This window comes from Coffea eugenioides, chromosome 7, assembly GCF_003713205.1.
Source record: "Coffea eugenioides isolate CCC68of chromosome 7, Ceug_1.0, whole genome shotgun sequence".
Taxonomy (NCBI): domain Eukaryota; kingdom Viridiplantae; phylum Streptophyta; class Magnoliopsida; order Gentianales; family Rubiaceae; genus Coffea; species Coffea eugenioides.
The window spans coordinates 31,929,703-32,073,881 of record NC_040041.1 but is presented as its reverse complement, the minus strand read 5'-3'; positions in this window follow the sequence as shown (position 1 = coordinate 32,073,881).

The window sequence follows — 144,179 nt, the reverse complement described above, 5'->3', positions numbered from 1 at the left end:
CTGGATGACGGCCTGAGCAGCCCTCATGATGACCCGCCTCTGTAAAACCTTCTCTGGCCTCAATAAGCACTGATCTGCTGCATCCAATTCAGGTAGAGTAGATTCCACGGCCTGTGCCACTCCCACCCTCTTTTTAAGCAGTGAGACATGAAACACTGGGTGAATGCGAGCCCCCTCTGGCAGTTTAAGCTTGTAAGCTACCTCTCCCACTTTTCCAATGACTTGGAAGGGTCCAAAGTATTTGGCAGCCAGCTTCACACTCCTACGTATAGCTACTGATTGCTGCCTGTAAGGCTGAAGCTTGAGGAACACCCAGTCTCCTTCTTGAAAGCTCCTCTCAGACCTATACTTGTCAGCGAATAACTTCATACGACTCTGAGCCTTAGCCAGATTCTCCTTTATAAGAGATATGACCTGTAGCCTTGACTGAACCATATTGCTCGCAGCAGGTATAATACTATCTTGGAAAGGCCCCAGAGGAATGTGATTTGGCTGGTACTCGTACAACGCTTCAAACCGAGTGAGTTGTAAGCTGGTGTAGAAGTTAGTGTTGTACCATAACTCAGCTGTAGCAAGCCAACTACTCCAATGGGAGGGGTGCTCACTGCACATACACCTAAGGTAGTTTTCCAAACACTGGTTGACTCTTTCACTCTGGCCATCTGACTGCGGATGGTAAGAGAAACTGTAGTGTAGATTGACCCCAACCAAGCTGAACAACTCTTGCCAGAAGTTGCTAAGAAAAATTCGATCCCTGTCAGTGATGATTGTTTCCGGCAGCCCTTGCAGCTTGTAAATGTTGTCCAAGAATTTGTTGGGCAGAGTACGGATGGGTGAGCTTGATGAAGTGACTAAACTTAGTGAAGCGATCCACCACTACCAAAATAGTGTCAAAGCCATGAGAGGGTGGTAACTGTTCAATAAAATCCATGGTAAGGTGTGACCAAGCTTGCTGAGGCACTGGAAGAGGTTGCAGCAAGCCAGGATAGGGAACATTCTCATGTTTGTTCCTCTGGCAAACATCACAAGATCTCACATACTAGATAATTTCGCTCTTCATCCCTGGCCAATGAAACAAGGATTGCACCCTTTTAAGACAACCCCTCTGTCTCGAGTGCCCTCCAATAGCTGAATCGTGCAAGGCCTTGATCAGGTAGGTTCTGACCCCATTAGCTATGCCCACATACAGTTTCCCTTTGAACTTGAGGACTCCATTTTCAACTTGATAATCTGGGTCTGCATTGGGATCCAACACTAGCTCAGACAGCTTCTGTTGAGCCTGTGCATTTCCCATATAGCTCTCTAATAGCTCTTGTACCCACCGAGGTTGAGCAGAAGATAAGGCACACATCTGGGAGGCCCTCATCTCAGTTGCTCCTTTGTCATCAGTGATGCCTTCCATCCTCCGCCTAGAGAGAGCATCAGCCACACCATTTTCTACACCTCTCTTATATTGTATCTCATAGTCTAAACCAAGCAGCTTGGTGAGCCACTTGTGTTGCAGTGGTTGAGTGAGTTTTTGCTCTAACAGATGCTTGAGAGCTTGGTGATCTGTCTGGATGATGAAATGGTGGCCAACCAGATAGTGCCTCCACTTGTTGACAGCCATCACCAAGGCAAGCAGCTCCTTCTCGTATACTGACAATCCCAAGTTTTGAGTGGATAGGGCCTTGCTAAGAAAAGCTATAGGGTGGCCCTGCTGCATCAAAACTACTCCCATGCCAACCCCACAAGCATCAGTTTCGATCACAAGGAATGTCGAAATTTGGCATGCTCAGCACTGGGGCTGTGGTCATAGCCCTTTTTAAGTCTTCAAATGCCATCTGAGCATTATGGTTCCATGCAAAGCCCTTTTTTTTTAACAACAAGGTCAGTGGTTTACTGATCACTCCATACCCCCTGATAAACCTCCTATAATAACCAGTTAACCCAAGAAAACCTCTCAACTCCTTGACTGATTTTGGAGGGGGCCAGGACTGAATACACTCAATTTTAGCCAAGTCCATGCTTACCCCTGAGGCAGAGATTACATGCCCCAAGTACTCAATCGAAGTCTGAGCAAATGAACATTTTGACCTCTTGCAGTACAATTGGTTCTCTGCTAACACACTGAGCACCGTCTGCAAGTGTTGTGCATGTGATTCCAGAGAAGGACTATATACTAAAATATCATCAAAGAAGACCTAGACAAACTTTCTTAGGTATGGCTGGAAAATTCTGTTCATCAATGCCTGAAATGTGGCCGGCGCATTTGTCAGTTCGAAAGGCATGACTAAGAATTCAAAATGTCCATGATGTGTTTGGAAAGCAGTTTTAGGAGTGTCAACTGCCTTTACCCTCAACTGATGATAACCAGCTCTGAGATCCAGCTTGGACATATATTTCGTGCCATGTAACTCATCTAATAGCTCATCTATGTTAGGAATAGGAAACTTGTCCTTTATAGTCAACTCATTCAACCTTCTATAATTTATGCACAGTCTCCAAGTGTTATCTTTTTTTTTTACTAGCAGCACAGGGGAAGCAAAAGGACTGGTGCTATGGGTAATAATTCCATTGGTCAGCATCTCAGCAACCTGCCTTTCAATCTCAGTTTTGTGGGAATGAGGGTACCTGTAGGGCTTGAGTTTGAAGGGCTCAGCCCCTGGTTTAAGGTTGATCTGGTGATCAAGCTCTCTCTCTGGGGGCAAGCCTACTGGAGTTGTGAACACCTAAGAGTGCTGTTGTAAAACCCCTTCTATAGGCTCAGGCAGTGGTTCCTCCGGCTCCTTTGATACTTCTGTTCGCCAGGCTGCACAGCACATCTGTTTCTCATGTATGAAGGATCTGAGGTCTTTGCCCCTCACTACTCCTATTGCAGGCTGATTGATAAAACCCTGTAGATGCAGCAAACTTCCCTCAGCGCTAAGAGCAATATTGAGGGAGTGAAAGTCAAATGTGATGGGGCTGAACTGGCACATCCAATCGACTCCCAAAATAATGTCCCACCCTCCTAATTCCATGATTTTCAAGTCAAATTGGAATCTATATTCTTGGATCAACCAAGTGACCTTGGGACTCATAGCTCCACTAGTAATGTCAGTGCCATCAGCCAAGGTTACAATGAAGGGATTAACCATTTGATGTGGCAGTTGCAACAAATTGACTACCCTGTGGTTGATGAAGCTATCAGAGCTTCACGTGTCCACCAAAATTTTAACTGGAAGCCCTCCCAGACTGCCCATCAACATGATAGACTTCCTCTTTATAGCACCAGAGAGAGCATTAAGGGATGCTTCTGCCAACTCGTCCGTCCGTCCTGTGAGTTCATCTTGTTCCCCTTCCGCATCTTCAAACTCAGTGTCATCCTCTTTATCCGTGCCTAGGTAGTTTAGAGTGCCTTTCTTACACTGACGTCCTATTCTGAATTTTTCCCCACATCTATAACACAGGTTATTTTTACGCCTAAACTGCATTTCCTCAGCAGAGAGTTCAACAAACTCTCTGTGTACAAAATCTGTCTTCTGAGGACTAGGAATGATAGCAGGCAACTTGTAGGAGTTTTGACGAGTCTGGTTATTCGCCGAATTCTTATACATTCCAAATCTGGATTCCACCGCAACTCTCCCTGCAGTTTTACTTTGCTTAGACTGGATTTCCAGGGAGGATTCCTGCAGTTCAGCAACCTCAAAGGCCTTCATCAGGGTCTGAGGTTTGAACATCTTTACCATAGGTTTGATATCTTCTTTGAGACCACTAATGAAGCTAGAAACAAAGTAGAGTTCGTCTAGCCTGGGGTTCTTCATCAACATTAGTGTCTTCAGCTCCTCAAACTTTTCTTCATATTCCTCCACCGAACCTTTCTGTTGCAACTTGTTGAACTCTTCGACAATGTCACGTGAACTACCTCCTGAAAACCTCTCGCATAAAAGTTCACTGAACTCTCCCCATAGTATCCCAGGCTTCACTAATTTCACTCCCTGAAACCAGTTGTCAGCCTTTCCCTCCAAAAACATCTCTGCTACATCTACCTTTTGATTCTCGGTGATCTGATAATTCATAAAGTACTTTTGACATTTTCGCACCCACTCCCTAGGATTTCCAGAATTGAACATTGGCAATTCCAAGCGAGGTACATTAGGGGTAAATTGCCTACCTCTGTATTCTGGTGGAATCCCCGGTCCTTCGGTGGAAGTTGTCAATCTCAAATGAGCAGGTGGTGTGGGCAGGATTGGCTCTGCTACGCCCCCATCCATGTCGGTCAAACCTTTCTCCTTCATCAGTAACTTCAACACTGAGCTGAATCTTTGTTCCATCTTATTGAACTTCTGATCCATGCTCCCCGCTATCGCTTCCAATTTCGCATTGTTCTGCTCTATTTCTGACTGGAATTTCTGCCGCCACTCCTCAGCGCCGGCATTCCGCACCGCCGCCATGGATTCCATCAATTCTTGAAGTCGATGCTCCTGCTTCTTGAGCTGATCTTCCAAAGTCCTAAATCTCGTGCTTTCTGTCATTCTGGATCTTCGCGGCCAAGAATCGACCGCTCTGATACCAAATGTCAGGCTTGCAGGCTAATTTGGGAAGTTTGGGGAAGAATTGGAAAAGGGGAAGAAAGGCAAATTGGGGACAACAAGAAAGAGGGAAAGATAACAGAAAGGAGAGAGAAAAAGAAATGAATCTTGTTGCAATAACTAATGTCAGTTCGTAATTCTGTTACAAGGGCTATTTATGCAATTAGCCCATTAACTTGTGTTCAACTATATTGCAATTACAATCACCGCCCTTATTTTAATGCAACGGTGTCGTCTTATTTTTCTCTACTAAAACGCACAACCTCCTGTACCAAACGACCTGCACTTAGTTTCTTTGGTCCTGACAGTAGGCATCAGCGGAACTGGACCGCCAATGGACAAATATCTCGTACTATATGCCATCTTTGTGGGGAAAGGTTTGATATCAAAATATTTGGTATTTTTTACTAAATATCTTTGCGGTAGTAGCGGGAATTCCTATCGAAATCCATATAACCATCCATAATCTTACCAAAAAATTTAAATGAATATAAATTGTTGTCCAAGTAAAACCATTTAGCTGAATGGTTTTAAGTAGATAATCCACATAATCCGCTCAAATCCATTTACTACAGAATTTTAATTGTGAGAACCCCGAAAAAAAAATAATAATATATATATAAATATATATATATGTATATATATTCATGCATATTTCACTTGCACTTTGACTCTTTAATAAATTCTAGCATTATTGCTACTTGTCTTTAAATAAGTGCGTAAAAACAATTTTTATGTGATAAATAATATAATTGTGCCAAAATATTAAAGTACTTGGTTTTGTCAAGATAAATTAATATTTCTTGATGTAGGTTATTTTATTTCTTTAATATTAATTCCTTGTATTTCAATAGCTAATTTTAAGTGTCAATAACGTTAGGTGTTAACGGGAACCTAGAATTAAGACGAAATCGTTTTAGGTCAAAACTCTTTATAATTACGCTTAGAACGTTGTATTTCGATAATTGAATTTTGCAAGGTTAGTATACTAACAGGCATTCGATTTACATTTGGGATAAATTTTGGAGTTAGTTTAGGATTGAGGGCTTGAATAGAAATTCGGATAAGATGTGAAAGGACCAAATTAGCCCTCCACCACCTCGGATTTGCCATGCAACCACCAAAGCTCCATTGGCCAACTCTAAAACACAAACACCTTCACCTCTGCCGGATTGCCTTCCATTCTCCACTTACACACTCCATTCCCTTAAATTCGCAATTGATCTCTATATTTCAGCAACTCCAACATTTCCACAATACCATTCCATTTCACTCCATTCCCTACCTTGGTATCATCGACGAGAGGCAAACAGAGAGAGAGCCGTGCGGGTTGCAAGCTGCAACTTTCCTGTTCTGACCGAGAGAGGGTGAGAGCAAGAGATAACCGTGCGAGCTTCATTGCTTCCACCATCACCACCGAGAACTGCCATTTCATTCTTCACCTCAACCAGCCGTGATCAATTCAGTTACAACCATCACCGCTGCAACCACTGAACTCAGACCAACCATCCTCGCATTTCAGCTTTCTGGTTGCGTGAGTAAGCTCCATTTGAGGTAATTTCTGGATTTAAACTAGTTGATTATGGGTTGATGAAGCTGTTTAGAGGCATGCATGTGAGGATTGTGCGTTTGAATGAAGAACTAAGTTGCCAGAAAATTGGTTTCAAAAGAATTTGGATTTTGCCGTGAGCTTGAGCTGGAAGTTCAGCTTTGATTTGTTTGATCGGGATGATCTGAGCTTAGATAGGGGATTAGCTAACCAGAAACTAGATAATTATGCTATGCATGGGGTTAATCAGTTCGGATTAAACAAGGAAAAAAAATGAAACAAAAATCTGCTGCATGCGAGTCACCGAAATTAGATGAACAAATTCTGGAATTTTGGATGAATGTGCTGGTATCCGACCCTGTATTGGATTAGAATTGATAGTAATTCCATCTACTAGTCATGCATGTTAGTTTTGAGTACATAATTCAGTGATTCAGCCAAGGAAAATCCGGATTAATGATCGACTAAGCTGCTGGAATTTTTCCAGTGTAGCCAAGTGAAGAAGAAAAGAATTTTTCCAGTTTTCTTTTTCGAATTTTGGGTTCTAAAATTATGTTATAAGCTGTAAATTTCGTGTTGTTGATTAAGAGACCCCGTAAGCTTAATAAGTACCATCTGCATGATAAGCTGGGAGTGGAAAAAATCGAAGTCTTGTTGCTGGAAAATTTGGTTAATGGCCGTATGAGAAAGGAGCTGAAATTCTTATATTGTTTTGGAAAATGTTCATGATAACTGGCTATAATTCTAAGTAAGACGTCTTATAACATCTTGTGCTAGTTCTCATGTTATTTTATTGATTGTAACACTTGAAAAGCTAGTGAATTGGAACATGAACTAGAGCAATTGTTGAAGGAAAATATTTTCCAGCATGGCCGAGAGAAAGAGTTGAGCATTTGATTAGTTTGCTTCGAGTTTGTAGCTGAGACTTTCATATTGGATGCTTAAGATCTGTTTATAACTTGCTAATCACCTTTTGCATGTTGGGTTGGAGTAAAAATTGAAGAAAACTAGGGACAAAAGCTCTATAAATGAACTACTATATTGCTGAAAATTGGATTTGATAGCTGGCCAAATTAATTGAGGTTTTTGAGTGAGATTATTTTCTGGCTTTGTGCGTTATTTGTTCTAGTTTGGTTTGGACAGATTATAAGCTATACGTTTAGTGTTTCTAACAAATAAAAGTTGGACATCTTGAACTGAAATTTGCCGGAATCTTCCTAACTATCAAAACAAGAAAAGAAAATCTGAATTTTTGGAATTATTTGGGAGTCAAGTTGGCTGTGGTTTTTCTTCTTGTTTTGGGTTGAACATTTAAGTTGTTTCTCTCGAATCTTTAGCTAAGACTCTCGTATTGGACGTTAAGAGTAGTTCGTGGTTGGCTAATTTTCTTTTGCATGATAAGAGTTTAGTGTACTTAGCAAGTAAGAGATGGAGATTTAATAGACATCTTGAATTGACATTTGCTAGAATTTTTCTTGACTATCAAAGCAAGAAAGAAAAGTATGAACTTCTAGAGTTATTTGAATGTAAGCTAGCCGTGACTTATCTTTTATACTTGAGTTAGATTTCTGTTGTTTATGGCAAGGAATGTTTGTTTGATACCAAGAGCTAATGATTGATAAAGCTCTTGGCCATTTGAGTAGTTTTTGCAAGAATTTAATCTTTGGTGAATTTGTTCAAGTGGTTGGCTAAAATGTACTTGGAAGGTCCATGGTTTGTGATTTGGAATTTGTTTTGGATACCTTGGACTTCCTTTGCGAAATTTTGTTTGGAATAAAATCTGTTGAGACCTAGGGCTAATGATTGATGAAGCCCTAGCGAGATTTATATTTGAATTGTGTTTTAGCTATATTGGCAACTTGAAGTACAATGTGCAAATGAATTGGAATCTGAAGTCCGTTTTAATCTTTTGAATTCAAGTACCTTTAAAACAAGCCTTATGGGTATATTTTGTCTTAATATCAAATTATATATATTGAGTTTAGTACGTTAATATTAAAATTTTGATATCGGGACTTTTAAAATCTTGCCGACTAGTCAATCCTTTTCTTGGCCTAAACTGGTTTTATTCCCTTTAGGGAATAATTGCATTAACTTCTAAACTTTAAATTTTTCATAAAAATTACCTTGACTAGTTGTTTTAGAGGAAATTTGTTAAAAACCACTAGATTTAAATAATTTCAAATAAAAGATATAGAAAACGTGTTCGGCAAGAAAACTTGTACAAATTGATTTGGCTCTAGTTTGCCCTATAGAAGAAAAGTGTTATAAAGAAAGCCATATGAAACAATTCACTACTTTTACTAAGTTTTATCCTAAGTGGATTGTCGAATTATTTCGAGGAAATAAACTAGTAATATACCAGATAACCTTTTATATTTATATACCTAGAATTTGAACAGAAAACTTATAGTGCTTAAAAACCTGGTTTTCTAGGGTATAGCAAGGACGTGGAATTTTGAATTCCAGCTTGACTTCTGAGCTTCACTCCTAGGTGAGTGTCCCTGCTTGTTCTATGCCTATTTGGTTAAAGTGCTTTCTTGACTCGATATGTGGTATTTGCCAAAACTGATTTCTGATCCATCGAAGTGAGCAGTGTGTACTTTATCACACTAGCCGTTCGAGTGGTGACTTGTGTGAAGTGTTTTCGTGAATACCTCAAGTGTCGTGACGTCGTTGGGTGAATCCCTCGACTAGTTTATCTAGGGGGTATACTCGAGTACTACCGCTCTCATCTATCTTGTCGTCGTTGGGTGAATCCCTCGACTAATTATCCAAAGGGTATATTCGAATATTACTGCTTTCTTATTTCGTGACGTCGTTGGGTGAATCCCTCGACTAATTATCCAAAGGGTATATTCGAATATTACTGCTTTCTTATTTCGTGACGTCGTTGGGTGAATCCCTCGACTGGTTTATCCAGGGGGTATACTCTAGTACTACCGCTCTCATCTATCTTGTCGTGCGGGCCCGGAGCTGGGGTATGATCGGTGGCCGGAGTTAAGTAAAATAAGGAGTTCTACATGGACTGTAAGTAGTGAGAGTTGACGGAGGGTCAACTACGGTAAATTTTGATCAAGCGCGGAAAATGGCTCCTGAGAGCCCCCGTATCCTACTTTGTACTGTTATGCGCTTTCCTAGTTGTTTACTTCAGTTGAAATCAATACGTGTTAGTTATTTTATTTAATTGCATATTTTGGGGCACCACTGAGTTTTAGCTCACCCCACGTTTATTTGTTTTCTTTGACAGGTTCTGGCAATTGAAAGCCTTGAAACTTATCTATGTTTCTTTTTGGGATGTAAATGAATATTATGGCTTCTTTTGTGGGTTGTATTGTGCTTCAATTTAAACAACGTACTTTTGGCTTTGAATTGCCACTTGAAGCTGGAAAATGTGTAAACCCTAATTCGAATGTTTGGCTTGTATGTTTGTGGTTGTGGTGTATGAAGTTGTATATCCGGAACTGTACGACCTTATTCCTTGGATGTAACACGTGAGATGTTTAGGGGCTGTCGACTGGCTATTTTATAGTACTGTTATCTTTGAGGTAATGTGGGCTTAGTAATCGTCGATTTCGGGAGAATCATTTTTGTAATAGATGAGGTTAATCTTTGGAAGGATTTGGCTTAGTGTGCTTGCGTGAGTCCTGGCGAGAGTTGGGCAGACAGCCCGCCAACCCTCTGGTTCGCCTTAGGGGGAAGTGGGGTCGCCACATTAATGACGGACAAATTCCAAAGCAAGAAGAAGAGAAAAATGAAGAGGTGAAAGACAAGTACGATAATTAAAGTCTCAAGTCCACATTCATCCGCTATCATCCTATAATACGATTAGTACAAAGGAAGAGTGAGTATCTCTACTGTATGCTTCTGCCTTTGAGGTGTTTATATATGTACTACTTACAAAAAATTTTCTGCTAAATTGATCATTGAATGTTTTTTGTGGAGGAGGATGTTTAAGTTAGTCTCAAATTGAAATTCGCTGGCGGTGGCAAATGGAGGAGGGTGTTCAATTGAAAATCTTGAGTGAGTTTTTGTCATAGTTTGAGGTGAGAAATTGACTCCTAGATGTTGAGGCGAGATAGCAATATGAACTTCGTTTGTTTTTGTAATGGTTGAGGCTAGGGATGGCGGAGTAGAAAACGAAAGAAGGAAAAGAATTTTCATCCCACAAAGCTCATGTGATTGGATAGTTGGATAACCATTATCCATTAAGGTCCAATCCATTCACAACCATTTTGTAATTGGATTAACTCAATTCATAAACCATTTAGTGTCCATATATTCATTTTGCCATCTTTACTTTGAGAGGAGGAAAGGAAAGAAAAGAAAGAAAAAGGGAAAAACAGAATTGGGGACTTTTGCCTTGATACCATAGCAGTAGAGAAAATTAACAACAACAAACGTGAGAAGAGAAATAAACAACTGAATAATGGTGAAAGAGGAATAGGGAGATTTGTACACTAAATAAATGAATCCTCGACAGATAATTATCAACAACTAATATTTTTAGATGACTTGTAAATTACCAATCACTTATTCCTCAATAATCAGAATGAATATCTTGGCAAGAAAGTTCTGCTTGCAAAATGGCGGAACAGTTGAGGGCTGGGAAGTGCTCAGAGGGTTTCAAAAAAATATTACTGGAAAAAGCAGTTTGGAGTCTAATGTTTGGCCTGAGTATCAAATTGGTCTATAATTTTAGATCAAAATAAATGTGGTCTTTAGAGTTTCTAATTTTAGTCAAATTTAGGACAATGGATAAAAATTCTACAATGCTTAACGGTCAAAATCAAATTAATGTTTGTTAATAATTTTGATTTTTGTATGTTTGCCCCCAAATGTTTGATATTTGAATAATAATATAATTAGGCTTTTAAGATGAAATTAGGTGTGGAATGGGTTGAAATTGGGTTGCATATGTGCTGCAAGTTTTAAAAGTAAAAAACATGAAAAAGCTAAATAAACTTCATTTTCGTCTTTCTTATTTCTTCATTTCATTTATTCATACTACTAATTTCTCATATTTTTCTTCTCTTTTTCATACTTGGTCTCAATTTTGGCACAATAAATATACATATATGAATAATTTATCTATAATGGACTTTATTTTTCATTTATGTTGATTTTTTTTGAAAGAGAGTTTATTTCACTTAAAAAAGAGGGAGTGCAACTCGAGAATGATCAAGGGGAAGTGTTACTCCGTTACACGGCTAGAGTGATGAACCATCCTAATATATGGGAGTTGGACTCTGTCTAAGGCAACTAACCTATGATATGTCTAGGGAGTTGTGTCGCTGAGAGGACCGAGGAGCATTGAGAAGAGCTTGCAAGAGTTGCAAGGGCATTGGCCTCCCGAAAAGTGTGGGTAAAGGTGAACTGTTTGCCCAGGGCCAATTTTCTAATGCGAGAGATGGATCGCCATATCCTCCAAGGAACCTGAGATTTGCCCTGCAACATGAGCTCCAGGTTTTTAGAACCCGTTTCAATTTCCACTGCGATGAGGCCACGTTCTGTACAAAGCTGTATCCCCTCTAGAAGGGCTAGGGCCTCGGCGTTCATGTTTGCCCTAATCCCAAAATACATTGCAAAGCCAAACAAAACGTCACCAGAAGGGTTCCGCACAACGCCACCCCCGCCTGAGAAGCCAGGGTTTCCTAGGGATGAACCATCCACATTAAGTTTGACAGTGCCAGGAGACGGATATTTCCACAGAATCGAGATAGGGACTTTTGGCTTGGGTTGGGAAAGGCGGGAAACCAACCCTAGAGTCATTAACGTCGAATCCTCAGTTGTAGCTTGTACGAAGGGAAACACTTGCGAGATAGACAAGACTGACAGCTGAATATGTTGACAAACCTGCATATGACAAGCGATACCACCATTATAGAATAGGTGATTCCTAACCTTCCAAATCTCCCAGCAAATGATAGACGGTATATCCCTCTCGCCGAGTTAAGTGAGGCATTGGACCACCAATGTTGTAACCGCATCAGGACACCATTCGATTAAAAACCTGGGAGTTTAAGGGCATGGGAAAAAAACCCCCAAATAGCCGATGCAAATCGGCAATCCGATAACACATGATCACGTGTTTCCTCGCTTGGGCAGAAAAAGCACTTAGAGGGAAGCTGGAAGCCAATCTTGCGCAGCACTTCGGGAAACAGAAGATACTCGTTCAGCATTTTCCACATAAAGATGGAGACCTTGCCGGGAAGGCGGTGATCCCAAATTAACTTCCTGGACATGAGAGTCGCTGGTGCACCTCGGGTTACTTCATATGCGGAGGAGGTCGAGAAACTTCCAGAAGCTGTAAGAGTCCAGACCCGTTTTCCTTGCTACCATTCACCAAAACGGAGAACCAACTCTGGGAGAGGTTATTTGTGATGAGACGAATAAACCAGGGATGAAAACCGAACTTCCCCAAAAGCTGCTCGAGAAATAACCATGAGACCTTGTCAAACGCCTTCATCATGTCGAGTTTGAAGATGCAGTTATGGCCCTGTGCTTTCCTAATTGATAGACCCAACTAGCTCTTGTGCAAGAAGAATATTTTCCGCTATGTCTCCTGGGACAAAAGCGGATTGTTTTTGCGAGATAAGGGCCGACAAAAGTACTCGCAATCTGTTAGCGAGGACTTTGGTAAAAGTTTTGTTGGCAAAGGTGCACAAGATAATAGGCCGAAAATCCACAAAGGAAGAGAGGTTCGTTTTCTTCGAGATCAAGACAAAGAGAGTGCTACTAATGCCCTTTGGGATTGGGGTTCCCGCCATGAAGTCTTTGGTTGCTTGCAGGACATCTTCTGCGATAATGTCCCAGCAGTGAGTGAAGAAGGTTCCAGAAAAATCATCCGGACCCGGAGCGCTATTGCTATCCAGATGAAATACTACCCGTTTTTCTTCTTCAAGAGTGACGTCCCCCATAACTGGCTATTTTGAGCCCTAGACACAAGAACGGGGATGTGTTGTATTAATTCTTCAACACCAACTAGTTCGTCAGCGGTTAACAGGTCTTTGAAGAATCTTTCGGCCACTGCTGCAATTTGCTCTTCCTCTTCCACCCACAACCCAGCTTCATCCTTGATTCTATGGATGGTAAGTTTGGCCCGTTTGTCCCGAACGGACGAGTGGAAAAAATTAGTATTGCTATCCCCCTCCTTGGCCCATTTAACTCTCGCCTTTTGCAGCCAAAACTCCTCTTCGTTCCTTAGGCTGGATAGGAGCTGAGCTTGGGCGTGATGAAGCGCACTTCTAGCGTCGTCCATTTGCTGTGTTTCGTAGTTGGCCTCCCGTTGCTGCACCTCCAATTCTAGCTATTTCACCACTTGGAAGATATTTCCAAAATGCTGTTTATTCCAATCCTTCAAACAGCCTTTTAGCCTCTTGAGCTTATATGATAGGGAGTACATGCCGTACCCCTGGACAGGAAGGTTCCAATTATCGCGGACCACTTGGAGAAAATTGCTGCTAGAAACCCAAAAATTTTGGAATCTAAAAGCCGAGCACAATCCTTTCGAATGTGGAGCAGCAGGGGGAGTGATCATCTTCCGCGGCATATTCTTACGAGGCAAGCTTCTAAAGCTGTTGGTCCTTCATCCTCATCCTTTTTTCCAATGAATAGTTTCCAACTTTGGAATATTAGGGGGGCGGTGGGTAAAGCATCTATCCATCGCTTAAAACATTTAATTCGCTTACACAATATTTTTGTTCTGGTTCTTTTCGAGCCGATGGCAGATGCAGCTGAAATAGAAGGTCTTCGTTTGAAGCTTTCTTTTGACTTTAGTTTGTTCAATGTGTCTAATAAAATTTGGCTTCTATGGAGATCTGACTTTCACTTAACTGTTTTACGCAACTCTGAGCAATTGCTCCATGTTATGGTGGCACATTACTCTTGGTCTAGTGTGGGGATAGCTATCTTTGTCTATGCCAAATACACACGGTCGGAGCGTCGAGCACTGTGGTCAGACCTAGTATCGATAGCTAGCACTGCCATAAGACCGTGGTTAGTGGGCGGGGATTTCAACGTCATATTGTCGGTTACGGAATATGTAAGGAGAGCTGCCCGAGATCTTGGGGCTATTGCAGACTTCAATGAGACAATACAGAGTTGCTCTCTCACTGAAATACCCTTTTCGGGTAGCTCATTCACTTGGACCGGCGTTAGACCTGGTGCTAGTGTGAGGACTCGTAAAAATTTTTTTTTTTTTCGACTCCTATTTTCGCTTATTTAATTATTTATTTGAATATTTGCTCCGATTATTATTTTCTTGTGACAGCCCCACCTTCCCCTAAGGTGAACCAAAGAGGTTAGCGGATTGCCTGCCCAACTCTCGCCAGGACTAACGTTGCAAACAAACGCGATCTAAAACGTTCTGGGAAAATAAAACGTGCCGGGAAAATAAAACGTGCTCACACAAGCCGGAATCGCAAGATAGCCACACGCAAATCAAATCGTCGGTGAGTAGTGGGTGCCATGTCATATAACTCGGAAAAATATTTCCAAACCAAATAAGACCCATAAACAGGGTTAAGCAGTGTTATATACATACGTTTGTAATTTACAAAACAAAAGCGAGATAATTCGATCAAAATACAGTCAGGGTTTTGCCCAAAAGGAGCTATTCAAAAATACATTTACATAAGCTCAACTCGGCAACCAACATGCATAGCCTTTCCAAACGTATTCAATTTCCTGTAAGGAAAATAAAAGGAATAGAGTGAGCTTACGCCCAGTGAGACACTACCACTCAACCAACGAAGATCATATAAGCAGATAGCATTTCATTCCAATTCATCTAATAAAAGTAAGCCAAGAGTACACATCAATAAAGTTGGTAAAAGGATACAGACGGCTCTCAAGAGCCCCTTTCCTTGCTTGTATACTTGATCGGACTTCATTGACCCTCCGTCAATGTTTACGAGTAACCAACCGTAGGCTCCACTTTACTTCCATTCCTTCCACCCAACATACCCCTACCGGGCCCGAACTCCATACAGTATAAATTTGGTAATACTCGAGTATACCGGAATCAAGAGTCTCACTACTACAAGATTCCATATAACAGTCCCTATGGCTCGTCAACTTTCACGACCAAACCCTCGCTGGCTCGATTCAATCGACTACCAATGGGGTTGAGCTCAGTAGTAACAGTAAAAGCCGTTGGATCCTCGTCCAAACGACACCAAATCCAGTTTTCCATGTACATTTCAAGTACCACAGTGAAACATTAGACAGTCGTGTATAATACAAAAGGGGGTGAGGGCGATCAAGTACACCCTCACTTTAATCAGTTTCAACAGTGCAAATAAGCCTTCAAGGCATCAAGTTCAATATAATAAAGCCACATTGTAAACAAACAAGTGAGTAGTATACTCACCAAGCAAGCAAGTGGAATTTCGTAAATTTCCGCCCAAAGAGCGTTTTTACTCACCGTCACGCCCTAAAATATTCAAATAAGCACAATAAGACTCGATTACAAGTCATAAACCAATTCCACATACTACCAAAATAGGACTCCATAAGAATGTATAAGCACTAGAGTAAACCAGGAAAATCCGGAAATAGAATTAAGCTCTAAACCATAAAAACAGTTTTGACATCATTTTACGGTTTTGGTACCATTGGCACTACGATTATCGGATGGAGGTACGAGATACACCGTTTCGAAGCTAACAGCTAGGGGTACAAGGTTACAGAAGGTCACTCAGTCTAGTTCATAGTGAAACTATGTCAAAAATTCAGTATACTAAACCAGAACCGCAAAAATGAGTGAACAAACCGCATTCTGGTTAACGAACCGTAATTCAGGCTACATAAGTCCAAATCAAGTGATTCCAAAGCCATCCGAAAGATAAAACACCAGGCTACATTTATTAAGAATACGTCAACAACCAAATCAGAAGTATTCCCAACCAAATTAACCAATTACAGAAGCAATTATCAAGTTCGGGTAGAAACAGGGCAGCAGGGGTATTTCAGTCTTTTCATAAGCTATGCTACTCCGATTGGCCTGAAATTTTGCAGGCATGTCTAAAATATCATTCCCTACAACTTTCATGTTTTAACCCAAGGCTAATTCAGCCTCTAACTATGATGAACAGTGCCAGGCAGAATGAGGGGGAATGAAACCCTAACTTTCACAATTTCCTTCCAAAGCAGAATTTTCCTGCAATTAACCACAATTTACACCTTCTAACTTCATTCTAGATCAATTCCCATCATCATACAAAGCCACACCATATGAATCATATTAAATCAGAAAAATCATGATTAAATAGAAAATGTCATCAATCTCCACCAAAATCAAGAAATAACACCTAATCACATCCCTTAAGCTACCACAAGTCATGAATTAACCATCATTAGATAGAGGAGAGGGGTTCCTTTACTACTCACCTTAGTAACCAAAGAAAAGAGACCACTTAGCACCTTAAGCTTCCAAACAACTTCACCAATCACCTAAATACCCCTAAACTAATAGGTTTTATGGAGTAATTTGAAGATTAACCGGTTGGAATGAAAGATTGAGCAAGATTGAAGGTAAGAAAATTGAGTAGTTTTTCTTCTTTTTTCTTGAGAAAGAGCCGGCCAAGAAGCTTGGAAATAAGGGTGAATTTTGGTCAATTTTTGATTTAAATGGTAAAAGGATGAATAGTAGTCATAACTCAAGACTTATTCTCCATGTGACACTTGTCACTTCATTAAATGCATCTCTATCTCTTTGTTCCTCTCACACCAATTCACTCGGTAACCTCTAATTGTCACTTAACACCCGGTAAATGAAATCCAGTATCCAAAACTTAACCTAACTGGTCGAATTTTTCCGAACTTTTCGCCCTAGTGGGTCCCATGTCCGGTATACACTCTTAATTTCTTAAAAACTAACCAATACTAGAAAAATCACCTAAAACTATATTTACTCATAAAAATTATTTAGAAACTTTTCGAATAAAGAAAATACAGAAAACATGCCAGTAAACCGAATAAAACCTAGAAAATGGGAAAATTATGGGTTCTCACATTTCTAACCTTATTAGACTTAAATACATGGAATTATAACTTCATTCTAGTTTTAAAGTGACTCGTTTCAAAAATTAATTTTTGGAAGTTCGATTAATGAAAATAGTGAAAACGTGTTTGAAAATTTTAGCCAATTGGGAGTACAATAAGCTCGGAAAATTGGAGACATGTACAATGGTCCTAAAATAGGTAATTTTAGGTTTAAGTACTCAAGTGATAGTTAGTGGTACGATCGTTATAAGAATTTCTCGAAAGTTTCACTCTATCGCGCCAAAATTGGAAATACGCGTTTTCACGCGCGCGATTAATTGAGGGACTTTAGCCTATTATTTTGGGGCAATTAAGAGTGAATAAAATTTATATAAATATAAGTGTATTAGAGGTTTAGTGTACTAGTGAAATAAATTCGAAAGGGATCGAGCACAAAACACGCGCGTACGCGCACTATTAGAGAGTTGACTTTTGCACAAATATGGGCCACACAAATGAATCTTCCTTAGGAAGCTAAATTTGATCAAATACTCTCTCTCCTCACCTCTCTTTGGCCGGCCAACTCAAGGGAAAAGAACACCATCGTTCTTCAAATTTTCTTCACAAAACTTCACCAATCTTCATCCAACTCACACCAAATTTCATATACACTTAGCTCTACACTTGGAGACCTTATTAAGCTGCAAAAAGGAGCTAACATTCACGGTTTTACTGGAGCAAAAAGGACCAAAAATCACTGCCTTGGACATCAACTAGAGTAAGTGATGATCTAAACCTAGAAACTTGGTTTATAGAAGTTGATTTACACTTATGAGCTTAGTTATTCATGTGGGTGGCTTGTTATTGTTGAAAAATTTTGAAGGTGGGCTCTATGAACTCCCACTCTTAGATTGATGGCTGATGTGATGCTTGATGATGGATTTAATGTTGGTTTAGTGCTCAAATTGGTAGATTAATAGTGCCTAACTAGTATAAACTTCAAGGATTCATGGTTAAAAAGTTTCCAATTCTGCCCCTGTTTTGATCGTGCCTCTTTTTGCGAAATTCTGAGGTTTTGATGGCTTGTATATGATATTTATATTTTGTATAGATGGTGTATAAAGTTTCTGTTGGCCTTGGTCCCTTGCTTTTGATGTTTACAAAACAATGGATAATACTAATATTTCTTCAAGAAATACTTTCAGCTATGAAGCAAATCAGATTCAAAGATTAATCACATTTGAAAGGGACAAAGTATGCTGAAGCTGTCGGACGCTCAAGAAGTCAGGATCGGACGTCCGATAATCGTTGCGACACTTTGGACGCAGAAAACCAGCCTACCGGACGTCCGAAAGAATTGAAGAAAAATTTCCAATTTTACATCATACCTTCGGACGCAGAAAACCAACCTACCGGACGTCCGATAGAATTGAAGAAAATTTCTCAAACTCACTGCCTGCTGTCGGACTCAAAAAACAGGAGTACCGGACGTCCGATACTCCAACGGCTAGTTGACTCTTCAGCTACTTTCTATCCGTTGGAAGCTTTAATAAGGCACTTTCTTGGTCCTATATAAATAGTGGTTGGTCAGATACATCAAACAACTTTGGCACACTGAAAATACAAAAGATTTAGAGTGATTTTAGTGAGAAAATACTCTTCAAAGAAGATTTGTAGTCTTAGTGGTGTGAGGTTCATTGTAAGCTTTTCATTTGTGAGTGAATACTTCATGAGTGTAGCTCTGTGAGGGTTGACCTGAGGGATAGTAAAACGTCCTAGCTTAACCGAGTGGAGTTCGGGGCAAGGAGGCGGTGAACCTTCCTTTGTACACGAGTGATTGTAATTCATCAACTTGAAGAAACTTGTTTGAATTAATCTACAAGCTCAAGAGGAGCTGAGTAGTTAATTGGTTTGCAATTCTTTCCTTTTTATTTATTTTTGTTACGATTGTGATCTTTACATTGTTTATCTCTTCTATTCGGTTGTCTTCGATCCTTACAGTTTCATTGAAAAATATTGAGGTTTGGTTGGTCAAATGAATTAATCTTGCAAAGCTAGTAAACCTGGAAAATTTTTCCCGTAATGCTTAGACAGCCTTCTTGTTTCATCCATAACTCTGTGCTCCGATGTCGAAATCAAGTGCCGTTAGTGGCATATGAAACTAGACATTCCCAAATTTCCAACGGTATAAAATGTAACCCCTAATTCCACCTGAGTATTCCGTACCAACTGTTTAAAGATGTCTGTCCTGTTTCTCTGTTTTCTTGGAACGAAGTTCAGAAGCTACAACTTGAGGCTCGAATTCGAGCTAGTTGTGTGCTGAATTTCAAAACAATTTCTTCTGTGAAATTATAGTTTTATGAATGTATTTTCTAACTCCATCAACCATGCTTAATTCTGAGTTGAATTGAGTGATTTGTGATCACAATACGAAACCTGCCCTGTTCTTGAAAACCTTAAAATTTGGGCAAAATTGATGCTAGACTTGATGTGGACTTGCCAATTGAATTTCTTGGAGTTAAAACACTTACCAAATGTACCATGGATGTTCCTTAGGCTTTTCCTGCACAAATGAACCATGTTTGAAGGATTTTCCCTGGTCAAATGTTTGGAATAGAAAACAAAAAGCTCAAGGCAGTTCTGCCTTAGTTTCATCCATAATGCTCAGACAGCCTTCTTGTTTCATCCATAACTCTGTGCTCCGATGTCGAAATCAAGTGCCGTTAGTGGTATTTGAAACTAGACATTCCCAAATTTTCAACGGTATAAAATGCAACCCCTAATTCCACCCGAGTATTCTGTACCAACCGTTTAAAGATGTCTGTCCTGTTTCTCTGTTTTCTTGGAACGAAGTTCAGAAGCTACAACTTGAGGCTCGAATTTGAGCTAGTTGTGTGCTGAATTTCAAAACAATTGCTTCTGTGAAATTATATTTTTATGAATGTATTTTCTAATGCCATCAACTATGCTTAATTCCGAGTTGAATTGAGTGATTTGTGATCAAAGTATGAAACCTGCCTTGTTCTTGAAAACCCTAAATTTTGGGCAAAATTGATGCTAGACTTGGTGTGGACTTGCCAATTGAATTTCTTGGAGTTAAAACACTTACCAAATGTACCATGGATGTTCCTTAGGCTTTTCCTGCACAAATGAACCATGTTTGAAGTATTTTCCCTGGTCAAATGTTTGGAATGGAAAACAAAAAGGTCAAGGCAGTTCTGCCTTAGGATTTTTCGAAACTTCGGATGTTTGGTTGACTACCTTCCCGAAGGTATTTTTCCATGAAATTTGGTAGAGGGACAACCTTAATATGGTGGTATTGTACTGCTAATTTTGGAGTTATTCCGAGACCGTTTCATGGCTCAAATAAAATTCCAAAATTCAAGACTTGATCTTAGAAAACCCTTGTTTAACAAGGAAATTTGGGTGACTTTGAGCTACCATATCTTGGTACTCAAAACTCCGTTTCTCGTTCCGCTTATTTTGTTGTAAACTTGGATTACAACACTACTAGAGATGTAAATTTCAAAGACTAGTTCCAATCAAGTGAATTTTTCCGAATTTTCAAAGTTGGCCAAAAACCAACTTAAATCTGCCTTATGAACCAAAACAACGACTTTGAGCTCATTTTTGAATGTTTTCCATTTGGAATCTTAGAGAAGTGTATTCTAGGAACTTTTAGTACTTTGGAAGAGGTTTCCAACGGTACCAAGTTTTTCAATTTTGGACTTGTAAAGAATGAGATACGGTTTTTCAAAGATTGCGTACCAAAATTGAAATGTCCGAATCTCAAGAAAATGGAGATTTTTGAATTCCCCTTATTCAAGGAAATGGAGATTTTTTATTTTTGAATTCCGAATCTCAATTACTTTTGTGCTTTAAAATCCCATCTTTGAACCCCGATTTATGAGTGGTTGGGATTCGTTTTCTTTGGGATTTTCTTAGATTGTGCATTAGGTACAATTTTTGTAATAATTGGGGGTTTTGAGTGATAAATCCTTATTAATTGCTCAGGTACACAAGAGGAACTTCAACAGGATCCCACGGTAGACGCTTGAACTTTGAGTGTCGTTTCTTCTTGTTTACTTGGTGAGTGTCAAGTGTGTGTTACTTGAACTCCTGTGAACCAGATACATGTTTACTTGTTATTGATAGTTGAGATTTTAAAATTCGATACGGGGGTGTACTTTATCACACCCGTTCTCGCTTGAAATAAGTGACTCGCACTTGAAATACTCGAATGTCTGAATTGCTTGCACATGTTACTAGCTTACTTGACTTGAAATAATATGCTATGGCTGCATACGTCGTTGGAGTGAATCTCCTCGACACTCGAACATGCTTAGGGGACGCCCACATTTCATTGGCAAACCTTGGACTCAAACCGGCATGGGCCTGGTCGGGCTCCTTGGTAAACCATGGGAAAAATTGAAAAGCTTGATCTAGTAAGAGATCTTGCTTGGCATACTCGAGTAGTATCGCCTTAAACAAATCACAGGCGGGCCCAAAACAGGGGTATGTAAGGTGAAAGGGGACAGATTAAGTGGAGTTCTACGGACCAAACCTACCCGAGTGACGGAGTGTCAACTCGTGGAGGTTATTGATCGTGCAAGTGGAACATAGCTCCTGAGAGCTCCAGTATCCTTGAATTGTTTATGGTTACTTATCTCGTAAATTGTTAATCATTGGATACATTATTGCTCGACTTGTCAATCTGGGATTGTTACTTGAACAAAGTTCAATGTGCTTGCATGTGTGTTCTTGGCCTCACGAGCGTTTTGCTCACCCTGTAGATTTGTTTTCCTTAACAGGTTTGAGCTTGAACGGGACTCGGAGGAAATTTTCCCTTTTGAGTTTTTGTGGACTTTTGTAATAGGGTTCCAAGTCTTTTGACTAGACAATTTGGTTATTGTATATTTTGGGATGTATTTGGAAACCCATTATATGAATTTGGTAATTGTTAAATATTGTTAAACTTGAACGCTTCCGCATTAATTGCATTTATATTATCTGGGTGTGATGTCTAGTACCGTTATAAGTTTGAACGTAAATTGCTTGAGTCCTGGCGAGAGCTGGGCAGGCGTCCCGCGGATACCCTTTGGTTCGCCTTAGGGAGAAGTGGGGGCGTCACAGTTGGTATCAGAGCGCTGGGTTAGCGCTAGGTTAGAGATCTATATGGGAGATATATTAGATACTCTACCCTTAAGACCTGAGACTGGATAATTAGGTTATACCTTAAGGGGTATTTGGGGCATACTAGTGATTGGATTAGGCATACATAAACGACGTCCGGATTGGATAGTGATTTAATTTCTAACCCGAAAGGTGCTATTATTTTGCAGGGATGAAAAACGGAAATGGAGTTCCGGCAGCTAACGGGAATGGCCATGCGAATGGTCATGTAGTGCCTCCTAGGCCTATCTACTACCGAGCGCTAGGTGGGGGAGCTCGAGTACGCTATTTCCCATCTGACAAATATCCCCGATGTTCGTGTAGGGTGACCTTTGCCTACCCGAACCACCTCGTGCTTGCTTTGGACGACGAGCGTCGTCAGTTAGTGGATCTTAATCGGGATTTACAGGTTGAGGTGGATGAACTTAGACAGATGGTTAGCGCTCAGGGCGAGAGGATCGCCGAGTTCGAGGAGGTGATAGAGGGCGAGATAGCTACATCTGCTGTTGTTAATGGAGAGCTCCAGAGTACTAGGGTTCAGCTTACTAGGTTGAGGGAGGAGGTTCATGATAGGGCTTCCGGGATCCTAGCTGATGCCACTAGACTAGTGGATGAGGCGATGGGTGTAGCTCAGAACTCTGAGGAGGAGGAGGATCCGGAGGAGGATCCTGAGGAGGAGGTTCCTCCTGATAGTCCTACTGCGGACTAGGTCTAGATTGATTGACCTTTCTTTTGACCCTTTTGACTAGTACAACTAGAGTTAGCAGGGGTGTGCTAAGTGCTGAGACCATTGTATTTTGCATGACTGTGTGTAGCTTATTTTTGAAACACTTGCTTTACTTTAGTCTTCTGTGACTAAAAGTACTCTTGTGGCACCTGTGTGCTATATTTTTGTGACTACCCCATAACTTGCTAATTGTATGAACTTGATAGGTAATGAATGTAAATTATTGTTATTTCCAATATTTTCTTGATTTGTTCCTACTTTCTACTTTGCACCGCATAATTGACTTATTTCTTGCATTAGGCACGTCTAGGTTATGGAAGGGCTAAGAAGGGGTCGAGGCCGTGGGCGAGGGAATAGACAGGCCCAACCTCAGGGGAATGACCAGGGATCGGCAACTGACCCGACCCAGGGCCAGGAAAATATTGAGGGTAATCAAGTGGCTACTGCCATTAACAGGATGACTGATATCCTAGAACGCTTAGCTGATAGACAAGGTCCTGGACCGCTTAACCAAACTGGGGGACAGGATAGGGGTGAGGATAGAGCCTTAGAGAGGTTCTTGAAATTTAACCCGCCTAAGTTCCTTGGCAAACCTGATCCTGAGGTAGCGGAGAATTGGTTAGAAAGGATGACCAACATATTTGCTGCTTTAGACTACACTGAGGATAGGCGAGTGAATTTTACAGTTTTCCAGTTTGAGGGAGTAACTCATGCTTGGTGGGATAGGGTGAAAGGAAAATGGGAAAGAGTTCAAACCCCTTGGATTTGGGAGAATTTTACGAGGGAGTTTAATGAAAAGTTTCTTCCACCCTTAATCCAGGAGAAGATGGAGGATGAATTTATCAAGTTGAAACAGGGGACCCTTAGTATAGCGGAGTATGAAGGAAAATTCACTAAACTTTCAAAGTACGCCCCTGAATTGGTAACTAATGAACGGAAGAGGATAAGGCGATTTGTACAAGAGCTCAATGTGAAAATTCAGGAGGGTTTGGCCGCAACCCAAATCTCTACATTTATTGAAGTTTTAGAGAAGGCACAAAGGGTTGAGAGTGCAAGATTGCAAGTGAGAGACTTTCACAATAGAAATAGACATTTTTCTGGCTCTGCATCTAGGCAGGCTGGTAAGAGTGTACAACCTTCCAAAATGGGAAGAGGAGCGGGAGGAACAAGGATTGTTGGAGCTTCTAGGGGAGCTCTGTCTAGAGGAAGTCGTGGTGGCCCAATTCATGTTTGGGGAGCACCTTCTGCTGGTTCGGCAGTGACCCCTCAGGTTACTTGTGGATACTGTGGGAAACCCAATCACTCCGAGAATGACTGTTGGAGAAAGTCGGGGAAGTGATTGTTTTGTGGTAGTGCCGAACATCAAGTCGCGAATTGTCCGAAGGCACCAAAAATGGGAAGTAACACTCAGAGGCCAGAAAAGTCAACCTCTAAACAGACTAGTGCTGGAGGAAGTCGACCGAAAGTGCCGGCTAGAGTTTATGCCCTGAACTATCAGCAGGTTCCTGAGACGACTGAAGTGGTTGAAAGTACAATTCCAATCTTTCATCGCTTAGTTAGGGTTTTAATTGATCCGGGTGCAACACATTCTTTTGTAAACCCTAACTTTATGAGTGGGATAGACTTGAAACCAATTAAGTTACCGTATGACTTGGAAGTTAAAACACCTACTGGAGATCAAAGTTTAATTGCTAACCTGGTATATAAAGATTGTGAAGTCTGTGTCGGGGAACGAAAACTATTGGCCGACCTGGTAGGTTTAGCAATTAAGGGATATGATGTGATTTTAAAAATGGATTGGCTAGCCCGTTATAATGCCCAGTTGAATTGTAGGACGAAAATTGTAGAATTGTGTATTCCAGGAGAGGCAACCCTGAAGCTGGATGTAAGGGGTAAATTGGCTTCATCTGCACTTATTTCAGGAATTCGGGCTAGAAAATTTTTAAGTAAAGGAGCTCAAGGGTATTTGGCTTTTCTTATTAACACCCCTAGTGATAAGGTGAATTTGGAGGACATGCCTGTAGTGAAAGACTTTCCAAAGAATTAGAATCTCTACCTCCAGAACGGGAAATAGATTTTAAGATTGATGTAACTCCGGGAGTGACACCGATATCTAAGACGCCATATCGGATGGCTCTAGCGGAATTGAAGGAGTTGAAATTGCAACTACAAGACTTGCTGGAAAGGGGTTTTATAAAAGAAAGTGATTCTCCGTGGGGAGCCCCAATTTTGTTCGTTAAGAAAAATGACGGGAGTTTGAGGCTATGTATAGACTATAGAGGCTTGAATGAGGTCATTATTAAGAATAAATACCCATTGCCCCACATTGATGAATTATTTGACTAATTGCAAGGGGCTGTAGTATTCTCAAAGTTGGATTTGAGACAGGGTTACTATCAGTTGAGGATTTTGGAGAAAGACATACCCAAGACTACTTTTAACTCGAGATATGGGCATTTTGAATTTGCTGTGATGTCGTTTGGGTTAACGAATGCACCTGCTGCTTTCATGGATTTAATGCATAGGGTCTTTAAACCTTATTTAGATCAATTTGTGGTGGCCCTTATTGATGACATATTGGTGTATTCTAAGAATGTGAAGGATCATGAGAAGCATTTGAGAATTGTTTTGCAAACTTTGAGGGAACATCAACTATATGCTAAGTTTAGCAAGTGTGAGTTCTGGTTAAAAGAAGTGACTTTCTTGGGACACATAATTTCTAAAGATGGGATTAAAGTGGATCCACCTAAAATTGAAGCTGTTTCGAAATGAAAAGTACCGGAAAACCCTACCGAGGTTCGGAGTTTTATTGGATTAGCAGGGTATTACCGGAGATTTATCAAAGATTTTTCTAGAATTGCTGGACCAATGACCGAGCTGACTAAGAAAAGTAGGAAGTTTATTTGGAGTCCTAAGTGCGAAGAGAGTTTCTACGAATTGAAAGGACGCTTAACCAAAACCCCAGTGTTAGCTCTACCCAATGGGAAAGATAGTTTTGTGATTTATACAGATGCATCTAAGGAAGGTTTAGGGTGTGTTTTGATGCAGAATGACAAGATGATAGCATATGCCTCTAGGAAATTGAAACCGTATGAGGGGAATTACCAGACTCATGACTTGGAGTTAGTGGCTGTGGTCTTTGCTTTGAAGAAATGGAGACATTACTTGTATGGAGTAACGTTTGAAGTCTTTACTGATCACAAAAGCCTTAAGTACTTATTTTCACAGAGGGAACTGAATTTGAGGCAACGTAGATGGATGGAACTTTTGGAAAACTATGACTGTACGATTAAGTACCATCCAGGAAAGGCTAATGTAGTGGCCGATGTTTTGAGTCGTCAAGTGCACATGGCGGGGTTGATGATTAAGGAACTTCATTTGTTGGAAACGATTAGCTATTGGAATCCTCGATTGGAACCAAGGAAAGTAATTTTGGAAAATATTATAGTGAATTCCACCTTGTTGGAACGTATCAAGAGATCTCAAGAAAAGGACACTGAAGTGCAGAAATGGTCGGAAAAAGTTGGAAAAGGAGAAAGGTGGATTTTAACCTAGGATCGAATGGTATTTTGAAGTTTCGGAATCGGATAGTGGTGCCAAACGATGAGGAACTTAAAAAGAAAATTTTAGAAAAGGCACACCGATCAAAGTTTATGGTACATCCAGGAGGGAATAAAATGTACCAAGACTTAAAGAGTTTGTATTGGTGGGAGAACATGAAAAAGGAGATTGCTCAATTTGTCCAAACATGCTTAATTTGTCAACAGGTTAAAGCCGAGCATCAGAAACCATCGGGACTTTTGCAATCTCTAGAAATACCTGAGTGGAAATGGGAGAATATCACCATGAATTTTGTATCGGGATTACCAAGAACACAGAGAGGCCATGATGCGATCTGGGTGATAGTGGATAGATTGACCAAATTGGCTCATTTTCTGTCGATTAACATGCAGTACCCATTGGAGAAGTTGGCCAAGTTGTATTTGGATGAGATCATTAGGTTACATGGAATCCCTGTCAGTATCGTGTCGGATAGAGATCCAAGATTTGTTTCGAGGTTCTGGCAAAAGATGCAAGAAGTTTTAGGGACTAAATTGAACTTTAGTACTACTTATCATCCTTAGACCGATGGACAGTCTGAAAGGACAATTCAGACCCTTGAAGATATGTTGAGAACTTGTGTTCTGGATTTTGGGGAGAGTTGGAGTAAGTTTTTGACTTTAGTGGAATTTGCCTATAACAACAGTTTCCACTCTTCCATTCAAATGGCTCCGTATGAAGCGCTTTATGGTCGAAAATGTAGATCTCCGATTTGTTGGGAAGAAATAGGTGAACGGAAGATTTTAGATCCGACCATAGTGTCATGGATTGAGGAAGCTAATAAGAAGGTAAAGTTAGTACGCCAGAGAATCCAGACCGCCCAGAGCCGTCAAAAGAACTATGCTGATAATCGGAGAAAGGATTTAGAATTCGCGGTTGGAGATCTAGTGTTTATTAAGATCACACCATTGAAAGCAAGTTTGTTGTCTGGAAAGGGAAAGAAGTTACAACCAAGGTTTGTAGGGCCTTATAAGATTATTCAGCGTGTGGGGAGTGTAGCATACAAATTGGAATTGCCGCCGAGTTTATCTCGAATCCATAATGTATTCCATGTGTCTATGTTTAAGAAGTACCACCCAGACCCTTCACATGTCTTACAACCAGAGAATATTGAGATCGATGAGACCTTAACCTATGAGGAGAAACCGGTTAAGCTTCTGGAGAGGAAGGTGAAGGAATTGAGGAATAAACAGATACCATTAGTAAAAGTCTTCTGGAAGAACCATGGGTTGGAGGAAGCAACTTGGGAGGTCGAGGAAGCAATTCGAGAAAAATATCTAGGCCTGTTCACCAATCAAGGTAAATTTCGAGGACGAAATTTTCTTAAGGGGGAAAGGATATGAGGACTCGTAAAAATTATTTTTTTTTCGACTCCTATTTTCGTTTATTTAATTATTTATCTGAATATTTGCTCCGATTATTATTTTCTAACCTTATTAGACTTAAATATATGGAATTATGAATTCATTATAGTTTTAAAGTGACTCGTTTCAAAAATTAATTTTTGGAAGTTCGATTAATGAAAATAGTGAAAACGTGTTTGAAAATTTTAGCCAATTGGGAGTACAATAAGCTCGGAAAATTGGAGACATGTACAATGGTCCTAAAATAGGTAATTTTAGGTTTAAGTACTCAAGTGATAGTTAGTGGTACGATCGTTATAAGAATTTCTCGAAAGTTTCACTCTATCGCGCCTAAATTGGAAATACGCGTTTTCACGCGCGCGATTAATTGAGGGACTTTAGCCTATTATTTTGGGGCAATTAAGAGTGAATAAAATTTATATAAATATAAGTGTATTAGAGGTTTAGTGTACTAGTGAAATAAATTCAAAAGGGATCGAGCACAAAACACGCGCGTACGCGCACTATTAGAGAGTTGACTTTTGCACAAATATGGGCCACACAAATTAATCTTCCTTAGGAAGCTAAATTTGATCAAATACTCTCTCTCCTCACCTCTCTTTGGCCGGCCAACTCAAGGGAAAAGAACACCATCGTTCTTCAAATTTTCTTCACAAAACTTCACCAATCTTCATCCAACTCACACCAAATTTCATATACACTTAGCTCTACACTTGGAGACCTTATTAAGCTGCAAAAAGGAGCTAACATTCACGGTTTTACTGGAGCAAAAAGGACCAAAAATCACTGCCTTGGACATCAACTAGAGTAAGTGATGATCTAAACCTAGAAACTTGGTTTATAGAAGTTGATTTACACTTATGAGCTTAGTTATTCATGTGGGTGGCTTGTTATTGTTGAAAAATTTTGAAGGTTGGCTCTATGAACTCCCACTCTTAGATTGATGGCTGATGTGATGGTTGATGATGGATTTAATGTTGGTTTAGTGCTCAAATTGGTAGATTAATGGTGCCTAGCTAGTATAAACTTCAAGGATTGCATGGTTAAAAAGTTTCCAATTCTGCCCCTATTTTGATCGTGCCTCTTTTTGCAAAATTCTGAGGTTTTGATAGCTTGTATATGATGTTTATATGTTGTATAGATGGTGTATAAAGTTTCATCGAAAAATATTGAGGTTTGGTTGGTCAAATGGATTAATCTTGCAAAGCTAGTAAACCTGGAAAATTTTTCCCGTAATGCTCAGACAACCTTCTTGTTTCATCCATAACTCTGTGCTCCAAGGTCGAAATCAAGTGTCGTCAATGGCATTTGAAACTAGACATTCCCAGATTTCTAACGGTATAAAATACAACCCCTAATTCCACCCGAGTATTCTGTACCAACCGTTTAAAATGTCTGTCCTGTTTCTCTGTTTTCCTGGAATGAAGTTCGGAAGCTACAACTTGAGGCTCGAATTTGAGCTAGTTGTGTGCTGAATTTCAAAATGATTTCTTCTGTGAAATTATAGTTTTATGAATGTATTTTCTAACTCCATCAACCATGCTTAATTCCGAGTTGAATTGAGTGATTTGTGATCAAAATACGAAACCTGCCCTGTTCTTGAAAACCCTAAATTTTGGGCAAAGTTGATGCTAGACTTGGTGTGGACTTGCCAATTGAATTTCTTGGAGTTAAAACACTTACCAAATGTACCATGGATGTTCCTTAGGCTTTTCCTACACAAATGAACCATGTTTGAAGGATTTTCCCTGGTCAAATGTTTGGAATGGAAAACAAAAAGCTCAAGGCAGTTCTGCCTTGTATATTTTGGGATGTATTTGGAAACCCGTTATATGGATTTGGTAATTGTTAAATATTGTTAAACTTGAACGCTTCCGCACTAATTGCATTTATATTATCTGGGTGTGATGTCTAGTATCGTTATAAGCTTACGTAAATTGCTTGAGTCCTGGTGAGAGCTGGGCAGGCATCCCGCAGATATCCTTTGATTCGCCTTAGGGAGAAGTGGGGGCGTCACAGCTAGAGTTTGGAAATGACTGGACCGTGCGCTAGTAAACCAAGTATGGTTAGGCTAGGGGTGCAGAGAAATTGAGTAGCTTGAATCGAGCTCGCGAATAGCTTGTTTATAAACTTGACTCAAGCTCGGTCGAATTCGATCTCGAGTCGATCTCGAGCTACTCGCTATAGGAAATGAGTCGAGCTCGAGTAGTTTGGAGGAGGAATTTTTAGCTCGTCGAGTAGCTTGAGATCGATAGCATATATGTATTGTATATTATTTTTGTTATCAATTTACTCTTTTAGGTTTGTTAGCTAGTCTATTTACGGGCTTAACCAGTTATGTTGTAGTAATAATGAAGGGTGAATAAGTAATTTTGGCTTGAGAAATATGATGAAAACTCAATCGGGCAAAACTCCTTCCGTGGCCCAGGACCCTTCATTCTTCTTCTTCGTTCCCAGCAGTTCAGCACTTCAGCTTCAAATCTCAATCTCTCATTCTCTCAACTGTCACACATCTCAAGGCAGCCACAACATCTAGAGCTTTAAACACTTCAGCAGTTCAGCTAATCTTCCCTTTTCCTTCTCCTGGAGCTCAAAATGGAGTAAGTAGCAGCGGTGAGCAGCGACCTTTGAGCGAGGGTTCTTGTTCTGATTCTGATAGAGAGTTTGTTCTTTTTCTCCTTGCTGTTGTTGTTGCTTTGATCAGAAACAACAGCAAGCTGCTGCTGCTCCTACAATATTTGTAATGGTTTCTGAGGTCTTGACATAGAGGAAGCTGCTGCTGATGTTGAGGATAATTGCATGACTTTCGGTTGGGACTGCTGATGGGATTGAGGAGGCCTATTTTTGGACTTGCTTTGAGTTGTTTCTTTCATGATTGGGGGTGAACAAACAGATTGACATCCAGGATCATCGAGCTCGAGTCCTCGATCGAGTACTCGACTCGAGCTCGAGCTCGAATACATGTCGAGCTTGATCGAGTCGAGTTCAAGCCTGGTCATGTTATTCTCGAGTCAATCTCGATATTTATTTCTCGAGCTCGAGCTCGAGCTCTGGTGGATGGTGTCGAGTTCGAGCTCGAGTAAATTACTACTCGAGCTCGACTCAGCTCGATTTCACCCCTAGGTTAGACTTTGCGCCCAACACAACTGTCCAGCATCTTAGTTATTCGAGCTTGAGTAAATTACTACTCGAGCTTGACTCGACTCGATTTCACCCCTAGGTTAGACTTCGCGCCCAACACAGCTGTCCAACATCTTAGTTATGCTGATAATTAACACTTAATTAAATCTAACATTAAAATGTAAATGATAATAAATTAAGTTGATTATTGAATAATCTCTTCTTTTCTTTTTTGACATTTCAATAGGCAAGTTTCAATGGAAGCACGAATTTTATACAACTATTTGATTTATTCAATAAAATTATCAATGTACTCAAACATAAATATAAATACATTAAAACTTTATTATTGGAGTATTAGATTTTAATAGGAAGGAACGACAAGAAACAACAATAGGATGTATTTTAAAAAATTTCTAAGAGCACATTGGTATTTACCATTGAATCCTACATCCACAAGTCTTGCAACAATTTTTGTAATAGTATTTAGAATAAAATTATATGTTAAAATTAGGATTCTCTTCTTTTGAACTAATTTTCTTTATATATTATGTGTGTATTGTTATTCCCTTGTAATTAATTTTTACAAAGTGATTCTCTTTGTACTAAAACATAATGGCGTGTTGATGCAAAATATTTTAAAGTTTTAAATAGGGATTAAGAACATAATATCATATTTTTAATTTCATTCACATTTTCTTTCGTTTGAAAATCCTAAATATCACTATTTGAAACTTAAGAGACTATAGTGATTCAAATTCCAAATATCAAGGGACCAAAAATGCAAAGTCAAATTGACTAATGACAATTAAATTTTAACTAGTCGGCATTGTTGATTTTTCATCAGTTGTCCTAAATCTACCTAATATTAGAAACTTTTATGACCGTATTTGTTTTAGTCGAAATATAAGGATCAATTTAGCAAACATGCCATACATTAAGGACTAAAACTACATTTCTCCAAAAAAAAAAAAGAAGGTTATTTGCACTATCAATGTAGTGTTGACATTGAACAATCGGGGCAATTGAATTACTCCTATTTGGTCTTTTATTATCCAATATTTTTGCAAATTTTCAATAGTGTACGTAGTTCTATACTGCAAACAGGTTATCTCCCAACACTTATCTAGTTTAAACATTAACCCAATAACCTAAAGGGTTAATTGCACTTTTTCTCTCATACTTTTGGTGATAGTCACATTTTGACCCATTACTTGAGAACTATATATTGTCACCTGATAAAACTAATCAACCTTGAAACCTAGAAATTTCATGTGAAAAAAGAGCAAAACGACATAAACGGCCACGTTTTACTATTTTAAGTGCAAGAACCCTTTAAGGATTTTGCACAAAAAAAAAAAAGAATACCTTATAGGTGTAAAAATAATGAATCTTTTGGATACAAATGAACCTCAATTGGAAGCAAAACCAACACATTTGTTGCAAGCGATGTTTAAAATTTATAGAGCGAACGAATTGCAATCCAGCAATGGGAAGAAAATCGCACGCACTCTTTTTAAGTGAACTCTTACTTGTGACTCATGCTTTGCTATCTTTTAGAAGTTTTTTTTTTCTTTTTTTTAACACAAAACTGTGAAATTTTATTGAGCTCAAGAATGAACTTTTTACAAGGGAGAGATTGAGATACCTAATATACTGAAAGGATTATGTACAAAACTACAGAAAAGGAAAGGATGACTAACTTATAATAGAAGTATTTCTTACATGAAAAGAACAAATATTTGCCTGGCAAAAAAAAATCACCTATTAATCCTTTTGACTCAAAGCAATGCATGAAATGATAATGCAACTGTCTTTAACGAATTTATTCTTTTTGTGAAGACTTATTATCTTTGTTGCTTCATCCATAGCACTGTACACATACATGATCTCGTAGCTCTTGCATTTATACCTGTACCTTTTTTTTTGACTTTTTTTTTTTTAACACAAAGTTTTTTTTATATATATGGTAAAATCACGTTACATCAGCATCTGCCAAACAGAGGTGCAAAAACATCCAAACCAGCAAAAAGAAAGAATTGCTCAACCGGAGAGCAAAAAATAACAGCAGGAATAGCAAAACAACAGTAACAGCAACAACGCTTGAATCTGTGTGGATGAACTAGACCCCATTCCAGAAATCCAATTGATTAGTAAACCCGAAAATTAGGATAACCTAACCTATCCAACTTGAGGTCTTCACGAACCAATCGTGGCAATTCCAACCATGAATCATACACTATGTTGGACTTTAACTCAGTTCCAACCTTAGATAAGCGGTCTGCAGGCAAATTCGCTTGACGATAACAATGAGTGACGGATTGAAAGAAATGCCTAAAAGTGAGCAATTGGTCCAGCTCTCGTTGCAAACCCCATGGACATCTACTAATCCCCTTAACCATTTGGACAAGAAGTGACGAATCTGATTCCAAATGCAAGCAAAAGAAACCTCGCATAACACAAAGCTTAACTCCAAATAACAAAGCCTTCAACTCTGAATGTAAACTCGGTATGACACCCCAATAACACGCAAAACCCAACAAAAAAACCCCCGAGCTATTTCTCAAAACCCCCCCACCGCCACTCCTTCCCGGATTACCAAGAGAACTACCATCGGTATTCAGTTTACATGTCGTCAAGACTGGAGGGATCCACCTAACCAGGATGAATTTAAATGGTTTTTTCCAACTCACCAGTGAAGAGTAAAAACATGGCCACGAGTACCTTCCAACTCCAATGTCTGTAAAATGTAATTGGAAAATGTCATAGAGATCAGAAAGAACAAAAGTATGAATCTGCATGACCGACAACACCTTGCCTTCCCAAACCGCAGTATTCCTAGCTTTCCAAAGATGCCAGCAAATCAGCGATGGCAGCAGCTGATAAACCAGTTTAAGCTTAATGTTTTTAGCTGGCTGCAACCACCATTGAATGACTGCATGCTTTACCGTTGAAGGAGTGACAAACTCGCCAATATCAATCTGAAACGATTTCCAAACTTGGCGAGGGATTTCACCTGTACAGAAAACATGATCAATAGAATCAAATCCAGGATTTTGGCAGCAAACGCAACGAGATGGTCCGCACACACCAAAGCGCTGCAACACATCCTGAACCGGCAGTCTCCAAGATAGCATTCTCATCATAAAGAATGAGATTTTTGCTGGCAAGTCTTTCACCCAAATGGAAGATGAAAAGATTGACGTATTGGCAACGGTGCGGACCACCTTATAGGCTGAAGAAAAGGAAAATGAACCAGAAATTTCTAAATCCCACACCATCCTATCAGGTTGATTAGAAACAACATCCGGGGGAGTGATTTGTAGAATCGTAGATACAATGTTTTCTGGGAGCCATTGTCGAAGCATTGGAATGTTCCATTGACCACTGTACCTTAATCACTAATATTCCTAAAGGATCGACCGTATTAATTGCTTACATTATCTTCTCCAGAATTGCTAAGAAGCAATTCATGTACTAACAAAATCCTACTGGTCATAAAAAATGCCCATTTCCCTTCCTAACGCGACCATTATTACTTTGTTAATACTCGCCAAGGTTTATCAAGGAAAGAATCAGACTTGAATAGCCCAAATAAAAGAAAAAAGAAAACATAACTTGAAAGTGTATATGCCCTAAAGTCAATCAACTTCCAGGATTTAATATGCACTTGAACTATTTATGTTATAATAAATGACATCTTTATCATATTGATTGCTTATATATTTATATAAGTATGATAAAACCCATAGAGTAAACCTAATCGATGAAATCATAAGAGTTATGATGGTGAGATTCATTCGATTATAGACAAGGTTTATTTTTAAATATCTCTAATCAAAATATTAACAAGAAATGACATTGTTAATACAGTTAGACTAGCATATACTGCGCCACTGCCATATAAAAAGTAGTAAGCCTCATCTATTATGGTGTGAGAGACTTCTAAGCTATTATATGGGTGCTTGATAGGATAATCAAGTTCATTAGATTAATCTGCATAGAGATATCCTTTAAGTGCCAAAGAATTAATTTTTAAGTGACATTTGTATAAATGATCCTTAGATTTAAGTTATCATGGTTTCTTTGACTACGGACGGTTATACTTTGTTTGTGTATGATTGCTCCCATAAGGAAGAATGCTCACATTATTAGCAAATAGGTATATACTTGAAGTATGGAAAGATGGTGTATAACTCATAAGGATTTACAACCTCTTATGAAAGAGGATTTATCTCATGTCTGACCACTTGTAGAAGTATAACTCGGAATTCTTAGCACTAAGTGGAAGAGTTTTAAAAAGTGTTTCTAAGTACTTCATTGCAGTTATATTTTGGTACAAGAAATGAACATTAATCACATATTGGTATTGGCACAACTTATTCCAAGATTAATGTGAGATAAGCATGGTAAAAAGATATTAATTACAAAGTAAACGTTCACTAAAAGATGAAGTCATCCACTTGACTTTTCTCATTGCTTAGATGGTTATGATGCATTGCTAGATGCCAATCTTGATCAACAAGTATGAGTTGATTAATTAGTAGAATCACCGCTGGAGGAGTTTTAATTTATCTAATTCTTATTTATTAAGAATTATAACTCATACTTATTGCCAACGAATGGGTCATACACATTAAGAATTTTTTTAATTGAATTAAATGAATTTCAAGTAGAGGCTTGATAGATAAGTTTTTTTAACTTATAGTTTAATTTATGAAATAAAATAAACTTGAGGGATTTACAGTACAAATAAGTTTAAGTCTTCCAAATACAATAGTTGTATTAGAATAAGGGAGTTGAACCCTATTAGAAACTAGTTTCAGGTTTTCATAAGGATATGAACAACTCAATTTGTCTATAAATATTCACAAACTTTTACTAGCAAGACTAATCGATACACAAATTATCTTGTGAGATTTTTGACAAAAATCTTAAGAGAAAAATACCCAAAATTCGTCCAAAAAAATAAGGAAAAAACCATATCTCTTATTTCTCTTATTCGGGTAAGTTTTTCATGCTGAAAAATTAGAGTTTTTTTCAATCAATTTGTGGGATGTGTCTTAGCAATAGCTAACATTAATCTAGCTTAACCTAATTTGGCCGAAGGAGGTTCATACTAAGGAGGTTCGTGTGGATCACTGTTGGAGGTCGGATGCTTGTATGACTACATGGATCGCTTTGCCCCTTTATGTCAGATCTCCATGAATTGAGGTAATCTTTTTGAACAACTCTATGTTGCATAAATTTAATCAATGGTCGATCTATTAAAGAAATAAAAAGTTTTTAAATTTTTCGCTATGCATGTCTCTATGTTTTGTTACATAAATAATATACTTGAATATGAAGAAAGAGAAATTAAGGAAAGGAAAGCATCTATTGTAGGCTTTCATCACCTGCTTTTCTTTGTTTCCTTAAACCACATGTATAATATGGAGCCAAACCATGATGAGTGCTAAGTAATAATCCTCCATAGAATTACTGCATGGAAAAAAAGGTTGATGATGTGTATTAAAGTGATCTACATGGCCGTGGATCAGGTTTACCGTTTACCCATGTTTTTGCCATTACATAGTTCAAAGACATTGGATGTCATTCACATTTTCTTTCTTTTCTTTGTTAACTTTTTTTGCATTTTTTCTTTTTTTAATTATTTCTGTTTTTGTTTTTTTGTGAGACCACACATCCTCTCAGTTATAAAGTTAAAAAATTATTTTATAAGTTAAATTAGCAAATTTTTTCTTTCACTATTTTATATTATTTGTTGGTTGAATATATTTTTATGTGTGATATGGTTATTTAACTAGTTACTTTGGATTGAACTAATAAAGTCCAATTAACTATGTATGTATATGCATTAAAGTTAGTAGTTCAAGATTTGTAAATATACCAAGAAAGCCCAACCCAAGTGAATTTGATTAGATGTCTTTAAAATAATTGTAAACAGCCATTATCTAATTTTGGCTAAAACTAGGAGTTGCATGAAACTAGCGGTGCATTCCAACACCAATCAAATTGATGGTGCTAAGTGTTTGAGGTAGATCATGCAAACACCTCTATAAATAGATCCACCCTCAAACGATGTTTTCTTCCTACTATTTATTTGTCTGAACAAATCACTTAGAAAAGTGTGTGTGAGAGAGAGAGAGAGCTCTAGAAAAGGGAAAAACTAGCAAGATGTGGGCAAAACCTGCTCTAGCTTAACTACATGATTTTTATTGTGCTTCATTCATATTGGAATTATTCTTAATAATTTTCTATCTGCACATAAACCTATTTTATTGTGCATGTGAACTCAATAAATGATTGTACAAATTAAATGCTATGATAAATATGTCATGAACCACCTCTAGAGCTTGTATAATATTGTAGTGGACCCTGTCAGTAGTGATCAAGGATGGTCAGAGGTTAGTGGACCGACGATCGAATCGAAATCCATTTTGACATGCCTCTTTCAATAGGGTTAGGATATTTGACCTTTATGTGAAGTGAAACTAGTGGTGATAATATCCATATCTATTGGGCATTAATTGGCTTTAGAGCATTGAGATAGTTATAAGTCGCATGCACGTATCTTCGAGGTATTCAAAATGGTTAAGAATTGATGTTACTCCAAAACTCCAAATTGCAATACTTCCTATTCGTGATGATAATGATGTCACCAAATTAAAGTGTTACTTTACTACAATGTCATTTGAGTATTGCCATTTTTATGCTTTTGCGTCATGTTTTGACAAGAAATAGACCTTGTAAAAGAAAAAGTTCTTTTCAAAACAACAATATATATATACACACACACATATGGATATTGCATTCACATGCACGGGATCTCATTAAACTTTAACTCACAAGATTTTATGATAATGTCTTTTCCGATGAAGAAGAGTATAGTTTTGGCAAGAGTTAGAAGTTAAACCTCAATTGATGTTACTATTGGATATCATTTCATTATGCTTAATTTTTGGAATGTATTAATTTGAGATGCAAACTTTTTATGGACTAATTTATATTTGACAACTTATAGATAAAAGTTTGTAATATTTAAACATGTGGATCTTTTCTAATTAACATAATTTTCTATATTATGTGGCTTGTAAACTAAGAAAAAGGTAGCCCTAATGAGAGTTAGGTTGACGCTAAATTACTTGTGTAGGCCAGGAGTACGGTGTTGAGTAATCACTTTTGTCAATGAATTTGCTTCAAATGGTTCAATTTGTTGGAACAATCTTCACGAAAATCTTGGTTGCTAATTTTAGATTGATAAAATGCAATCTTGACTTCGTCTTTGATGGGATGAGTACGAAAAACTACACGCCACTTGAATTTTATAGAAGTCGGAAAACTACGGGCCACTTGAATTTTAGAGAAGTTTATTTTTCATTCACAGCTTTGAGTGGGCTTGCCTCTATGTTTTGACAACCACTTCTCCTCAAACTCATCACTTTCGGACGATCAACTTCAAACTTATAATACCTTTTGCCATATGCCTTTGAAAATTGGGAATGCTAGTATGATTTTCCAAACTTGGAGACATGCAATTTGGAGTCTCGCATGCAGTTGGAAGCACAATTTGTCCTTTGAGACAATGAAGGATTGTTAATTTCTTTTCATGGCAACATGATAATTGTGAGTTTTAAGCTGACTACATCATCTATGTTGATGACAAATTTTCCCTCTTTTGCCGACTTCAAGATTAAGGACATGGCTAACAATGCGGTGTTATTTACAGTACCTCCGATTATCAACTCTTGTGGCTCGTGAAACAAAGCAAATTCAACTTTCCTTTCTTTGAATTGCAACTTCTCCTCTCTCTCTCTCTCTCTTGCTCTCTAGGGTTTCTGGCTCTAGGGTTGTCTTTCTGTCATGGCGGCTTTCAGCTACCGGGGCTACCTACGGATGGTGATCTGTCGCCACCAACAAGGAGCTTTACTGCAGTTTTGTTTTCAAATAGCAACTCTGTGGATTCGTTCGACCCTGGTATAATATCTACGCATAGAGGAGAACTTGCTCTTCGAACGTCTAAGCTAGAGATGATGCAATTAGTACAACCTTTTCACAAAGCATTGGTTGGTAGATTTGCATTTAGTAGGGTTCTTATGGATATTATCAGGAAGTTTTTTCTATCACTGGGACTTAAGGGTAAGTGCTCTGTTGGATTATTAGATGCTAACCATGACTTGATTCGTCATACTCTAGAAGAGGATTATACAAGATTATTTGTGAGAAGAATGTGGTTTGTCCAAAACTGGCCTATGACGGTTTCATATAGTGGTCCCTGGATTTTAAGGCCAACAAGGAAATATGAATTGCGCCTATTTAGGTGGTTTTCTAGGAACTGCATATACCCTTTTTTTTCTTTTTTTCTTTTTGTAAAAATCAGTTGAATAAGCTTTCTTCTACACTGGGGAGGTTACTTAAAATTGATGCGGCTATAGAAGACCTTAGATGTCCTTTAGTTGCAAGATTGTTAATTGAGGTTGATGTAAGACAGCCTCCGGTGAAAAGGATTTGGATTGGAGACTATAGGTATGGCTTTTGGGCAGAAAATAGAATTCAAGAATTGGCCAACTTTTTGTTCTATTTGCAAAAGGTTTGGACATGAGGAAAACGGTTGCTTTAAGAAGAACCCATCTTTAAAACCTCAAAAGCAGATGCAGCCACTTGAACAAGCTTGTATGGGGGGAAAACAAGCTAGGGTATATGTTCCAAAAACCCAAGTTGACAAAGGAAAGGCTAAGGTGGCAGAGGAGGGTAACAATGCTAGGGTTACGTCATGAGCAAGAAATCCTAGCATTGTAATTTGGGATTCTAAAGTTAGTGTTGATCAATCTCATCACAATGATTCTAGGCATATCATTATGTTGAACAAAAATTCTCAAAATGGTGAATTTTGAAGAGCTAATGTACCTTTGTTAACATCTTTTGATATGAGTTGCAAGTGCTTCAGCAGAGGTTCAAGGTGTAAAAGCAGTTTCGAAGGATGTTGTTTCTGCTAAGTTGGTTTCAGAGGTGAATTTAGTGGAGGGGATATTCACGAATAGAGATTCGGAGGCTGATGTTAGTGGAGTGGGGTTGAAGCCGAGTTCAAATGGTGGGATGGTCGAACATGGTTGCACGGATTTGATTGTGGTGTCAGAATAGGAAGGGGAGAAATGGCAGATACAGTTCTTTAATTCTTTTGGTATTCTTGCAGGGATTGGAGAGAATGATGTTTTGCGAAAGTCTAGGATTCGATGAAGGGCTGTTTCGCTTAGTCCGTCGCGAGGTGATGGAGATCAACGTTTGTTGTATCAGGATTTACATAAGGTGAAAGATCAATTGTCAAGAAGAATAGAGCAATCTGGTCGAATTAATAAGGAGTTTGTTTTTCTCCTGTGATTGATGAAGTAGATATGCAGCTTATCAATCAATTGGATACAAAAGGAAGTGAAGAAGAAACCGGGTAGGCCTCCAAAGTCAAGTAAGAAACACATGCAATTTGTTGAATCTCAAGCTCGTTATGATCTTCATTCTTATATTAAGTCCAATTAATTTTTTTGTTTGGAATATACGGGGTGCATCTAGAATCGATTCACTCAGATATTTAAAAAAGATGGTCCATGACTATGACGTGAAAATTCTTGTGTTATTGGAACCTATGTTAGATGATGTAATTTTAGGCTTTGTTCAACATTTTTTAAAGTTTCAGTCAGCTTCTTCATTTGTTGAAGGGAAAATTTGGATTCTTTGGGATCTTGCTCTAAATATTTCATAAAATGCACTAGCGGACCAATTGGTAGATATGGAAGTTAGAGTTTTTCTAGGTTGCAATTGGCTTTCTCGATTGTCTATGTTAGGTGTACTAGAGTTGCTAGGAGACCACTTTGGAGTGTTTCAGAGAGCTTGGCGGGGTCAAGGCAAGGACCCTGAATGATTGCTGGAGACTTTAAGGTCATTTCTGAAACCTCGAAAAGATTAGGAGGGTCACCATCGTATGTTAGGAACATGGAGAAATTTAATTTGGCAATGTTTAATTGTGGTTTAGTCTCAATGGATTTTGAGGAGCTTACATATACCTGGACAAATGGGATGGTTTGGCAGCGATTGAATAGGGTGTTGAGTAATCAAGATTGAAGCAATGCGTATGTTGTGTCAAAAGTGATTCATTTTCCAAGGCGGAGATTAGACCATGTGCCACTTTTACTTAAGTGTGGGTCAGGGAGATAGAGACTCTATTTGGGTGCATAATATGCAAGATTTTTTCAAAAAATTAATCTGTGTCTGGAAGGAGCTGTAGATGTTGAAAAAAGAGGTTTTTGGACATATTGATCTCAAGGTGAACGAGTTGGAAGAGGTTATGCGTGACAAGGAGAAGGAGTATGATACAAATAAGGATATGACATCTAAAATAGTGTATCATGAAGCCGGGGCTGTGACGCCCCGAAAAAAATGAGTTTGAGAACCCGGAAATTTTTTTAATTTTCTAGGGTTTATTTTTTTAACGCCCGCCTTTTCTACATTTTCTTGATTAGAAAAATTCCCCAGATAAAGTTTATGAGCAAAAATAGTTTTAAAATGATTTTTCTAGTATCGGTTAGTTTTTGAGAAATTAAAAGCGTATTTTGGACGTGGGACCCGCAAGTGCGGTAAATGCATTATATTTTTGACAACTTGTTGGAATTTTGTATTAAGTGATATTATTTTACATGGTGTTAAGATATTTGTCTTGGAGAGACAAGAAGATAATCTCAAGCTTAAAGAGTGACAAGTGTCACCTTGTTATTGAAGGTTGGACTTTGACATTTGACCATCTTACTACCTTTACCAAATAAGTACCAAATTGATCCAAAATTACCTTCATTCTTCATCATCTTGGCTGAGCTTCACAAGGAGAAAAGAAAGGAAAGCTTTCATCTTACTTCTTCATTTCTTGCTCCAATCAAACAATTTAACCGATTAAACTTGGATTTGCTCCATAAAAACCTTTCTCTTGGTAGTATTAAGGTGTGTAGTGAAGTGGTTTGAGAAGCAAAGGTGCTAAGTTGGGTCTTTTCTTGGGTTTGTAAGGTAAGTGACTAAGGAACCTTTCCTTTGATCTTGATAATGTTCAATTAGTGATTGGTGGTGGTTGAATAAGTGATTTTATGGTTGATTTCCTGATTTTGGTTGAAAATGATGAAAATTTATTATTTTTGGGGATTTTTCTGTTTTCATATGGATATGATTATGGGGTCATGTATGATGATTGGAAATGATGTTTAATGACTCTAGGAGGTGGAAAAAGTGATTAATTGCAACCAATTTCTGTTTTGGACCAAAAATTGAAAAGTGAGGGTTTTGTGATGAACATTCTGTCCGAATTTTTAGGTCCTATATAGAGGCCGAATTGGCCTTTGCTTAAAACATGAAAGTTGTAGGTAATGACATTTTAGAGGTGCCTACAAAATTTCAGGTCAATCGGAGTAGCGTGGAATGAGATAAGTCGAAATTACTATTGCTGTTCTGGGTTACCCAGAATTGGAAATCTGCGACTGTAATTGGTTGTTTTCGCTGGAATTTCTTCCGAATTGGTTGTTGAGATCTTCTGATGAAATGTAGCCCTGTTTCGTATCTTTCAGCTGGTTTTGGAATTTCTGGATTTGGACTTGTGTAGGCTGAGTTATGATGTTTACGCTAGAATGCGTTTTGCAAACCTGTTTTCGTGATTCTGGTATAGCATCTTGCATTTTTGACCTGGTTACACTGGAAACTGAGTTGAGTGACCTTCTACAATATTGTACCCCTATCTCTTAGCTTCGAAATGGTGGGTCTTGCACCTTCATCCGACAATCGTAGCGCCTTTGGTACCATTACCGCAAAATGACGTCAAAACCTGTTTTTCTGGTTTTGAGCTTAACTTTCATTTCCGGACTTTTCCCTAGTTTGACTTGTACTAGTACTACTTGGAGTTTGCTGAATGGCTATTGGATGAACTTTTTGTTGTGTGTGTATCTTTGGGTTTGAATGAGAAGAATAATGAAGCCATGATGGCTGGGAAAGTTAGCAAATTCAGGGGAAGTGCTGTCCGAACTTTGAAGGGACTTGATTGCATTGAGTTTGTGATCTAAGACTTGGATTTGAGCAAGACAATGATATATGATGGTTGGTTCCTGAGCCGTGGAGGTGAGTGACCTCAAACTACTTCTAAAGTTATTTATGAACCGTTTCTTACATTATTTACTTTTGAACTGTTTCCAAAGTTACTTTTGAAATGTTTTCTTGCATATCATGTGTGCTGGCATTTGAGTGTGCCTTGTTTGCTATATTTCTTGACTTCATGACTTGTATTTTGGTTGATAACGTGTTAAGCGCTTATAATGATTTCCAAAACGAGTTTTCGAGGCGAGTGTGTACTTTATCGTACTCGACCTCGATAAATGTGAAATTTTCGATTGAAATGTTAGTTGCGCATGAATGTAAGCCTTTTGGGCTGAACTGGCCATTGCCCCTTGTTACCGGTCGTCTTGAGCCAGAAGCGGACTCGGTCAGGCGATTAGGAACTTGGGTGAACGTTTGGTATACTCGAGTATTACCTATGTAGGTTGGTGGAGCCTGGCCAAAAGCCAGGGACGGGGTGAATGAAATGAAATGAATGACCAAATGAGCGAGGAAATGTCAGGAGAATGAATGTATCCTTTCATGAATGTTACTATCGCTTTCCCATTGTAAATGTTTCTTGAATTATTGATAATCCATATTTACTGTTTTGCAAATGATGTAGTTGTTTCCGGATTTATCATTTAATTTATGACATCATTGCTATATGACATCATTGAAATGAACTATTGTGAAACCGATTTGATTAATGATTTTCTGGTTACTCGCTGAGCTTTTAGCTCACCCCAAAAACTATTTATTCCCCTCCACAGGGCTCGTGGCGAAGGAAGGACTTGTAGTACTTGTGCACGTGTATGGATGGCCTAAACTTTGTACAATTTTGGATTTGGAATTATTTTATGTATATTTGGGATTAGTTTCCGCTGCATTTGTGACATGTAATTATTGGAGACGGATGTGTACTTGTGGACCAGTTGATGTATATTTGATTTTTATATTGTAATTTAATTGAAGACTGTAGTGAACGACTGAGTCCCGGCGAGAGCTGGGCAGGCGGCCCGCCGAACCCTCTGGTTCGCCTTAGGGGGAGGTGGGGCTGTCACAGTTGGTATCAGAGCTTAGGCTTCAGATCTCTGTAGTGTATCCTAGGCTTGAAGTTTAGGATGCCGGACTGTGGGTTTGATTTGACTCTTGAGAGATTTGTGCGAGATGTCTTGACTTGATTGGTACAAGAGGGAATGTCGAGGACGACATTCTTTTAAGGAGAGGAGATTGTGACGCCCCGAAAAAAAATGAGTTTGAGAACCCGGAAATTTTTTTAATTTTCTAGGGTTTATTTTTTAACGCCCGCCTTTTCTACATTTTCTTGATTAGAAAAATTCCCCAGATAAAGTTTATGAGCAAAAATAGTTTTAAAATGATTTTTCTAGTATCGGTTAGTTTTTGAGAAATTAAAAGCGTATTTTGGACGTGGGACCCGCAAGTGCGGTAAATGCATTATATTTTTGACAACTTGTTGGAATTTTGTATTAAGTGATATTATTTTACAAGGTGTTAAGATATTTGTCTTGGAGAGACAAGAAGATAATCTCAAGCTTAAAGAGTGACAAGTGTCACCTTGTTATTGAAGGTTGGACTTTGACATTTGACCATCTTACTACCTTTACCAAATAAGTACCAAATTGATCCAAAATTACCTTCATTCTTCATCATCTTGGCTGAGCTTCACAAGGAGAAAAGAAAGGAAAGCTTTCATCTTACTTCTTCATTTCTTGCTCCAATCAAACAATTTAACCGATTAAACTTGGATTTGCTCCATAAAAACCTTTCTCTTGGTAGTATTAAGGTGTGTAGTGAAGTGGTTTGAGAAGCAAATGTGCTAAGTTGGGTCTTTTCTTGGGTTTGTAAGGTAAGTGACTAAGGAACCTTTCCTTTGATCTTGATAATGTTCAATTAGTGATTGGTGGTGGTTGAATAAGTGATTTTATGGTTGATTTCCTGATTTTGGTTGAAAATGATGAAGATTTATTATTTTTGGGGATTTTTCTGTTTTCATATGGATATGATTATGGGGTCATGTATGATGATTGGAAATGATGTTTAATGACTCTAGGAGGTGGAAAAAGTGATTAATTGCAACCAATTTCTGTTTTGGACCAAAAATTGAAAAGTGAGGGTTTTGTGATGAACATTCTGTCCGAATTTTTAGGTCCTATATAGAGGCCGAATTGGCCTTTTCTTAAAACATGAAAGTTGTAGGTAATGACATTTTAGAGGTGCCTACAAAATTTCAGGTCAATCGGAGTAGTGTGGAATGAGATAAGTCGAAATTACTATTGCTGTTCTGGGTTACCCAGAATTGGAAATCTGCGACTGTAATTGGTTGTTTTCGCTGGAATTTCTTCCGAATTGGTTGTTGAGATCTTCTGATGAAATGTAGCCCTGTTTCGTATCTTTCAGCTGGTTTTGGAATTTCTGGATTTGGACTTGTGTAGGCTGAGTTATGATGTTTACGCTAGAATGCGTTTTGCAAACCTGTTTTCGTGATTCTGGTATAGCATCTTGCATTTTTGACCTGGTTACACTGGAAACTGAGTTGAGTGACCTTCTACAATATTGTACCCCTATCTCTTAGCTTCGAAATGGTGGGTCTTGCACCTTCATCCGACAATCGTAGCGCCTTTGGTACCATTACCGCAAAATGACGTCAAAACCTGTTTTTCTGGTTTTGAGCTTAACTTTCATTTCCGGACTTTTCCCTAGTTTGACTTGTACTAGTACTACTTGGAGTTTGCTGAATGGCTATTGGATGAACTTTTTGTTGTGTGTGTATCTTTGGGTTTGAATGAGAAGAATAATGAAGCCATGATGGCTGGGAAAGTTAGCAAATTCAGGGGAAGTGCTGTCCGAACTTTGAAGGGACTTGATTGCATTGAGTTTGTGATCTAAGACTTGGATTTGAGCAAGACAATGATATATGATGGTTGGTTCCTGAGCCGTGGAGGTTAGTGACCTCAAACTACTTCTAAAGTTATTTATGAACCGTTTCTTACATTATTTACTTTTGAACTGTTTCCAAAGTTACTTTTGAAATGTTTTCTTGCATATCATGTGTGCTGGCATTTGAGTGTGCCTTGTTTGCTATATTTCTTGACTTCATGACTTGTATTTTGGTTGATAACGTGTTAAGCGCTTATAATGATTTCCAAAACGAGTTTTCGAGGCGAGTGTGTACTTTATCGTACTCGACCTCGATAAATGTGAAATTTTCGATTGAAATGTTACTTGCGCATGAATGTAAGCCTTTTGGGCTGAACTGGCCATTGCCCCTTGTTACCTGTCGTCTTGAGCCAGAAGCGGACTCGGTCAGGCGATTAGGAACTTGGGTGAACGTTTGGTATACTCGAGTATTACCTATGTAGGTTGGTGGAGCCTGGCCAAAAGCCAGGGACGGGGTGAATGAAATGAAATGAATGACCAAATGAGCGAGGAAATGTCAGGAGAATGAATGTATCCTTTCATGAATGTTACTATCGCTTTCCATTGTAAATGTTTCTTGAATTATTGATAATCCATATTTACTGTTTTGCAAATGATGTAGTTGTTTCCGGATTTATCATTTAATTTATGACATCATTGCTATATGACATCATTGAAATGAACTATTGTGAAACCGATTTGATTAATGATTTTCTGGTTACTCGCTGAGCTTTTAGCTCACCCCAAAAACTATTTATTCCCCTCCACAGGGCTCGTGGCGAAGGAAGGACTTGTAGTACTTGTGCACGTGTATGGATGGCCTAAACTTTGTACAATTTTGGATTTGGAATTATTTTATGTATATTTGGGATTAGTTTCCGCTGCATTTGTGACATGTAATTATTGGAGACGGATGTGTACTTGTGGACCAGTTGATGTATATTTGATTTTTATATTGTAATTTAATTGAAGACTGTAGTGAACGACTGAGTCCCGGCGAGAGCTGGGCAGGCGGCCCGCCGAACCCTCTGGTTCGCCTTAGGGGGAGGTGGGGCTGTCACAGGGGCTACGTATATGAACCAATTAGCTATTGAATGTAATTATTGGAAACAAAAATCAAGAATCAAGTGGGAACAAGTGGGAGATGCGAATACAGGTTTTTTAGATATGGAGAAAGCGCATGACAGGATGGAGTGATCCTTTTTAACCTTCATGTTGAGAGCATTTGGCTTCCAAGAAAATGCAGTAGACTTGATTTTTTGTCTAGTCTTCAATAATTGGTTTTCAGTTCTAGTTAATGGGGAGCCGGTAGGTTTTTTCCAATCTACTCGTGGTGTTCGTCAAGGGGATCCTAGTTCACCTACATTGTTTGTGTTGATTGTAGAATTTTTTTATAGGGGATTGCACTTTTTGTTTCAACAAGAGAAACATAAATTTTTTCACGATAGAGGAGAGAAGATTCCATAACTGGCTTTTGCAGACGATGTCATCATTTTACTCGTTTGTCGAAAGGAAACTTAGAGGCCATTAAAGAGTTTTTTGATCAATATCGACAGTATTCCAGGCAAAGAATTATTACGATGAAGAGTGGATTTGTGTATTCTTCATTGGCATCCGAGGAACAAGTTGGATTGGTGTCGACTATGCTTGGTTTTCAATGTCAATTTTTTCCTTTTGTTTATCTTGGTGTGTCGATTACTAGAGGATGGCCTTCCTCAATCCTGTTTGATGGAATTCTTGCAAAGATTCATGTGAGAGTCTTTCATTGGAGTACAAAGTTATTGTCAATGGGGGGTAAACTAATTCTTCTAAGGCATATTTTGAATTCAATGCTGGTGTGTCTTGTATAAGTTCTTAACCCTCCTAAGACTGTTCTTATTGTTTTGGGGAGGAATTTTAATTCTTTCCTTTGGGATAAAACATAAGAGGCTAAAAGGATATATTGAACAGCTTAGGAGAGTGTTTGTTTTCCTACTGATAAGGGTGGTTTGGGGGTTAAGTTATTGGGAGTTATGATTAAAGTCTTTACTTGCAAGCTATGGTGGCGTTTGTGTCAATGGTGTTCTATATGGTCAGATTTTATGTTTTCAAAGTATATTGGAGATCAACAACGGTTATTGGTTGAAATATAAAGACTAATAGGGGTGCATGGAAAAGGTTGTTGGATATTCGGGGGATGGCAAAAGCTCAGATTCGATGGAGTTTAGGGACTGGTGTGGTGGACTTTTGGTTGGATATTTGCTCTGAGGATGTTCCTTTGATTCAGGTAGTCCCGATGGATATGGAAACACCCCATTTTTTGGTAGCAGAGTTCTATGGGCAGGAAGGATGAATGTTGATAGTTGAAGCAAAGGTTACCGGATCAAGTGGATACCCATGTTTTGTTGATAGCCTTGGATCCTCACGTTAAGGATGAGATAGATCCTTTGGGTTCCTTTGACAATGGGGAATTTTTCTTTGTATTCTGCATGGGAGTTGATTTGACAAAGGAAGAGTAGTTCTTTGATAAATAAAATGGTGTCGAATACTGTTATTCCTTTGAAAATTTCTATTTTTGCGTAAAGGCATTTATGCAATTTAAATCCTTTGGATTCAGTAATTTGTAGAATGGGTTTATCTTTGGTGTCTAGATGTTCATGTTGTTTAGAAGAAAAGGAAATATTGACATATCTTTTTGTTAATGGTCCGATTGCAATAGAGGTTTGGAGTCACTTTGCTAATATGTTTGGCATTCTTTCACTACCTTTTGAGGACTTATCGAGACTGTGGATGGCATGGTATTTGTTTCTTGCTCATTTTCCAGTAAATGATATTAGATGTATAATTCCTTTGGTGGTGTGTTGGTTTCTTTGGAAAGGAAGGTGATGAGCCTTTATGCTACCCATTTTTAGTTAGGTTTTAGGTTAAGTTTTTGGTGTGTTTTAAGTTAAAATGAAGAATTGAGTTCCTTTATAAATTACTTTTCATATTAGTAGGGTTTCTTAGCCAAAACATGCAAAAGTGTGGGTTAATATGCAAGTTTATGTTGTTTTTGTAGGTTTTGGTCTCATATGAATTAATTGAGGGCAAGAAGACTTTCATAGCTTTGACACATCTTGGTATTTTGGCTACATCTTGAACTACAAGTATCGGATTGAGATGGTTCTTGAGTCATTTTAAAGCTACGACATAGCTCTATATTTTGTATGAGACATTGAAATCTAGTTCATTGAGTTTTCTAGTCAAAAAGTCAAAATACAGTCGACAAAATTTCTGTTGAAAGCGGAAATAGAGCATTTACCAATCAGGGGTATTTTGGTCATTTATCAGCCTATACAGATCCAAACGAGATGATTCTTGATGTAGCATTGGAAAGTTAACTCAAAGAGCTACAACTTTTATGTTTTGTGCAAGAGCTGATTCGACTTCCATCATCAAGAAAAATGCGGTTGAAATTGGACAAAAAACAGAGCAAAGTGGAGTTTTAAGTTGGAAGTGCAAAATTGAGCACAAAGAAGAATCGCGAGGCAGATCTACGAGGTATTATCCACCTCACAGATCCCTAATTCACAGCTGTAACTTGCATTTTATTCACACCAATCTTTTGACCAATTCATCTGCAAGAAAAATGGCTAGAACCAGCTAAAGTTGAGTTGTAGAAGTGAAAAACAACTTTGTGTCAATATTATGAGAACATCTTCTCAAAAACATCTATAAATACCCCTTGTATCTCATTCATTTGAGGATCATCTAGCATATCATTTTTAGCAAGAGATAGCATCGTGTAGAGTAGAGTAGAAGTAGAGATAGAAGTAGTTAGCTCTAGTTTCATACTGAGAGTTTCTTTCTTTGTTTAAAGAGCTTTGAGAGGGAGATGCAAACACTCTTATATCAAACTTATTTGAAAGATCAACTTGTGAATGAATTCAAGGATTCAAGTTTCAAGAAATAAAATAAAAATTTTTCCTCCTAAACTTTGTTTCTTGTTTCTATTTTCCATGCTTTGTTACAAGTTTGCTTCATGCTTAGATGTTCTTAATATGATGTCCAGCTAAACTTTTTCATATCCTAGGGTGAAGATGAATTTGTTATAGTTTTGATTTGAAGTAGTTAAGGGATGATTATGCTTATTCATGAGTTGTTAATTTGAGAACTTGTACTTATGCTTTATAGTTGTTTGGTCATCGACTATAAATGATTTGATAAAGTTGAACAATGAAAGTTACCTTCAATAGATCTAAGTTCTTAAATACTAGCTTTGTTCTCACGAAAGTAGTGAATAAGGGTTGGTTGGATTCATATAATAACTTCTTTGAATTTATTTAACTTGTTTCTTACCTTTTCTCTGTGAAAATAGGTGAAGGATGATTCAAGGAGTTAAAGGAATTGACGAAAGTAATTTCTCGATGAATTAGCCAAGGCAGTTGCTCTTAGATGTCCATTGCCGAAAGCAAGGACATACATTTGGAAGTTATTTCTTAACCATTCATGGAAGTATAAACATAATCACCTTAACTAATTTCTAATCTTGACATAATAAGGGATTCTAATCCCTAGGATCATCTCACTTAATCTTTAACAACTTTAATCTAACTTGTTCTTTACTCTTTTTTTTTTACTTTCTTGCAACTTACTACCTAGATGGTTCGTCTTATCATATAATAGCTGGTTTTACATTTATTGCTTATGTTATATGGCCGATTGCGCCGTCTAAGCTAACTTCTAACTTTTATGGCTGATTGTACCGCTTAAACTAACCTATTTCATGGCTGGTTTACCTCCTAATTAACTTTCTTTCCTTTTACGTCCTTATACTTTGATTGTTTAGATAAAAAAGCAAATGATTAAACTCAAATGATTGCCAAAATTCTAAATCCCTGTGGGATCGACACCTATTATCCCTATATTCAAGAAACGAACCGTGCACTTACAGAAATAGGGTAATAAGATTTTAAAATTTGAAGTGTAGTGAAATACCCTATCAATTTTTTGATGCCATTATCAGGGATTTAGACTTAGACTTAGGTTCAACACTGGAATTAAAGCAAACTTTATTAATCTAGACTTTGTATTTCATCTTTATTTTGCTAATCTTATATTGTCTATCTTTTAGTTTTTCATTTTGGTTATTCTTAGATACTAAGTTCTTCACCAAAAGCACAACTTATCTTCAAGTATTAAACACAGCAAGAAGAGGAAGAAGACACACCCAACAAGAAGAAATTGAGGTAGAAAGTGTAGGTGAAACTTCCGTTGAAATGGAGGAACAAAGGCCAAGAGTTTTGAGGAATTATGCCTTGCCAAATGAATCGGGAGCACAAACAAGCACTGCAAGGCCAGCAATTAATGCAAACAACTTTGAAATCAAGCCCTCACTCATCCAAATGGTTCAACAAAGTCAATTTGGAGAAAATGCAACGGAGGATCGTAATACTCATCTAGCTAATTTCATGGATTTATGTGGTACATCAAAATAAATGGAATAAGTGATGATACAATTAAGCTAAGGTTATTTCCTTTTTCACTTTGTGATAGGGCGAAGGTATGGCTTAATTCTTATCCACCTAATACTTTTACTTTTACTTCTTGGAATGAGTTGACAAAAGCATTCTTAAACAAGTATTTCCCTCCCCCCCCCGAGAAAAGCGGCTAAATTTCGTATGCATATCACAAGTTTTACTCAACATGAAAGCGAGTCGTTATATGAAACTTGGGAGAAATTTAAATATCTTCAAAGAAAATGTCCCCACCATGGCCTCCTCGATTGGTTGGTTGTTTAAACCTTCTACAATGGACTCAACTATCCAACCAAAATTAATATAGATGCAGTCACCGGTGGAACTTTAATCGGAAAATCAACCGAGGATGCTCAATCTTTGATAGAGGAAATGGCCTCTAACAACTATCAATGGGCAAATGAGAGAAATAACTCAAGAAAAGCGGCTAGTATGTATGAAATTGACTCTCTCAACCTTTTAAGAGCTAAATTAGAAAACATTTTTAATTCTCGTATGGATAATGTTGAGAGATTGCTAAGTAAACAAGGGGGAAGTGGTTCAAATTCTCATGTAAGTGTTGCTTATTATTCCATATCATGATAGTGCTAATTGTTTTGTGTGGAACAAGTTCATAATGTTAACAACTACAATCGACCATCTCAAAACAATCCTTTTTCAAATACTTACAACCTCGGTTGGAAGAATCATCCAAATTTAGGGTAGAGAGATCAACTAAATACATAAAAACCTCTCAATCCACCCGATTTTCAAACAAGGACACTTGAGTCACGTATTTCAACTTTAGAGGCTAAATTTGAAAATCATGTTCATGAAACAAAAATAAACATGAATAATATGATGACCATGACAAGGTATATGTAAGGCCAATTAGATAATATTGCGAATTCCATTAATATGAGACAACCGGGTGAATTTTCAAGTAAAACTGAGGTGAATTCTAGAGAACATATGAAAGCAATGACTTTTAGGTGTGGTAAAGAATTAGAGGATAATCACCATGATAAAAATGGAAGAAATGATGAAAATGGGGTAAAAATGAACAAGAATATAAAAAAAGATCATTTTCCAAATGAGTTTGATATGCTTTCTTCTCATATTTCTCATAAGAATGCTACTAACTCCATTCCTTTTCCTGATAGGTTGAAGCAAAGCAATAAGGAGAAGGAATTTGAGAAATTTGCTCAAATGTTTAAGTAAATTAGAATTAATATTCCTTTTGTTGATGCTATCTTACAAATTCTCTTTTATGCTCATTTTTTGAAGGATATCATGTCACGAAAGAGGAAAATTGAAGATCATGAGACAATAGTATTAACGGAGGAATGCTCGATATGTGTTCAAAATAAACTTCCAACAAAGCTTAAAGATTTGGAAAGTTTGACCATATCTTGTACTATTGGACATTTGAATTTCACTAATACTTCATGTGATTTAGATGCAAGTGTATCGTTGATGCCACTTTCCATTGCAAGGAAGCTTGATTTGAGGGAGATGAAGGATACAAATGTTACTCTTCAATTGATAGATAGGTCCATAAAGCGTCCGGTTGGTGTAATTGAAAATGTCATCATTAAGGTGAAATCATTCTTTATACCAATTGACTTTATTGTGCTTGATATGCAAGAAGATATGCATTTACCTATTATTTTAGATAAATCTTTCTTAGCTATTATTGTGTTTGATATGAAAGAAGATATGCATTTACCTATTATTTTAGGTAGACCTTTCTTAATCACTGCCGAAACTTTAATTGATGTTCAGGAAAGTAAGTTGACCTTTAGAGTAAATGGTGAAGAGTTAGCATTTAAACTTAATGAAAGTAAGGATCTTGATTTATGGCATGGAAAACCTTTTAAGTCTAAGGAGGTTAATGTTATACAAGAGTTATATAAAGAAAGTTATCATGTTGAAATTCTTGATTCTCATGCTTATAATATGCCTAATATGAAGAATAAAGGAAAAGAGATCCTTAATCTTAAAGTTCAAGTGGGTAAAGGCAAGAAACCAAGTAAACTTTGGGATTGTTTAAAATGTTTCTCAAAAAATTCTCATACATATTATGATCATACTAAGTCTTCTTTGTTTGATGATGAGGATGATTTGGGGATAGGGCAAGCGCAAAATACGGAGAATGCAAAGAGAGGTTTTGGCCCTTAGGAAGGAACTAGTTCCTTTTCCCCTCCAAAATAAAGTTCAAGAAGAAACACTTTTGAATCGAGCCAACGACTAATAAACAAAAGCGCTAATTGGACAACCCAATGTTTTAAGTCATTTATTTTGTTTTAGCGTGTTTTCATATTTATTAGATGTTTTAAGATGTGTTTGTTATGTTTATTTTGTAGGATTCAAAAATTAAGGCAAAGCTACGTAATGCATTGTTTTGGCTACATATACAAAAATGGCTTTGAATATTGATCAATCTGAGGCGGTTGAGCGAGATTTCAAACAAGTGAGAGGGAAGGGTGTGCGTTCACGTTTTCCCTCTGATAGACAGCTGCGGTCAGCGACATCCTCCTTTAACTCCTTCCAGGTTTTATCCCATGATTAATGGCATCTTTTGGAATATTAAAGGGGTGGCTAAAGCTCCTAATCTATGAAGATTGATTAAGTTAGTAAGGTTACATCATGCTAAGTTCGTTGTTATATGTGAGCCGAAATTAGATGTGTCTAAAATTGAGTCTATTCGATTACGCTTACTTTTGATTTTGTGATTGTTAATCATTCTGGTGACATTTAGGTGTTCTACAATAGTCCTTTCGTGTGTTCGGTTGTTGGTAATTCGGATCGACATATATCTTTATCTGTTTAGTACCCGTTGATGCCTGGGTCAATTGTCATGTCGTTTGTTCATACAAAGTGCTCAATGGAGAAGCGAAGAGATTTATGGTGCAGCTTATTAGCTGATAAGCCTAACTCTCTTCCTTGGTGTATTAGGGGGGACTTTAATGTCATAATGGCGCCTCATGAAAAACCGGGGGGCCGTCCGTTTGCTGTAGTTGAGGGGATGGAATTTATGTCCTTCTTAGAAGAGGCTGGGGTTTTTGATGTAGGCTTTTCGGGTTCTAGCTTCATGTGGTGTAATAATAGGAGAGGTTGAGTTAGAGTTTCAAAGAGATTGGACAGGTTGTTAGTCAATGGAGAATGTTTGGATTTTTCTGCAGCTATCTCTATTGTTCATCTGGCGAGGCATCGCTCGGATCATGCACCATTGAAGATTTCATTTGCATCTTGGATAGATAATAAGCCAAGGCCATTCCGATTCTTGAATGTATGGATGATTAAATCAGAACTTTTAGAGGTGATTAGACGTGCCTGGGGTCAAGCGGTAAGTGGCCCCCTATTGCGTGTTTTGCGCTCTAAATTATTAGCGACGAGGAGGGCTATTCAGGCTTGGAACAAGGAATGTTTTGGAAATGTGTTCGAGGCTGTTTGTGAGGCGGAGGTTGCGGTGGAAAGGGCAGAGGAGGCCGCAGATCAAGATGATTCGGAGGAGGGTCAAGTTGAGATTAGGAAGGCCCAGGCAAAGCTACGTAATACATTGTTTATTGAGGAGCAGTACTGGAGTCAAAAGGCTTGGGTCAAGTGGCTTTGAAGTGGAGATCGTAACTCAAAGTATTTTCATGCTGTAGTAAGGCAGAGACGGGTTCAACGAATGATACATCGAATAAAGAAATCCAATGGTGACTGGATGGATGCGGATGCCGATATAGCAAGTGAGGCAATAACATATTTCTCAAACCTATTCTCTGGACCTGTGGAGTCCAATTCCAGTATGTTGCACCTCATTCCATCCATGATTTCGGGAGAGGACAATAGAATGTTAAAGGTGGTACCGTCTATAGAGGAAGTTCATCAAGTGGTGAAGGCAATGGATGGGGACAGTGCAGCTGGCCCCGATGGGTTCACGGGTAATTCTCCACCTTTGCGTGGGAAGTTATTGCTCAGGATGTGTATAATGCGGTACTCAGTTTTTTCTGTAGGGCAAAGCTTCCTCGGTTCATCACTTCTACCTCGATTGTGCTGATCCCTAAGGTTCCAAATCCTCAGGATCTCTCTCAATTTAGGCCGATTAGTCTGTGTAATTTCTTTAACAAGTTGTTATCCAGAATCTGTTTGATAGAGTGGCTAGTGTCTTGCCAAGGATTATCTCTCCTCAGCAAACAGGCTTTATGAAGGGCCGCAATATATCGGAGAACTACTTGCTAGCTCAGGAGATGGTGTCGGGTATTGGGAAAAAGTCAAGGGGTGGCAACGTCGGCTAGAAGAATGGTGATTGAATGTGTCACAAGGTTTGTTTGGCAGCCTTTCCCTATACGCTATTTAGGGTTTCCGCTTTACTTTGGGAGGTGTAAATCATCATATTATGGTGAAGTGTGTTAGTCTATTCTAGGAAAGGTTTTGTCATGGAAATCAAGGCTGTTGTCATCGGGAGGAAAGATGGTGTTAATCAAGCATGTGTTGTCGTCCATGCCAGTTCATCTGCTGTCCGCTGCTGTGATTCCTGGCTCGGTGTTTAACACCATAGAGAAGGTTTGCTCGAATTTCTTGTGGGGGTCAACGTCCGACGGATCGAAGTTTCACTGGATACGATGGTCTCAGCTTTGTTTCCTGGTTGAGGGGGGGGGGGAGTGGGATTTCAGAGGCTTAGGGACGTCTACACAGTTTTTTCTTGTAAACTATGGTGGAGCTTTTGAACGGGATCCTCATTGTGGGCTGCTTTCATGCATACAAAGTACTACAAAATAAGCCACCCTTGCCAAGCGGAGTTGAGGTTGACGGATTCGGCAGTCTGGTGGCGAATGTTGAACGCGAGCCGACGAGTGGAACTTTCTATGGTATGGTTAGTCAATGATGGGTCGTGTCACTTTTGGTACGACAACTGGTTAGTCAGTGGTGCTTTATTTCTTAAAGCACCAATTGGTCCAACGCTCTCGTTCCATAATGCCATTGCAAATGTACGCTGGGATGTAAATCTGTTATCCCGAACCTTGCCCTGGGACATTATTCCCTCTATCTTACAGCACCCGGTTCCTGACGGAGGATGTGCAGATGAAGTCATTTGGTCGCCAACGACATCTAGAAAGTTTACACTAGCTTCAGCTTTTTGGGACGTTCGGCAGGCCTGAAACACGTCGATCGTTCTCTCTAAGGTTTGGCATCCTCAGATCCCTTTGAAACTGTCATTTTTAATGTTGTGTTTGTTGACGGAGAGGCTGCCGCTGCCGGATACTTTATGTAGATTTGGGTTCCACTTGCCTTCTAAATGTTTTTGCTGTCAAGTTGTGTCTGAGGAATCTATTGAGCATTTGTTCTCCACGGGTCACATAGCATTGGAGGTTTGGAATTATTTTGGAGATCTGTGTGGTTTTACTTCCCCGGCGTTTTCATTGTGAGCTCGCATAGTTGACTGGTGGTTGCAGTCACAAGACTTTGCGACACAGTGTTTTATCTGCCTTATTCTTCCAACCTTTATCTATTGGCATATTTGGAAGGCTAGGAGTAAAGCAATGTTTGAGGGTGTACAGATGTGGTCTACTGCCATTTGTCAAGCTAGTTTTTCGGAAATCAAATACATTGTGGAGATCCATTTCAAACAAGTCATTGGGGTGCGATCATTTTGGCAGTTGTATGATTGGCCAAGCTCGCCTGCCAGTGTTTTTGACTTCAAATTTGTTCGCTGGGAGGCGAAGGAGATGGGGAGGTTCATACTTAATACTGATGGTTGCTTTAAGGGTAATCCAGGAGTGGGTGGACACGGTGGGGTCCTTCGGGATTCGACTGGGCTGCCTCTATTTGCTTTCTCAGCTTACTTTGGGAAAACGACTTGTCTTCGTGCGGAGGCTTTGGCGCTTCTGATTGGTCTTCAAACGTGTGTCCATAGGGGTATTAGTAATCTGCGTGTGTAATTAGATTCACTGGTCTTAGTGGGGGTTCTCCAGTGGGTACTTCAGTGCCCGTGGCAGATCCAAAGGGAGGTCCGACAGATTTGGCACTTAGTTGAGGATCCTTCTCGATTCTTACATTGCTACAGGGAGGCGAACAAAGCTACTGATGCGTTGTCCAATGTGGGTGTATCTCATCCTGAGCAGCATGTCAAGGTCTACGATTGCTTTCGTATGTTTCCGAGGCTGTGTGACGCCCCCACTTCTCCCAAAGGCGAACCCAAGGGTATCCGCGGAACGCCTGCCTAGCTCTCGCCAGGACTCGAGACCAATCAATTCAAACTTAACAATATATAACAATTTATATTAGTCTAATGAGGAAAAGTTGCTTCCATAATCGAATATCCAAGTCTTGCACCACGAGTTCAAAATACATCCGATATCCAATTCTTACATCAGGATCCAAAAGATACATCAATTCCCAAATATAGACAACCAAAATGTCTAGTCAATTACATTTGAAACCCTAATACAAAAGTACATCCAAAGGGTTCCATCGAGTTTCACTCCATCCATTCCTGTTAAGGAAAACAAATCTACGGGGTGAGCCAATAGCTCGTGAGGCCAAGAAAACACACATGCAAGCACGTTGTCCAAGTAACAATCCCAATATTCAAGTAGAACAATAAGGTTCAAGTAAATTACAATTCAAGCGAGAAAAGTAAACAGAAACAATTCAAGGATATAGGAGCTCTCAAGAGCTATATTTGACCAACCAAACCTCAATATTTTTCAATGAAATTTTATACACCATCTATACAACATATAAACATCATATACCAGCCATTAAATCCCCAAAATTCTGCAGAAATAGGTACGTTCAAAGCAGGGGCAGAATCGGAACTTTTTCATCCTTGCACTCCTTGAAGTTTCTACTAGTTATGCAACATTAATCTACCATTTTAAGCACTAAACTAACATTAGATCCATCATCAAACATGAGATCAGTCCCCAAGACAAAGGTGGGAGTTCATAGAGCCCACCCATTTCATTTTACACCATAAACAAGCTAACCAAAGGCATAAATGAACTTAACTAGGTAAGATAGCTTCCAAACTTCAAGTTTTCAAGAGTGGATCATCACTTACTTTGGTTTGATGTTCAAGCAGAATTTCGGCTCCCTCCTTGCCCAAGAAAACCGTGGATTGCTCCCCCTTTATTTTTAGCTAGATGTAATCTCCAAGAGTTAAGCTAAGTGTGGGTGAAATTTGAAGTGAATTGGAGGAAGTTTGATGAAGATTTGAGGAAGAAATTTGGGAAACTCTTGAGCTGTTTTACTTGCTTTGTTGTTCGGCTGAGGAGAGCAGAAAAAGAAGAGCAATTGCTGATGATAAGCTTCCGTGAGAAGCTTTAAGATTTGGCCAAAGTTTGTTTCAAAAGTCAACTAGGAATAGTGCGCGTACGGCGCGTTTTGTGCTCGATTCCTCTCGAATTTATTTCACTAGTGCACTAAACCTCTAATGCACTTATATTCATATAAATATTATTCACTCTTAATTGTTCCAAAATAATGGTCTAAAGTCCCTCAATTAATCGCGCGCGAGTGAAAATGCGTATCTCCACTTTTAAGCGCGATAGAGTGAAACCTCCGAGACATTCTTATAACGATCGTACCACTAACTATCATTTGAGTATTTGTGAGAACCCGTAATTTTCATTTTCTAGGTTTTAGAATTTTTCATGGCTTGTTTTCTGCATTTTCGTGATTAGAAAATTTTTTTATATAATTTTAAGGAGCAGATATAGTTTTTAGATGATTTTTCTAGTATCGAATAGATTTTGAGAAATTAAGAACGTATACCGGACGTGGGACCCACTAGTGCGAAAAGTTCAGAAAATTTCGGCCAACTAGGTTAAGTTTTGGATACTGGAATTATTTTATCGGGTGTTATGAGATATTTAGAGGTTACCAAGTGGTTGGTGTGAGAGAGACAAAAGTTAGGCAAGTAATTAATGAAAGTGACATGTGTCACTTAGAGATTCCATCTTCAATTTGACTTACTATTTATCCTTTACCATTTATTACATAAACCCAAAAAATTGACTAAAAATCTTCCATTTCTTCCAAGCTTGTGGCCGAACCTCTCTTGACAAGAAGAAGAAAAAAAAACTCTCCAAGTTCTTGATTTCATCTTGCTCCAAATCATCAAAACAACTACTTAGTCTTACTTTTGTTCCATAAAACCTCTTCACTTAGTGATTTTGAGGTGATTGGTGAAGTTATTAGGAAGGTTGAGGTGACCCATAGCTCTCTCTCTCTTGTTTTAAAGGTAAGTCATGAAGAACCACCCCCCTCCCTTATTTGATGCTTAAATCATGCTTAGTGGTTGTATAAGATGCAAATTTATGGGTTATATCTTGAGTTGTGGTTGAATTGATGAACTTTTATTATTTTTGGGGATTTTTCTGTTTTAATATGAACATGATTGTGTGGCTATATATGATGATTGGAAATGGTATATAAGGCATCTAGAAGGTGGAAAAAGTGGACAATTGCAATCAATTTCTGTTTTGGAAGAAATTCTGGAAAATTAGGGTTCTTGGTTCTTCATTCTGTCCGAATTTTTAGCTCATAGATAGAGGCCGAATTGGCCTTGTATTAAAACATTAAAGTTGTAGGGAATGACATTTTAGAGGTGCCTACAAAAGATCAGGTCAATCGGAGTACCGTAGAGTGAGAAAAGTCGAAATTACTATTGCTGTTCTGGTTTTACCCGAAATTGGGATTTGCGACTGAAATTGGTTGTTTTGGCTGGAATTTCTTCCGAATTGGTTGTTGAGGCCTTCTGATTAAATTTAGCCCTGTTTCTTAGCTTTCATCTGGTTTTGGAATTTCTGGATTTGGACTTTTAGACCCTGAGTTATGATGTTTCCGCTAGAATGCATTTTGGTGAATCTGTTTCACGTTGTTGATGAAGTATCTTGCATTTTTGACCTGTTTGCACTCAAAACTGGGTTGAGTGACCTTCTGTGAAGTTGTAGCCCTGTCTTTTAGCTTCGAAATGGTGGGTCTTGTACCCTCATCCGATAATCGTAGTGCATTTGGTGCTATTACCGCAAAGTAAAGTCAAAACCTATTTTTTTTCAGGGCCAAAGTTAATTGCATGTTCGAATTTTCTGGTTTCTTTAATGATTGTATATGTTTATGGAACCCTATTGGGGTCATATTTGGCATTGGTTTATGACTCGTTATCGAGTCTCCTTGTATTTGTTTGCATGTTTTAGGGATTGTTTTCATTCCGGTCATTTCCTAGCTAACTTTTGTACTTGTACTACTTTGAGCCTAGTGAACGGCTTTTGGGAAATGAGATGAATTTTGTGTGAGATGTTGAGACTGATTTGAGGAATTAATGAAGCCATGATGGCTGGAAAATAGGTAAACACAAGGGATATGCTGCCGAAATTTTACTTAAAGGCTAGTTGGATTTACTTGTGATTTGAACGAAGGGCTTTTGGGTTGTTTGCGCTTAGGTCTTCATGTTACCTTTTCGTTTCCAAGAAAATCATGTTTTCCACCCTTGCATTACTATTTATTTGGCAAGGCGTACGACGTGTAGTCGAGCCTCACTTGTGCATTCCGTTCACTCGATTTTGGATATGAAACCTTCAATTGGTTTATTTTGATTATTTTAGGCTTTCTTGGCGATTAAAGCCAATCCGAAGTGAAAACTTTTGAGGTATCTGTACTTGAATCGGTGAGTGTACCACTCCCCTCCATTGCTGTTTAACTTGATTTCTGCTCTGCAATCTGTTTAATTTGTTTGAGACGAGGGTGTACTTTATCACACTCGTTCTCTTGTCTGTTCATATGCCAATTTACTATGCAAAATTTGAATCTGTTATCTGTGTCTGCATCTGTTCGGATTTCTGTGACCTATGAGCTCAAATCCTGTGGCTAAGTTATTCGAGTCGGGCCGGCAAGGGCCTGGACGATTAGATAACGAACCACGGTAGTCTGTTTTGGGATCTTTGGGTATTGAGACCCTTGATTCCGGTATACTCGAGTATTACCATTTCTGTTCGTTTGCGGTGAGCGGGCCCGGTAAAGGGGTGTTTGGTGAACGGGATTCGGTGTAAAGTGGGGTCTACGGACGTTGGTTCTATATACGTTGACGGAGAGTCAACCGGCTTGGATCAAGTACTGCGCTGGAAAGCTGGCTCCTGAGAGCCACCTGTATCCTTCCTATGTGAATCATTAGTTACTTTACTTTACATCTGGCATGTGTATCTGATTTGTTAAGTGTGAAATGCCATGATTTTTCTGCTATATGTTTGGTACCTCATTGAGCGCAAGCTCACCCCTTTCTGTTCCTTTTATTTTCCTTACAGGAAAATAAATACTTTTGGACTGGATTTGACAAATGGCTGCCAAATTGAGCTAGTTGAACATATCTTTTGTATAGCTCATGTATTAAAATCCTAAATGTACTTTTGGGAACTGTTTTCCTTTTGATTTGGCAAACCAGACATGTATCCACTTTTGAATACTTTTGTATGCCACTTTGGCTTGTAAATGCTAAGTTTCAAGATGGGAATGTTTGCTTGGTATTTGGTTGGGTTCTGACGGGTCGGTTACTATTCATAGACGACTTCGCTTTTATTTATTTTTTTTTTGTAATTTTAACATTTTGATTTGTTTACCCGCGTTGGTAAGTTTCGGGATGTATTAGTTCGTTCTATACCGAACCGTTAGTCCTGGCGAGAGCTGGGCAGGCGGTCCGCCGAACCCTTTGGTTCGCCTTAGGGTAAGGTGGGGCTGTCACAGTATTTAAACCTAAAATTGCCTATTTTAGGACCATTGTACATGTCTCAAATTTTCCAAGATTATTGTACTCTTAAATCGGTTATCGTTCCCAAACGTGCATTCACTATTTTCACTTATCGGGTTTCGAAAAAATTAATTTTTGAAACGAGCCACTCTAAAAATATAAGTAGGTCATAGATCAATGTAATTAGGTTTCAAGAGGTTAGAAAATAATATTCGGAATTAATGGCCAAGTAAATAATTAAATAAGTTAGAATTTGGAGTTGAAAATAGATAAATTTTGCGAGTCCTCACATCCTCCCCTCCTTAAAAGAATTTCGTCCTCGAAATTCACACTTAGGTTAATAGCCATACCCCTTAATAGTCACGCTTATCAGGTCAATCAATAACCTACACTCTGCAACCCAAGTTTTTCACAATTTCTACTCACCCAATTTGTTGTCAAACTTTTATTCTATCTCACGAATCTAGGGTTTTGTAAAAATGTGTGTCGTACTATGGTCACTTAGAACCTTAGTTAAACAATAGGAAGCAAGAATCATACCTTCAATGACCTTAGCAGGATTGGAAACCTGATGATAGCCTAATGCATAAACCCTACCTGGTGCTTTAGATCGACTTCCTCTAATACTAGACTGCTTTGCAGTTGACTTTTCAAGCCTTTGAGTACTATCACCTTCATTCGGTATACTCGGACAGTTTGCGATCTGATGTTCAGTGCTGCCACAATACAAACACTTTCCTGATTTCTTCCAGCACTCATTCTCTGTATGGTTAGGCTTGCGACAATAACCACAAATAATTTGAGGAGCCACAGGCTGACCACTTGGAGGTGTTTCCCTCGGTTGATTTCGTCCATTGTGGCCTCCTCTTGATTGAGTTCTTTTTTGTGTACTTGATGTCTCCACTCCTCCCGTTACTTTTTCCTTTTTAGAAGGTGGGGCACCCTTATCTACTTGTCCAAGAGGATGACTAGAAGTGCCCCTTTTCTTGGCATGAAAATCCTTAACTTGCAACCTTGCACTTTCAACTCTCTGAGCCTTCTCTAGGGCCTCGGTGAAAGTAGAGATTTGGGCCGCTGCTAACCCCCCTTGAATCTCCACGTTAAGTCCCTGTATAAATCGCCTTATCCTTCTCCTCTCAGTGGCTACCAATTCTGGGGCGTATCTAGAAAGTTTAGTAAATTTTTCCTTCATACTCGGCCACACTAGACGCCCCCTGCTTGACTTTTATGAATTCGTCCTCCCGTTTCTCTTGAACCAAGGGCGGAAGAAATTTCTCATTAAATTCTTCTAAAAGATTTTCCCAGGTCCAAGGGGTTTGTGTTGTTTCCCATTTTTCCCTTATCATATCCCACCAAGCACGTGCTGCACCCTCAAACTGAAAGACAACAAAAGTTACTCATCTCTCCTCCGCATAATCTAGGGCGGCGAAAATGTTAGTCATTCTTTCTAGCCAATTCTCCGCTACCTCAGGATCAGGCTCACCAGTGAACTTAGGCGGGTTGAATTTAAGGAATCTCTCCAAGGCTCTATCTTCCCCTCTATCCTGGCCCCCGGGTTGGTTAAATGGCCCTGGTCCCTGTCTCTCAACTAATCGTTCTAGGATATCAGTCATCCTATTAATGGCAGTAGCCATTTGGTTAACCTCTATATTTTCTTGTCCTTGGGTCGGTCTAGTTCCCGATCCTTGTTCACCCCCTTGAGGTTGGGTTCGTCCAGTCCCTCGCCCACGGCCTCGGCCACGGGTTCGACCCTTTCTTAGCCCTTCCATAACCTAGGTATGCCTAGTGCAAGAAATAAATCAATTACGCGAGAAAATACTTGAAACAAGGACCAATTGCGAAAACATTGAAAATAACAATAATTTACATTCATTAACATGTCAAAATCCATACAATTAGTAAGTCAGGGGAAAATCACAAAAATATAGCACACAGGTGCCACAAAAGTACTTTTAGTCACAGAAAACTAAAGTCAAACAAGTGCCCCAAAAGTAGGCCATATAATCATGCAAAATACAATGACCTCAGCACTAAACGTCACCCCAGCTAATTCTAGCTATACCTGTCAAAAGGGTCTAATTTTTCTCGTTCATTTCCCCTAATGGAGATCTCAAGTCCAATACAAGAATCCTCCGTGCTCTGACCTTTGCCATCAGAACTTATCACAAAACCACTTATGATTTCTATTCACATTATAATACATGAGACTATATTCCTTCCGTAGCCACAAGTATTCCCTCAAGAAAAGTATTTAGTACTCAAGTACAAGAATCCAAAACTAACAGAATTTACAACTCAGGCCGTACGCTCCCAAGTGCAAATCAACAAAGTTTAAGATCCCTACCTGACGTACATATCCATCTACCTCAAATAGCATGATAAAGGTTTTACACTTACCACTTTCGTAGTTCACAACTTACGCACAAGAAGAGTATTTAGTCCTTTATACATATTCACATAATTGGGACCATATCACCACTTGGACCAAGCTCACTCCGCGCAAAGACCACGCGAAGTTGCTCTGATTTTTATCCCTACAAATAGTCACTTAACTTTCAAACCAGTCCCACAGTCCGGCATCCTAAACTTTTAAACCTAGGATACACTACAAAGATCTGAAGCCTAAGCTCTGATACCAACTGTGACGCCCCCACTTCTCCCAAAGGCGAACCCAAGGGTATCCGCGGAACGCCTGCCTAGCTCTCGTCAGGACTCGGTACAAATTCAATTCAAACTTAAGAATAACCAATTGATACTAAAAGTCGAAGATATAAAGGAAGGTCAATTCCTTACTAATCGTTCAAATCTTACATCATAAGTTACCAAAAATATCTTACATTCCCAAAATATACAGCTTCCAAAAGTTGTCTATACAAATACATTCAAAATTCTAATCAAAAGGGGCCATCAAGTCGACCTCTCCATAATTCCTTCAATTTCAACTCCTGTTAAGGAAAACAAATCTAACGGGGTGTGCGAATGCTCGTGAGGCCAAGAAAACATGCAAATCACGTAGTTCAAATAAGAATATCACTTACACAATAATGAAAACTATAACATTCAAGTAATTTACAATTTATAATAAAATACACTTGAGTAGGATGCAGGAGCTCTCAGGAGCGAATTTCCAATTGCTTTGCCCAAGTTCAATTCAATACCTCCATGTGATGACACTCCGTCAACCGGATAGGTAATTAAGTCTGTAGAACTTCACTTATTCCTTTTATGGTTATGAGTCGACATGAGAGGTACCTTCCACCCAAATCGGTGTGGTACATGCTATCGCTCAGAGAACCGATCATTTATTTAGGGTTTTGAACCGACATGAGAGGTACCTCCCACCCGAATCAGTGTGGTACATGCTATCGTTCAGAGACCCGTTTATACGATTATAATTATAAGGGTTGATGACATTCAGTCCAATCAACAAATACCGTTATAGGCCGATGAGCACACTCCAATCGGCAGTCATACAGTTCAATTATGAGTCGAGGAGATTCACTCCAATGACATATGCAGCCATAGCATATAATTCAATTCATTTCAGACAATTAAATTACAATTCATTTAAATGAGAATGCGTTCGACAAAGTACACACTCGACTCAACAATTATAAACCATCCATTTCATACTGAGCAGTTCACATAATTTCCAAATATTCATGCACTTGACATTCACCTAGTCAAAATAAGAGAGTGGTGCACAATCCAATGTTTAAGTGTCTCTTGTGAGATCCTCTTGAAGGTCCTCTTGAATGCCTGAATAAAATAATTGGTTATTACACACTTTCACTTATAAACCCCTAGCTATCAAGGGAAAATTGTATCTTTGTGCAACACTAAGGAAATGTCGTGAAAAGAGCCCTAATTACTCGTAAATCGAGACTCAAAAGTGGGGTTTAATGATACAAGGAAAAACTGATTTCAACTTTGAAATCAAGTATAAAACAGTCAAGCGATATCGGAGGGTAATGGAGAGTTTCTAAAAACTCAATTCCCTTCAATTTCAGAAATTCTAGATTTGAGGTGCAATTTTTGAAAAATCATATCTCACTCTCCGTAGGTCCAAAATTGAAAAACTTGGTACCGTTGGAAAATACATCCAAAGTACTAAAAGTTCCTAGAAGAAACTTTTCCATGATTCTAAATGGAAGACACTCAAATTTTTTCTTAAAACTACTGATTTGAACTCCCAAGACAGATTTGGGGTTGGTTTTTGGCAAACTTTGGAAATTCGGCAAAATTTACAGAATGCGAACTAGCCTCTGAAATTTGGAACTCCATTAGAGTTACAATCAAAGTTTAAAACACAACAAACAGAACAAGAATCAGAGCTTTGAGCGCCAAGATATAGCAGCTCAAAGTCGGCCAAAATTGAGACTGTTAAGCAATTTTCCAGGTTTGGAAGTAAAACTTTGGTGACTTATTTGTATGTCAAAACAGTCTTGGAACGATACCAAAATTGGTACACTTAAACTTCCATATGATAAATACTCCTCTACCAAATTTCACTTAAAAATTCACAAGGGAAGGTAGTTGACTAAACTACCAAAGTTTAAGGAAAACCAAAGACAAATCTGTCTTCAAGCTTCCGTTTCCTTTTCCGAACATTTGGCCAATGAAATCAACTCAAATCTGGTTCATTTATGGAACAAAGGTCTAAGAAATATCCAACATATATTTGGTATGTGATTAACACCAAAAGTTTCAAAATAATAAGTCCCAATTCGAGCTAAGCCATCGGCTAGCCCAAAACTAGGGTTTTCAATCACTGACACAGTTTTGTAATTCGGCCAGAACTCATTCAATTCAACTCAAAATTGGGCATGGTTGGTGGCGTTTGAAACTACATTCATAAGGCTACAATTTATCAGAGAATGTTTTTTGAAATTCTGTCCATAGCTAGCTCAAATTCAAGCAACAAGTTCCAGCACCTCACTGTCTCTCTAGCACAGTTGTGAAACAGGACAGGTAACTTTGAAAAGCTGGTATGGTTCACTCAAGTCGAATTAGGAGATACATTTTATACCTTTAGAAAACTGGAAGTGTCTAGTTTCAAGTGCCACAAATGGCACTCAATTTCGACATTGGACCAAAGAGTTATGGTCATTTAAAGTTCGCTGCCAGAGTAACTCTGGACACATTTTCCAGCGATGAAGAATTTTTGAAATCCAAACATTTACCCAACCAAATCAAGTGATTTTCGGTGAAAACTTTCCACACAACCTATACAACATATCTACCTCAAAATCAAGGTCATTTGGTCACAAAAAAATTGCACCAAGGGTTCAACAAGAACAGGGCAGATTCGGCCCTTCTTAGTTTTCAACCTCCTTTGATTTTCTTTCCACTTTTTCAACTTATAACCACTCATTTAACACTTAATCAACATAAAAAACATCCAAAATCACCATATCAGTCCAACATATTCATTGAGGGATTTCATAGAGCCCACTGACATGATTTTCAACCAACTAAAGTTACCCACATGAAGTTACAAGCTTCGAAGTGAAATTAAACTCACTATAACTAAGATTCAAGGTTGGATGATTCACTACCTCATTGGATGTTGAAGACCAGATTTTCGACCACTAGGAAGCTCCAAGAAACCATGGATAAGCTGCTCCTCTCCTAGTCCAAGATGGTCTCCAAGTTGTTTTGAGTTTGTGGTTGGAATTTGAAGTGAAATGAGCAAGAAATGAAGTAAGATGATGAAGAAATTTGGTCTTCTTCTTCCTTGAGGTTGTTCGGCTGTTTTGAGAGAGAAAAAGAGAGAGTGTAGCTGATCAAAAGCTTCTATAGTAAGCTTGGTAGTTGGGCTCTAATGTGCACAAAAGTCAACTCTCCAATAGTGCGCGTACGCGCGCGTTTCGTGCCTGTTTCCTCTCGGGTTTGTTTCACTTGTGCACTAAACCTCTAATGCACTTCTATTAACACTATTATTATCCACTCTTGGTAGTCTAGAAATAAAGGTCTTAAGTCCCTCAATTAGTCGCGCGTGCGAAAACGCAAACTTCCGTCTTGTGTGCGATAAAGCGAAATTTCTAAGAAATTCTCGTAACGATGATATAACTAACTAATACTTGAGTAATTAATCATAAAAATACCAATTTTAAAACTAACACATGAGTTCTCAAATCTCCAAGGTCACTGTACTATCAAATCGATTATTGCCTCCATGCGCGTATTTACTAAATCTCGCTAAACGAGCTTCCAAAAATTAAATTTATTAACGGGACATTTTTAAATTATACGTAAGTCATAGTTCCATGTAAATGGTTCCAAAAGGTTGAAATAATTTATCCGGAGAAAACGAATGAATAAATATTTAAATAAGCTAGTAATATACGATAAAATAAGGAAATTTTTGGGTCCTCACATCCTCCCCTCCTTGAAAAGAATTTCACTCTCGAAATTCACACTTAGGATAATAATTGATAAGTGACTAATTTACGTAATAATTGTATGACATTTTATATTATTTTTAGTCACTTTGGTTATATTATTGGAAGAATATGAATCATTTTGGCTATAATTGGTGAAAAATGCTTTTAAGTGATTAAATGAGGTTTTTATCACTTTTTACTTGGATTTTGTGTATTTTGACAGTTTTGACACATTTTCGTATTTCGGCTATAACTTGAGTTACAATGATCGGATTGGGATGATTCTTGAACCCATTTGAAGATAAGAGATAGATCTACAACTTTGGTGAAGACATCTAAATCCAGTTTGAAGGTTTTCCAGGTCAAAATGCCGAATTACAATAGCAAATTTCTACTGGTCGAAGCTGGAACAGGGCAATGAGCAGGCAAGGGTATTTCAGTCATATCTCAGCCTACACAGATCCAAATGAGGTGATTCTTGATGCATTAGAAAGATAACTCAAAAGGCTACAACTTTCGTGTTTTAGACATGAGCTGGTTCAGCCTCTAACATCAAGAAAAGATTGGTTGAAGTTGGGCCAAAAACAGAGCAAGTGATCCACACTCGGATCCACTATTCATCCGAACCCTCGGTTGTTTCTGGGTTAGTGGATCCGAGGTACTGTAGCAGCTCGGATCACTGGTCAGAAAAGGCTGCTCTGTACGCGTAAAACTCAATTTCACCTCCACCAACTCACATTGGATGCTAGACATGTGAGAAACATTCCCAGCTGTAAAAGGGAGATGTAATCCTCATTTCTTGACCACCTTTCATCATTAAATAGCCAAATGCATTGCAAAAATAGAGATGGGGAGTTCATAGCAGAAAAATAGAGAGAGAGACATACGGGAGAAGCTGGAAGCTGCAGAAATGTAGCTCTTTCATCTCTCTAGTGTTAGTTTAGCTTAGTATAGAGTAGTGTAGCTTTCCATTCTTGTTTATTATCTAGATTAGGATGAAGATGGAGGATGAAGAAGGCAAGGAAGAAAGCTCATGTGACAAGGGTTGTATTCCTTCCAAACTCTTTATCTTTTGTATTTGATTCCAAATTTAGTTAATATACAAGTTCTGGATTTTGTGTTCAATATGTGTTTCTAAAGTTTATACCTTGGGTTTGGTTGAACTTTCTATAATTGTTAGTGTTTATTATTTGGTTATTTGACTGCTATGATTTGAGCAAGTTATTTAGCACTTTAGCTCTTGAAATCATGATTAATCTGGTACCATTAATTGTGATTATCTAAGGTGTTGTTTCTGCAATGAAAATTGAGATTTAACACTAGTTCAAGAAGTGCTAAACATAGGGAGTACACTCACGAAAGTAGAGGTGCACTTATGTGGTTTTTAGTGATTCATTTCATGTAATTTCATTGAAGAAATGAACTTGTAGCTAATTTCATAACCATGAAAATAGGTATGGATTAGTTATGAGTATAATTGATTCACTACGAAAGTAGGATTCAAATGCATAAGGAAATTACACCATAATTAGCCTAGATGTAGTATTCAATGATCCAAATATAGCACTTGCATGAGTAGTTAGGGATACCACAACCCAAGGAGCTTTCATTTGTTATTTTGTATAATTTCAATAGGTTTAATTTGTTATAATTCATTGATAGTCTAAATAATAGAGAAGCTTTAGTAGTACCGGTAATTGCAATCTTCCTTGTGGGATCGACCCTTAATACCCTATACTCGCTCACGATTCGTATACTTGCGATAAATCGCGTGTGGGGTATTTAGGAGTTTATAAATGTAAAACTTGATTAGGATGAGCTTAATTGTATATGTATACTCCGCGCACGTCAAGTTTTTGGCGCCGTTGCCGGGGAAGATTTGGCAATATCGGTGTGAAGAGTAACTTTATTAGTTTAGACATTTTATTAGTTATTGTGTGAATGTTATTTTCTGTCATTTTAGTATTTTCTGTGTGTATGCATTTTATCACCTATTCTTCTTACTAATTTTGCTCTTAAGTTGTTTAAAAGCAATTTTAGGTGATGAGAAGGGTAGGACAATTTGGAGGACAATGCTTGAGAAATGGAAGATTGGTAATGGATGGTTACCAAGTGCAAAGCTCCTTTAATAGAGGTAACCAAGAATTTACTGAATGTATGTCTTTTGACGATGGTTTAAGGTGCTTAAAGGCAAAATTTGATGTAATTAAGTTACAAGTTCAAATGGACACCATGATGCATGAAATCGAGCAGAGAAGGAATGTTAATACTTTTAATTCTTATCATGTGATTTGTGACTTGTGTGGAGATTATCATGCTACTAACACATGCATGCAAGCACAAAATGTGGATTATTATGATGAATTAGAGCATTACAATCCCTGTTTTGATCGATATAGTGCTAATGCTTATGGTTGGAATAATCAATGTACTTATAGTAATTCTTCATATTTTTATGATTACCAACCTGAATGTGTCCAATATGAATCAAAACCATCTTGGGAGTTGGCAATTGAAATGGTAGCTAATGATTCTAAGCCATCTTGGGAGTTAGCTTTAGAAAAATTAGCTAATGCAACTTCCAACCGTTTTGATAGGATTGAGGAAAGGTTAGATGAATTAGCTTCTCACTTTGGTAATATACATGAGCAATTGAATGTATTGTGTGAAGTTATTTCTTCTAATAATTTGCAAAATGATCCTAGCATGAATCGTGGAAATGTTGTATGTGAAAATGGATTGCATTTGGATGAAAATGATGAATCTCAATTATATTTCAATGAGCAAATATCCATTTCACATGATAATACCTTTGAAACTAACTTTGAGCCTCAAGAGGTGAGTTTTAATGACTCATTTTTCACCCCTCTTGAGGAGTGCATTGAAAGTATAGGTTCTAAGGGTATTGCTGCCCAAGATACTCTCATGACATTTCCTTTGGTAAATTCTCAAGTGGTGCATATTCAAGGTAATATCTATGAAACACTTGGAATAGGTAAGTCACTTCCATTTCTCACATCATTAGTTCATGTGGCTTTTTCTATTAAGTCACCTTACAATGATCCACCAAGGCCTAAAATGGTGGATTATTCGTTAACTAAGCCTCCTTGAAAAATGAGGTGATATAGTCAAGCTATTGACTTTAAAGAAGCGCTTATTGGGAGGCAACCCAATGCTTGTTTAAGTTGGTGTTACTTTGGAGTGATTTTATGTTTAAAGTATAAGTTTGAGTTATTTTGTTATTTTTCATTTGTAGGTTTTGGAAAAAGATGCAAAAGTGACCAAATGAGGTGAAAAAGGCGAAGTTTGATCAAAGATCTCAATACCTCAAATTCAGTAATTATGGTTTTTGATGCATTAAAGAGGTTTAGAATGCATGTTTAGATCATTTTACATGTGTGTGAATGGTTTATTTTGACATAGAAATGATCTAGGGTATATTTTGAAGAATTGAGGTCAAACTGAAAATTGCAAAAATTCTGCAATAAGTGCAGATTCAATGGATCCAAGGCCTCGGATCCACTTCTGCAATCAGAGAAAAACTTCGAGCTTCTTGATCCGAGCTCGGATCCATATGGATCCAAGGCCTCGGATCTACTTCTGCAATCAGAAAAAATTCGAGCTTCTTGATCCGAGCTCACTTATCATGATCCGACCTCGGATCCTTTCAAAAACGACCTCGGATCCTTTCCAAACGAAGCCTCGGACCACTTTTCCTCATTCTTCCCTCTTTTTCCTCCTTCAACTCCACTTTTCTTCTTGTTGGTTGCAAGCTTTTATTCTTAAGAATTGTATTTTTGTTTTTTTTTCAAGGTGCATTAATTGAAGTCTCCATTCTTTCAAGTAAAGTTGGAAATTCATCACATTGCCATGGATTCGGATCGCGCAAGTTCATTAGGGGAGTATTACTTTCTCTTATTTTCGTTATTTTTCCTTTCTCACATTGAGGACAATGTGAAGTTTAAGTGTGGGGGAGAAAAGTATTGAACTTGCATTTACTTGCCATGTGATGATATTTTGTGGATTTAAATGCTTAGAAATGTTGGAATTATGTTTGAACTATTTGCCATGTGGATAATTTGCTTGAAATTGGATTTGTTGGCACAGAGTTTTCATCCATTTATAAGGAGAAACTCTGTAAAAAAATTTTCTAAAATCTTTTCCAATATTTCACTATGGCCCAAAAGTTCTTCAAATTTTTGTATTTTCATTCAAAAAGGGCTAATTTGTTCCAACTTTAAATGTTTATATTCTTCCAATTGTTGAAACTTTATATGTATGTTGGAAGGTTTAGTCCTCATTTAACTTGGAAATAGTATTATGCAATTAGAATTTTTACATTTTAGAAAGTATATTTGGTAAAGTGAGGAAAATTATGCCTATAATTTTACATGTTTAATGAGATTTCTTCTCTTTACTTAATTTTGCAAGTAAGTGATTGATATAGTCGATAAAGGTTATATTCCTCCTTTGATTATTCTTATATATTTTCTAAGAGGGGTTATCTATTTATTGTCCTTTATTTCTGAAAAAGAAAAAAAAAAGAGAAAGTAAATAAAAATTGTTCTACTCCAATGATTCATGTACCGAGTAACCGGGGGTTGGCATCAACAAATGTCGACATTCGCGTAAAAAGGTACTTGAATTAAGAGTATGCATAGCAACTTGAATAAGTGAAATGTTGAGTAACCGGGGATCTTCACCTAAAAGTGTCGATTTTCGCGTAAAAAGGCATTCTCACTATTTAAGTAAAATTTGTGTGAATAAATCCCTCTTAGTTATAGAATTTTGAGAAAAAGATGATTATAGGAGGAGGAAAGCTATAAATTGACTATGTGATTTGCTTATTTGTAAAATTAAGTTAGGGTAAGAGATTAAGTTTAACTTGTTGAATTTAGGGTATAATTATCTTTCCTTTACTTGATATTATAAGTATTTAGTGTAAATTGAATAATTGTATAATGATTATTTTCCAAGTCTTGAGGAATTAAATTGGACAAAGTGCATATATTGTTTCACCTCTTGAATCATTGCATTTGATTATGTGTGAATTGCTTGAGGACAAGCAATGATTTAAGTGTGGGGGAGGTTGATAAGTGACTAATTTACGTAATAATTGTATGACATTTTATATTATTTTTAGTCACTTTGGTTATATTATTGGAAGAATATGAATCATTTTGGCTATAATTGGTGAAAAATGCTTTTAAGTGATTAAATGAGGTTTTTATCACTTTTTACTTGGATTTTGTGTATTTTGACAGTTTTGACACATTTTCGTATTTCGGCTATAACTTGAGTTACAATGATCGGATTGGGATGATTCTTGAACCCATTTGAAGATAAGAGATAGATCTACAACTTTGGTGAAGACATCTAAATCCAGTTTGAAGGTTTTCCAGGTCAAAATGCCGAATTACAATAGCAAATTTCTACTGGTCGAAGCTGGAACAGGGCAATGAGCAGGCAAGGGTATTTCAGTCATATCTCAGCCTACACAGATCCAAATGAGGTGATTCTTGATGCATTAGAAAGATAACTCAAAAGGCTACAACTTTCGTGTTTTAGACATGAGCTGGTTCAGCCTCTAACATCAAGAAAAGATTGGTTGAAGTTGGGCCAAAAACAGAGCAAGTGATCCACACTCGGATCCACTATTCATCCGAACCCTCGGTTGTTTCTGGGTTAGTGGATCCGAGGTACTGTAGCAGCTCGGATCACTGGTCAGAAAAGGCTGCTCTGTACGCGTAAAACTCAATTTCACCTCCACCAACTCACATTGGATGCTAGACATGTGAGAAACATTCCCAGCTGTAAAAGGCAGATGTAATCCTCATTTCTTGACCACCTTTCATCATTAAATAGCCAAATGCATTGCAAAAATAGAGATGGGGAGTTCATAGCAGAAAAATAGAGAGAGAGACATACGGGAGAAGCTGGAAGCTGCAGAAATGTAGCTCTTTCATCTCTCTAGTGTTAGTTTAGCTTAGTATAGAGTAGTGTAGCTTTCCATTCTTGTTTATTATCTAGATTAGGATGAAGATGGAGGATGAAGAAGGCAAGGAAGAAAGCTCATGTGACAAGGGTTGTATTCCTTCCAAACTCTTTATCTTTTGTATTTGATTCCAAATTTAGTTAATATACAAGTTTTGGATTTTGTGTTCAATATGTGTTTCTAAAGTTTATACCTTGGGTTTGGTTGAACTTTCTATAATTGTTAGTGTTTATTATTTGGTTATTTGACTGCTATGATTTGAGCAAGTTATTTAGCACTTTAGCTCTTGAAATCATGATTAATCTGGTACCATTAATTGTGATTATCTAAGGTGTTGTTTCTGCAATGAAAATTGAGATTTAACACTAGTCCAAGAAGTGCTAAACATAGGGAGTACACTCACGAAAGTAGAGGTGCACTTATGTGGTTTTTAGTGATTCATTTCATGTAATTTCATTGAAGAAATGAACTTGTAGCTAATTTCATAACCATGAAAATATGTATGGATTAGTTATGAGTATAATTGATTCACTACGAAAGTAGGATTCAAATGCATAAGGAAATTACACCATAATTAGCCTAGATGTAGTATTCAATGATCCAAATATAGCACTTGCATGAGTAGTTAGGGATACCACAACCCAAGGAGCTTTCATTTGTTATTTTGTATAATTTCAGTAGGTTTAATTTGTTATAATTCATTGATAGTCTAAATAATAGAGAAGCTTTAGTAGTACCGGTAATTGCAATCTTCCTTGTGGGATCGACCCTTAATACCCTATACTCGCTCACGATTCGTATACTTGCGATAAATCGCGTGTGGGGTATTTAGGAGTTTATAAATGTAAAACTTGATTAGGATGAGCTTAATTGTATATGTATACTCCGCGCACGTCAATAATCATACCCCTTAATAGTCACGCTTATCAGATCAACCAATAACTCACAGTCTCCAACCCATATTTCATAATTTCTATTCACCCAATTAGCAATCAAATTTTGATTCCCCAATAGGCGTTTTAACTTTCAAGTCGTAGGACAAACGATCACACTTTACTTATACCATTCATGAAACTAGGGGTTATACAAGAATAGTTGGCTCTAGGATCGATGAAAACTCTAGTTAAATGATCCAAATCTTGTAGTTCAAAACTCGAATAGAAAGATACATTTTTCAATAAAAGACTATGCTTACCAAAATTGTTTGGGATTCAATTTGTCCAAAACCATTTACTGTCACTCGATTTTCAGAATTAACAATTTGAGTAATGACCGGGTTCCTTTTGTCCCAAATGACCAATTAAAATTTTGTCCAAATTAAGTTAATCATAACATACGAGATATAATCGAGGGTTTTAATGTATTTTGGATATGTGTGTGACAGAATACGATTCAAAATTTCAAAATTAGGGTTAAAGATACAAACTTTTCTTCATGATTCGAAACTAAATTTTCTTAGTAAGAAATTTCAAATAATGTGTTTTGCCACCATCATCACTACGTATTGCAAATTCCTCAAATATGTTTAAGAAGATAAATCATGCGACTCAATGTATGGATATCAAAACACATATATAATAAAATAACGTATACCTGAAGGATGTTTCAAAAATTCCCTCAAAATTTCAAGTTAAGAGCTGCATTTGAATAAATGTATATTTTAGAAACATTTTTAAGAAAGAAAGTGCTTTTATTTAAGTAAAGCAAATAGGTAACAAGTTCAAGCCACTTCACAAATAACCAACGAAATACTTTGGAAGTTCAAATATTTATAAAAGGTTGAAACATGTCCACAGGACCAATCACAAGATACGGGTAAAACAATTATTAAAATTTCACAGAGAAGAACCTTACTATGTACCCAATTAGGTCAATCCTTTATAACACTGGTAGGTCTAATCTTTTCGTTCATTTTCGATTTATATCTAGCACTAGGATCCCATTGAGTTACATAAGACCATCCAACAATCTTTCTCAAGAATGCGGGGTTGCCTAAACCCACGTCACGACCCCTTCATTTTCCTTGCTGAGCCATACTTAATATAAGGCTATAGGCATAAGAAAAGGAACAATTAGGCATAGAAGAACTTAATGCATATACAAGTTACAAATACATTCAGAATTAAAGCATGATTCTTTACACATATCAAAAGTCATAGTACGAGTCGAGAAATCACAAACAAGCCAAATATGTCAAATATAGGACATAGACAACTAAATGCCACAAAATACAAAGTATGTGAAGACAAATTACAAAAGATCTCACGGCATGCACTACCCCTACTATCATAGGCAGGATCAAAAGGAGAAAAATCATAAGCCTAGTTAGGGGCAAAACTAGAAGAATCCACGATACCAAACCACATCATTCGAATGATTATAAACTCCAAATTTTATCCAAAAGCCTAAGTTACTTTCTAAATTCTTAGCCTCCTCACTAGATTCAAGGTGAAAGTTCTTATACAAGTTAGGGTAATAAGTCAATCCAAACGGAATGCAATAGATGTCTCATTTTCAAGTTAAAAGAGGAGCCCAAAATTGTTCAAATGGTTCAACTTTTCTTTCGGAAAGTTCGGCAAGCAAAATAATGGAGGAAGCAAGGTTCCTAACCCTTAAACTCACCGAATGGCTATTTAAATTTTCGAATCTTGACTCATCTCCAACCTAACTTAAAGAGTAAACTCTTATAGTATTTTGTGAGCAAAAATGGTGCTACAACCTCAAGCACCAAGATCACATTGCACACAATACACAATCAAATCCCACAGTCCGGCATCCTAAACTTTTATGCCTAGGACACTCTACAAAGATCTGAAACCTAAGCTCTGATACTAACTGTGACGCCCCCACTTCTCCCAAGGGCGAACCCAAGGGTATCCGCAGGACGCCTGCCCAACTCTCGCCAGGACTCGGTACAAATTCAATTCAAACTTAAGAATAACCAATCGATACTAAAAGTCAAAGACATAAAAGAATGTCAATTCCTTACTAATCGTTCAAATCTTACATCATAAATTACCAAATATATCTTACATTCCAAAAATACACAGCTTCCAAAAGTTGTCTAAACAAATACATTCAAAATTCAAATTAAAAGGGGCCATCAAATCGACCTCTCCATAATTCCTTCCATTTCAGCTCCTGTTAAGGAAAACAAATCTAATGGGGTGAGTGAATCCTCGTGAGGCCAAGAAAACATGCAAATCATGTAGTTCAAATAACAATAGCACTTACACAATAATGAAAGCTATAACATTCAAGTAATTCACAATTTATAATAAAATACACTTGAGTAGGAAGCAGGAGCTTTTAGGAGCGAATTTCCAATTGCTTTGCCGAAGTTCAATTCAATACCTCCATGTGATGACACTCCGTCAACCGAGTAGGTAATTAAGTCTGTAGAACTTCACTTATTCCATTTATGGTTATGAGTCAACATGAGAGGTACCTCCCACCCGAATTGGTGTGGTACATGCTATCGCTCAGGGAATCGATTATGTGTTTACAGTTCTGAGGCGACATAAGAGGTACCTCCCACCCGGATCGGTGTGGTATATTCTATCGCTCAGTGGTCGATAAGGCATCGTTTCAATCGACTTATACTTTGTTTATGATTCTGAGTCGACAAGAGAGGTACCTCCCACCTGCATCGATGTGGTACATACTATCGCCCAGTAGTCGACGAGACATCGCTCCAGTCGACTTAGAAAGGATTATAGTTCTGAGACGACATGAGAGGTACCTCCCACCCGAATCGGTGTGGTACATGCTATTGCTCAGAGAACCGATCATTTATTTAGGGTTTTGAGCCGACATGAGAGGTACCTCCCACCCAAATCGGTATGGTACATGCTATCGCTCAGAAACCCGATTATACGATTATAATTATAAGGGTTGATGACATTCAGTCCAATCAACAAATACCGTTATAGGCCGATGAGCACACTCCAATCGGCAGTCATACAGTTCAATTATGAGTCGAGGAGATTCACTCCAACGACATATGCAGCCATAGCATATAATTCAATTCATTTCAGGCAATTAAATTACAATTCATTTAAATGAGAACGCGTTCGACAAAGTACACACTCGACTCAGCAATTATAAACCATCCATTTCATACTGAGCAGTTCACATAATTTTCAAATATTCATGCACTTGACACTCACCTAGTCAAAACAAGAGAGTGGTGCACAATCAAATGTTTAAGCGTCTCTTGTTAGATCCTCTTGAAGGTCCCCTTGAATGCCTGGATAAAATAATTGGTTATTACACACTTTCACTTATAAAACCCTAGCTATCAAGGGAAAATTGTATCTTTGTGCAACACTAAGGAAATGTCGAGAAAAGTGGGGCTTAATGATACAAAGAAAAACTGATTTCATCTTTGAAATCAAGTATAAAATAGTCAAGCAATATCGGAGGGTAATGGAGAGTTTCTAAAAACTCAATTCCCTTCAATTTTAGAAATTCCAGATTTGAGGTGCAATTTTTGAAAAATTATATCTCACTCTCCGTAGGTCCAAAATTGGAAAACTTGGTACCGTTGGAAACTACTTCCAAAGTACTAAAAGTTCCTAGAAGACACTTTTTCATTATTTTAAATGGAAGACACTCAAATTTTTTCTTAAAACTACTGATTTGAACTCCCAAGACAGATTTGGGGTTGGTTTTTGGCAAACTTTGGAAATTCGGCAAAATTTACAGAATGCGAACTAGCCTCTGAAATTTGGAACTCCATTAGAGTTACAATCAAAGTTTAAAACACAACAAACAGAACAAGAATCAGAGCTTTGAGCGCCAAGATATAGCAGCTCAAAGTCGGCCGAAATTGAGACTGTTAAGCAATTTTCCAGGTTTGGAAGTAAAACTTTGGTGACTTATTTGTATGTCAAAAAAGTCTTGGAACGATACCAAAATTGGTACACTTCAACTTCCATATGAAAACTACTCCTCTACCAAATTTCACTTAAAAATTCACAAGGGAAGGTAGTTGACTAGACTACCAAATTTTAAGGAAAATCGAAGACAAATCTGTCATCAAGCTTCCGTTTCCTTTTCCGAACATTTGGCCAATGAAATCAACTCAAATCTGGTTCATTTATAGAACAAAGGTCTAAGAAATATCCAACATATATTTGGTAGGTGATTAACACCAAAAGTTTCAAAATAATAAGTCCCAATTCGAGCTAAGCCATTGGCTAGCCCAAAACTAGGGTTTTCAATCACTGACACAGTTTTGTAATTCGGCCACAACTCATTCAATTCAACTCAGAATTGGGCATGGTTGGTGGCATTGGAAACTACATTCATAAGGATACAATTTATCAGAGAAATTGTTTTGAAATTCTGTCCATAGCTAGCTCAAATTCAAGCAACAAGTTCCAGCACCTCACTGTCTCTCTAGCACAGTCGTGAAACAGGACAGGTAACTTTGAAGAGCTGGTATAGTTCACTCATATCGAATCAGTGGATGCATTTTATGCTGTTAAAAAACGGAAAGTGTCTAGTTTCAAATGCCACAAATGGCACTCGATTTCGACATCGGAGCAAAGAGTTATGGTCATTTAAATTTCGCTGCCAGAGTAACTCTGGACACGTTTTCCAGCTATGAAGAATTTTCGAAATCCAAACATTTACCCAACCAAATCAAGTGATGTTTGGAGAAAAATTTCTACACAACCTATACAACATATCTACATCAAAATCAAGGTCATTTGGTCACAAAAAAATTGCACCAAGGGTTCAACAAGAACAGGGCAGATTCGGCCCTTCTTAGTTTTCAACCTCCTTTGATTTTCTTTCCTCTTTGTCAACTTATAACCACTCATTTAACACTTAATCAACATAAAAAACATCCAAAATCACCATATCAGTCCAACATATTCATTGTGAGATTTCATATAACCCACTCACATGATTTTCAACCAATCAAAGTTTCCCACATGAAGTTACAAGCTTCGAAGTGAAATTAAACTCACTATAACTAAGATTCAAGGGTTGGATGATTCACTACCTCCTTGGATGTTGAAGACCAGATTTTCGTCCACTAGGAAGCTCCAAGAAACCATGGATAAGCTGCTCCTCTCCTAGTCCAAGATGGTCTCCAAGTTGTTTTGAGTTTGTGGTTGGAATTTGAAGTGAAATGAGCAAGAAATGAAGTAAGATGATGAAGAAATTTGGTCTTCTTCTTCCTTGAGGTTGTTCGGCTGCTTTGAGAGAGAAAAAGAGAGAGTGTAGCTGATCAAAAGCTTCTAGAGTAAGCTTGGTAGTTGGGCTCTAATGTGCACAAAAGTCAACTCTCCAATAGTGCGCGTACGCGCGCGTTTCGTGCTCATTTCCTCTCGGGTTTGTTTCACTTGTGCACTAAACCTCTAATGAACTTCCATTAACACTATTATTATCCATTCTTTGTAGTCTAAAAATAAAGGTCTCAAGTTCCTCAATTAGTCATGCGTGCGAAAATGCAAACTTCCGTCTCGTACGCGATAAAGCGAAATTTCTAAGAAATTATCGTAACGATGATATAACTAACTTATATTTGGGTAATTGATCATAAAAATACCTATTTTAAAACTAACGCATGAGTTCTCAAATCTCCAAGGTCACTGTACCATCAAATCGATTATTTTCTCCATACGCGTATTCACTAAATCTCGCTAAACGAGGTTCCAAAAATTAAATTTATTAACAGGACATTTTTAAAATATACATAAGTCATAGTTCCATGTAAATGGTTCCAAAAGGGTTGAAATAATTTATCTGGAGAAAACGAATGAATAAATATTTAAATAAGCTAGTAATATACGATAAAATAAGGAAATTTTCTGGTCCTCACAGAATTGACGTGCACCGTTTGCTACTGATTGAATACAGCACTTGACCACTGATTTCTTGCCCAAATTCTCTTGTTTTTATTTGAGATAATCAGCCCTAAAATATATCTTAAAGCAGCCGAAATTTTGGATTAAATAAAAGGGAGAAAAGAAAAAAATAAAGAAGTCATCTTGAGTTGACAGGTGTTGGCAATCCATGGAATTTTGACCAAATGAGTTTTCTTTCTTCTTATCTTTATTTTTGGCTCATTTTTCTTCATTTCCTTCTTGTGTTGGCTGGAAATTGGGAGAGAAAAACAAGAGAGAAAACCTTCAACTCCAACCTTGAATCTTGCCTTGTTTGAATTGAAACCACAAAACTAAACCGATTAAACTAGCACCAAGAAGCTAAGGAAGCTTGTTGTGGAGTTGTTTGGAGAGAAATGGCTTGGTTCTTCACTTTCTTCAAGTGTTTTGGAAGGTATAAGTCTAAAACTTCCTTTTTTTAGAAAAATATGTGATAGATGCATTGAATCTTGAATTATGTTGGATGATACTCTAGTTTTGGTGAAGATTAGCGAATTTCAGCTAGGGTTTGTGATTTTTCAGATTTGATTTATGATGTTTATCTCGAATATGTTGGTATTGAGTTTTGATATGGATTTGTGAAGTGATTAGTGGCATGATTGTTACTTTTTAGAGTTGAAAGTTGAATGTCCAGCTTTGGCAAGTAAATTTCAGCATTTGGTTGTGATTGAGTAGTTTTAGGGTTGATATGCAAAATTTCAGTATTTGGTGGTAAATTTTAGTCAATTTCCTGAGTTTACGGGTAGTTATTGGAGATGAAATAGAATCTGATTTTTATACCGTTGGAAACCTCTATGAATCTAGTTTTAAACGCCACTGACGAAGCTCAATTGTGATTTTTCTACACCAAGTTATAGCCATTTTACCAGAACTGTTCAGTTATCCCATTCTGGCTCCGACAGAATTTTTATGTCTCTGTTTTTGCCAATTTCGACCTTGATAATGTTTGAACTGGAGTTTGATGCCTTCATCAAAGTTGTAGACCTATCTATTAGCTTTGAAATGCCCCTCAAACCGATATACCTAACTACAGTTATGACCAAAACACCGAAAGATGACAAATTTGCCACTTATAATTTCTTCTTTAACCTGGTTTCCAGCTTTAATATCCATGGTGATAAGTTTATTATTTGGTTTGTTTGGTTGGTTTTTTTGACGCCCCCACTTCTCCCTAAGGCGAACCAAAGGATATCTGCGGGACGCCTGCCCAACTCTCGCCAGGACTCACTACAATTCACAATTTAAAAGTTCGGAATACTTCAAATAACTTCAATACATAATTAAAGTACTCCAAAATATCTCACACTTACAATTAATCAACTCTCAAGCTTAATACAACCCATAAGAATATTTACTACAGCCATCTGTTGTAATACAACTTAAAGTCTCCAAGAGAAAGCAATCTAGTACTAGTCACGAGCACTCTTGGTCTCGAACCCTGTTAAAGAAACCCAAAACGTGGGATGAGCTACACAGCCCAGTGAAGTTCCAAGACACTCTAACAGTTCTAATAAATCACGTAAGTTGAGCATATCATATGAATGGTTCAAGATTACACATTGGCATATTAACATGAGACAATAATCATTGTACGAGTAATTTGAGCATATCATAGATATGGCACATTTGCATGAAACGGTTATCATTATGCAAAATAAACACACATTGAAGGATACGGTGTTCCAGTGGAACTATTTCGGTCAACTGCACCTTATAACTTCCGGTCCCCACGGTACTGTCTGGCCATCGCCTTATCCCTCCAGTGGTAATACTCGAGTATACCGAAACTGTGACGACCCCACCTCCCCCTAAGGCGAACCAGAGGGTTCGGCGGGCCGCCTGCCTAGCTCTCGCCGGGACTCAGTCGTTCACTACATTCCTCAAATGAATTACAATACAAATCTCAAATATTACATCAAATTCTCCAAAAATTACATATCAAAAGCGAAGCGTCCACGCTTCCACTGCGCCACTCTGATCCATGATCCCAATTCTTATACAAGAGGAAATCCACAACATTAAAATCACAACAAAAACAAACATCCTAATTGTCCAATTATTACTTGCAAATCTAACTATACTAGCGTGTGTGTCAAAAGTCCCCGCGTCGGCCCCTGCTAAGGAAAACAAAAGAAAAGGGGTAAGCTATATGCTTAGTAAGTAAACAGGGGCAAAAGCATAAATTTCACGTAACAACTGTTACATAGTAAGAGTAAAGCAAAAGCAGAAAAGTAACATCACATAATAAGGATACAGGTGGCTCCAAAGCCAAGTCATTTGCCATGCGTGATCTCCTGTTGACACTCCGTCGACCATAAATAAGGTCCGTAGAACTCCACTTGTACACCCACCGAACACCTTATCACCCTCACTGGCCAGTCACCTCACAAACTTGCCCGAGCGAACGAAATCACAAACTTGAGCTTGAGTCACAAGCTCGGGTCACAAACTTGGTCCACATTCTCGGTGAACCGGATTCACAAACTTGGTGACCTCAGACTAAGTTGGACTGGCTTCGACCAAGCCCTGACCGGCTCGAATAGTCCATCTTGGTCGGAAGATCAACCCCAAACTCACAAACTTCACAAAATTATTCAAAAGTCACCCCGAGCCACAAGCTCAAGGGTTTTAGTTCCAAAATTGCTCATATACACAAGCCATGTACAAATATGTGCGCAAGTTAGGGTTTAGGTCGAGTGCGATAAAGTACACCCTCGCCTAGGTACCCTCTTCATACATATCGAAACACATAAGCAACTAACACACAAGAGCGGCCTGAATACTTACACAACGAACAAAAGAGCAAAAGTACGAAATTCGTGCCGCGAGGAATAGCTAGTAGGCCCCACCGGCTCCACCTAGCTCACCAACGTCTGAAATTGAAGATTGTGTCACAATATATCAAAAACGGCTACTAACATACTTAAAACAAGCAAAACGGCAACATCGGCACATGCAAGTGCGGAAACGGCAAAACGGGCGCACGCGCCCGCGCAGAACGGCAAACGGAAATGGCCAAATCTGCCTTCTCAAACCGTTTTGATCAAACGTTAGGCTAGGAATGTCGGATCAAGGTACATGAGGTACCGTTACGAAGCTAAGAGGAAGGGTTACAGTTTTCATGAAGACACCTCAATCCGGATCTAAACAGAAATAGGTCGAAAGTATGGAAAATCGTTCCAGAAATTCGCACTCTAGAGTAACGAACAGGGTATGTTTGCTGGACCATAACTCCCAGCTCACAAATCTAAATCTGGAAATTCCAAAGGCATTAAGAAGCTGAGACAAAAGCTACAACTTTGATGTTTTGGCCAAGACCTGAATCCATTCAGAACAGAACAAAAATTGAGTGCCAAAGTACCCGTCAGAACTGTCCAGATCAAAGGCAGTTCTGACGATCAATCTTGTTTTGGTCATAACGGAAGCTACGGAACTCGGATTTCGACGCACTTTATACCGTTTCGAAGCTAAAACCAAGATATACATTTATTATGAAGGAGTTGACACCCATATCATACAGGATCAAAATGGAAAAATGCACGGTCAGAAGCTGAAATTCAAAACATACACAATTTCAGGGTACAAAATAGGTTCGAGTGTTTTGGTTATAACTCGAGCTACACAGATCCGTTTGACCGGAAATTTTGAAGATATACTCAGGCCTTTAGAGGCTACAATGTTGAAGAAGGCTACTCAGTCCAGTTTCTATTGCAACCAGGTCAAAATTTCCATATACTACCCCAGAACCGTAAAAACAGGCTCACAAAACGTATTCTAGCGGAAACATCATAAATCAAGTTACCTAAGTCCGAATCCAGAAATTCCAAAACCAGCTGAAAGCTAAGAAACAGGGATATATTTCATAAGAAGGTCTCAACAACCAATTCGGAAGAAATTCCAGCCAAAACAACCAATTACAGGCGCAATTCTTACATTCGGGTAAAACCAGAACAGCAATAGTAATTTCTACTTATCTCATTCTACAGTTCTCTGATTGACCTGAAATTTTGTAGGAAACTATAAAATACCATTCTCTACAACTTTTATGTTTTGTGCCAAGCCTAATTCGGCCTCTAACATGGAGCACTAAAACCGGACAGAACAGGGTAGCTTGGTTTCCAAATTCTGAAGTTTGCACCTTTACTCTATAAATTCATATCTAACAAGTGCTCTATCATCAAACCCACCAATTACTAGCTCAATAACATCAATTAAGAGGTATATAACCATAATCAAGGCTGAAAATATAAACCCTAGTTAAACATCCCAACATACCATTTAACCCATGAAATTTTCCCCATAAATCCACCAAAACTATAACTTTAAGCTTCAAGTTCACACATATAAGAAGTAGAGGGAAGTTTCTTACCAAATTCACCTTAATCCCTATATCAAGAAGCTGCCAAGACCTTCCTCTTCCCAAATCACTCCACCAAAACCCTTAAGCTTCCTTGGAGATCAACTTTTGTGGAGGAATTTGCGAGATTATCGGTTGAAACTCAAGATTGAGGCTTGAAATTGAGGTGCAAGGTGAAGTTTTTTCCTCTCTTGTCTTTCCTCTCAAGAATTTCGACCAAGACTAAGAAAAGGGGAAGAAATGAGGAAATTTTGGTCAAATTTCTGTTTTATGAAGGTTAAGACAAGTTGGTCAAAGTCCAACTTCCATAGATGCCTTGACACTTGTTTTCTTTCTAGCATTTTCTCTCATTTCTCTTGGTCAAATATTGTGGCTGATAATATGAGATATTTTGAGGGTTAATTATCTAAAATAAAATGAGAAGATTAAGGTAATAAAGTATGGGTCAAATGGTGTGTTTACCCGGTAACAAATAGTACCCGTCGGTTCGAGCTGATTTTCCTTAAATCACCCGTACTAGGGGTTTTTTTCGAGCTGATTTTCACTAAATTTTTATTATTGCATCTAATCACATATTATTTCTCACCCAAAAGTCACTTTTAATCACCAAATTTGATCCTTGCTCCGTACCGAAAAATCATCCGGCGAAAAATCGCGAAAACCCTAATTTGCTCCAATCTTGAAAACGAAGAGTGAAACCCTACTTTCTAGATTCATTTGCACTTATTGAGGAATGATTGAGTAGTAGGATCATATTAAATGAATAATTTCCAAATAAAAGGAATTTTAAGAAAAGTGTGATGAATTTTACAATTCCATAGAATAAAATTAGGGTTTTGAGTCAAATATGAGGGATTTATACATAACCTGCTAGTCACAAGTAAACTAGGGTTTTAAAGTACAAGTAAGGTTTCTAGTCTTGTTAAAATAAAACAATGTTTTAAGACAAAAATAAAATAAAGAAACCGTAATCCTTTCTTTGAGATTAAACAAAAATAGTATCCTAAAATTTGGGGTATCACAGAAACGGTGGCCCAGGGTCCCAACCTACCCGATCGAGCCCAGTCCTGGCTCGAGTAGGTCAGTAACCAAGGACAGGGCCCAAGTTCAGCTTAGAGCTTACAACATGCACAAATAATCAAATAACTTGGCGAACGGTAAAATTTATTCTTTTGGTAGGTCGAGTGAGATAAAGTACACACTCGCCTTAAAATAGTGGACAATATCATATGAGCAATTACTAGCAACAATTAACACATAAACATGTAAGCAATATTTGATAATTTCATGTGAACATGTAATTTACGGTAATCAAGTAATCAAGTACCAGTTAATCAAGTAAATAGGAAAACGGTAAGTAATTACGGTAAACGGTTAACGGTTGACGGTTAACGGTAGTAATCACGGTTAATTGGTAGACATTAGTCATTTTAATAGGCCGCCATTGGCCGTTTCCCACTTTTACCACTTAAGAGTCGAGGAGATTCACTCCAACCGACTTATGCAGCCATAGTATAATTAATCATTTAAACACATCACATAATTATGCAATTCAAGTATACATTACTTAAATATGCATGAGTGTGGTAAATACTTAACATGTAGCACTTAACACTTAATGATAATGGACTAAGCATGTCATAGACTTATTCAAATTACGTACTCCTATATGGAACACTCACCTATTACAACAAAAGAGTAAGTGCGTATACAATCCTTCAGGTGTTCCCCTCGAGATCCTCTTGAAGGTCTCCTTGAGCACCTGAGCAAACAATAGTGGTCTATTACACACCATCGCTTAAAATCCCTTACTTATTGTGAAGGTTGTACTAGTGTACAATCTAAGGAGAATTCATGATTTGAGCCTTAATTATTTATAATCGAGGCTCGGAAGTGGGTTTCAAAAACATAAGAGAAATCTGATTTTCGCCTTTGAAATCAAGTATAAAACGGTCTAGCAATGTCGGAGGAAAATGGAGAGTTTGAAACCCCTCAATTTCCTTTAAGTTCGGAAATTTCAGATTCGGCAAGCAAACTTTGAAAAATCAGATCTCACTCTCTATGAGTCCAAAATTGGAAAACTTGATACCGTTGAAAACTACTTCCAAAGTACTAAAAGTTTCTAGAAGACACTTTTCCATGATACCAAACGGAAGGTATTCAAAATTTGTCTCAAAGTTGCTGTTTTCTCTTGCGAGACAGTTTCGGGGTTGGTTTTTTTGCCAACTTGGAAAATTCGGCAAAATTCACAAAATTGGAACTAGCCTCTCAAATTTGAAACTCAAGTAGAGTTGTAATCAAAATTTAAAATGGAACAAGCAGAATGAGAATTGAAGTTTTGAGTACCAAGATATGGTAGCTCAAAGTTACCCAAATTTCTTTGTTAAACAAGGGTTTTCCAAAATCAAGTCATGAACTTTGGAAGTTTAGTTGAGCAGCGAAACGGACTCAGAATGGCACCAAATTTAGCAGTATAATACTACCGTATAAGGAGTATTTCTCTGCCAAATTTCATGGATAAATATGCACAGGAAGTTGGTTAACCAAATTACCAAAATTCCAAAATTTCCAAGGCAAATCTGCCTTGCGAGTTTCGTTTTCCATTTTCAAAACGTTTGGCTTACAAAGTACCTCAAACATGGTCCATTTGCATAGAAAATGTCTAAGAGGTATCCAAAACACAATTTTGGGTGATTAACACCAAGAATCTCAAATTAACAAGTCTCAATCGAGTTTAGTAACAATTCTGCCCAAAAGGAGAGTTTTCCTTCAAGAAGTCAGTTTTGAAATACGGCCACAAATCACTCAATTTAACTCGGAATTGGATGTGGTTGGTGTCGTTGGAAAACACTTTCATAAAGCTACAATTTCTCAGAAGAAACCATTTTCAAAATCCATCCGTAACTAGCTCACATTTGAGCATCATGTTGTAGTTCATGTTCTGCCCTGTAGTGAACCAACGAAACAGGACAGTAAACTTCAAACGAATGGTTTGGCTCACACAAGTGGAACCAGGACATTCATTTTATACCAATAGAAAGCTGGGAATATCTACTTTCCAGTGCCACAAACGGCACTCGATTTCGACATCGGAGTAAAATGTTAGAGCCGAAACAACAGGACTGCCTGGGTGAATACGGGAATAGTTTCCAGATTTCTAAGCTTTCATAAATCCAACATTTGGGTGACCAAATCAAGTTATTTTTCAATAAAAATTTTTACACACTCAATATAACATGTCAAAAACATAGACAAGTCATTAGAACCTCAAAATTTCGCACCAAAGTACTTGAACAAAGCAGGGGCAAAATGGTCACTTTTGGTCATTGCACCATCCTTGAGTTTCTATCAACAATCCAACATTAATCCTCTAGTTTAAGCACTAAATAAACATTATTACCATCAAAACATCACAAATCAGTCCATATATCCAAGGTGGGAGTTCATAGAGCCCACACACCAAAATCCAACATAAATAAAGCTACCCACATGGAAATACAAACTTATAAGTGCAATACTACTTCTATAAACTAAGATTCAAGAGGTTGATCATCCTTTACCTCTCTTGATGAACTAGGGCAGAATTTTTGGTCCAATGAATGCCCAAGAAAACCGTGGAAATGATGCTCCTCACCTGGCTAGAGTTGTTCTTCTAGTATTAAGGAAGTTGTGTACAAATTTTGAGGTGAAATGGTTGGAGGAATAAGCAACAAAATGAAGAGCTTTTGGTCTCTTTTTCTTCTTCTGGGTTTCGGCTGTCTTGGAGCAAAAATGGAGGGAGTGTTGCACGCCACTTTAGATGATGAATTGAAGAGTTTTGATCTAGTGTGATGCACCCATGAGAAGCTTAATAATGTGCAGCCCAAAATGCTCCAAAAGTCAACTAAGGATAGTGTGTGTACCCGCACACTTCGTGCTCGATTCCTCTCGGGTTTATTTCACTAGTGCACTAAACCTCTAATGTACTTGTATACATACTATTGTTATTCACTCTTAATAGTTCAAAAATAATGGCCTTAAGTCCCTCAATTAATCGCGTCCGTAAAAACGCGTACTTCCGATTTAAGCACGATAAAGCGAGACCTCTAAGAAATTCTTATAACGATAGTACTAATAACTATCACTTGAGTACTTAAACATAAAAATACCTATTTTAAAACTAATGTATAAGTCTCCAATTTTTTCGAGCTTATTGTATCCCCAAATCGATCACTGTCTCGAAACGCGTATTCGCTATTCTCACTTAACGAGCTTTCAAAAATTAATTTTCGTAACAAGTCATTTTAAAAATACATGTAAGTCATAGTTCCATGCAATTGGGTCTAAAAAGGTTAGAAAATAATATTCGGGGCAAACAAGTAATTAAATATTTAAATAAACTCGTAACAGGAGTTTAAAATAAATACATTTTTACGAGTTCTCACGACTTTTCTTAATCTACTATTGATCATTCTTATTTTTTCAAAATTAATACACTCTCAATTCAAATATAGTCTCGAAAAACGTGTACTTGTTGTCTCGAACTAAACAAGTTTTCGAAAAGTAACTTTTTCTAACAAAACATTTTAAAAACATAAAAGAGGCGTTTTTTCATATAAATGGATTTTAAATAGTCGAACTAAATAATTAATTAAACCAGCAAAATAAAATAAAATAGGAAAATTTTTGGGTCCTCACAGTTTTGAGGCCTTGAATATATGTATGTTGTTGGTTATCACTTGTGGTTGGATTGGAGGTTTGTTGGCTTGTAAATCCAAGTTGTACTTGGATGGAAAAAGTAAGAAATAGGGGAAATGTTGCCCAAATTTTCGCGCAAAAGATAAGCGAGTGAACTTGAAATTTGAGTGACGATTTGAAGTCGAAGTGAACTTGATTGTCTATGGTATTTAAGTTTCCGTTAGTAGAGGTATATAAGCTAAAATTTTGCCAAAACTCGTACCCTTTTAAAAGGTGAAAATAACGACCCTTATAACTACGATTTTCTCAATCTTTCATACCAAGTGCGAATCAAAAGTGTTAATCACTTCTTTATCGAAACCAAACGAGCGAGCATGGATTTTCTAGAGTTTGATAAGTGAAATGAATACTGCTTGAACGAGTTTCAATTATTTGCTTTTCGTTAAGCGAAATTCTTATATTTTGAACCCTAATTGCTTTCAAATTATTCAATGATATTTTATTGCAGATTTGGACTCCAACCAAGGAGTTAACCTTGGACGTGGTTTTGAAAAGAAATAAATTGTTGGGGGTTGATTGATGGATGAAAATTGGTATAAAGTGGAGATCTACGGTCATGGTTTGCTTCTTCAAACGTTGACGTAATGTCAATGGGTTCGGATGAAGTAATGCAGCGGGAATTTGGCTCTTGAGAGCCATCTGTATCCTTATACTTTGGAATGATTGTTACTTGTAGTGTTATTGTTTCTTTTTAAAAACTTTACACTCGCTCATTTTGAGATTTTAAGTTTTACATAATGACCAACTTACTATTTGGTTCGGCATGAAGTTTTGGAACATCACTGAGCTTTGGCTTATTCTATTAGAATTTTTTGTTTTCCTTACAGGGGATACGAGCATAGGCTTGAGACTGGTACATGCTAGTATAGTCTAGTTTTTGAATTTTTGGCAATTGTACGTGCACTAGTGCTCGATTAGGGTTGAATGTATCTGAAACTCAAATCTTTTGTTATATTTGAGGATTGTATGAATGTTTGAGATAGAAATGAATGTAAATGTACGTTCTAAGCTTGGGAACTGTTGTTTCATTTACTCTTGAGGCTGTAACTTATTTTTTTGAAGTGAGTGAGCGAGTCCTGACTAGAGTTGGGCAGGTGGTTTGCTAAACCCTAGGGTACGCCCTAGGGGGAGGTGGGGTCGTCACATAAATTAAGTCGTTTGATTATGAAATAAAGGCCAAGTCATGTTGACCTATAGTGGAGTCGAGCTAGAGTTTTAAGAAAGTAGTAATTATTTATCTCAATCCGTAACTTTTGATGATTACAAAAAATTGATGTTACTAATATTCTCTGATTAAGATCTTTCCAGAATTGGAGTAGAACAGGTTCAAAGACTAACATATGCTGAAATAGATGTCGGACGCACATAAAGAATGCATCGGCCGTCCGACAACCATTGAGTAACTTCGGACGCATGAAAAACCCACTCTCGGACGTCCGAAGATGATAAGCCAAGTCCTCTAAGCTAATTGACCTCAATCGGACGAACAACACCTGAGTACCGAACGTCCGAACGAATTGAAGGAGAATTCCCAGTTTTACATCATACCTTCGGACGCATATTCTGGAGGTACTGGACGTCTTAAACATTTCAAGAAAATTTCTTGAACTCACTACCTGTGTTCGGACGCAGAAAACTAGCCTACCGAACGTCCGACACCACCAACGGCTAGGTGATTCTTCAGCAGCCTTCTATCCGTTGGTAGCATTAATTGAAGAGTTTTTTGGTCCCTTATAAAAAGGAAAAAGTCAACCACTTCAAATAACTTTCGCACATTGAAACTACATCAGATCTTGAGTGATTCAAGTGTGAGAATACTCTTTAAAAAAGATTTGTACTCTTAGTTGTGGAACTTTCAATAAACTTTTCAAGTGTGTTTCTATTTTTTCAATAGTATAGTTTTGTGAGAGTTATCCAAGTGATAGTAAAACTTCCTTGCTTGACCAAGTGCGGCTTGGGGCGAGGAGGAAGTGATCCTTCCTTTGTACACAAGAGATTGGTTGTAAGTTGATCAACTTGAAGAATCTTGCTATATAAAGTGGTATTCAAACTCAAGTGGAGTTTGAAACTTGGTTTGCTATTCTATCTTTTTGTTTACTGTCTTGCAATATAAATTATCTATCTCTTCTACTCCCAAGCACTTGTGCTTATTCATCAATTGCTCCATTGTGTGGTCCTTCAGAAAAAGATGGCAAGATTTCAAAAAGTGACTCATATCTAGGCCAATTTTTAAACCACCTAATTCACCCCCTCTTAGGTTGTCTTCGATCCTTACAATTGGTATCAGAGTTTGGTTTCCTAGAGATTAAGCTCATTCGACTTTGGAGTAAAAATGACAATCAATAATGCCATGTTTTTTGAAGGACAATCCGTCACTAGACCCCCAATGTTCAATGGATCAAATTATGTGAGTTGGAAAGAGAGGATGATTATTTTCTTACAATCTATTTATATTGAGTTATGATTTATTGTCAATGAATGTCCATATGATGCCTCTATTATTGATGAAATTACTCATAGGCCGAGATCAAAAACAAGGAGTAAGTTGACTGGTGATGATAGAACTCATCTTACCTTAAATGTCAAGGCCATGAATGTATTATACAGTGCTTTAGATTCAAATGAGTCTATTAGAGTCAAAGACTATAGATCTGCAAAAGAAATTTGGGATAAACTCAGAAAAATCCATGAAGGAAGTGAGAATGTGAGAGAACAAAAGAAGTCCAGTCTGGTCACTAAGTATGAATCCTTTAAGATGGAATCTCATGAAAATATTGACAAGATGTAATGCAGATTCAATGATCTTATGAAAGACTTAGAAGTACTTGAAAATGATTACTCTCTAGGTGAGAAAAATAGAAAAATTCTGAATGCTCTATCCAAGGAATGGGAGAGTAAAGTGACTGCCATTGAGGAAGATAAAGATCTAAATACCTTGCCCATTGAATCTCTTATTAATTCTTTAACCTCTTATGAGCTGAAACTCAAGTCCAAGGTGCGGGAGGAAGAAGATACAAAAGTGAGAAAGAGTATCGCTCTAAAAACCTCACAAGATGAAGATGATTCAGCCTCCTTAGATGAAAATGACATGGAAGGTGATGACAGTGATATTGCACTCATCACGAAAAGCTTCAAAAGAATACTCAACAAGAGAAGATTCAGAAAAAGTGGACTCAGCAATTCATTCCCAAATCAGTTCAATAACCTGAGAAACAAAGGGAAGCTAGAGTTCAACAAAAAGCAAACTGATAAATGCTTTGAATGCGGCCAACTTGGACACTATGCAAATGAATGTCCAATAAAGAAAAGGAAGGAAAGCAAGGTTGAACGAAAACCAAAATTTAACAATTTTCAGATCACCTGGAATGATTGCAATTCAGAAGCTGAAGTCGAAGAAGAAGAGGAGTCTGTCCAAATGGCTTTCATGGCCATTGGTGATGAAGAGGTAACTACTTGTAACTCTCAAACTGATAGTGAATAACGAATCTGATGATGATGTTAACTCTTTTATGGAAAGAATGCATAACAGTTTGAAAGAATCTTATGTTAGAAACAAGGAACTAAAACAGAAGATTAACTTTCTGATTCAAGACAATGCAAGTCTTTTTCGATAAAATAAATGTCTGAGAAATGAAAATGAGAACCTGAAAAGGATTGAAAATGATTTGTATGCTGAACTTGATAGAAAGACAAACTTCTGTGACATGCTCAAAAATGAACAAAGTAGTTTGAAAAGAAGAATGGATGATCTTAATCAGATGCTTCAACATAAGAAACAAAACTGTTTTCAACGGAATGATACAAAACCTCACTGTGGTACTCATCAGAAAAGGTTAAATCATAGTGCAAATGAGTTTACTATCTATAGAAGAAGACAAATAAGATTTATTAAACCAGTTCATTTGAATAATTCATTAACTATGTGTAGCTTCTGTTGTCAATTTGGCCACATAAAAGCAATTGTTATGTTAGAAAAAATATGAGAAATGGCATGAGATGCATGCGGATGGTTAGACATGATGCTAATTCTCAAGAATCCAAAAAATAAAGGGTACCAATATTATCTTGTGGATCTTTGTGTAGGTGAACCTGGTGAACATTGTTAAGGAATCAAAATGGTTCATAGATAGTGGATGCTCAAGACATATGACTGGTGATCCATCACAATTCATCAAGCTCAAGCCAAAAGCAAGCGGAAAGGTAACATTTGAAGATGATAACAAAGCCAAAACTGTTGAAATTGGTGATATTGGTAAAAATGGTCAAACCTTTGTTCACAATATTCTTTTAGTTGACAATTTGAGCTATAACTTGTTAAGTGTTAGTCAATTGTGTGATAGGAATCTGTTTGTGTTATTTAAAAAGCATGAATGCCTTGTTCTTGACTCAAAATTCAACACTGTTTTCAAAGAAAAAAGAGTAAATGACATTTGTGTCTTTATCATTGAAAAAGTTGATTCCTCTAGCCTTAGTTGTCTCAAAGTAGCAAATGAGGACCCCTGGCTGTGGTATAGAAGGCTCTGTCATTTCAATATGGATCCACTAAAAGAAATCTCCAAGAAGGATCTTGTTAGAGGGCTGCCAAAGATCAAATTTGAAAAGGATAGAATTTGTGATGCTTGCCAATTTGGAAAATAAGTCAAAGTGTCTTTTAAACCCAAGAAATGTATTTCTACTACAAAGTCTCTAGAACTTTTACATTTTGATTTATTTGGTCCGACATAAACTACTAGCTTAGGTGGCAAAAGATTTTGCTTTGTTATTGTTAATGATTATTCTAGATACACTTGGGTGATGTTTCTTGCTCCCAAAGATGATGCTTTCAAAAACTTTGTTTCACTATTTGCAAAAGTTCAAAATTTGATTGGATTGAAAATCATCAAAATCAGAAGTGACAATGGCTCAAAATTTCATTTTTGTGACTTTTCAGAATTTTGTAACAACAATGGTATTACACATGAGTTTTCAATTGCAAGAGTTCCCCAACAAAATGTGGTTGTTGAAAGAAAGAATAGAGCTCTTCAAGAAACTGTTAGAACCATGCTAAGTGAGTGTAATTTATCAAAATACCTTTGGACTGAAACTATAAATACAGCTTGCTATACCACGAATAGGGTTCTTTTAAAACCTATCTTGAACAAAACCTCCTATGAGCTTATGTTTGATAAAAAGCCTGTAGTTGGATACTTTAAAGTCTTTGGTTGCAAATGCTTCATTTTAAACATCAAGGAACATCTCGGAAAGTTTGATAAAAAATTTGATGAGGGAATTTTCTTGGGATATTGTGAGAATAAGAGAGGTTTTAGAGTCTACAATCGAAGGACTTTGATTACAGAGGAAGCTATACATATCACTTTTGATGAATCTAATGGTGACATTTCCATAAGTAGTGGTGAAGATGATGATGCAGGTATCCAAGAAGAACTAAAGAAACTCACAATCACTAACCAAAGAATTGTTCCACCAGAAAATGATTCAAAGGAAGATGAAACTCAAAACAGTTCAGTAAGGAAAGACAATGATAGAGACACTAGTATACCTAACGATCTTCCAAGAGTTTGAAAATTTGCTCAAAACCACCCTAAGGAGCTCATCATTGGTGATCCATCGGAGAAGGTCAGAACTCGCTCCTCCTCTAAACAACTAATGGATAATTTTGCATTAGTTTCACATTTTGAACCCAAAAATGTAGTTCATACTTTGAAAGATGAGAACTGGATTTTAACTATGGAAGATGGGCTAAATCAATTTGAAAGGAACAAGGTGTGGACATTAGTTGCTAGACCAAAAGATCATTCTATCATTGACACAAACTGGATTTTTAGAAACAAAATGAATGACAAAGGTGAGGTAGTAAGAAATAAGACCAGACTTGTAGCCAAGGGATATACTCAAGAAGAAGGAATCGATTTCGATGAATCATTTGCACCCGTAGCTAGGCTAGAATCAATTAGAATGTTTTTGGCCTTTGCATGTTTCAAGAATTTTAAATTATTTCAAATGGATGTTAAAAGTGCCTTCTTAAATAGATTTATTGATCAAGAAGTATATGTTGATCAATCTCCTGATTTTGAAAATGAAATTTATCCAAATCATGTATTTAAATTCTCAAAAGTTTTGTATGGACTAAAACAAGCTCCAAGAGCATGGTATGAACGTTTGAGTGATTTTTTGATTGAAAATGATTTTAAAAGAGGTATTGCGAATACTACTCTTTTCACTAAGTAAAGTTCACGTGATCTTTTAATTATGCAAATATATGTAGATGATATTATATTCAGTGCTACTAATGACAGATTGTGCAAGGATTTTTCCAATATCATGCAAAAAGAATTTGAAATGAGCATGATGGGAGAATTAAATTTTTTTCTTGGACTCCAAGTGGTTCAAACTCAAGATGGAACGTTCATCAACCAAGCAAAATACACCAAGGAGCTGCTCAAAAGATTTGGAATGGAGGATTCAAAGCAGGTCGGAACACCTATGTGCACATCTACTAACCTTGACAAGGATGAAGAAGGTACAAAAGTTGATGAAAAGAAGTATAGAGGTATGATTGATAGTTTGCTTTACTTAACTGCTAGTAGACCAGATATCGTGTTTGCTGTATACTTATGTGCTCGTTTTCAGTCTTGTCCAAAGGAATCTCATTTAAATGTAATAAAAAAAATTCTTAGTGTTATTCTTGGTTTTGATGATCACAAAGTACTTTGAAATGTTTATCTAACTCTCTTCAAATACAAATATTTTTTGCCTATCAAAGAATCAGGTACGAATATGTCAAGAAATGAAAATCAACCAAAAGAAGAAGCAAAAACAGGACACTCATGTCGGACGTCCGAAGGAGTCTGTCGGACGTCCGAAAGAATGAAGAACATTAAGAAGAAGATTCTGTCGGACGCTCGTGAGGAAGCATCGGACGTCCGGATGGATCGGACGTACTCCTCGGACGCACATCGAACGTGTCGGACGTCCTAAAAATTCCACAAAGTGTTGATGACTCTCTGCCAAGATTCTGTCGGACGCTCGTGAGGAAGCATCGAACGTCCGGATGGATCGGACGTACTCCTCGGACGCACATTGAATGTGTCGGACGTCCTAAAAATTCCACGAAGCTTTGATAACTCTCTGGACGACGTTCGGACACAGAAGCTCGGACGATAAAATCCCATCGGACGTCCGAACAACAACTTGACTGTTTTTCGGACGATGGGATCAGACGATGACTAATCTGTCGGACGTCCGACAGCCCCAACGGCTAGCTGACTCTTCATCTGCCTTCTATCCGTTGGAAGCATTAATGAAGCCCATTCTTGGTTACCTTTAAATACAAACGATTTTGAATCAGAGAGGGACTTTTGCACACTTTGTTTACAAGATCTCAAGAGATATTTTAGCTAGAAAATAGTCTCCAAAACTAGATTTGTTCTTCAAGTGGTGTGAATTTCTTGTGAGCATTTCTCTTGTGGTTGAAAGTTTCATTAGTGTAGCTTTGTTGAGGGTTATCTGAGTGTTTGTAAAACTTCTTAGCTTGACTAAGTGAGGTTTAGGGCAAGGAGGAAGTGCTCCCTCCATTGTACATCTAGTTGATCATCTTTCATCAAAGAGAAGTTGCTCAACCTAGTGATTGGTCTTCAAGTTTGAGGAAAGCTTGATAGACAATCGGTTTGATATTCTATCTTATTTTTTTTTTAATAAAATTCTCATTGCTTATCTATACTTGTTTTTCTAATCAACATTGCTCTATTATTCTAATCTACTTGATTGATTATTACTAGAAAAGAAGGTAAATTTTTATTAAAGAAAAATTGCATAAATTTGATTAAGTTTTTAATCAACCTAATTCACCCCCCTCTTAGGTTGTCTTTGGGCCTTACAATTGGTATCAGAGCTTGGTCTCCTAGAGATTAAGCTCAAGCGGCTTGGAGTAAAGATGACAACCAGTCATGCTATGTTTGTTGAGGGGCAATCTGTTACTAGGCCTCCCATGTTTAGTGGCTCCAATTATGTTAGCTGGAAAGAAAGGATGATTATCTTTTTGCAATCTATTGATATTAAGCTGTGGTTTATTGTGAGTGAAGGACCGCATGAAACTAACTTTCTTGATGCAGATACAGGGTTGCTTCGGCCAAAAACGAGAGCTGAAATGAATGCTCAAGATAGGACTAATCTCACATTGAATGCCAAAGCCATGAATGTTCTTTATAGTGCCTTAGATTCAAATGAATCAATTAGAGTAAAAGGCTGTAAATCGCTCAAAGAAATGTGGGATAAGTAAGAGAAATCCATGAGGGTGGTGACAACGTGAGAGAACAGAAAAAGGCTATCTTGGTCACAAAGTATGAATCATTTAAAATTGAACCTCTTGAGGATATAGACAAAATGTATTGCAGGTTCAATGACTTGATCAAAGATCTCGAGGTGTTGGGCAAAGAGTACACCTTGGGAGAGAAGAACAGGAAAATTCTCAATGCATTGGGCAAAGAATGAGAAAATAAAGTGACTGCAATAGAGGAGGCTAAGGATCTAAATTCTGTGCCTATTGAATCTCTCATTAACTCACTAACCTCTTATGAGTTGAAGTTGAAATCTAAAGTGCAGGAGGAAGAGGATGCTAGAGCAAAGAGAAACATTGCTCTAAAGACTACTCAAGGTGAAGATGATCCAGCTCACTTGGATGATGAAGACTCGGATGGTGATGATAATGATCTTGCTCTCATCACAAGGGGCTTCAAGAGAATCTTGAATAAAAGGAAGTTTAGAAAGGGAGGACCTAGCAATCAATTCCAAAATTATTCATCAAATGCAAGGAATAAAGGAAAACAAGAATTCAACAAGAAGCAAGTGGACAAATGCTATGAATGTGGACAGCCTGGACACTATGTAAACGAATGCCCCATGAAGAAAATGAAAGATGGGAAAGCTGATCGAAAGCCAAGATTCAACAACTTCCAGATTACTTGGAATGAATGCAACTCCGAAGGGGAAGTTGAAGAAGAGGAAGAATCAGCTCAAATGGCCTTCATGGCTATTGGAGATAATGAGGTAACTTCCATACACTCTCAATCTGAAAGTGATGATGAAGAAGATGATGATCTTGAATCCTTTGTTGAAAAACTGCATAATTCCTTGAAGGAATCTTATGATAAAAACAAGCAGCTAAAACAGAAAATTACTTTTCTCATTCATGAAAATGCAAGTCTTCTTCAACAAAATAAACAACTAAAGACTGACAATGAATGTCTTGTAAGAGCCGGATTTGATGTTCAAAATGAGCTTGATAGAAAGACAAGTATTTGTGAAATGCTGAAGGAAAGACATGGTGATTTGAAGAAAACAATGGACAACTTGGATGAAACTTTGAAAGCAAGAAAGCAAGATTTTCTCAAAAAGAACATGTCATCTACCTTTCTTACTGCTCATCAAAGAACATTAGCACACAACAAAAATGCACATGGTTTCACAACATATAGAAGAAGTGGATTGAGATATGTCAAACCATTACATGTTAAGGACTCTTCCATTATGTGTGGTTTTTGTTGTCAAAAAGGGCACTTGAAAGGAGATTGCTATGTGAAAAGAAATCTGAACAAAGGGATGAGATGCATGTGGTTAGTTAGACACCATGCTAACTATTGTGGACCCAAAAATTAAAAAGGGTACCAAACACTTTCTCTTTTCAGGAAAAAGGCTCAAACAAGTCCAAATGGTTTATTGATAGTGGCTGCTCAAGGCATATGACCGGTGATCCCTCCTAGTTCATAAAGCTAAAATCAAAATCAAGTGGAAAGGTGACATTTGGTGATGATGTGAAAGCTAAGACAATTGGAATAGGTGATGTTGGTAAGGATGGTGAAACTTTTGTTCATAATATGCTCTTAGTTGATAACTTAGGTTAAAACTTGCTTAGTGTTAGTCAATTGTGTGATAAAGACTTGAACGTGTTGTTTAAAAAGTATGAATGCATTGTGCTTGATTCCAAATATAATGTTGTGTTCAAAGGTAAGAGGTTTAACGACATATATATTGTGGTTCTTGATAAAATTGATTCATCTAGCTTCAAATGTCTTAAAGCTTCAAATGAAGATCCTTGGTTGTGGCATAGGAGACTTTGTCATTTTAACATGGATTTACTAAAGGAAATTTGGAAAAAGGAGCTGGTTAGAGGCTTGCCAAAAATCTGTTTTGAAAAGGATAAAATTTGTGATGCATGTCAATTTGGAAAGCAAACAAAAGTTTCTTTTAAACCAAAGAAGTGTGTATCAACTTCTAAACCTTTAGAACTCTTGCATCTTGACTTATTTGGTCCTACTCAAATCACTAGCTTGGGAGGTAAGAAATACTGCTTTGTGATTGTGGATGATTATTCTAGATATACTTGGGTGATATTTCTTGCTCATAAAGATGATGCCTTCAAGAATTTCACTTCATTGTTTGCTAAAGTGCAAAATCTGCTTGGTTTAAAAATTATTAGGATTAGAAGTGATAATGGAACGAAATTCAAGTATTGTGGTTTTCCAAATTTTTGTGATCATAATGGCATAACACATGAGTTTTCAATTGCAAGAACTCCACAACAAAATGGTGTTGTAGAAAGGAAAAACAGGACACTACAAGAGGCTGCTAGAACTATGTTAAGTGAATGTAGTTTGCCAAAATACCTTTGGGCTGAAGCGGTAAACACTGCATGTTATGTGATGAATAGAATCCTTTTGAGACCCATTTTGAATAAAACATCTTATGAACTGATTTTTGATAAGAAACCTACGGTTGGATATTTCAAAGTCTTTGGTTGTAAATATTTTATTTTAAATTTAAAGGAACATCTTGGTAAGTTTGAGAAAAAATCTGATGAAGGAATATTTTTGGGATATTGTGAGAACAAAAGAGGATATAGAGTCTTTAATAGAAGGACTCTTGTGATAGAAGAAGCCATACACATAACATTTGATGAAACTAATGATGATAATTCCAAAAGTTCGTGTGAGGATGATGATGTAGGTGTTCGTGAAGGAATGGAAAAGCTAAAAATTGGAGATGGAGGAAACTCTAAACCGGAAGCAAAGGAAATGGAGAATGAAGCTCATGAAGATCAAGAAAGGGAAGATGAGGACAAAAATGATGATTCATTCAAAGATCTTCCCAAGGCTTGGAAATTTAGCCAAAATCATCCAAAAGAACTTATAATTGGTGATCCATCCGAGAAGGTAAACACTCGCTCCTCATCTAAGAAATTGATAGGCAATTTTGCTTTAGTTTCTCTTTTTGAACCTAAAAATATCATTGATGCCTTAAAGGATGAAAACTGGATTTTGGCAATGCAAGAGGAACTCAATCAATTTGAAAGAAATGAGGTTTGGACACTAGTTGATAGACCTCAAAATCACCCTATCATTGGCACTAAGTGGGTATTTAGAAATAAGCTGAATGATAAAGGTGTAGTTGTAAGAAATAAAGCTAGATTAGTTGCAAAAGGGTATGCTCAAGAAGAAGGTATTGATTTTGATGAAACATTTGCTCCCGTAGCTAGATTAGAATCAATTAGAATGCTTCTTTCTTTTGCTTGCTTCAAAGGTTTTAAACTATTTCAAATGGATGTTAAAAGTGCCTTCTTAAACGGTTTTATTGATCAAGAAGTATATGTGGATCAACCCCCCGGTTTTGAAAATTCAAAATTTCCAAATCATGTGTTTAAACTCTCAAAAGCATTGTATGGGCTAAAACAAGCTCCAAGAGCTTGGTATGAAAGATTGAGTGGTTTCTTGATTGAAAATAATTTCAAAAGAGGAGTTGTGGACACCACACTGTTTACTAAGCAAGTGCAAAATGAACTCTTTATTGTGCAAATATATGTAGATGATATTATTTTTGGTGCTACTAATGAGTATCTATGCAAGGATTTTTCCACCATTATGCAAAGTGAATTTGAAATGAGTATGATGGGAGAATTAAATTTCTTCCTTGGACTTCAAATATATCAAGCCATTGAGGGCAGTTTCATAAATCAAGCAAAATACACTAAGGAATTGCTGAAAAGATTTGGCATGGAGGACTCAAAGCAAGTTGGAACTCCAATGTGTACTTCAACAAAACTTGACAAAGATGAAGAAGGTAAACATATGGATGAAAAGCACTATAGAGGTATGATTGGAAGCTTACTTTATTTAACCGCAAGTAGACCCGATATTATGTTTGCTGTTTGCTTGTGTGCTAGATTTCAATCTTGTCCAAAAAAATCACATTTGAATGTTGTTAAAAGGATTTTTAGGTATTTGAAAGGTACATTAGACTATGGTCTTTGGTATGCTAGATCTAGTGAGTTTGCACTATATGGATATTCGGATGCTGATTTTGGAGGTTGTCGTGTGGATAGAAAGAGTACTAGTGGAACTTGTCACTTTCTTGGTAATTGCTTAGTCTCTTGGTTTAGCAAGAAACAAAATGCAATCTCTTTGTCTACAACCGAAGCGGAATATATTGCCGCTAGTGCATGTTGTGCTCAACTTTTATGGATGAAGCATACCTTGAATGACTTTGGATTATCGTATGACTGCATGCCTATATTCTGTGATAATACTAGTGCTATCAATTTGACCAAAAATCCAATTCAACATTCTAGGACAAAGCATATAGATATAAAGCACCACTTTATTCGCGATCTTGTTCAAAAAGGTGAAGTATGTGTAAATTATGTTTGTTCTAAAGATCAATTTGCTGATATTTTTACAAAAGCTTTGCCATTAGATCAGTTCATTCATCTAAGATCAAAATTAGGGATAATCGAAAAATCATCTTAAAATTTCTCAAAGCCTTCGGACGTCCGAAAGAAGATGAACGGACGTCCGATAATGTTCTTCAGCTATTTTTTCCAGAAAACACCTGTTCGGACGAAGCTGTAGGACACACGACTTCGTTCGGCCGTCCGACAGTGCAACAGTTCACTTTTTAAAGTAACTTTCTTCCTCATTTGCTTCAAACTCTTTTTCTTCTATGTCCTCTCGGACGAAAACTCTCTCGTACCATTCTGAAGCTCTCATTCCCAAATTGACTCAACTAAAACTTTTCCTGATCGATTGCGATTCGTTTCTCCTGATCATTTCACCGAATCGCATAACATTTCGTAAATTCCCAAATTTCCCTCAAAACCCTATTTTCTCATAACCGCTCTGTCCAATCTTCTTCAAGGCCTTTTTGTCCCAAAATTTCTGTGTGATTCACTTCCATACTACTGTGTGCATCATTTGCATCCTTCATTCAACACATTTCGCACAATGGTGAATCTAAGAGGAGGGAAGGTCACTGCTGGACGCAAGTATCCACTCAGGGATGAGGATGATGATGCTCCTAAGGTCAAACGATCATCCAAACGCGTCAAGAGGGGAGCTGTAAAGGGTCAAATGTCACAGCCTACACCACAACCCACCCCTCCGCCTGAATCTGCACAGGGAACCTCATCTCAACCGCCTCCAAAATCAACCACAGTCCCTACATTCTTTGATGATGCTACAAAAGACAAACACTCTTGGATATCCCAGAAAGGTGTCATCCCTCAACGCACCGTAAATCCTTCTGAATTTCGCCAAATAGGTTTAGAATCCATTCTAAGTCTGTTTGCTTTCCAGAAATGGTCACATCTCATTTCTATGCCTAATGTCTATTATCCTGAAATGCTGTTTCAATTCTTTGCCAATCTTAGGAAAGGCACTGATCAAACTGAGATTATGTCCAGGGTTAATGGGGTAGACTTAGTCTTTGATTCTGAAATTGTGAATGATATTTTAAAAACTACTATTGAACCTGGATGCAAGAGTAAAATCACAAATTTCTTTTCCTATGAAGAACATCCTACTGTTGATAATCATTTTGATGGGGCTAAGATGTTGACTTATTTTAAAAGAAGTTTTTCTGCCCCTGCTGAAGCTAAACTGAATGATCTTGCCCCTGTGAATTTAATTGCCTTTTCAATCATTTCAAACCTGCTTGTGCCTACTGATGGCCATAGAACAGATGCAAACAAAATGGAGTTGTATCTCTTTTATTGTTTTCGAGAAAAGATTCGTATTGATTTTGGTTTTGTCATGTGCAAGTTCTTACTTCGCTGTGCAAGTTCTTACTTCGCTATGCAACTGATTCTCGAAGAAAATTATCTTATGGAAAATTTCTTCAAAAGATTTTTGAGTTTTACAAAGTACCAATTCTAGGTGTTTGTCCCAAAGAAGCATCTTCTTATGCCTTTACCAAAGGATATTTTGAAAGGAAAAATCTTGTCTTTAAGGATAATCTATGGGCTTATAAGGGGGCATCATCTAGTGAACCTAGGTCTAAGGCTGCACATGATCCACTACACACTCTTTCATCTGTTGCACTCACTTCCATTCATCCCAGGAAGTCTGCCACTAAGGCATCTTCCTCCTCCCATGATGACGTGATTGAGCTCCTTCGTGAACTCAAACAGCATGTTCTTCTTCTGGAACATGGTCTAATGCTCACCATGTCCTCTGAGCAACAAACAGCCTACCTAGACAAAAAGAACTTTCTTTTTCCCCCACCTGTAGTTGAGGAAGTTTTCCATGACAAAGAGTCTCGCCCCACTGATCCAAGTTCATCAATTCCAGACCCGAGCTCATCAACTCCAGTGACTCCTCATGGCCCTTCCACATCAGATAAAGACAAGGCACCTGTTGAAAAAGCTGCTGAAGCTAATGAAGAAACTGAAGAGGAGGACCTCTCCCAATATCAGCTTTCTCGAAGGATACCTGGATCCACCTAGTTCACCATTTAGGATCACATAGGGTCATTTGCATCTTGTTTTGACTATTTCATGTATTTCTAGTGCTTGTGGTGTTCAACAATGAATATGTAGACGTAATACTTATGTTTATGTTGTGTTCGTTCAGTACTTTTTAATGGATGATTATGGCTGTAATGGTTATGGATATCTGGATGGATGTTTAAGTATTTTGAATGATGAATGTGTGGATGTGATGAATGTTTTTTTGTTATTGGTTCTCCGTTATATATGTGATTGATTGGCCTTTTGTGATGACAAAAAGGGGGAGAGAACTGGATTGGATTGATTGATGATTTAATTGAATTGGCTTGATGGATTGAATTGGTAAAATATTGGTAAAATTGGTATCAGAATGTTGGATGTTGGCGGCTTAATTGTTATGTTTTTGGATAATTGATTAATTTGGTAGGGTAGCCAAGTGAGGGGGAGTTTTTCAAATTTTTGCTCTATGATCCATTAAGTAAGGGGGAGTTGTTGTCAATTGAGAAAGGGGGAGTTTATATTGCAAATCATCAAATCTCATTTCAAACCATTGTTTTGTCATCATCAAAAAGGGGGAGAATGTTATTCTTGGTTTTGATGATCACAAAGTACTTTGAAATGTTTATCTAACTCTCTTCAAATACAAGTATTTTTTGCCTATCAAAGAATCAGGTACGAATATGTCAAGAAATGAAAATCAACCAAAAGAAGAAGCAAAAACAGGACACTCATGTCGGACGTCCGAAGGAATCTGTCGGACGTCCGAAAGAATGAAGAACATTAAGAAGAAGATTCTGTCGGACGCTCGTGAGGAAGCATCGGACGTCTGGATGGATCGGACGTACTCCTCGGACGCACATCGAACGTGTCGGACGTCCTAAAAATTCCACAAAGTGTTGATGACTCTCTGCCAAGATTCTGTCGGACGCTCGTGAGGAAGCATCGGACGTCCGGATGGATCGGACGTACTCCTCGGACGCACATCGAATGTGTCGGACATCCTAAAAATTCCACGAAGCTTTGATAACTCTCTGGACGACGTTCGGACACAGAAGCTCGGACGATAAAATCCCATCGGACGTCCGAACAACAACTTGACTGTTTTTCGGACGATGGGATCGGACGATGACTAATCTGTCGGACGTCCGACAGCCCCAACGGCTAGCTGACTCTTCATCTGCCTTCTATCCGTTGGAAGCATTAATGAAGCCCATTCTTGGTTACCTTTAAATACAAACGATTTTGAATCAGAGAGGGACTTTTGCACACTTTGTTTACAAGATCTCAAGAGATATTTTAGCTAGAAAATAGTCTCCAAAACTAGATTTGTTCTTCAAGTGGTGTGAATTTCTTGTGAGCATTTCTCTTGTGGTTGAAAGTTTCATTAGTGTAGCTTTGTTGAGGGTTATCTGAGTGTTTGTAAAACTTCTTAGCTTGACTAAGTGAGGTTTAGGGCAAGGAGGAAGTGCTCCCTCCATTGTACATCTAGTTGATCATCTTTCATCAAAGAGAAGTTGCTCAACCTAGTGATTGGTCTTCAAGTTTGAGGAAAGCTTGATAGACAATCGGTTTGATATTCTATCTTATTTTTTTTTTAATAAAATTCTCATTGCTTATCTATACTTGTTTTTCTGATCAACATTGCTCTATTATTCTAATCTACTTGATTGATTATTACTAGAAAAGAAGGTAAATTTTTATTAAAGAAAAATTGCATAAATTTGATTAAGTTTTTAATCAACCTAATTCACCCCCCCTCTTAGGTTGTCTTTGGGCCTTACAATTGGTATCAGAGCTTGGTCTCCTAGAGATTAAGCTCAAGCGGCTTGGAGTAAAGATGACAACCAGTCATGCTATGTTTGTTGAGGGGCAATCTGTTACTAGGCCTCCCATGTTTAGTGGCTCCAATTATGTTAGCTGGAAAGAAAGGATGATTATCTTTTTGCAATCTATTGATATTAAGCTGTGGTTTATTGTGAGTGAAGGACCGCATGAAACTAACTTTCTTGATGCAGATACAGGGTTGCTTCGGCCAAAAACGAGAGCTGAAATGAATGCTCAAGATAGGACTAATCTCACATTGAATGCCAAAGCCATGAATGTTCTTTATAGTGCCTTAGATTCAAATGAATCAATTAGAGTAAAAGGCTGTAAATCGCTCAAAGAAATGTGGGATAAGTAAGAGAAATCCATGAGGGTGGTGACAACGTGAGAGAACAGAAAAAGGCTATCTTGGTCACAAAGTATGAATCATTTAAAATTGAACCTCTTGAGGATATAGACAAAATGTATTGCAGGTTCAATGACTTGATCAAAGATCTCGAGATGTTGGGCAAAGAGTACACCTTGGGAGAGAAGAACAGGAAAATTCTCAATGCATTGGGCAAAGAATGAGAAAATAAAGTGACTGCAATAGAGGAGGCTAAGGATCTAAATTCTGTGCCTATTGAATCTCTCATTAACTCACTAACCTCTTATGAGTTGAAGTTGAAATCTAAAGTGCAGGAGGAAGAGGATGCTAGAGCAAAGAGAAACATTGCTCTAAAGACTACTCAAGGTGAAGATGATCCAGCTCACTTGGATGATGAAGACTCGGATGGTGATGATAATGATCTTGCTCTCATCACAAGGGGCTTCAAGAGAATCTTGAATAAAAGGAAGTTTAGAAAGGGAGGACCTAGCAATCAATTCCAAAATTATTCATCAAATGCAAGGAATAAAGGAAAACAAGAATTCAACAAGAAGCAAGTGGACAAATGCTATGAATGTGGACAGCCTGGACACTATGTAAACGAATGCCCCATGAAGAAAATGAAAGATGGGAAAGCTGATCGAAAGCCAAGATTCAACAACTTCCAGATTACTTGGAATGAATGCAACTCCGAAGGGGAAGTTGAAGAAGAGGAAGAATCAGCTCAAATGGCCTTCATGGCTATTGGAGATAATGAGGTAACTTCCATACACTCTCAATCTGAAAGTGATGATGAAGAAGATGATGATCTTGAATCCTTTGTTGAAAAACTGCATAATTCCTTGAAGGAATCTTATGATAAAAACAAGCAGCTAAAACAGAAAATTGCTTTTCTCATTCATGAAAATGCAAGTCTTCTTCAACAAAATAAACAACTAAAGACTGACAATGAATGTCTTGTAAGAGCCGGATTTGATGTTCAAAATGAGCTTGATAGAAAGACAAGTATTTGTGAAATGCTGAAGGAAAGACATGGTGATTTGAAGAAAACAATGGACAACTTGGATGAAACTTTGAAAGCAAGAAAGCAAGATTTTCTCAAAAAGAACATGTCATCTACCTTTCTTACTGCTCATCAAAGAACATTAGCACACAACAAAAATGCACATGGTTTCACAACATATAGAAGAAGTGGATTGAGATATGTCAAACCATTACATGTTAAGGACTCTTCCATTATGTGTGGTTTTTGTTGTCAAAAAGGGCACTTGAAAGGAGATTGCTATGTGAAAAGAAATCTGAACAAAGGGATGAGATGCATGTGGTTAGTTAGACACCATGCTAACTATTGTGGACCCAAAAATTAAAAAGGGTACCAAACACTTTCTCTTTTCAGGAAAAAGGCTCAAACAAGTCCAAATGGTTTATTGATAGTGGCTGCTCAAGGCATATGACCGGTGATCCCTCCTAGTTCATAAAGCTAAAATCAAAATCAAGTGGAAAGGTGACATTTGGTGATGATGTGAAAGCTAAGACAATTGGAATAGGTGATGTTGGTAAGGATGGTGAAACTTTTGTTCATAATATGCTCTTAGTTGATAACTTAGGTTATAACTTGCTTAGTGTTAGTCAATTGTGTGATAAAGACTTGAACGTGTTGTTTAAAAAGTATGAATGCATTGTGCTTGATTCCAAATATAATGTTGTGTTCAAAGGTAAGAGGTTTAACGACATATATATTGTGGTTCTTGATAAAATTGATTCATCTAGCTTCAAATGTCTTAAAGCTTCAAATGAAGATCCTTGGTTGTGGCATAGGAGACTTTGTCATTTTAACATGGATTTACTAAAGGAAATTTGGAAAAAGGAGCTGGTTAGAGGCTTGCCAAAAATCTGTTTTGAAAAGGATAAAATTTGTGATGCATGTCAATTTGGAAAGCAAACAAAAGTTTCTTTTAAACCAAAGAAGTGTGTATCAACTTCTAAACCTTTAGAACTCTTGCATCTTGACTTATTTGGTCCTACTCAAATCACTAGCTTGGGAGGTAAGAAATACTGCTTTGTGATTGTGGATGATTATTCTAGATATACTTGGGTGATATTTCTTGCTCATAAAGATGATGCCTTCAAGAATTTCACTTCATTGTTTGCTAAAGTGCAAAATCTGCTTGGTTTAAAAATTATTAGGATTAGAAGTGATAATGGAACGAAATTCAAGTATTGTGGTTTTCCAAATTTTTGTGATCATAATGGCATAACACATGAGTTTTCAATTGCAAGAACTCCACAACAAAATGGTGTTGTAGAAAGGAAAAACAGGACACTACAAGAGGCTGCTAGAACTATGTTAAGTGAATGTAGTTTGCCAAAATACCTTTGGGCTGAAGCGGTAAACACTGCATGTTATGTGATGAATAGAATCCTTTTGAGACCCATTTTGAATTAAACATCTTATGAACTGATTTTTGATAAGAAACCTACGGTTGGATATTTCAAAGTCTTTGGTTGTAAATATTTTATTTTAAATTTAAAGGAACATCTTGGTAAGTTTGAGAAAAAATCTGATGAAGGAATATTTTTGGGATATTGTGAGAACAAAAGAGGATATAGAGTCTTTAATAGAAGGACTCTTGTGATAGAAGAAGCCATACACATAACATTTGATGAAACTAATGATGATAATTCCAAAAGTTCGTGTGAGGATGATGATGTAGGTGTTCGTGAAGGAATGGAAAAGCTAAAAATTGGAGATGGAGGAAACTCTAAACCGGAAGCAAAGGAAATGGAGAATGAAGCTCATGAAGATCAAGAAAGGGAAGATGAGGACAAAAATGATGATTCATTCAAAGATCTTCCCAAGGCTTGGAAATTTAGCCAAAATCATCCAAAAGAACTTATAATTGGTGATCCATCCGAGAAGGTAAACACTCGCTCCTCATCTAAGAAATTGATAGACAATTTTGCTTTAGTTTCTCTTTTTGAACCTAAAAATATCATTGATGCCTTAAAGGATGAAAACTGGATTTTGGCAATGCAAGAGGAACTCAATCAATTTGAAAGAAATGAGGTTTGGACACTAGTTGATAGACCTCAAAATCACCCTATCATTGGCACTAAGTGGGTATTTAGAAATAAGCTGAATGATAAAGGTGTAGTTGTAAGAAATAAAGCTAGATTAGTTGCAAAAGGGTATGCTCAAGAAGAAGGTATTGATTTTGATGAAACATTTGCTCCCGTAGCTAGATTAGAATCAATTAGAATGCTTCTTGCTTTTGCTTGCTTCAAAGGTTTTAAACTATTTCAAATGGATGTTAAAAGTGCCTTCTTAAACGGTTTTATTGATCAAGAAGTATATGTGGATCAACCCCCCGGTTTTGAAAATTCAAAATTTCCAAATCATGTGTTTAAACTCTCAAAAGCATTGTATGGGCTAAAACAAGCTCCAAGAGCTTGGTATGAAAGATTGAGTGGTTTCTTGATTGAAAATAATTTCAAAAGAGGAGTTGTGGACACCACACTGTTTACTAAGCAAGTGCAAAATGAACTCTTTATTGTGCAAATATATGTAGATGATATTATTTTTGGTGCTACTAATGAGTATCTATGCAAGGATTTTTCCACCATTATGCAAAGTGAATTTGAAATGAGTATGATGGGAGAATTAAATTTCTTCCTTGGACTTCAAATATATCAAGCCATTGAGGGCAGTTTCATAAATCAAGCAAAATACACTAAGGAATTGCTGAAAAGATTTGGCATGGAGGACTCAAAGCAAGTTGGAACTCCAATGTGTACTTCAACAAAACTTGACAAAGATGAAGAAGGTAAACATATGGATGAAAAGCACTATAGAGGTATGATTGGAAGCTTACTTTATTTAACCGCAAGTAGACCCGATATTATGTTTGCTGTTTGCTTGTGTGCTAGATTTCAATCTTGTCCAAAAAAATCACATTTGAATGTTGTTAAAAGGATTTTTAGGTATTTGAAAGGTACATTAGACTATGGTCTTTGGTATGCTAGATCTAGTGAGTTTGCACTATATGGATATTCGGATGCTGATTTTGGAGGTTGTCGTGTGGATAGAAAGAGTACTAGTGGAACTTGTCACTTTCTTGGTAATTGCTTAGTCTCTTGGTTTAGCAAGAAACAAAATGCAATCTCTTTGTCTACAACCGAAGCGGAATATATTGCCGCTAGTGCATGTTGTGCTCAACTTTTATGGATGAAGCATACCTTGAATGACTTTGGATTATCGTATGACTGCATGCCTATATTCTGTGATAATACTAGTGCTATCAATTTGACCAAAAATCCAATTCAACATTCTAGGACAAAGCATATAGATATAAAGCACCACTTTATTCGCGATCTTGTTCAAAAAGGTGAAGTATGTGTAAATTATGTTTGTTCTAAAGATCAATTTGCTGATATTTTTACAAAAGCTTTGCCATTAGATCAGTTCATTCATCTAAGATCAAAATTAGGGATAATCGAAAAATCATCTTAAAATTTCTCAAAGCCTTCGGACGTCCGAAAGAAGATGAACGGACGTCCGATAATGTTCTTCAGCTATTTTTTCCAGAAAACACCTGTTCGGACGAAGCTGTCGGACACACGACTTCGTTCGGCCGTCCGACAGTGCAACGGTTCACTTTTTAAAGTAACTTTCTTCCTCATTTGCTTCAAACTCTTTTTCTTCTATGTCCTCTCGGACGAAAACTCTCTCGTACCATTCTGAAGCTCTCATTCCCAAATTGACTCAACTAAAACTTTTCCTGATCGATTGCGATTCGTTTCTCCTGATCATTTCACCGAATCGCATAACATTTCGTAAATTCTCAAATTTCCCTCAAAACCCTATTTTCTCATAACCGCTCTGTCCAATCTTCTTCAAGGCCTTTTTGTCCCAAAATTTCTGTGTGATTCACTTCCATACTACTGTGTGCATCATTTGCATCCTTCATTCCACACATTTCGCACAATGGTGAATCTAAGAGGAGGGAAGGTCACTGCTGGACGCAAGTATCCACTCAGGGATGAGGATGATGATGCTCCTAAGGTCAAACGATCATCCAAACGCGTCAAGAGGGGAGCTGTAAAGGGTCAAATGTCACAGCCTACACCACAACCCACCCCTCCGCCTGAATCTGCACAGGGAACCTCATCTCAACCGCCTCCAAAATCAACCACAGTCCCTACATTCTTTGATGATGCTACAAAAGACAAACACTCTTGGATATCCCAGAAAGGTGTCATCCCTCAACGCACCGTAAATCCTTCTGAATTTCGCCAAATAGGTTTAGAATCCATTCTAAGTCTGTTTGCTTTCCAGAAATGGTCACATCTCATTTCTATGCCTAATGTCTATTATCCTGAAATGCTGTTTCAATTCTTTGCCAATCTTAGGAAAGGCACTGATCAAACTGAGATTATGTCCAGGGTTAATGGGGTAGACTTAGTCTTTGATTCTGAAATTGTGAATGATATTTTAAAAACTACTATTGAACCTGGATGCAAGAGTAAAATCACAAATTTCTTTTCCTATGAAGAACATCCTACTGTTGATAATCATTTTGATGGGGCTAAGATGTTGACTTATTTTAAAAGAAGTTTTTCTGCCCCTGCTGAAGCTAAACTGAATGATCTTGCCCCTGTGAATTTAATTGCCTTTTCAATCATTTCAAACCTGCTTGTGCCTACTGATGGCCATAGAACAGATGCAAACAAAATGGAGTTGTATCTCTTTTATTGTTTTCGAGAAAAGATTCGTATTGATTTTGGTTTTGTCATGTGCAAGTTCTTACTTCGCTGTGCAAGTTCTTACTTCGCTATGCAACTGATTCTCGAAGAAAATTATCTTATGGAAAATTTCTTCAAAAGATTTTTGAGTTTTACAAAGTACCAATTCTAGGTGTTTGTCCCAAAGAAGCATCTTCTTATGCCTTTACCAAAGGATATTTTGAAAGGAAAAATCTTGTCTTTAAGGATAATCTATGGGCTTATAAGGGGGCATCATCTAGTGAACCTAGGTCTAAGGCTGCACATGATCCACTACACACTCTTTCATCTGTTGCACTCACTTCCATTCATCCCAGGAAGTCTGCCACTAAGGCATCTTCCTCCTCCCATGATGACGTGATTGAGCTCCTTCGTGAACTCAAACAGCATGTTCTTCTTCTGGAACATGGTCTAATGCTCACCATGTCCTCTGAGCAACAAACAGCCTACCTAGACAAAAAGAACCTTCTTTTTCCCCCACCTGTAGTTGAGGAAGTTTTCCATGACAAAGAGTCTCGCCCCACTGATCCAAGTTCATCAATTCCAGACCCGAGCTCATCAACTCCAGTGACTCCTCATGGCCCTTCCACATCAGATAAAGGCAAGGCACCTGTTGAAAAAGCTGCTGAAGCTAATGAAGAAACTGAAGAGGAGGACCTCTCCCAATATCAGCTTTCTCGAAGGATACCTGGATCCACCTAGTTCACCATTTAGGATCACATAGGGTCATTTGCATCTTGTTTTGACTATTTCATGTATTTCTAGTGCTTGTGGTGTTCAACAATGAATATGTAGACGTAATACTTATGTTTATGTTGTGTTCGTTCAGTACTTTTTAATGGATGATTATGGCTGTAATGGTTATGGATATCTGGATGGATGTTTAAGTATTTTGAATGATGAATGTGTGGATGTGATGAATGTTTTTTTGTTATTGGTTCTCCGTTATATATGTGATTGATTGGCCTTTTGTGATGACAAAAAGGGGGAGAGAACTGGATTGGATTGATTGATGATTTAATTGAATTGGCTTGATGGATTGAATTGGTAAAATATTGGTAAAATTGGTATCAGAATGTTGGATGTTGGCGGCTTAATTGTTATGTTTTTGGATAATTGATTAATTTGGTAGGGTAGCCAAGTGAGGGGGAGTTTTTCAAATTTTTGCTCTATGATCCATTAAGTAAGGGGGAGTTGTTGTCAATTGAGAAAGGGGGAGCTTATATTGCAAATCATCAAATCTCATTTCAAACCATTGTTTTGTCATCATCAAAAAGGGGGAGAATGTTATTCTTGGTTTTGATGATCACAAAGGACTTTGAAATGTTTATCTAACTCTCTTCAAATACAAGTATTTTTTGCCTATCAAAGAATCAGGTACGAATATGTCAAGAAATGAAAATCAACCAAAAGAAGAAGCAAAAACAGGACACTCATGTCGGACGTCCGAAGGAATCTGTCGGACGTCCGAAAGAATGAAGAACATTAAGAAGAAGATTCTGTCGGACGCTCGTGAGGAAGCATCGGACGTCTGGATGGATCGGACGTACTCCTCGGACGCACATCGAACGTGTCGGACGTCCTAAAAATTCCACAAAGTGTTGATGACTCTCTGCCAAGATTCTGTCGGACGCTCGTGAGGAAGCATCGGACGTCCGGATGGATCGGACGTACTCCTCGGACGCACATCGAATGTGTCGGACATCCTAAATATTCCACGAAGCTTTGATAACTCTCTGGACGACGTTCGGACACAGAAGCTCGGACGATAAAATCCCATCGGACGTCCGAACAACAACTTGACTGTTTTTCGGACGATGGGATCGGACGATGACTAATCTGTCGGACGTCCGACAGCCCCAACGGCTAGCTGACTCTTCATCTGCCTTCTATCCGTTGGAAGCATTAATGAAGCCCATTCTTGGTTACCTTTAAATACAAACGATTTTGAATCAGAGAGGGACTTTTGCACACTTTGTTTACAAGATCTCAAGAGATATTTTAGCTATAAAATAGTCTCCAAAGCTAGATTTGTTCTTCAAGTGGTGTGAATTTCTTGTGAGAATTTCTCTTGTGGTTGAAAGTTTCATTAGTGTAGCTTTGTTGAGGGTTATCTGAGTGTTTGTAAAACTTTTTAGCTTGACTAAGTGAGGCTTAGGGCAAGGAGGAAGTGCTCCCTCCATTGTACATCTAGTTGATCATCTTTCATCAAAGAGAAGTTGCTCAACCTAGTGATTGGTTTTCAAGTTTGAGGAAAGGTTGGTAGACAATCGGTTTGATATTCTATCTTATTTTTTGTTTAATAAAATTCTCATTGCTTATCTATACTTGTTTTTCTAATCAACATTGCTTTCTTCTTCTAATCTACTTGGTTGATTATTACTAGAAAAGAAGGTAAATTTTTATTAAAGAAAAATTGCATAAATTTGATTAAGTTTTTAATCAACCTAATTCACCCCCCCTCTTAGGTTGTCTTTGGGCCTTACACTTAGATATCTAAAAGAAACCTTGAATTTTGGTCTATGGTATCCTAAGTGTCATGAACTTCCTTTGCGTGGATTCTTTGATGCTGACTTCTGCGGTTGTAGGGTTGATAGAAAAAGTACAACAGATATATGTAACTTTCTTGGAAATTACTTAGTATCCTGGTTTAGTAAGAAACAAAATGCTATTTCATTATCTACAACTGAAGTTGAATATGTTGCCGCTAGAGCTTGTTGTGCTCAATTATTGTGGATGAGAAATACATTGAATGATTTTGAATTGATGTATGATTGTGTGCCTATGTATTGTGATAACACTAGTGCAATAAATTTGACAAAAAATTCCATCCAATATTCTAGAACAAAGCACATAGACATAAAGCCTCATTTCATTCGCGATCTTGTCCATAAGGGTGAAATTTGTGTTCAATATGTCTCTTCAAAAGATCAAATTGCTGATATTTTCACAAAAGCCTTACCACTGGATCAATTTGTGTTTTTGAGAACAAAATTGGGCGTTTCAGAAAAAATTCTCTAAAAAATTCTCTGGTCACTCTTTGTCGGACATCCGATGTGTTAGAACAGACGTCCGACAATGTTCTTGATCATCTACCCAGAAAATTTTGGTTTGGACGGTGGTGTCGGACGCTCTACTTCGTTCGGCCGTCCGACACTCAAAAATTGCATCTTATAAGGAAGCCTTCTGCGTTATTCAGTTCATTCCTACCCTTTTGTCTCGGACGCAACTCTTCATATTCCCTCAACTTCAAAATTCAAATTCATCTCTTTTCGGAACAAGTACCAAGAAATCACCCTAACCGACACCTTCACATACCTATTGCGAGTTTATTGTGTATCATAATTTTTCCTAACTACCAACTGCACTATAAATCCCAATTCTTACCCGAAACCCTAACCATAAAAATTCTCCCTCTGTGGACAGTTCATGCATTCACTATAGTTCATACTGCACTCCTTATCATTTGATACTTATTTGTATAAATTACACAACAAAACCACACTGCATTGCAATCATGGTGAGGATTAGAAGAGGATCCGTGAGTGCCGGATGCACCTTCAAGCTTCGTGATGAGGAGGATGAAGATGTTCAAGCTATCGAACCATCCATCAAATCACCCAAAAAGAAAAATGGAAATCGTGGTGAAAAAACGAGGCAATCTATAAAGAAAAATTAGAATGCGTAAACCAGAGAGCTATCGGTTGAACCATCTGATGAGCAAATGGAGGAGCTTCAATCTGAAGGGCATCTAGTAAGTGGCAATGAAAAGGAACTGGAGCAGCCTACCAATGTAGATGTAACCACCATGAAATTACCTAGGAAAGGAAAAAGGACTGCCAAAAGGAAGAGCATTGCTCAACCCAAGGAAAGGCAAATTGCTGATCCATCTGGGAAACAGCAGGATGCAGAGAAAAATGCTGAGGAACAGCAGACTGATGAACCATCTACTAGGAAGTCACCAAGGACAAGGTCTGGTGTCCAGGGTACTGCACCAACTACACAACGCAGTAGAAAAAGAAAGCATCCAAAAAATGAACAACTAGGGACCCAAACTGCTGTTGAACCAACTCCCCTGCCCAAGTTCATCGATGATGAAGCCAGGGAGAGATTTGAATGGATCTCGCAGAAAGGCTTCATCACTCAAAGGACCATCATTCCCTACGAATTCCGTAAGCTTGACCTTGAATCTGTTATCAACCTTTTTGAATTCCAAAAATAGACCCATCTTTTGACCATTCCAAACACCTACTATCCTGACATACTTCATCAATTCTTTGCAAACCTTAGAAAGGGTAAATCACATACTGATCTCATTTCACGTGTCAATTCTGTTAACATAGAACTGAATCCTGATATTGTCAACTCTGTTTTGGAAACCAAATTGAAGATGGTTTTAAAGGTAAAATTGTAAATTTCTTTTCTTACGAAGAATTTTTCTCTGCATACCATCACTTTCATGTTGCAAAATTAATGACCTATTTTCAGTCTCACTTTAATACTCCTGCTGAGGCAAGATTGAAAGATCTTAATCCTCAAAACCTGATCATTTTTACTATAATTTCAAATCTGTTGGTGTCCACTGATGGTCACAGAACTGATGAAAATAAAATGGAACTTTATCTGTTCTACTGTTTTCTTGAAAAAATCTGAATTGATTTTGGTTTTATCATGTGCAAATTTCTGCTCAAAATCAGCACTGACAGCCGTAGGAAACAGTCTTATGAAAAATTTCTGCCTCCAATTTTTACTCATTTTGAAATTTTCTTTACTGGCAAATCTCCAAAAGAGACTACATCAACTGTGTTTTCAAAGGCTTATTTTGAAAGGAAAAATCTGAAATTTTTTGAGGGTCATTGGTGCTACAAAGAAACTGTCTCTGAGTCTAGGAGAAAAAATCTTCATGAAACTCCTGTAACCCCTAGAACTTCTCGAGACCAGTCTATATATGTGACACCTTTCACCATTTATCCTAGAAGGTCAGCCTCTATGCATACTTCATCCAACCTTGAGGTCATCTCTCTACTTGATGACCTCAAACAACATATTTTGCTTCTTGAAGATGGCTTGATGATGACCATGACTTCTGATCAACAAGCCGCCTTCGTTGCAAAAAGGAATCTGCTTGTATCTCCCATTCCTCCAGAAAATGAAAATTCACACCGAAAGAAACCTAGGACTGAGCCAACCACTGAGGTTACCCCAGAGTACCGTGCCTCCAGTTCTCAACCACAGGACAAGGGAAAAACTCCGGCAACTGAAGAAGAGACTGAAAAGGATGATGAGGATGAGGATGAGGACACTAATGAAGAAGACCCTGCCCAGTTTTGCCTGACTAGAAGAAGGCCTGGATCCTGTAAAATCACCATATAGGCACTACTAGGCTACTGCACTTCATGATTAGGATAATAGTTCATATTAGGTTTTTGCATCTTTTGCACTTAAAAACATTTGTTGTGCTCTGTCTTAAGGATTTTACTCCTCTACTGGTATGTAAAACTATTTAGTTATCCTTTATGTTGAATGTTGCTTATTTCAGTTTATCCGCAAATATTAATTTCTGGTTGATAATGTTTTGGTTTTGGTTCTGAATGGATGGTGTTGCTGTGTTCTGCCAATATTAGTTTTGCTAAATTCAGCTTGGATGTGTGTTACTGCTAATACCTGGTGACAATATTGGTGAGCCAATGTATTGGTAATATGGATAATTTTACAGGTTGATTCAATGATGACAAAAATAGGGAGGCATATGGATATGAAATCTATATGTGAGGGGGGTTATTTTAAGGGGGAGTTGTGATTATTCTTAAGAGAAGTTGTGAATACTCCCTGAATGCATTAAATTAGGGGGAGCTGTACCTAAAACCTTTTTACTCCATCTATTATTTTGCCATCATCAAAAAAGGGGAGATTGTTTATCTCAATCCGTAACTTTTGATGATTACAAAAAATGGATGTTACTAATATTCTCTGATTAACATCTTTCCAGAATTGGAGCAGAACAAGTTCAAAGGCTAACATATGCTGAAATAGATGTCGGAAGCACATAAAGACTGTATCGGCCGTCCGACAACCATTGAGTAACTTCGGACGCATGAAAAACTCACTCTCGGACATCCGAAGATGATGAGCCAAGTCCTCTAAGCTAATTGACCTCGATCAGACGAACAACACCTGAGTACCGGACGTCCGAACGAATTGAAGGAGAATTTCCAGTTTTACATCATACCTTCGGACGCATTTTCTGGAGGTACCGGACTTCCTAAACATTTCAACAAAACTTCATGAACTCACTACCTGCGTTCGTACGCAGAAAACTAGCCTACCGGACGTCCGACACCACCAACGGCTAGTTGACTCTTCACCTGCCTTCTATCCGTTGGTAGCATTAATTGAAGAATTTTTTGGTCCCTTATAAAAAGGAAAAGGTCAACCACGTCAAATAACTTTCGCACATTGAGATTACATCAGATCTTGAGTGATTCAAGTGTGAGAATACTCTTTAAAGAAGATTTGTACTCTTAGTTGTGAAACTTTCAATAAGCTTTTCAAGTGTGTTTCTATTTCTTCAATAGTGTAGTTTTGTGAGGGTTATCCGAGTGATAGTAAAACTTCCTTGCTTGACCAAGTGCGGCTTGGGGCGAGGAGGAAGTGATCCTTCCTTTATACACAAGAGATTGGTTGTAAGTTGATCAACTTGAAGAAGCTTGCTATATAAAGTGGTATTCAAACTCAAGTGGAGCTTGAAATTTGGTTTGCTATTCTATCTTTTTACTTACTATCTTGTAATATAAATTGTCTATCTCTTCTACTTCCAAGCACTTGTGCTTAATCATCAATTGCTCCATTGTGTGGTCCTTCAGAAAAAGAGGGCAACATTTCAAAAAGTGACTCATATCTAGGCCAGTTTTTAAACCACCTAATTCACCCCCTCCTCTTAGGTTGTTTTCGATCCTTACAGTAATTTGTTTCCATATTTGATTAGGTTTTATGTCTTGTAAGGCTATAAATATAGCCCTTAAAACATTTTTTTTGCAATCAAGAAAGACACAAACTGAATTAATAAAAGTGAACAGTCTCCTTTTATGGAGTTTCTTAATGGAACATGAGTTTTTTCTTAAAGTGTATCAAGTATTTAGCTTGGATACTTGTAGTGTTCAAGGCAAGATGATCACATCATCTTATTTTTTCAAGCCAATAACCAATCCACTAGGTTTCTAGAGACGAGTTCTCATTAGATCTAACAAGGTAGTTATTGTTCAATAGCCTAGTCAAAATAAACCCTTTCGTTGTCTGATCAACTTGGTTCTTCAAAATAGGTTCATGTTAGGTCAAGTTCGCATCAGTTGGCATCAGAGTTTCGGCTCTTGATTCAGCTTAATATCTTTTTTTCTTTTCTTGTTTCTTAATTTGTTTTCCTACCAAAACCCTAGCCGTCTTTTGATTTAAAAGAAACAAAAAATTTTTTATTCTTGTTTTCTTGATTTTATCATTGGAGTCTAACCTACCTTCATGATTATCAAGATTAGAATTTCTTGGTGTGATTACATTCTTGGAAACAGGTTTTTCAAGAATTTAACTCCTATTAAATTTCTTCCAAGTGAAGCCATAATCCTATGTAAAGTCGTCAAAGAAAAAAAATTTTGGGTACTGTTCATCATACTATAGCATCCTGTTCATCTGAATAAAAAATTTTTTTTCGAGATTTTATTCTTGTGTTGTTCCTTCATTTTGTTGTCAATCCATGGATAAGGGTAGAAGAGTCGTTAGGGTTTCTAGTGTCATCGCATTTATTTGTTGTTTCTATTTGGTTTTTGTAGCAATCTGCCCACAACTTCTAATCCCTAGTTTCTTTTGATTGTTGTCCAGAATGTAGCATCATTCTAGTTGTTAATTCATCTCCTTTTGGTCGTAAAACATCCCAGCAAAATTTTGAAAATTTCCAGTCGCTAGGTATCTATCTAGTCACAACCAAATATTAGGGTTTTGTGTTCTTGATTCTATCCACATCAGTTGTGGTGGGTTGCATGTGATTCTTGTTTCCATCTTATTATATCACTATTGTATCATGATTTCATTGAACTTAGAGTCAAGAAAAATTGTTAGTCTTGAAATAAATTCTGGTCTAGTTTTGTGTTATTCTTGATTTTGATTATCACAAAGCACTTTGAAATGTTTATCTAATTCTCTTCAAATATAAGTGTTTTGCTTTTTAGAGAATCAGGTACAAAGGTGTTAAGGGAAGAAAATCAACCAAAATAAGAAACAAAAACAGGGCACTTATGTCGGACGTCCGAAAGGAAACTGTCGGACGTCCGAAAGAATGAAGAACATCAAGAAGGAAACTCTGTCGGACGCTCATGAGGAAGCATCGGACGTCCGGGAGGATCGGATGCACGCTTCGGACGCACATCGATCGCGTTGGACATCCGAAAAATTTCGCAAAGTTTTGATGACTCTCTGGACGACGTTCGGACGCAGAAGCTGTCGGACGATAAAATCCTATCGGACGTCCGAACGACAACTTGGCTGATTTTCGGACGTTGATTAAGCTGTCGGACGTCCGACAGCCCCAACGGCTAGCTGACTCTTCATCTGCCTTCTATCCGTTGGAAGCATTAATGAAGCCCATTTTTGGTCCCCTTTAAATACAAATGATTCTTAACCAGGGAGTGACTTTTGCACACTTCGTTTACAAGATCTCAAGAGATATTTTAGCTAGAAAATAGTCTCCTAAGCAAGATTTGTTCTCCAAGTAGTGTGAAGTTCTTGTAAACACTTCTCTTGTGTTTGAATTTTTCAATAGTGTAGCTTTGTTGAGAGTTATCTGAGTGATAGTAAAACTTCCTAATTTGACTAAGTGAGGCTTGGGGTAAGGAGGAAGTGATCCCTCCATTGTACATTGAGTTGATTATCTTTCATCAAAGAGAAGGTGCTCATCTCTGTGATTGGTTTTCAAGTTTGAGGAAAGCTTGGTAGACAATCGGTTTGATACTCTATTTTATTCCTTTTTGTTTAATAAAATTCTCATTGCTTATATACACTCTTATTTCTGATCAACATTGCTCTCTTCTTTAAATTTACTTGGCTGATCACTACTAGAAAAGAAGATAAATTTTTATTAAAGAAAAAGTGCATAAACTCAATAAAGTATTTTTAATCAACCTAATTCATCCCCCTCTTAGGTTGTCTTTGGGCCTTACAATTGGTATCAGAGTTTGGTCTCCTAGAGATTAAGCTCAAGCGGCTTGGAGTAAAGATGACAACCAATCATGCCATGTTTGTTGAGGGGCAATCTGTCACTAGGCCTCCCATGTTTACTGGTTCCAATTATCTTTTTGTAAAGAAAGAAAGAATGATTATTTTTTTGTAATCCATTGATATTGAGTTATAATTTATTGTGAATGAAGGACCGCATGATGCTAACGTTCTTGATGCAGATACAGGTTTGTTTCTGCAAAAAACAAGAGCTGAGTTGAATGCTCAAGATAGAACCAATCTCACATTGAATGCCAAAGCCATGAATGTTCTTTATAGTGCCTTAGATTCAAATGAATCAATTAGAATAAAAGGATGTAAATCTGCCAAAGAAATATGGGATAAGCTAAGAGAAATTCATGAGGGTAGTGACAACGTGAGAGAACAGAAAAAGTCTATCTTGGTCACAAAGTATGAATCATTTAAAATAGAACCCCTTGAGGATATTGACAAAATGTATTGCAGGTTCAATGACTTGATCAAAAATCTCGAGGTGTTGGGCAAAGAGTACACCTTGGGAGAGAAAACAGGAAAATTCTCAATGCGTTGGGCAAAGAATGGAAAAGTAAAGTGACTGTAATAGAGGAGGCTAAGGTTTGAATTCTGTGCCTATTGAATCTCTCATTAACTCACTAACCTCCTATGAGTTGAAATTGAAAACTAAAGTGCAGGAGGAAGAGAACGCGAGAGCAAAGAGAAACATAGCTCTAAAGGCAGCTCAAGGTGAAGATGATCCAGCTCAGTTGGATGATGAAGACTCGGATGGTGATGACAACGATCTTGCTCTCATCACAAAAAGCTTCAAGAGAATCTTGAATAAAAGGAAGTTTAGAAGGGGAGGACCTAGCAATCAATTCCAGAATCAGTCTTCAAACGCAAGGAACAAAGGAAAACAAGAATTCAACAAGAAACAATTAGACAAATGCTACTAATGTGGACAGTCTGGACACTACGCAAACGAATGCTCCCTAAAGAAAAAGAAAGATGGAAAAGATGATCGAAAGCCAAGGTTCAACAACTTCCAGATTACATGGAATGAATGTAACTCCGAAAACGAAGTTGAAGAAGAAGAAGAATCAGCTCAAATGGCCTTCATGACTATTGGAGATAATGAGGTAACTTTCATACACTCTCAATCTGAAAATGATGATGATGATGATGATGATCTTGAATCCTTTGTTGAAAAATTGCATAATGCCTTGAAGGAATCTTATGATAAAAACAAGCAGCTAAAATAGAAAATTGTTTTTCTCATTCAAGAAACTGCAAGACTTTTTCAACAAAATAAACAACTAAAGGCTGACAATGAGTGCCTTGTAAGAGCCGAATTTGATGTTCAAAATGAACTTGATAGAAAGACAAGTGTTTGTGAAATGCTAAAGGAAAGACATGGTGATTTGAATAAAAGGATGGACAATTTGGATGAGACCTTAAAAGCTAGAAAACAAGATTATCTCAAAAAGAACATGTCAACCACCTTTCTTACTGCTCATGAAAGAATATTAGCACACAACAAAAATGCACATGGTTTCACAACATATAAAAGGAGTGGATTGAGATTTATCAAACCATTACATGTTAAAGACTCTTCCATTTTGTGTAGTTTTTGTTGTCAAAGAGGGCATTTGAAAGGAGATTGTTATGTGAAAAGAAATCTGAACAAAGGAATGAGATGCATGTGGTTAGTTAGACACAATGCTAACTATTGTGGACCCAAAAGTTAAAGGGTACCAAACACTCTCTCTTTTCAGGGAAAAGGCTCAAACAAGTCCAAATGGTTCATTGACAATGGCTGTTCAAGGCATATGACCGGTGATCTTTCGTTGTTCATAAAGCTAAAATCAAAATCAAGTGGAAAGCTGACATTTGGTGATGACGTGAAAGTTAAGACAATTGGAATAGGTGATGTTGGGAAGGATGGTGAAACTTTTGTTCATAATGTGCTCTTAGTTGATAATTTAGGTTATAACTTGCTTAGTGTTAGTCAATTATGTGATAAAGACTTGAATGTGTTGTTCAAAAAGCATGAATGCATTGTGCTTGACTCTAAATGTAATGTTGTGTTCAAAGGTAAGAGGTTTAACGATATTTATATTGTTATTCTTGATAAACTTAATTCATCTACCTTCCAATGTTTTAAAGTTTCAAATGAAGATCCTTGGTTGTGGCATAGGGGACTTTGTCATTTTAACATGGAATTACTAAAGGAAATTTCGAAAAAGGAGTTGGTTAGAGACTTGCCAAAAATCAGTTTTGAAAATGACAAAATTTGTTATGCATGTCAATTTGGGAAGCAAACAAAAATTTCCTTTAAACCAAAGAAGTGTGTATCAACTTCTAAACCTTTAGAACTCTTGCATCTTGATTTATTTGGTCCTACTCAAATTACTAGCTTGCGAGGTAAGAGATATTATTTTGTGATTGTTGATGATTACTCGAGATATATTTGGGTGATATTTTTTGCTCATAAAGATAATGCCTTCAAGAATTTTACTTCATTGTTTGCTAAAGTGCAAAATCTGCTTGGTTTAAAAATTGTTAGGATTAGAAGTGATAATGGGACGGAATTCAAGTTTTGTGATTTTCTAGAATTTTGTGATCATAATGGCATAACACATGAGTTTTCTATTGCAAGAACTCCACAGCAAAATGGTGTTGTAGAAAGGAAAAATTGGACACTCCAAGAGGCTGCTAGAACTATGTTGAGTCAATGTAGTTTGCCAAAATATCTTTGGGCTGAAGCGGTAAACACCGCATGTTATGTGATGAATAGAATCCTCTTGAGACCTATTTTGAATAAAACATCTTATGAACTGATTTTTGATAAGAAACCTACGGTTGGATATTTCAAAGTTTTTGATTGTAAATGTTTTATTTTGAATTTAAAGGAACATCTTGGTAAGTTTGAAAAAAAATCTGATGAAGGAATATTTTTGGGGTATTGTGAGAACAAAAGAGGATATAGAGTCTTTAATAGAAGAACTCTTGTGATAGAAGAAGCTATACACATAACATTTGATGAAACTAATGATGATAATTCCAAAAGTTCGTGTGAGGATGATGATGTAGGTGTTCGTGAAGGAATGAAAAAGCTAACAATTGGAGATGAAGGAAACTCTAAACCGGAAGCAAAGGAAATGGAGGATGAAGCTCATGAAGATCAAAAAAAGGAAGATGAAGACAAGAATGATGATTCATTCAAAGACCTTCCCAAAGCTTGGAAATTTAGCCAAAATCATCCAAGAGAGCTTATAATTGGTGATCCATCCGAGAAGGTAAAGACTCGTTCCTCATCTAAGAAATTGATAGACAATTTTGCTTTAGTCTCTCTTTTTGAACCTAAAAATATCAATGATGCCTTAAAGGATGAAAACTGGATTTTGGCAATGCAAAAGGAACTTAATCAATTTGAGAGAAATAAGGTTTGGACACTTGTTGATAGACCTCAAAATCAACCTATCAATGGTACGAAATGGGTATTTAGAAATAAGTTGGATGATAAAGGTGTAGTTGTAAGAAATAAAGCTAGATTAGTTGCTAAAGGATATGCACAAGAAGAAGGAATTGATTTTGATGAAACATTTGCTCCCGTAGCTAGATTAGAATCGATTAGAATGCTTCTTGCTTTTGCTTGCTTCAAAGGTTTCAAATTGTTTCAAATGGATGTTAAAAGTGCCTTCTTAAATGGTTTTATTGATCAAGAAGTATATGTGGATCAACCCCCGGTTTTGAAAATACAAAATTTCCAAGTCATGTGTTTAAACTCTCAAAAGCATTATATGGACTAAAACAAGCTCCAAGAGCTTGGTATGAAAGATTGAGTGGTTTCTTGATTGAAAATGGTTTCAAAAGAGGTATTGTGGACACCACACTTTTTACTAAGCAAGTGTTAAATGATCTTCTTATTGTGCAAATATATGTAGATGATATTATTTTTGGTGCTACTAATGAGTATCTATGCAAGGATTTTTCCACCATTATGAAAAGTGAATTTGAAATGAGTATGATGGGAGAATTAAATTTCTTCCTTGGACTTCAAATACATCAAGCTCTAGAGGAAATTTTTATAAATCAAGCAAAATACACCAAGAAATTGCTGAAAAGATTTGGCATGGAGGACTCAAAGCAAGTTGGAACTCCAATGTGCACTTCTACAAAACTTGACAAAGATGAAGAAGGTAAACATGTGGATGAAAAGCACTATAGAGGTATGATTGGAAGCCTACTCTATTTAACCGCAAGTAGACCCGATATTATGTTTGCTGTTTGCTTGTGTGCTAGATTTCAATCTTGTCCAAAAGAATCACATTTGAACGCTGTTAAAAGGATTTTTAGGTATTTGAAAGGTACATTAGACTATGGTCTTTGGTATGCTAGATCTTGTGAATTTGCTCTATATGGATATTCGGATGCGGATTTTGGTGGTTGTCGTGTGGACAGAAAAAGTACTAGTGGAACTTGTCACTTTCTTGGTAATTGCTTAGTTTCTTGGTTTAGCAAAAAACAAAATGCAATCTCTTTGTCTACAACCGAAGCGGAATATATTGCCGCTAGTGCATGTTGTGCTCAACTTTTATGGATGAAGCATACCTTGAATGATTTTGGATTGTTATATGACTGGATGCCTATATTCTGTGATAATACTAGTGTAATCAATTTGACCAAAAATCCAATTCAGCATTCTAGGACAAAACATATAGATATAAAGCACCACTTTATTCATGATCTTGTTCAAAAAGGTAAAGTTTGTGTGAATTATGTTTGTTCTAAAGATCAAATTGCTGATATTTTTACAAAAGCTTTGCCATTGGATCAATTCATTCATCTAAGATCAAAATTAGGGATAATTGAAAAATCATCTTAAAAATTTTTCTGTTCTAAGCTTTCGGACGTCCGAAAGCAGATGAACGGACGTCCGATAATGTTCTTCAGCCATTTTCCCAGAAAGCACCTGTTCGGACGAAACTGTCGGACGCACGACTTCGTTCGGCCGTCCGACAGTGCAATGGTACACTTTTTAAAGTAACTTCCCTCCTCATTTGCTTCAGACCCTTCTTCTTCTCCTCTCTCTCGGACGAAAACTGTCTCTCCCTTTCACTCTCAATTCATGCTATTCTGAAGCACTTATTCCAAAATTGACTCAACCAAAAACTTTTCCTGATCATTGCGAGTTCACCTTCCTGATCTTTTCACCAAATCTCATCACATTTCGACAGTTCCCAAATTTCCCTCAAAATCCTATTTTCCCATAGCCATTTTGTTCAATCATCTTCAAGGCTCGTTTACCCCAAAATTCTTGTGTGATTCACTGTCATACTACTGTGTGCATCATTAGCATCATACATCTCACGCATTTCACACAATGGTGAATCTAAGAGGAGGAAAAGTGCCTGCCGGATGCAAACACACTCTCAGGGATGAGGATGCTGATTCTCCTAGGGCCAAAAGATCCTCCAAACGTGTCAAAAAGGGAGCAGTAAAGGCTCAAACTTCACAACCTTCTGCTCAGCCTCAATCCGGACAAGGGACTACATCTCAACCGCCCTCCCAATCAACCACAGTCTCCCCATTCTTTGATGATGCTGCCAAAGAAAAACACTCCTGGATATCCCAAAAAGGTTTCATTCCTCAACGTACCATAAATCCCTCTGAATTTCACAAGATAGGTTTAGAGTCCATTCTGCGTCTCTTTGAATTCCAGAAATGGTCACATATCATTTCCATGCCTAACGTTTATTACCATGAAATGCTATATCAATGCTTTGCCAATCTTAGGAAAGGCACTGACCACACTGAAATTTTGTCCAGGGTAAATGGGGTAGATTTAGTGTTTGATCCTGAGATTGTGAATGCTGTTTTAAATACTGCTATTGAACCAGGATGCAAAAGTAAAATTGCCAATTTCTTTTCTTATGAAGAGCATCCCACTGCTGATAATCACTTTGATAGTACTAAGATGTTGTCTTATTTTTAAAAGAAGTTTTCTGCCCCTGCTGATGCAAAACTAAATGACCTTACTCCTGTGAATCTCATTGCTTTCTCCATCATTTCAAATTTGCTTGCGCCTACCGATGGTCATAGGACAGATGCCAATAAAATGGAGCTGTATCTTTTTTATTGTTTTCGAGAAAAAATTCGCATTGACTTTGGCTTTGTCATGTGCAAGTTTTTACTTCGCTTTATCACTGATTCTCGTAGAAAACTGTCTTATGGAAAATTTCTTCAGAAGATTTTTGAGTTTTACAAAGTACCCATCCTTGGTGTTTGTCCCAAAGAAACGTTTTCTTCTGCCTTTACTAAGGCTTATTTTGAGCGCAAGAATCTTGTCTTTAGGGATAATATGTGGGCTTATAAGGGGGCCACGTCTAATGAACCTAGATCTAAGACTGCACATGATCCCTTCACACTCATCCTCTGTTGCACTGACTTCTATTCATCCTAGGAAGACTGCCACTAAGGCATCTTCTTCTTCAAATTCTGAAGTGGTTGAGCTCCTTCGAGACCTTAAACAACATGTTCTACTTCTTGAACATGGTCTCATGCTCACCATGTCATCCGAGCAACAAGCAGACTTCCTGGATAAAAAGAATCTTCTCTTTCCCCCACCTGTGGTTGAGGAAGTTCCTCATGGCAAAGAGCCACGCTCTACTGATCCCAGTTCATCAGCTCCTATTCGCTCTATGAGTCCTGCTCCCATCGACCTCACCTCTACTCCCGTGGCACCTCATGATCCTTCCACATCTGACAAAGGCAAGAAACCAGTTGGTGAAGATGCTGAAAATGATGAAGACACTGAGGAGGAGGATCTCTCTCAGTATCTGTTTACTCGAAGGACGCCTGGGTCCACTTAGTTTACCATTTAGGATCACTAGACCTATTAGGATCATTTGCATTCTGTTTGACTGTTTTCTATTTGCTGGATGTTAGATGGCTGCCTCGGACTTTTTTTGTTTCTTTGATTCTGGTGCTTGTAATGTTCAAAACTGGATATGTGGATGTAATGTTTGTGATGCTCGTAAGCTATTTTGTTATGAATGTTTAGTTCTTTTTCATGTTACTGGTTCTTGTAATGTCTCTTTGCCTTTTGACTTTTGTGATGACAAAAAGGGGAAGAGATATGAAGATATGAATATGGATATGTGCGGGATGCGTTGAATTGGCTGGACAGTTGGTAAAATGTCGGTTGCTTAACTGTTTTTGGATGATTGAATAAATCTGTGAAGTAGCCAAGTGAGGGGGAGTTTTTCAATTTTTGTTCTACGATTGACTAAGTAAGGGGGAGCTTTTGTCAAATGAGAAAGGGGGAGCCTATTTGTAATCATCAAATTTCATTTCAAACCATTGTTTTGTCATCATCAAAAAGGGGAGAATGTTATTCTTGATTTTGATGATCACAAAGCACTTTGAAATGTTTATCTAATTCTCTTCAAATATAAGTGTTTTGCTTTTTAGAGAATCAGGTACAAAGGTGTTAAGGGAAGAAAATCAACCAAAAGGAGAAGCAAAAACAGGGCACTTATGTCGGACGTCCGAAAGGAAACTGTCGGACGTCCGAAAGGATGAAGAACATCAAGAAAGAAACTCTGACGGACGCTCGTGAGGAAGCATCGGACGTCTGGGAGGATCAGACGCACGCTTCGGACGCGCATCGATCGCGTTGGACGTCCGAAAAATTTCACAAAATTTTGATGACTCTCTGGACGATGTTCGGACGCAGAAGCTGTCGGACGATAAAATCCCATCGGACGTCCGAAAAACAACTTGGCTGATTTTGGGACGATGGGATCGGACGATGATTAAGCTGTCGGACGTCCGACAGCCCCAACGACTAGCTGACTCTTCATCTGCCTTCTATCCGTTGGAAGCATTAATGAAGAACATTTTTGGTCCCCTTTAAATACAAACGATTCTGAACCAGGGAGTAACTTTTGCACACTTCGTTTACAAGATCTCAAGAGATATTTTAGCTAGAAAATAGTCTTCTAAGCAAGATTTGTTCTCCAAGTAGTATGAAGTTCTTGTAAGCACTTCTCTTGTGTTTGAATTTTTCAATAGTGTAGCTTTGTTGAGGGTTATTTGAGTGATAGTAAAACTTCCTAACTTGACTAAGTGAGGTTTGAGGCAAGGAGGAAGTGATCCCTCCATTGTACATTGAGTTGATTATCTTTCATCAAAGAGAAGGTGCTCATCTTTGTGATTGGTTTTCAAGTTTGAGGAAAGCTTGGTAGACAATCGGTTTGATACTCTATCTTATTCCTTTTTGTTTAATAAAATTCTCATTGCTTATATACACTCTTATTTCTGATCAACATTGCTCTCTTCTTTAAATTTACTTGGCTGATCACTACTAGAAAAGAAGGTAAATTTTTATTAAAGAAAAAGTGCATAAACTCAATAAAGTATTTTTAATCAACCTAATTCACCCCCTCATAGGTTGTCTTTGGGCCTTACATTTTGTTTGAAAAATCCGACTCTCTATTTAGGGCTCTTGTTAGAGTTTTGTTGTGATTCTGGAATTTGTATTGAAAAGTGGCTAATCATGCATAGTTCTTGGAGTTTTGAATCGAGATACCTGAATTCTTGAAGTTCTTGATTGTTCACGGAACAATCTTGAAGTTCTTGAAGCAACTTCTTCAACTAGTTCATCTCTAAACCTGTTCTTGTTGGGAACCGAAACTATTTTACTGAAAATCGTGGGTTGTTTGGGGCTAAATTTTCAGAACCTTCTTCGTTTGTGATTCCTGAAATACCTTCATTTAATCTTGCATGAAAATTCCAGAATTTTTTTGGGTTTTTGGTAGCCCAAACCTATTCATACCAAAGCTGTAAATTTTCCAGCAACTAAGCATCTCGTTCGTTGAGGTTCTTGACTGTTTTGTTAATGATTCGAACTTGAGCCATAAATCTGTAGCTACAACCATGAAAATTAGTCCATTCAAACACCAGAAATCAGACCTGAATCATTTTTTAAAGATGTTCATATGGCTGAACAGAAAACAACCAAAATCGTAGCAACAACAAATCCAAATCCAGTTTGGATTCCAAGTCCAGCTTGCCAATTTCGGTTTTGCTGACCTAAAGCCAATTGGAAATGTGACGACCCCACCTCTCCCTAGGGCTTACCCCAGGGTTTAGCAGACCACCTGCCCAACTCTCGCCAGGATTCACTCACTCATTTCGAATAAAATAGTTTACAATCTCAAGAGTAAAGGAAATAACAGTTTTCAAGTTTGGAATGTACAAATACATTCATTTTTGTTTCACTTCCATATAATCCCAAATACATCAAAAGATTTGAGTTCTAAATACATTCAACCCTAATCGAGCGACTAGTACGAGTACAATTACAAAATTTTCAAAAACTAGACTATGCTAGCCTGTACTAGTCTCACGCCTCACTCATACCCCCTGTAAAGAAAACAAATGGCGTGGAATGAGTTAAAAATCAGTGAGGTTTCAAATAGCAAGTTGACCAATATTTAAAAGTACAAATATCACTGTGGCAAAATAGCGAGCATAACAAGTTCATAAAAGTGAGCAATAACACTTCAAGTAGCAAATCTCAAAATGAGCGAGTGTAAAATTCTTTTTCTAAAAGAAATAATAACACTACGAATAACAATCAAAGTATAAGGATACAGATGGCTCTCAGGAGCCAAATTCTCGTTGCTTCACCAAAGCTTGATCCAGTATTAGTTGACACTCCGTCAACTTTCAAGTAAAATAACCGATCCAGTAGTGCTTCACTTCACACCAATCCATCCACCATTCAACCCCTTTATCGGGCCCAAACACCAACTAAGCACTGGTGGTAATACTCGAATATACCGATTAGTCGAGGAGATAACACTCTATTCGACAACACTAGATACTCATGGTTCGTTATCTAATCGACCAAACCCTTGCCGACTCGACTCGATTAACTAGCTAGTAGGGTTTGGGTTCCCAAGTAGTCACTATAGTCGATGACCAATCGACTTAGTCAAGAGAATGTACGAAGTCGGGAATGAGAGGTACTTCCCACTCGTATCAAGTGTGGTACATATTGCCGCTCAGCACTTACAAATCAAGCACAAGTACAAATACAAGTACAGGTCAATGCAAATCAAGTCACTTGTACAAGCATGATGAGATATCAAGTATTTAGTTGAGTTAGGTCAAGTGCAATAAAGTACACACTTGTCCCACCAAACCAAGCAAATTTTATCCGATCACATTGGCAAAGCAAATATCAAGTTCAATCATGTATTTGGAAGCACTCACCAAAGATTTAGTGCTTGTCAAAAATCACGCTTAGGTGTAACTCCTTGGTTGGAGTCCAAATCTGCGATACAATATCATTTAAAAGCTTGAAATCAACTAGGCTTTGAAACTTAAGAGTTTCACTTCAAGAAGATCAAGTAAATGAAACTCATTTAGATAGGGTTCATGTTATGTATCAAACTCTAGAAAATTCATGCTCGCTCTTTTGGTTTTGGCAATGAAATGATTAAAACTTTGGAATTCCCTTTTGAGTCGAAAAGACGAGAAAAGCGTATTTCTATTGGTCGCTACTTTCATTTTTCCAAGGGTATGAGTTTCGGCCAAATTCCAACTTATATACCTCCACAAAAGAAGACTTGAATACCTTAGACAAATCAAGTTCAATTCGTCCTCAAATCTTTGCTCAGTTGCAAGTACACATTCCTAACCCTCCAGTGAAAATTTGGGTGGCGTGCCCTTTGTATTTAGCTATTTTCCATCCATTTATGGCTTCATTATTTTTTCTCAATTCATCCCAAAGTCACACATAAGTAATGTCACCACAATAGCCCTTTAACTAGGCTCAATGTCATTCAAGTACAAAACAATACTCGTAATGCGATCGGAAACCAATTTTAAGGACAAATAACAAAACAGTAGGTTTGACGTCTCTTGGCGTTTCGGTCACAACTAAAGCTACAATTATCGGATTGGGATACACATTATGCCGTTTCGAAACTAAGATAGAGAAACACATTTCCTATGAAGACATCAACACCCAATTCGTGCATTTTCAAGGTCAAAATGTGCAATCTCAGAGAAAACAGAAAACTGTCTTCAAAACAGTGCATTTGGCAGTCAGGGGTTGTTTAGTCATTTCACATGCTACATTACTCCGATTGATCTGAATTTTTGAAAACAGCTAGTTAACTCCATTCCCTACAACTTTCATGTTTTGACCTAGGCCTGATTCGGTCTCTAACATGGATGAACATATAGGTCAGTAACAGGGCAGATTCACTACACTTGCTGGAAATTGTTTGACAAAGCTGAAATTTTATAGCTAAAGCTGGAAATTCTTAGTTGAAAGCTAAAAAGTCAGAATAAAGTTATAAATCTTCACACAAACCCTTAACAAATTTAGATACCATCATATCATAGCTAAAAAACACAAATCAAGGCTGGAAAATGAAACCCTAAGCTGGAAATTTCACCAATCTTCACAAATTCATGATATCTTCCATAAAACTTCCAATTTCAAGTCATCTTCCTAATAAATTGCAAGAATAGAAAGAGAAAGATAATTTTTCAACTTATTACCTTCAATCCTCCAAGAGAAAGTTAAAAATCAAGCCTTTCCTCTCCAAAGAAACTCCATTAGAAGCTTCCTTGCTACCTTATTGCCACTTTGTTCGGTTTAGTTTTGTTGTTCTTGTTGATCTTCACTCAAACAAGGTAAGAATCATGGTAGGCATGGAAGTTTTCTTTCTTTGTTTTTCCCTCAAGAGGTTTGGCCATGATGAAGAAAGAATGAAGAAAAAGTGGCCAAAAGGAAAGATAAGAAGATAGGAAATTGGTTTGGTCAAAGTTTAACAAGTGTCATACTTTGATTGGAGGTCAAAATTTTCTTTTCTCTCTTGTTTTTTAGTCCAAATTTTCGGCTGCATTGAGAAGATATTTAGGGCTGATTTTGCTCAATTAATAACAAAGAGATTAAGGTAATAAAATAGTGTTCAAGTGGTGTATTCAATCGGTAGCAAATGGTACGCGTCAGTACAAGCCGATTTTCCTTAACTCACGCGTACTAGTGTTTTAACTTATGATTCGCTAACTTATTATTAGAACTTCTAATCACATACTTTCTCTTATATAAAACTCACTATTAACCACCAAATTTAGTACACAAACCTCACCAATTAATCACACTACCAAAATGCACCAAAAACACACCAAAAACCCAAGTATGCACAAAAAATCCTAACTTATGTCATTCCTTTAGAAAAATCATAACTTGAGTTATAAATGTCAAACATTCATACAACTTGGCCTGTTAAAAACTAGACTTAAAACACTAATAATCTTTAGAAGACACCTCAAAGAAATTCAGCTCATAAGTTAGTCCAAATTGAGCCATAAGCTATTACAACATTCCTATGTTTACTTGTGCAGGGCAGAATTTTCAGTCAACTTTGCCAATTTTTTGAAATTTATAGAGATTGAATCAAACTCTAAATTTTTCATTGTGGGAAGCCCTATGAGTCTATTTTCAAACGCAATAAACGAAACTCAATTCTGACTTTCCTATACGAAATTATAGCCAATTTCCCAAAACTGTGCAGAGCCTCCTGCGAAAATTTCTAGATTTTCTAACAACTTGAGATTATGAAACTTTTCTTAGCAAAATTCACTCCCTTGGCTTACATTCAACCAAGAATCTAAGGCAAATAAGTTCAAATAAGAGTTATAAAGACAAGTAAAATTTCGGGGTCTCACAGGAAAACAGTTATTTGGACTTTACCTGTTTGAAAGCTAGGTTTTTGGACAAGTTTTTTACCTACTAGTTTTTTAACAACTTTTGCTACAGGAACCCCAAAAAACTTCTCAAAATTTTTTACCTACACACTTAAAATATCCAAAACACAAAAAAAAAAAAAATTCCCTTCCCCTTCTCTTCTTCTTCTTCCTCCCCCACCCCAACCCACCACCACCTTCGTCGCCGGCCACCACCTTCGGCGCCGATCACCTCTTCCGGTGCCGGTCTTCTTTTTTTTTTTGCCCTTTTTCCCTCTCCCTCTCTTCCTTCCCTGCCATCCTCCCCTCTGTCTTTTTTTTTGCTCTCTGCGTCTCTCCCACTCCTCCCCCACCACCCTTCCCCTTCCTCCCTGGCCGATCTGGTCGCTAGACCAGATCGCACGGGGGAGGGTGAGGGTGGCGGGGGAAGGGGAGGAGGGGGGAGAAGGAAAATTGGCCAAAAAAAATTTCATTTCGCTGCTTCATCTGCCGGCAAGAGCAAGGAGAGGAGACGGGAGGAGAGGGAGAGGGAAAATGTGAAAAAAAGAAAGGGGCAGAGGGAAGGTGAGAAGCGGGAAGTGGAACAGGAGAGGGGGAAAGGGCAGAGATGGTGGCGGGGAAGAGAGGGAAGGGGCAGTGGGGTGGTGGGGCAGAGGGGGTGGCAGGGGAGAGGGGAGGAAAGGGATGGTGGGCATAGGGGTGGCGGGGGAGGAAGTGGGAGGGGTGGCGGCCCAAGGGGTGGCGGGCAGAGGGGAAGGAACGGGGAAGGGAGTGGGAGGCGGTGGCGGGGGAGAGGGAGGAAAGGGCTGGCGGGGCAGGGGGGAGAGGAGAAAAGAAAAAAAAAAGAAGAGAGGTGGTGCTGGCAGAGGTACTGGTGGTGGGAGGCAGAGGTAACGGGGAAGGGGGAGGGGGAAGAGAGAAGAAGAGAGGAAAGAAAGAAAAAGAAAAAGAAAGAGAAAGAGAAAAAGAAAGAAAAAAAGAAAAGGAAAAAAAAATTTTCACCTTACAAAAACTTCTACAAAATTTTTCACATTACAAAAACTTCTTTGTAAACTTCTATAAAAAAGTTTTTCACCTTACAAAAATTTTTCAAAAACTTCTTCAATGCACTACAGTAAAGTTTTAGACAAACTCCCAAAAACCTCAGGTTCCAAACAGGCCCCTTGTTTCATTGGGAAAAGAGGTTAGTTTCCAAATTCCATCAGGTGTTTCAGCTTGTTTCCTAATCTTATAGCTACCAATTCAAGCTGTCGGGTAGAGTTTTTCTTGATTTTCTTTATTCGTTTGCTATTGTTTCATTAAGTCCCTATTCTTATTTTAATTCCAAAATATTTCCTGAGGTTTTTAGAGTCTTAGAGGTCAGTTTTGAGTCAAAAATCATCCAGGTCAGTCGTGTCTTGCTTCCATAAAAATTGCTACAATCTAACTTGATTCAAGTTGCTAAGTTGTTCGACGCTAGAGGAACTCTAATTTCTTCAAGGTGTTGATCAAGTGGCCATGAGAACTTAATTGGTGAGATCATTAGAGTGTTAAATACTTGAGTGATACACGAGAGTTGAGTGTAAACATGTGAGGGGGTGAGTGAGGAAAAATTTTCTCTACTAACTCTTTTGCAGGTTACATCAACATATCAACGGAAGGTGTAACTCCTACTTTTGATCCTAGGCTTCTTGTGGAGGCCATGACAAGTCAATTGCACAAAATAATAAAAGTGAAGTATATATGCTGCTCATTCATTCTTTCACCATTTTTTCCCTAAGATTTGAGGACAAATCCTTTCAAGGGGAGGGGAATGATGCAAACCCGACTTCTCAAGCATCATGTTTCCAGTGAAGATTCGAGAACATGTTATGTCCAATTTGTTCCAAAGTTTGAGCCGAACCAGTTCCAAGTTTAATGCTTTAGTCATTTGCTTAGTTAAATTTCTAGCTTTGTTAGTTGTTAGTTAAGAGTTGGTTTAAGAGTTAAATTAAGTCGTTTGATTAGGAAACAAAGGCCAGGTCATGTTTACCTATAGCGGAGCCGAGCTAGAGTTTTAGAAAAGTAGTAATTTGTTTCCATATTTGATTAGGTTTTATGTCTTGTATGGCTATAAATATAGCCCTTGCAACATTTTCTTACAATCAAGAATGACACAAATCGAATTAATAAAAGTGAGTTGTCTCCTTTTATGGAGTTCCTTGATGGAACGTGAGTTTCTTCTTGAATTGTATCAAATATTTAGCTTGGATACTTGTGGTGTTCAAGACAAGACGATCACATCATCTTGTTCATTCAAACCAATAACCAATCCACTAGGTTTCTAGAGACGGGTTTTCTTTAGGTTTAGCAAAGTAGTTATTGTTCCATAACCTAGTCAAGATAGGTCCTTCCGCTGCCTGATCGACTTAGTTCTTCAAGACAGGTTCTTGCTGAGTTGAGTTTGCATCACCTGGTTACTCAGCACTTCCCTTATTCAAGTTACTTAGCATACTTTTAATTCAAGTACCTTTTAACGTGAAAGTCGACATTTGTAGATGCCAACCTCCGATTACTCAATACTTGAATCATTGGAGTAAAACAAAAACTCTTATTCTCTTTTTTTCTTTTTCCATTATTCTTCATTTTTTTCTCTTTCTCTCTCTCTCTCTCTCTCTCTCTTTTCAAAAGTAAAAGACAATAAATAGACATTCCCTCTTAGTAAATATATAAAAAATAATAATAAAAAAACATATTTTTTATTGACTATATTAATGTGATGCCCCCACTTCTCTTTAGGGCGAACCCAAGGGTATCGGCGGGACAGCTGCCTAACTCTCGCCAAGACTCAGTTACGAGACGAATTCAACCTATGGATAATCAATCAATACTAAAAGTCGAAAATGTAAAGAAAGGTCGCTTCCTTAAAAATATTCAAATCTTACATCACAAGTTACCAAAAGTACTTCAACATTCCCCAAAATATACAACCTCCACAAGTCGTCTAACCAATTACATTCAAAATTCTAATCAAAAGGCCATCAAATCGGCTTCTCCATAATTCTTTCCATTTCAGTTCCTGTTAGGGAAAATAAAACTAATGGGATGAACTAATACTCAGTGAGGCCAAGAAAAGCATGCAAACACATAGTTCAAGTAGCAATAGCACTTATACGAGAAATAAATCTATAACGTTCAAGTAATTCACATTTTAAAATAAAACACACTCAATAAGGATACGGGAGCTCTCAGGAGCTAGATTCCACTTGCTTTGCCGAATCTCGATCATATACCTCCGCGTGTTGACACTCCGTCAACCGAATAGGTATATTTAGTCCGTAGAATACAGCTTATTTCATGAATCCCGTTCACCGTTACACCCCCTGTTCTAGGCCCGCTCATTATTTGGAAAGGCGATACTACTCGAGTATGCCAAGCGAGATCTCTCAAATAGATCAAGCTTTACGAATTTCTCATGGTTCACCAAACTTCTCGACCATGCACATGCCGACTCGAGTCACAAGGTTAGCCTATGAGTTTGGGCGTCCTCCGAATATAAATATAAGTCGATGAGACAATGCTCCAATCGACGATCACAAATACGATTCACAACAACATCACTTCACACAAGTCGATTATCAATTCACATAGTGAAATTCAATCATAATTTCATTTAAAAGAGAACGAGTGCTATAAATGATACGAATCTCGTTGGTGAGAAGATTCGCGACCCAAGATCGCTTGTTGGATTTGACGTCGGGTGCAAGAAACAGTGGCAGCGGAAACCCTACGACCCCTCTAATCCCCGTGACTACGAACTTGTTGATACTATCTCAACCCGTAATCAAACGAATTAGTGAACCTCAGGCAAGTGTAGAAGGCGCCACAATTCAAGTGCGATTCTTGAATTGATAAGCCGAACAAGAACACTAGAGTATAACTCTAAGTTGTTCAAGGTTTGCTCGAAAGCTATGGAGAAAACTCTCTCAATATTTTTATCATAAAAGTGTCTACCTAAAATTATCAAAGCTTGGCTATTTATAGCCTTACAAAGAAGCAAACCTAATCTAAGTTGGAAACAATGCAAGTTTCCTTATTCGATTTGACAACTAAACTAATGACTCACTAATCATAGCTAGGGCTAAATAATGGACAGCTTATAATCGACCCAATGAAGGCTTTAAGCTGGCCCAACATAACCCAATGAAAGCTAATTAACCAACTTAAGTAATAGTGAGCCTAAACTCTATAAATCGGATCCAACTCAACATGAGGTCTTGGACCGAACTTATTCCTACCAAATAAAATAGAAATCTGAAAAATAAACTACTAAACTATTACTAAAAGATTCATTCTCTTGCAGCCCAAAACATGGCCCATAAGCGGCCCATATTTCGTATCATTCCCCTCCTCTTAAAAAAAGATTTGTCCTCAAATCGTGTTTGGAAATGAATGGTACTACAAGAGTTGGCAGTATGAAACTTCAAATCTCCACATATTGGCTCTCTTAGAATGGATGATACTTGCATACGTCATGATTATTGTAATTCGGTGCACATGTCTCTTGGTTAGCTTGAAAATGCTCACAATCAGCCATGAAAAACTCAAGGCTTTACTCCAACAACTCCTCGAAGATAACGCATATAGCTTTGGTTCCATGATGCAAGGTAAAATGTATGGTACATTGGCAGCAAGCTCACATCTTCTTGGATCCTCCATAATGCAACTGACAAACTGAAGAACACTTTGAACATGATCGACTTCATTAGATTGATCATTACTTGGGACACTTGTTGCAAAATGGTAAGGAGGCAAAGGACAAAATTCAAGTGCAAGGACTCCCTTTGAAACTTCATTACTCCTCCCAACAAGCAAAGCAGGCTCATGGGTGAAGTTGTATGTCAATGGATAGTAAAGGGATACAACACTTAAGATGCAAACTCCATGAAAATTCTGATATTCGCCAATGGATATAGGGATAGAACATGCCATGATCAACTCAATCTCTCCTTGCTTAACCTGTATAAAAGAAGAAAAGCTAAACATAACAAAGGTAAGTTCGTTAGAAAAATAAGCCCTCACATTGTTTCCCAAAGTCAGCGCACTTTTTCCCTTGTCTTCCTTCTCAACTAGCTCAAGACAACTAACTTGTGTAGATGGGACTTCAAGGTTTTCAATCTCAAGTTCATTGCTAGCATTCGTTGATATTTCTTCAATCAATGGCGGACTAGAAGGAACATCTTTACCACCATTGCTTGACACATGAGTAAGTTGCTCAAAATATGAATTCAGCACTTGGCGAATTTCTCCCATCATAGAGTCAAATAATTCTTTATTCCGGCTTCGGAAATCAGCCTTTGATTCACGAGGCTTTGATTCAATTCGAGAATTCATGACTCGATTGTCACAACACTCCTTAGAGGATGGTCGTTTGCTTGATGAAGACCTTGGCTTAGATGCTCGACGTAAACTTCTTTGCTCCTCCTCATACTCATTACAAGTACGCTTATATCTGTCGTATACGCACAAGACATGAAAATGATCCTTTTCCTCTTGAAGTGAATGAAACTCATGTTGGGAATGCTTGGAGATTGAAGGCGTGGAACTAGAGTACTTGGAAGTAGTTCGCTTGGAACCCCTCCTCTTAAGAGGCTCGTTCTCTAAGAATTCTTGATGATATGAATGAGATGCAACTCCACGAGGCATGGTTAAGTGACCTGCAAAATTGGTTAGCAGAGAAAAGAAATTCCTCACAACACACAAGCTCGCGTGGATGCGCTCGTCACTCGTGTTTGCACTCTAATTTTCCCTCAAGTAGTCCTCACAAATTTGTCCTCAAGGCCCCGCTTGCTTCCCTTGAAGAAATTAGAAGAATTTCCCCAAGAAGTCAACTAGCTTCGCACAAGACCCACTAATATGTGGTTCGATCAGCTTTGGAGTGAAGTAAACGAGGCTGGAAAATGGAATAAATAATGCTGGAAATTTGCGGGAAGAGTGCTTAGATGATTGACTCAAGAAGTACTAGTTGAATGACACAATAATGAACAATTGTCCGACACTTAAAACTGGAAATTTGAGACACAAAACCTGGTCCTTAAGACGGATGTTTATAACTGGAATTTCATTTTACCACTGCCTTGGGTTCGGCTGGGGTTTTTATGGAGAATTGGTTTTGTGTGGAATGCTGAAGAATGGGTCGGTTAGCCCTTGATAGTAATTGACAATGGGGCACAAGGTGTTGTAGCCAAAGAGGGAAACAAGTGCTAGTGGGCGGTGGGTTTTGTTTAGGAACCGGTTTGTAGTGTGGCTGTCTAGGTAACAAGGTGTGGTGCGGCTGGTTGGGGCTGTTTTGGGGTCTGTTTGTTATGCAGAGGTGCGGTTCAAATGCCAAGGTATCAATATGGGTAAGTGGGGGCTACAAATCAGGAAGCAATAAGAATGGAAACCCCTTTGGATTTAGAAATCAATCAGGATTGGAAGTCCTCCAGCGGCTGTTTCTCTGTACTTTTTTTTTGGTTTCCTTTTTCTTTTTTTTTTCTTTTCCTTTCTTGTGCGGCTTCCTGAACTTCCCAAGTATGTTTTGGTATTCCACTTGCAAGAAACAACACAGAATTTTCAAGGTGTGAAAGCAAATCAGGTTCGGCAGTCAAGCAAAAAAAATTCCAGCAACTTGGCTCCAAGGTACGCGACTCCTTTCCTTTTTTTTTTTTGTACACAGTCCAAACACACAAGACCCCACACGAATTAAACTACAAACTGGACAGAAACTAGAGCCATCTAGTGACCGAAATTTCTGGACAGATTGGCGCACAACTCAACGCCAAAAGGAAAATCCTAGTTGCGGCAAGAAAGGAAGAAGACCCTAGTTGCGGCTGTAATTTTTTTCTTCGGGTCTTGCTTCTGTTTTTTTTTTTTTTTTTTTTAAACTCAGGTTTGGAACTTAGTCACGAAGGCAATAGACAACAAAACTGAACAATAGACACGCACAAACAATAAGGAGACAATTCGGACAGATTTATCAAAGCAAGTGCGGCAAGACAGAAATTCCTAATGACTCAATATTTTATGTGTGACTTGGGGCACGACTATCAACACTGGTTGATTCTTTAATTTGTTGGACACAAAACGGTGGAAACAAGGATAGCAAGACACGAGCAGATTTCACACAAGACTCAATAGAAATTAACAATAAACAAGACACGGACAGGTTGCCCACGAGTCAATAGAAAACAGCAATAAAGATGCGACAACTAACGATTGGAATGGGAATGGGAAAATCTGCGGACAGCCAAGGTAAAAAGAAAAACTAGCGATTGGAATTTTTTTTTTTTTGAAACTAACGAGATAGACCGAATTAAGACACCAGAGAGAGGGATAAACGATGTTACCAACAAGCTAGCTCTGATACCAGCTGATACGAATCTCGTTGGTGAGAAGATTCGCGACCCAAGATCGCTTGTTGGATTTGACGTCGGGTGCAAGAAACAGTGGCAGCGGAAACCCTACGACCCCTCTAATCCCCGTGACTACGAACTTGTTGATACTATCTCAACCCGTAATCAAACGAATTAGTGAACCTCAGGCAAGTGTAGAAGGCGCCACAATTCAAGTGCGATTCTTGAATTGATAAGCCGAACAAGAACACTAGAGTATAACTCTAAGTTGTTCAAGGTTTGCTCGAAAGCTATGGAGAAAACTCTCTCAATATTTTTATCATAAAAGTGTCTACCTAAAATTATCAAAGCTTGGCTATTTATAGCCTTACAAAGAAGCAAACCTAATCTAAGTTGGAAACAATGCAAGTTTCCTTATTCGATTTGACAACTAAACTAATGACTCACTAATCATAGCTAGGGCTAAATAATGGACAGCTTATAATCGACCCAATGAAGGCTTTAAGCTGGCCCAACATAACCCAATGAAAGCTAATTAACCAACTTAAGTAATAGTGAGCCTAAACTCTATAAATCGGATCCAACTCAACATGAGGTCTTGGACCGAACTTATTCCTACCAAATAAAATAGAAATCTGAAAAATAAACTACTAAACTATTACTAAAAGATTCATTCTCTTGCAGCCCAAAACATGGCCCATAAGCGGCCCATATTTCGTATCAATAAAGTACACACTCGTCTCGACAATTCTAATTCACATAATTGACAAGAAGCAATTCACGTACTCAACAACAATTCATGCACTTGACGCTCACCAAGTCAAAAAGTGAGTAAGTGAGCAAATAAGCTTTTAGGCATCCGCTCCGAGATTCTTTTGAAGATCCTCTTGAGCACCTGAAGAAATAACGAGTAACTATCACTTACAACCATGCATCAACCAAGGAAGAGTGTACACTTGTTTAGAACTAAGACAATGTCATAAAAGAGAACTTTAAATCTCTCAAAACTCAAGATTCAAAAGTGAGGATTTAAAGTCCCAAGAGAGACTTGTCTCTTCCATGAAATCGTGTTTAAAACGGTCTATCGATATCAAGAGAAAGTGATAAATTCTCAAAAACTCATTTCCTAAGAAATTGGAAAATTTCCGTTTTGCGCGACAATCTTTGAAAAATCAGATCTTGAGTTTGGCATGTCCAAAAATGGAAAACTTTATACCGTCGGAAACTAGGTTCGAAGTACTAGAAGTTCTAGAAGACACTTTTTCATGGTTCCAAACAGAAAGCATTCATTTTTTAGCTCAAAATTGCTGATTTAAACAAGCAAGACAGAACCAGTCTTGGTTTTCGGCGATATTTGGGA